The following is a 111784-nucleotide window of genomic DNA, read 5'->3' on the forward strand; positions in this document are numbered from 1 at the left end:
TAGGAAAAGTACTCTAATTAGCCATTGGTAAATGCTTGTTTGCAAGTTGATTTTGTAGACACAAACATTGTCAATTTTCACTGTTTTTGCCAAAGAAAATAGTTCCAAACAAAGCAGAAAAGTTGTCTCCTAGCAACACACAATTAGCCAAATCCAGCTCTCACACATTATTTTGTTTTCTTCCAGAATGCATCTGTAACTCTGCACATAAGATCCTTTCAGATGTTACAGAGCTCAGTTTCAGAGTTTGAAACATCCTGTTGGTCTGCAGAGTGTGAGGGGGGGGGCTGACAGCTGATTGATTTCAGGGTTCAGTTGCTGTGTGTGCTTGCTGCAATCCTTTGTTGTCTTTTATTGTCGTTGACCTCCAAGCATATAAAAGATTCATGCAGACTGCTTACTGTGTTTGTTAATGTACTTCAACGTGCCGCATCACCAAGCCAGAGAGCATCAGCAGCCCCTTCATAAATATTTACTACGCCTGGCTTCTTCTTCCTTCTGCTTTCCTCTTCTCTGTATTTCTTTGCTTATTGCTGTCACACTCTTTCTGAGATCTCGCTGTAGTGAAGAGGCCAAAGTGACACAGGCTGACAACATGGCAATCTGAAAGGATGTAATAATGACAGAACGGAAAGAATAAGCATACACCCAGCATGCTTATTTGTCAATGAGAAATAAATATTCACACACACACACACACACACACACACCCCATTTACAAAACTCCTAAAGGAAAGTAAGCAGGTAAAACAGCTGTGGGTCACTGCATGAGACATGCTTGCTGAACTCTATAGGCAACCTGTCACATCTGCTTAAACAAGACTGACATCGCCATGACACCAGCAACAACAGACCAAGCACTCATGGCAATGTTCTTTTTGTCATCAAATCCACTACTGGTGGTATTGAAGCATGTCATTCAGTGGATGTTGACAGATATTCAAACTTGCAGCATAAATCACAGTACCGTTTATATATGTCCCACCACAGTTTTTTTCAATTGCTAATATCCCTTTGTCCAATCTGTAGCCACATTTTCAAAACTCTAAACACAATTAGAACAACATCCGTCTGTTGTGACAAAACCATTACGTTTTTTTTTTTTTTCAATTGCTAACAAGCGTTTACCAATAGCTAATTAAAGTACTTTTTCTAAAATCTTAAAGGGTTAGTTTACCCAAAAATGAAAATTCTGTAATCAATACTCACCCTCATATCGTTGTACACCTGTAAGACCTTTGTTTATCTTTGGAACACAAATTAAGAGATTTTTGATAAAATCCGATGGCTCAGTGAGGCCTACATTGACAGCAAGATAATTTACACTTTCAAATGCCCAGAAAGGTACTAAAGTTAAATTTAAAACAGTTCATGTGACTACAGTGGTTCAACCTTAATGAGAATAATTTTTGTGTGCCAAAAAAACGAAATAATGACTTAATTCAACGATATCTACTGATGGGCGATTTCAAAACACTGCTTCATGAAGTTTCGAAGCTTTACAAATCTTTTGTTTCGAATCAGTGGTTCGGAGCGCATATCAAACTGCCAAAGTCACGTGAACCATTGAAATTTCGAAATACTTATGACATAACAAAGCCTCGTTTACTGAAATCACGTGACTTCAGCACTCCGAACCACTGATTTGAAACAAAACATTCGTAAAGCTTCGGAACTTTATGAAGCAGTGTTTTGAAATCGCCCATCACTAGATATTGTTGAATAAAGTCTTTATTTAGTTTTTCATAACATTCCTAACACTTCATAACATTAAGGTTGAGCCACTGTAGTCACATGAACTGTTTTAATTTAACTTTAGTAGCTTTCTGGGCATTTTGAAAATGTAAATCATTTTTGGTGAACTAACCCTTTAACACAGCAACACACCTACATCACACAATTAGCCAAATAGTTAATTTTCTGCCCAAAACCACATTTTGTTAAATAAATACAAACTCTACATTTCAAAATGAAAATAGTCTATTCTATTTCACATTCATCTTGACTGAGGGGGCAGGATAGTCTGGGTAGCACCGGCCATGCCTGAAGCATTGTCGCTTTTATGGTGAATTCAGATTTTTGCCTATAGCTTACAACAGGATAATTTTAACAGTGAATTTAAACATTTTATCAATTCAAACCCCTTCTATAAAACAGAAATATATCCAAGGCTGTCTGCAATATGCCACACTGGTGCAAAATTCATCCTCATCCTCTTTCTTAGAGTCACTCTGTATGTGGCTGTTTATATCTGCTGCATGTTAAGAAGATGTGCCTCCTCTCCTGGGTGACACACAGAAGGGTTGTGAGAGAAAAAGAGAGGTTTGGGCGTGAGGGAGCTTGCGAAGATGTGGCAACGGGACCGCTACTGCTCATCAAATCTCCATCTTTCTCTCATCCCTCCCCCTACATGCACATACTCATTAAATCCTCTCCTCAGTGTCTATATGTCTGACAGCCAGGCATTGTACTTTCTTACTCTCATCATGAGCTCCCTTCCCAAGACAAATCCATCTATTATATTTCTCCGTCTGCCAGATCTCTGTTTCTTTCTTCTTTCTGCATCTCAAAGACTGTCTCCTAGTGCAGGGTACGATGAGCGACAAATTCTCTGCTCATATATACAACATGCAAATGCACTAGTTTGTCTCTAAAGTGTCACAGAACCTCTAAGGTGGGTGGAACAAACAGCTGTGTTTGCCTGTAACCCACAGAGGTATCCATTTAACATTTTGTGGTAAGAAAAAAAATTACAGTACAGTCCAAAAGTTTGGAACCACTAAGATTTTTAATGTTTTTAAAAGAAGTTTCGTCTGCTCATTTATTTAATTAAAAATACAGTAAAAAACAGTAATATTGTGAAATATTATTACAATTTAAAAAAAATTACTTTGTGAAATATATTCAAATAGAAAAGAGTTATTTTAAATTGTAATAATATTTCACAATATTACTGTTTTTACTGTATTTTTAAGTAAATAAATGTAGCCTTGGTGAGCAGACGAAACTTCTTTTAAAAACATTAAAAATCTTAGTGGTTCCAAACTTTTGGACTGTACTGTATGTATTTACAATATTAGTTGTGGAATATTACTGGAATGTTAATAGCCCAATAACCTGCCTATAGTGTCTATTTTCAGTTTTTAAAAGAAAACATATGGTGGTGAAAACATACAGTAGGAGAACTTCATGAAACAATCCACAACAATATATTTCCCATGAATATTTAAAATAGCCAAGCTATAGATTAAAACTTGCATCACAATCTGCCAGTTTCACAGTCGATCACTTTTGTAGCTCATTATTTCTTTCTAAAGAAGCAAAAGTGAGGTTCTTGCTCAATGAATTATAACAGACATTGCAAATAAACCACATTGAAAACAGTGTAAAGCAAATGAGAATCAATTTAGTCATGTAGATCTTATTCTACACTTTATTTCTTATACTAACATAGGGCTTACTATCACAAATTGCCAGGAACTTAAAGAAACGTCAGGAAAAAAAAAACATGTAAATTGGTTAACTGTACTGTAAGTTGTTTTACATGTAGTGCAAATATTTTAAAAGGCAATACAAGTAATTTTACTGTAAAGTACACTCTTAAGACAAATGGCTCTAAACAGTGCCTGTACCTGTAACAATCGCAGAAGCTTTTTGATGATAAATCGAATATAAGGTTCCATAAAGAACCATTCTTTAAAAAGTGCTATATAAAACCATAATGGCATTGGAACCTTTTTAATAATAGTTTTGTTTTTATTAATATTGTATAATTAATTGGGTTTCTGTGATTAATTAAATTACACTTAACAGTAAAATTCATAAATTTACATACTGAATCCCAAATTAATGTAGAATCAACATAAAGGTTGTTTGTTTTAAATAATATTTGATTAATGAAATTTTTTAGTAAATAGCTACTATCAAGGCTATATACAGAGGTGCACATAAGTGGTATTCAGGTGCGCATAAACAATGTGCACCAGAAAACATGGAGGGAATCGCTTTTGAGTACCAACATTTTTGAGGACCAGTTCACAGGGACTCCTTTACTTACTGGAGCAGGATTTTTCTTCATCTCTGGTAAGATAGCAATCATGATGATAAATGTATTCTAATTATTAGGTGTGCACCGGATCACAGTTAATCCGTGATCCGTATGGATAAGGTCCAATAGTTCGGCATGCATGTGGTTCGCGGATTAACTGCTAAATGTAACCATCAAAGAGTGAAAGTTTATCATTTGGACGTGTTTTGTCTCGCCAATCAGACAGCGCACAAACATAGAATGAATTCTTCTTTCGTGTTTACTTAAGATTGAACGGACACATACACACAAAATTGTCAAAATACCTGTCTCGGCAAGTATTCTCTCGGTTATGTCATAAGTGAACAGTTGAGAAAGAAACCGGATGTGTGTCAGTTATTCCGTCTGTACTTTCCTTCTTAAAGTGACAGCAGCCTTATATTCTTGTTGTAGTCTGTGTCATAATTGTTATTAAAAAATTTTTTAGCGGGTTTCATTGCTATGGTAACTTATGCTAGATGGATACTTTATTCTGGGTTAGAGATCACAAACCAAAACTGGACCAATCAGCTGTGAGTAAAGTGACATGTATCTGATGCAATAAAGCCACTCCACCTGTATCTCTCGCTCCAAATTAAAGGTGCTCTAAGTGATCCTGGGTGGAGTAACTTTCTGTTGACATTTAAAGTGTTGTCAAACAAAACTAGCTAGACTAGACTAGGCTAGCTAGACCCTCCCTCCTCCTCCTCCTCCTCCTCCTCCTCCTCCTCCTCCCCCTCCCCTCCGTGATTCCTGAAACAGTCATGAATGCGCATTTAAAGGTGCCATCGAACGTTTTTTTACAAGATGTAATATAAGTCTAAGGTGTCCCCTGAATGTATCTGTGAAGTTTCAGCTCAAAATACCCCATAGATTTTTTTTTAAATAATTTTTTTAACTGCCTATTTTGGGGCATCATTAACTATGCACCGATTCATGCTGCTGGCCCTTTAATTGCTTGCGCTCTCCGCCCCCCCAGAGCTCTCGACTCTATCGTTGCATAAACAAAGTTTACACAGCTAATATAACCCTCAAAATGGATCTTAACAAAGTGTTCGTCATGGAGCATGTCTAATCGTGTAAGTATGGTATTTATTTGGATGTTTACATTTGATTCTGAACGAGTTTGATAGTGCTCCGTGGCTAAAGCTAATATTACACACTGTTGGAGAGATTTATAAAAAATGAAGTTGTGTTTATGCATTATACAGACTGCAAGTGTTTAAAAATGAAAATAGCGACGGCTCTTGTCTCTGTGAATACAGTAAGAAACGATGGTAACTTTAACCACATTCAACAGTACATTAGCAACATTTAGAAACATTTAGAAAGACAATTTACGAAACATTTAGAAAGACAATTTACAAATATCACTAAAAATATCATGTTATCATGGATCATGTCAGTTATCATTGCTCCATCTGCCATTTTTCGCTATTGTCCTTGCTTGCTTACCTAGTCTGATGATTCAGCTGTGCACAGATCCAGACGTTAATACTGGCTGCCCTTGTGTAATGCCTTTCATAATGTTGGGAACATGGGCTGGCATATGCAAATATTGGGGGCGTACATATTAATAATCCTGACTGTTACGTAACAGTCGGTGTCATGTTGAGATTCGCCTGTTCTTCTGAGGTTTTTTAAACAAATGAGATTTATATAAGAAGGAGGAAACAATGATGTTTGAGACTCACTGTATGTCATTTCCATGTACTGAACTCTTGGTATTCAACTATGCCGAGGTAAATTCAATTTTCAATTCGATGGCACCTTTAAAATCATTCTTGTCGGTTATTGGCTGGAGCATGTTTATTATGATTCATGGTCCAGGCTGCACCAGTTTGTTTTATTGCCATTATTGGAGCTTGTGGCGACTACAGAGACCGTGTTTTTTTACAGTGTGTTCAGGGGACTGGCAGCTAGCGGATAGTGAGGAGATGTTTGCTGTATGTGACAAAAAATGTTTTGGCCTAATAACACATGACATCATTTAGAGCACCTTTAAACCTGAGTTGACAGAGAAAGTGTATACCGAGCGTTGTGCAACAGTTGATCTTGATCTAAACCAGGTTGGATTTATCTGGATTTGTCAACTCCAAACCACCTCTGAAACTCAGAGTTTGTTCAACTAGCTTCATGCAACAGGCCACTGGTGCTCCCTTGAGAACCAGACCAAAAAAAGTTATGTGCACCCCTGGCTATGTATTCAATTACAATATCTTAGTTAAATTGATTTTCTTTGATTGATTTCTTTAATCAAATGGAGGATAAAATTGATAATTATAGCTGTGTCAGGGTGGTAAGTGCACGACAAAGGAGATCTATTCAGGAGACTTTTATTATAACAATCAAAACTAAACTGGAATTAATGAGGAGAAACATACCACACTTGACAAAGCTAGACAAGGAACAGAGAGAAACAGTGGGCATATATATACCAAAGACTATAGAACCAAGAGGTGAATCTCTGATACTTTTTGGGTAACAGTGTTGCAATGGAATGTTCTATTGAGTTTCGCTTCTTGTTAGTGTATATTCTTTGTATATACATTGTAAAAAGAGGACTAAACGAGACTAATTAACTGGACACACCTGAACTGAGGACACAAATCAAATCAGTAACCATGGATACAAACAAGTGGAGAATGGAGAAGAACTGAACTAATTAACGGACTCAAAGAATAACAGGCGGTGCATTACAAACGGGATATGTCGCCCTTCAAAAGGCACTTCGGAGTGAAAATAATCATGGCTGCCATATTTAAGGGTCATTCCAAACCGAAGTGCTCAAAACTGGCTACTTCAAAGGGCCCTTCGGAATGATGGATTTCAAAGGGTACAACTGATGGACACTTCGGGCCATCATGATCCTTTGCACAGGGAAGTTCTTTGACAATACAGAATAGGTACAGGAGGTTAGGAGTTCGATTTTACCTATAAATGTATGTATAGTATTTTTCTTTACTACTGTAATATTTATACAAGTTAGATTTGGCACATTATTATGGTCAAAATGGCATTGTACTTCAACAAAAATACTTTATAGCTCCCTTTATCAGTCCATTTAAATGTTTCAGATACATAGACACAATATGCAATATGGTGCGATAAACCAATAATAAATAAACTAACGTTAAACAAAGGGCGCAGCTTGCACAAAGGTAAACCCTTTGAAGGGATTAGGGCATAGGGATGAGCCCTTCCGAATGGAATGCAGGGAAAGAAACTCAAACATAAACAGGATGGAGGAACACATCAAATGACAAACTCAAAACGTGACAATATGCCCCCTGCTGAAAAGGTGCATCCTTGCACCGTATAAGGACAGTCCAACAGGGGGGAAGGGCGAGGGCGTGGAGTGGAGTGGAGCAAACCAAACCCCAAGGGTATGTGCCCTGGAGGCTGATCATGGGTGACTTGGGAAGAAGCCACCATGGTGCAGCCAGCAGTTCAGGAAGCCATGCTGGCAGTTCAGGGAAACATCTAGGATTGTCCTCCGTGGCCTAAACCTTTGGCACGGCCACAATGATTGGAGACAGATAGGCAGGGACCCACAGTTGTGGGACCTCGAGGGTTCTGCCTTGTTGTTCCAAGCATAGGAGTTGGACTGCTGGCAATCTTCTTCTGTTTAGGTCTAGCTTGTCAGGGTTGGTGGCTGTAGTTACATGCACGACAAAGGAGATCTATTCAGGAGACTTTTATTATAACAATCAAAACAATAAACGGGGGAATCAATGAGGAGAAACATACCCCACTTGACATAAACAAAACTAGACAAGGAACAGACAGAAACAGAGGACTAAATGAGACTAATTAACTAGACACACCTGAACTGAGGACACTAATCAAATCAGTAACCATGGATACAAACAAGTAGCAAACGGAGGAAAACTAAACAAATTAACAGACTTAATAACAAAGAAACCGATCAAAAGACAAACTCAAAATGTGACAAGCTGGAGTCGAGAGCAAATAATAGAGCAAATAGTATCAGAATAACCAGAGATTTTCTTATTATATGAAGAAGTTCATTCACATTTATATTATTATTTTAGTGTCGTGTTTTAGTCTGATGATAGTCCCTGCGTTCCATTCGGAAGGGTTCACCCCTATGCCCTAATCCCTTCAAAGGGTTTACCCTCCAGAGTGAGAGCTTCAAAGGGATGAAGGGTGTAGGGTTCAAAAAAACTCTTCTTTTGGAACGCACTTCAGCGTCATCTTAACGAGACAATCAAGGAGGAGTAGACTGTGCAAGCTACGCCCTTTGTTTAACGTTAGTTTATTTATTTATTTATTTTAGGTTTATCGCACCATATTGTATATTGTATCTATGTATTTTAAACATTTGATAAAAGGAGCTGTAAAGTATTTTTGTTGAAGTACAGTGTCGTTTTGACCATAATAATGTACCAAATCTAACTCGTTTAAATATTACAGTAGTATAGAAAAATACTATACATACTAAATAGGCGCCAATGTGGCGGCCGTGATTATTTTCACTCCGAAGTGCCCTTCGGAGGGCAATATATCCCGTTTGGAACGCACCGAGTGTGTTAATTTTGTTTTGCTGATGGTGTGTTAGTGTGGGTATCATTGTACTCGTTGTCACCAAAATATCATCCTTATATAGTAAAGATCTGCCAACCACAGTTTTATACATTATATATACACTATACCTATTGTTTTGGACCATTATAAAACTAAGTATATTCCAGTGGCCATTTATACCAGTGTTCTTGGCAGGACAGTGCTCAAGGACACCATGACTGTCATTGTAAGTAAATCAGTTGGCCTTATCATGAATCATGAATCACACTTTCATGATAGTGAAGCAGGAGTATAGAGGACAAGGGAGCAATTGGAGAGAAGCCAGGTTGTAAACCTGGGAGAAAAAAGAGTTTGAGCCCTCTGCAGGGAGAAACTTTAGTACACTTTCAGAGGACAGTGCTGATTTATTATGGGACGGGATGGTTTTTACTCTTGTAGCCTACACTAAAATCACCTTTTCCTTTATTCTCCATAATTGTGTTCAGCCTTGGGGTGTCCTCTTAACGAGCTTCCGCAGGCCTCTGTTTAAATGTGAATTGTTAGATTTAAAAAGGTGATCCCTCAATAAAAAGTAGTCCATCATCTTTATCATTTGATAACTGAATAGCAAGAGTCACACTTACAATATCTCATAACATCTGGCAGATTTCCAATTACAGAGCCAAAAGTTACTGTCTGGTTCATGTCCTTCTGGCACCAGTGTGGCGTATTGCAGACAGTAAATATACAATTACGAATCCACTGCTGTGCTACAATGTGATTATCTACAAGCTGGAGGATGGAGTCATACACATAATATGGATAAAGAGAGAGATATTAAAAAAAAAAAAAAGAGCGAGCGAGAGAGAGAAATTTGGATTTAAAAAATGGAAAAAAATGGATAATAACTATAACACACACACACATATAATAATAATAATAATAATAATATATATATATATATATATATATATATATATATATAGAGAGAGAGAGAGAGAGAGAGAGAGAGAGAGAGAGAGAGAGAGAGAGAGAGGAAGAGTTGTTGTGTAGATCCGTCTTATATGGTTATAAACACAGAAAGCCATCAAACCTCCCCCCTCCAGTCTATAGCACGAGATGAATGACAACGCTTAAGTGACTGGATATAGTGCCTTAAGGTCCGTTCACACCAAGAACGATAACTATAAAGATAAATGTAACGATAACTGTCGATGATAACGGTCTGTTTATTCTAAGCTCATGCGTTGTGGTTTCAAAGTGTGTACAACATGTTTTTGCTGTTCTTGTTGCATTTACATGGCTTTAACCAGCAGATGTCCTCAGCATGCTATGTTTCGAGTGAATAGCTAGTGTAATCGATCTAATCTAACAGTGTATTTAGCTGACAAAGTCAATATAGTGGAATAAAACAATGGCTATTTTTTTTCACTGCAACTTCAAAAGAAGCAAGACAATGTTTTGCGCTGGCTATCTGAGGTAATTTTTATGTTATATCATAATGATCTCATCGTTAATACTTCTCTTACCATTTATTCCGAGAGTATGACCGATTGTTTTCCAGTTATTCATTTTCTTTATAGTATCCTTGAAAAGGGGGGTTGACTTGTAAAAAGTGGTGGCTTTCTCTGGGCCTCAGCGATTAACTTCTCCCAAAGACTGCAGAATAACACGTGTCACTCGTATTGTTTTGAGTGGGAGAAAGTGCAACACGCAATATGGTGGAACAAGTCCCACTTTCTAAATAAGAGCCAAACACGGATTGGTAAAGTCATTGCATCTCTGCAGCAGCCGTTAGAAGCTCTGGTTAGATCAGTCAGACGCTCTATAGGGAAGCACACTTAGGACTGCGCATATAGCTTGATCCAGCCTGAAAAATTCTGTTTTTGTCATGATTTGAGCAGTTAGAAACAAAATTGTTGTTGTCAGATTTCATTGGTGATTTCAAATATGAAATTTAATCGAAAGCTTGGCAAACAGCTTTGGAGAATTTGATGTTTCCCCATTCAAATAGATAGGAGCTGTATTTGCATGCCCAAGAGGTGTTTCAAAGATGGCCGCCGAGTGAAACGACTTGTCTTAAAGGGACTTTGCTTCTCCGCAGTACCGTCTGCCATTTTAAATGCGTGAGCCCTTAAATTAGAATGGATTCTGATTGGCTGTCAGTGTTTTATTGTCTATATTTCTTTATCGTTATAGATGTGGTGTGGAAGGTGAACTATATGTTTATTGTTATCTTTATAGTTATCATTCTTGGTGTGAATGGGCCTTTAAGAAAGATGCAAAGATACAGTACAAGAAACTAATTTCTGCAGTCCATGCAGTGTGTATTTCATATATGGATTGGGAATACGAAGAATAAAAATCAGCAAAAAACATTATTATAAGAGCTATTGCTCTTCCTTATTAGTATTTTATTTGACTTTATCTCTTATTTTTTATTATCTAATGTCTAATATAAATCATTTTATATGTCTTTATAACTTGAAATTTGTGAAGTTTTCCTAACGATGTTCCTAACTAAATATAAGTTGTTTTGCCTTACTGTTGTTGCTGTGTATGCAGCTTTGTAAGCTGTATGAGTTTTGGCATTACAAATGTGCAATTATGTCATGACAATAAAGCTATGAAAATTTAGAGAGTCATGTAACATTTCAAAAATTGTGTGGGAGGAAGACAGGACAGCTGAAGACAAACAACATTTCATGATGCTGTTGAACAGAGAAATCTTCATGAATGTTTGAGAAGATAGGCTGAGAGCTGCATTGTTAATATAGAACATAACTCTACAGCCACACTCTTTCTTTTTACTTATCTTGCTTTTTTTTTCATTCTAACACTTTATTATGACCACCTCTTTCTTTTTTATTATTCATCCACCACATAATCACAAAATAAAACATTTTAGGAAATTAACATGATAAAAACTACATATAATATATCATCTTTTATTTTCTGTGCTCAAGACTCTCATCACAAAAAAAAAAAAAAAAAAAAAAAAAATGTGGGCATGTTCATGTCACCCATTTGAGTGAATCATTCATGGAAATTTTCTGAATCATTGCACTGCAAACGTTACGTTTGTTCTCTGAGCATGTGGTGTTAAATTCTGTCATTATTTACTCATCCTCATCTCAATCTAAACCCGTATGGTGATATTTAGTCCATGGAGCACAAAAGATGAATGTTTGCTTACACGCAGGTAGAATATAGTGCACTGTTAAAGTTTTTGAGTAATGTGGATTCCAATCGTTGGTTGCACCATAGTGGTTGTGCATTCATTATTATTCCTAAAATCTGAGTTATGGCCCTCCTAAGGCATGAAACTATCTTAGCCACATGTAATGTTACTATTAGCATAATTTGATTCAGCCATATGGTCTAAAATGCTTTTGTAGCACAGGATATCCATACCCTCTAAGTGGCTATCAAATTACAATCTCCATCTTAGATCTGATCCCAAGAGTCAATTAACATTAATGATTAATGAATGCAGGGGTTTATTTCAGTTTGTTTCATCTGATAAACACCCCCCCCCCCCCCCTCCTCCTCCAAGTCACTCCTTTTTGGCCATCACTGTTGGAAAGTCTTTGTTCTAATCCCAAAAGAATCAGATTTTCAGAAGATAATTAGCAGAATGCATCTCTCTGTTCATCCAAAAAATTTGAGACCACCAGTGGAAATATTTATTTTTCAAAGGAAAAATACAGTTGGCCTCTGATTTAAAGGGTTAGTTCACCCAAAAATGAAAATTCTGTCATTACTCACCTTCATGTCCTTCCACACCCGTAAGACCTTCATTAATCTTCAGAATGCAAATTAAGATATTTTTGTTGAAATCCGATGGTTCTGTGAGGCCTGCATAGCCAGCAATGACATTTCTTCTCTCAAGATCCATAAAGGTAATAAAAACATATTTAAATCAGTTCATGTGAGAATAGTGGTTCAATATTAATATTATAAAGCGATGAGAATATTTTTGGTGTGCCAAAAAAACTTATATAGTGATGGCCGATTTCAAAACACTGCTTCAGGAAGCTTCAGAGCATAATGAATCATAGTGTCGAATCAGTGGTTCGGAGCGCCAAAGTCACGTGATTTCATGATCTGAATCATGATTCGACACGCTGATTCATTATGCCCTAAAGCTTCCTGAATCAGTGTTTTGAAGTCGGCCATCACTATATAAGTCGTTATTTTGTTTTTTTGCCGCACCAAAAATATTTTCGTCTCTTTATAATATTAATATTGAACCACTGTACTCACATGAACTTATTTAAATATGTTTTTAGTACATTAATGGATCTTGAGAGAGGAAATGTCATTGCTGGCTATGCAGGCCTCACGGAGCCATCGGATTTCAACAAAAATATCTTAATTTGTGTTCCGAAGATTAACGAAGGTCTTACGGGTGTGGAATGGCATGAGGGTAAGTAATAAATGACATTATTTTCATTTTTGGGTGAACTAACCCTTTAAGTAAATAAGAAATAAAAAACTTGTTCATGTGTTTCATACCCTAATGGATAAAGTGTTTGTAATGATTCTCATTTTCAATCAGTAGTTTCCTCTGGGACTATTTATTGAGACACACCTTCCAAACAATGACAGCTGCGAGCAGAAGAATCTCTGAAGATACGACCCTTGACAACAGGCCTCGCCAGCAATATTCATATAGTCTTCCTAGAGTGTGTTCACTTGTTTTCTCAGATTGCCCTCTTGTGGTCAATATATTTTACTGCAATGATGACCCAGGAAAATACACATAGCCTATATATAAAAAAGGATATTTATAAGGTTGAAGGTCGTACTCTGCTGTTTTTATTATTATTATTTTCTATTATTATTTTCTATATGATTTAACAGCAAATTTGTAATTATGTCAATGAGTGTACTTGTTTGTGTAAAAGGGTTAGACATGAACAATGCCAAAGGTCCTTAATTATAAAAGGGGGAAAAGCTATATACATTACTCTACACAAGAAAGGTATTCTTTTGTGGATATTTAGGTTTCATGAACTCGAACAGTCAGCGGCAGGTGGCAAAAAAGATGGTACAGGTATGGCTAATTATTTCTGTTATGTATAACTAACTAACCAGTAGATGGCAGCAATATGCCATTGGTCTGTCATGTGCTTGTTGAAAAACAGACGACAGAAGAGTTTTAATTTTATGAAAAATGTCAACCTTTAAGTTTATTGATCGTGAAAGGTATAATCAATTTAGTGGTCACTGAAAGGATTTGCTCAGCCCCAAATAGGCTACATGTTTGTTTTTAAAGATGAATCCTCATAATAGAAACACGAATTGAATGTTATTATAAACATTTTTATATTGTATCTCTATTGACAGTGGTCAAGCGACTGATACACTCTCAAAGTAATGGAGTTTGTAAAATACTCTAGCAGCCACATTGGGTCCGCAGAGCTCGAGTTTTCAGCCTATGAAAGACTGTCATCTAGTGGTGTTTCAGCAGAATGCACCGTTTAGTCATGTTGACAAAGATAGTTACACAACCTAAATCATGGGTCAGCATTTAGGTCACTGTCTTTCACCCATATTCTTCTTAATAGGCCTAACTGTGGACACATTAAATAAACAGAGCCCTCAACAGCATACTTCAAAAATCTACTAAGCGGTCAGATCAGTGGCCTTGTGCTGTATCATCTGTATCCAAAGAACAGCTTTGTTGGATTTATATATATATATATATATATATATATATATATATATATATATATATATATATATATATATATATATATATATATATCAATCATCATATTCCATTAACTTGTTATTGATATAGAGAAATACTGTTGAGACAAAAGTTTTTAAAGGCCAGTATACCACCTTCAAGAGTGTAAAAAAGGGATCTTCCCCATGCAAATATTTCACAACAGTCCTACTCCAATTTGGCATGCATTCTCACAGCACTGGCTGTCAGCTGGCTCTATCAATGCCCTGCATGGCACAAAACGGATGAAGTATTAAGACAAGATTACTGCCAAAACCCTGCACCCAGGAAATCTCCCTTCTGAAAGATGCTTCAGATCACAGATCAACTCCAGTCGGTACAAAAAGCAGCTTCTCTTACATCTGCTTAAAGTTAGCATGAAACATAAGTTGCAATAGTCTTTTCTTCCCTGCTGTGACGTATATTCGATAAAACGGCTTCTCGGCCAAGAAAAAAAAAAATATATTTTTTGTCCATCAGGAATTGATTGGATTGTTGTGGTTTGCTATTTCTGTGATCTCATGCCAGTAAACACCTCATCTGAGAAGAGATGTCACAGCAAAATGGAAGGGAAGTTATGTTGATTAATGATTATGAAAGTACATGAATATTAGATGATGTGCACAAATAAATCATTTATAATAAATACTGCAATATTCTATAAAAAGTAAGAATTGTCAGTTCTGATTTCATGGTGACTTCAAACACCCGCTGGTGTGATAAAGTTGTACTAGTCTCTACTGAATACTCCCCAAATCTCTCCATTTACATTTATGTTTTTATCCGATGCTTTCTTAACAGAGTGCAAAACATCAAAAATGCACATAGCCTTCAGCATGAGCAGGATTTAGCAGGTAGCTAAGATCTCAAGAGTTCATGAGATCAGTAATAAAATGATTTAAGTCATTCACAAATTGTGAATGCAATCCCAACACTGTCAAAATAATAGATCAGAGGTCTTATTACAGAAACATTTTCAGGATGTCATTTAGAAAACTGAACTTGTCAAATCTTAACAGAAAGTTTCTTTATTACAGTCCCATGTCAGAAACACCCTGAAACAGTCAGATCCACTTCAAATGTTGTGGTTTGGCAATTCTTTTGTGCAAAGAGATGGGGTGTTGTGTGTGGCATACAGTTAGAGAAGTCTAGCTATGACTAGACAAGGAGTAAATCAACGGAAATACGACTTTTTGTGACACAAAATATGCATTAGGCCTACTGATGGTGTAAGTGTGACATTATGGTTAGAAAACAGGGACTCTGCCCTATAGATGTTGTATGCATTCTTTGAAATTGTGTGTAATTTCAGTTTTTGAATGTACAGTGCTGTTGTGACAAACACAACTGAACACAGGCCACTCCAGTTTTCTGAAAACACAGTGAATGCCTCACAAAATGAGTGATGTTGGTAATGAAGACTGCGTTCAAAAGAGATGCATTGAGGTGACACTGACTAATTGTCAAGGTTGTTGATAGAACACGTCACGAGCTTTGCATTACAATTTTAGCATTTATATCAGATTGTGCAAATGGTCCCCAATCCATCTGTCCTATTAAAACAGCCTGCCGTTTTACCATATACCGTTTTATTATGTCGAGTGTCACATGATACACGCGTTGTCCATTGCCATTCTCAAAAACAATAGTCTTCCGCTCAGAAAAAAATTGTTTCCTTAATGTGATTTCTTACTCGCGTGAGCACACATGTTCGTCCTCGATCGCTTGTTCTCTACGTTTTGTCCTGATGACGTTCCTCGTCATTCACGCACAAAAGTTAGCCGTCGGTGGTGTGAAAAGGAGAGACTGTGTACGTGTGTGTGCCACAAAGCGTGCGAATACGATTTGGCTCTGCGCACATCGTGCACGCACTCTGCAATGCAATCCACACACACACACACAGTTGATGCAGTACTGCTAGCAAGTACGTTCAGACAACGAGTGAGACACACCCAGAGGAAAAATGGTCTCAACTAATGCGCAAGTACAATCAAAAGGGCTTGAGAATAGTCCGCTTGCGCGGGTTGGAGTCAGTGGCCAGATCGAGAGAAGAAGATTTTTTTTCTGTTTTCTTCAAGGGCAAAATGTCCTGGTATGAAGTGATTTCGAAATAACGTTGTAAAACGACAGAGTCGCCAGTGAAATGCGCTCTCTCAACAAACAACCCAGCCGGTGCACTTGTGAAAACAATCATGCGCCAAGCAGTTGCTCTACAGTTTTTTCTAAGGGGTAGCGGAGCGACACACAGACATGACATCAAATATAGGTAAAGTCTATTGCTTTTTGTTCGTTTTAAGAGTCAATAAATGGTATTATAATTATTTGAATGTGTTGTATTTTGCGAGTCAAGATGGCGCCGAGCACAGTCAGGTGACCTTGTTTTTTTCCCCTCAATACCAACAATAGTCAAAGCGAGAAGCGGAAGTGAATGCTCCCCCTGCAATACGATTGGCTTGTTTGAACTGTAGGAAAAAGCGTGGGCCCGTGGTTGGAGTGTGCGATGTGGCAGTCAAGTGCATGTGACAAACTTGTTTTTAATAAGACCAGTGGCTACTGGTAACTTATGGGCTCTGCTGTAAGCGGGGCTCAGTTGTAATAAATGAAAAAGAATTACATCGATTTATGTCATATCACCGCCATTCGCTTTATAGATATCCCGCTATTACATGTCTTGGAGGTTTTGTCTTGTCCATTTTGTTATGCAACCGTCCCTTCGTTCGTGTTTAAATATTATGCTTCATCTGCTTAAACCATTATAGCCTTCTATTTATATATATCAACAGGACCAAATAGTGTAGAACTTTTCACTGCATGAAGTCCACTTTATTGTAGCGATATTCTCAGTGCCTAAACTAGACGAAAAGTAATAAAGATTTTAGCGCAGATAGTCTCGGTGGTCGCCACCGTACATTCCCTCCAAAAGGGGGAGGGGTCGTGTTTTCCTGACGGTCTACCATCCATCAGTCCAAAGTGACTGTACTTACCTGCCAAGAAACTGCTTCAAGACAGAAGCAGCAGTTTGACAAAATATTAAATACGTGTACAGCATTCATTTACACGGCCGTAGCGTTTTATTTGAACCAACACGTTTGTTTATTTTAAAACGTCCCTGTATTCCTAAAACTCATATATTCTCGTCAAAGTGTAGATAAACCCTCTCAAAAGTAAAGTAACTACCATAACCCTGCTTATAGTCTCTGGTGCCTTCGACAGTTCGGTTGATTTTATCGCATAGATGTCACCCTAAAACAGATTCGGTGGATCAACCTAACAGTTCCTGTAACCCCACCCAGTTTGTGATCGAGCGCTGATTGGTCGCCAGTGCAGTTGTGAGTGTTTTCACATTTCATTCCGCGTTTCTAATTGGTCTCCGGTGACGACAATCCCACACCCAACTCCCACCCACTGGGGCATCATGTTTGTGAGACTCGCAATAGCTAGTTTGTTAAGAGGCTATAGCTGAATGTGCAGCAAAGACTCCAAGTCTAACTGCGCTCTTTGGTTTAAATCACTCATTTAGAATTCAATAAAATGGATATGAAAAAGAGAATTCACCTGGAGTTGCGGAACCGGACGCCGTCAGACGTAAGCATCTTTATTAATTGCTGAGTGATATGATTTTATTAAAACTGTTGGTGAGAGTAGTTCTGCGTGGATGGACAACGCTAGATGTGCACGCGTCAAGTTGATGTCTTGAATGAAAAGTTTGCGGCGACTTTGTTACAAGCCTAGTGCCTTGGATATTGCTATCTCAGTATACCTATACACGGCCCATAAGTTTAACAGTTTTACTGTTTATCCCTCCCTCCCCAACTTTCGCTGTGTCTTTTGATGATGCTGTGGTCGGAAACTGCAAGAGCTCCATGCATTCAGTGTATAAACAAGGGAAGCGGCGTGAGAAGCCATATTTGTAACTTTGTAGCCCCTGAACGCGCCCTTTTCCTTTGCATCCTCAGTGCTGCAAAAGTCGCCTGCCGTCAGTCCATGCCTCTCTCACACTTTGGCACATCCATTTTCAATTCAACATTCATACTTGCCCGTCACAGTGGTCGTTGACCAGTTCGGTAACTTGTTGTGGGACGCATTTTGTGAATAGCTGTGCAGACGGTTTGACAGATAGCTTGCGATAAACCCGATCGGTCAACTAAATTTCGTGGCGTCTCTCCAGCAAAAAGCTTTTATTGACGAATTTTAGTCTAAATCGACAGCATTTACATTTCTCAATCAAAGAAAGTTGTGCGAATACTTAGGCATGGTCTTTTCGTGGGCTTTTGGCACGTTGGTAATAGTCGCCTATTTGATTTAGATGTGGAAAACGAGCGCAGTTGTTGTTGTTTAATCGCAGTATAGAGAGGAATCGTGTCACAGCATATCTAGTGGCGTAAAGGTGCCCAAACCTATGTAAAACTGCATTACATGTCGATGACATTGCCAGAATGGAAAGACCAAATCGGCATTCTCTACTACTTAAATATCCTCCGTGTTTTTCTCACTATATCAGTTCTCTCACAAGTGTAACTATGCTCTGATGAATTTAGTGCAACGTTATCAAGGTCCCTGTTGTTACCCCTTTACGCATACCCAAACACGCTGTAATAGAACTCGTAATTAAAATGTCATAACTGTATTCCGAGCACCTCTGTGCGTCTCAACTGGCGGGATAAAGAGATTTCCAGCCGTGTGGCTCTGCTTGTTATTGACATAGACTGGGCGCTTATGTGAGCGCTACGCAACTTGAAGCTGCGCTGCTCTAGTTGCAAGATCTAGGACAAGCCGCCATTTTAACCAGCAACAAAGACGCACGATATTTAATCGAACAGAGAGAATAGTTGCCGCCGTCTGTATGCTTTGAACCGTCCAGAACCGTTGAATATAGAGTCCAGCGTCTGTGAAGCCGGAAATTTCATCTTTATTCCGTGAAAGTCAATACCTTTCGCTTAAAGAGCGACTCCGTTGCATTTTCATGCGCCTCTCTGCCCCTCCTACTCGTGAATTCTTGGGTCCGTCCTCGTGTCTTTGCTCTTCCAAGACAATGCAATGCATTTGTGTAACACCCAGGCTATCGTTTACGCGTCTTTACTTTGCTGTTCGAGCACACGCGCACGCACTATAGTAAAAATGCTCTACCCACAGGAAAACAATGTACGCCGCTTGTTGCGGAGTCAGCCATTTTGTTGGATAGGGAGTCAAATGTGAGATTTTGTCAAAGCACCGAAACATGCCCCCCTATCTGTAACCGTAGACCGCATGCTGAAGTAAACTTTACAACTGAATGGCGCCCTATTGGCATCGTGTTTACTTGCGCTCTTTATTTTCCTCTTTCTAATTTGATTAACGCATTCGTCGTCTGAAAACATTGTTTTTTTTTCTGAGTAAATTGCTGATAACGATGTAAACTATATAAACAAGGAATTTTATTTCCAATTATAATCATATTTTTACATTTTATTTTTGTTTTGGTGGGTCAGTCAGTATAATAAAAGTAAATGAATGCAGTGCTCTTGGCATGATGTGAAAGTTATAAACCGCTCTTGTGTGACTGTATTTAAGTGGCTTTAACCATCTTGTCCACCTCCTCATTGGTTTGAAGTTGCTCAGGTAGAGACTGTAACAAATGCTTAATTCATTAATCATAACATTTAATCTCTTGTTCATCACATGTGCCCTTAAACAGGTGAAAGAGCTTGTGCTTGACAACTGTCGGTCAAATGAGGGCAAAATTGAGGGCCTCACTGATGAGTTTGAGGAACTGGAATTTTTAAGCACAATCAACGTAGGCTTAACATCAGTCGCCAATTTGCCGAAGCTTAACAAACTCAAAAAGGTAATGGGTGGTTTCTTGTCTTTTTTTTTTTTTTTTTGAAGTGTCCAAAATATATATATATTTTTAAAATTTTCCCCAGTCATATTAATATGGCACTGAATTACATTCTCCACAGCTCGAGCTTAGCGATAACAGAATCTCAGGGGGTCTGGAGGTACTGGCAGAGAAATGTCCCAACCTCACCCATCTCAACCTCAGTGGCAACAAAATTAAAGACCTCAGCACCATCGAACCCCTGGTAACCTATATTCTTCTTGTTGGAGTTATATGCTTTGCACAAAAATGTTTTGACTTGGATTTTAGATGGCTGCCTTGAAATGACAAAAATAATAACAATTATTTTGACCTCCCTCCTGTCCTTTTCCCAACAGAAAAAATTGGAAAGCCTCAAAAGTTTAGACTTGTTCAACTGTGAGGTGACAAACCTGAATGACTACAGAGAAAATGTTTTCAAGCTGCTCCCTCAGCTGACATATCTCGACGGCTATGACAAAGAAGATAAAGAAGCGCCAGACTCTGATGCTGAAGCTTACGTCGAAGGCCTAGATGATGACGAGGATGATGAAGATGGTATGTTTCTGACAGAGGCTGTGCTTCAAGATGCATAATTTTTAAAATTTAGTTTTTTAAAATTAATTTGTCATTGACCTAAATTTGTCCGCAGAGGGAGAAGAGGAGGAGTATGATGAAGATGCCGCTCCAGGAGATGAAGATGAAGAAGAGGGGGAGGAGGATGATGAGGAAGAGGGAGAAGAGGAGGAAGAAGAGGACATCAGCGGAGAGGTTAATGCTAGAAAATAATGTTGATTTCTTTTTTTTATATGTAGAAATATACAAACTTGGTATAAATTTGTGTTTTTTTTTTCTCACTATTAGGAAGAGGAGGAAGAGGAGTTAAATGATGGTGAGGTAGATGACGAGGAAGACTTTGGTAAGTGAATAGATTGATTTTAAGATTACAGATAATACAGTAAGTGTTAGCACCTGTGAATTGAATGCTGATAAGCAGGGTGAGGGTAAACAAAACTTTTGGTCCTCCTGTGTTGTGTTTACAGAGGAGGAGCGGGGGCAGAAGAGGAAAAGAGACCTGGATGAGGAAGGGGAGGAAGATGATGACTGAACATGCACTCCCCCCATTGTGATCTGACCGTTTAACCCCTGTATATCTGTCCTATTGTCACTCTTCGATGGGTTGGGGAGGTATTGAAATGGTAGGGGGTGGGGTTAGTATAAACGAGGACACAGTTTAAATATTTGATTTTAGCTTTTTTGTTGTTGTTGTTGTTGTTTTCTTTTGGTTTGGTTTGTACTTTCAGTTTGATTCCCTTCATTTTCTCCAAAAGCTCTTCAAATGGCTGACAACACAGTGTGGAAATTTATTATTGTTGGAAAACAGACCAGTATGCTCTTGTAATTTTTCCCTGTCTTTACTGTTGATGCCTAAATGCTGGTGATGACTTATGTATTAAAAAAGAAAAAAAAACAACCAAAAACCTTTTAGAAGTGCATGGCTGACTCTATTTTAAAGTTAACTACTGGATTTCAAGGAAGAACATTTTCTAACCCACTTTTTTATTGCATCTTTTATTTGTGTATTTTGTTTTTTTGGTGTTTTCATCATCACCACCACCATCACCATGTGACGTGCTGTTTAGGCATGAAGAATACATCATGATGTCTGCTTGGACATGCACAGTTCAACCTCTCAATGTGATTTTTATTTTGTTTTTTGTTTTTAATGTTCAGAGCCGAATGTCTGCCCTTGTCAAATGAGTCCTAAACCCCTTCTCCCTTTTGTGTGGATAGTTCAGAGGTTTCGTGTTCTTTGTAAATAATGACCAAATATATTTTTTTCTGATTCCCTTTGATAATGGCAGACATTTTCACAAATAATCTCAGTTGTAACCATTAACTGTAATAAAATGAATGAAAATGCAAGCGGCTCTATGGTAATTTGAAATATCTGTTCTGACAGCCACAGAAAATCGACATATTGTAATTAGTTGTGATTACATACTTGATCAATAGATTGTTTTTGAGTCTTGTGCAGAAATGGCTAGTGTGTCTCATCTGGCCACTGATATTTCGGCTCAATTGAATATATGAAGTGAAATTGCATTGTGAAGCTCAGGGAAAATAGCTTGTATATTTTTTGATGATACGTAACTGGATATTGTGTAAATATTCAGAAGCATCATGCCAATTATTTAAATAGAAAGCATACGCAATTTTAACTGAGCTGTATCCAGTTGTCAGATCATACTGATTGAATTTTTATTAAAAAGAAGACTTCCGATTTTACATGAATAAAAGTCAGCATTTTTGTTCAAATGAATATGTACTGTATAAGCATGTGCTTTGTTAACGTGAACATGAAAGCATTGCATACAGTGTAACTGAGGTGTCAGTCTGGGGACAGATTTTCATATTTTTGCTCAAGATTGATGGCTACATTATGCTATAGTCTAGAGACTGTTGGATTTTATGTAACATTTGGGTACATTCAGCTCAGCACATTAGTGTTCTTCCCCAGAAAAGGGTTACTTTGCATGCAATTACCTTTAGTGCAACATGCTAGTTAAGTCAGCTAATCATAATGAATGGTGAAATACAGAGTAGTGATTATCTATTAATGTTCTTAATTTTAATCAAAGACAGGTTAGCCTAGTGTCTTGTCTCATAATTCTTCAGGCACTGTCAGCATGAAATATTTCAGCATTAATTGTGCTCGTGTAAGGCAGTGAGCCTCTTGTCTGACACCAAATTAAGTACAGCAAAAATATTCTGCCACCTCACACAGCGAACATCTAAATTAATTCCCACTTCACATCAACAACCAAAAGGATACACAGTGAATTAAGGCATGAGAATTGAAACGCACAGGCCACATAAACACCCTACCCCACATAGGCTAGGATATTACCTAAGGACTACTGCCGTGTCTGAACTGCTCTTTAACGCGTTAGGAGGATGCTGTGTTGTTTGCTCCATGGCAAGTCTAGGCCTACAGTAAGTGCTGGCCATAGACATGCGCAAGACTGTGGCTTTACTGCCCCCTAATGGTAGAATTCTTGAAGTACACTCAAAACGCGCTATTACTATGCAATAATGAAGCTGGGGCTGCTGGAGTTTGTGTTATTGTTTTATGAGGCAACATATATGCAAAGCTTGATGTTCATAGAGTTTTAATTAAATAGTGACAGCGATGCCAAACACTTGACTGATTGTATTGGTTTGAGATTTTATTTATAATGACTGTCAACATGAAAAAATACTATAGTAATTTATAGTAAATACTATAATGTTTTTGAACCATATAGTATATAAGCTATAGTATATATACTACGGTAAAGTACTTGAATTCATTTGTTGTGGTAATTCTATGGTTGCTGTGGTATTATAACAACTATGGTAATATAAACAAATTACTTTACCCAATACTGTACTAAGTTTTGTACAACGATAGGGTATATTATACTCCAATACACAACACTTTACTGTAGTAAAAACTAAAGTATACTACAGTATTTATTACAGTTTATCAGTTCACTATAGTTAATACTACAGTATGCTGTAGCATTCATTAACAAAGTGTTTTAAATAATAGGCTATATACAGTACAATTTACTAAAGTATGGTTCAAAAACACATAGTAAACATATAGTATTTACTATAAATTACTATAGTATTTAATTCAGGAATCAAGCACTCAGTCAGTTTGACAAAGGATAACAATTGAACACATCAGATCATAGGTTTAAAAAATGAACTCTTGTCAGTTTGTTCTTGGCAAAATCTTGTTCAGTACAATTAATAGGTTAACCTTTACAGCGCAGTGCGCACTGAAGAGCGTGACTGCATCTGCAGTGTTTTGTGGCGCGCATAATATATTTGCCCACAAGGATTTTGTACACTTTACAACAACACATTTGAAATGGCTTACCCTGAAAGTTCAAAGCGGAATACAATGCATTTTACAAGAATTTACATCCCATCTAAAAAGCAATTTGTAGGCTATAAGAGGTCAATAATTTGAATATTACATCAGGACGGCAAGGATAAATTCATGGTAACAAGCTACAGACCTGAAAACTTCATTTAAAAGTAAGAACTGAAAATGGAAATCAATAAATATAGGTTTGACTGAAATGTTAATAAAAATAACAATGCTCCATTATGCTGTATAAATCACAGTCGGTCTTTAAAACAAAGAATTACCATTAATTTATCTTACAGAATAAAAAAAATTCTTTCCTCGATCTTTCCTATGAAACTACAGTGTAGGTCTCTAATACTAAATTTATTACTAATTCATTTCATGACTGGATTTTGCAATTAGTGGATTTTTTTTTCAGCTGCAATGCGTAATTTTTAAAAATGTATTCTGACATTAATTCATCCAAATATTGTAGAATCCTCTCACTAAGTTTATTTAAATGAAAACCCATTTGAATTATATAAACTATATTGCTTATATAGACCGACTTGCACATATTTCACATTACACAATGTGAAGAGGATCTAAATTATGTGAAGAAGCAGAGTTCCCAATTTATATAGATACAAACTCGATACTTCAGATTTAGGAGCATGCCGATTGGGTAAAAGCCATCAGTCGTGTAAGATTACCAGACTGTGGTGCTTGACTTTCTACATTAAAACAGCACTGTGGGTCATATCCTAATGATGCAATAGAAGTAGTGTTTACACAAGATAACAGCTTGATGCGTGAAGCATGTCTGTTTGACCTTATTTATGTTTATCTCTATTTGGAGTTTATTAAGCGGTTTAGAACAAGGGCTAATAGCACAAAGGGGGAAAAAGAAGAAGAAATTAAATAAATAATTGTAATATTTAAAGTCTACAATTATGAGATGATAATGCAATGAATAGCTTGTACCAAAAATCAATCTATATAGGGAGAATCAATTAACTGCAGGCAGACCGGCAGTGTGACTGAAGATGGAAGAGTTTTCACAAGGTTAGTGAATCATCAGTCCAATAAAGTTGACTTAGTACACGGCAGCTGTGGGGTCAACACCGAGGGTCAGAGTGAAACACTGCTTCATGAAGTCAAGCGCTTGTTCTCCTGTGGTCTTGAAGGATATTTGAGTGTTAGGAAGCCCATGTGTTTTTAGCAGCGCTGGGGGCTTATAGTGTGTCACTTTAGGAGATCAACAGAAACAGCATAGATCCCATGTCAAATGCTGCTACCATTGCTGCTGCTACTGTTGTTATTGTTGTTGATGTTTGGGCTGTTCCTTAAGTTATTGAGCTCCAGCTCAAGCTGTCGAATCTTAATGTCCTTCTGTGCAAGTTCGTCCTTCAGTCGCCGCAACTCTTCCTGCTGCCTGAAGAACATCCGCAAGAGCTGCAGAGCACAGTGCAATGGGTTACATATATAAACACTTCTCAGACACACACTGTATCTGATAAACTGTCCTTTCAACAACCATAATAAATAACAGAATCATGGTAACACCTCGTTCTCTGTACGGGGAGGCACGTTTTCTAGCAGGTCAATCCCATTGACCACTCCACCCTTCTTCTCCTTTACGGGGGCCTTGAACACCAGCTTGTTGGGTCTGTTGTAGCCCTCTTTTAAGGACATGAGCACTGGACCTAGACGTGTACATACATACATGGATTAGTTTAATTTCAGCCTTTGTCTTTTTAAATAGTTTTATTCTGAAAATAAGTGCAGGTCTTTACCTCGGTTGATTCCACTGAGCCACTCATCAGCAGACAGAGCAGGTTCTGTCCCGGGAGTCATAGGATATATGTCCTCCTGATATGTTTCAGACTGAAAAGAAAGAGGGTTTTTATTTACTGTTTTTACACTTTTAGCATCAGGTGATCGTAACAAGGATCTGGACAGGTCAATTTTCAGTCTAAGTAACTACATGGACTCCAGAGGGTCACAGAAAGCACACCATTATCACTGTGTTCATTAGATGAAACCTTTGGATGAAAAGGTAACTGAGTGAGAATAATCCCAGGCATTCATGACCTTATTTTTACAGGTTTATGTGGGTTTGCTATTTTTTAAAGGTTTCTGCTACAGATAAAACATAATTAGTAAGTGCTTTGGGTATGAGTAAAACCAGGGGCTTTTCAAAACTTTGAATACCTGGGACTCCGAAATATGATGAGCCCCTAATAAAGAATATATGTTGTGCGATAAATTAGTAAACATGTTGTTTCCGAAATTAAATTACAGTATTAAATTAATATTAATTATACATTTTTCAAAGCAGCTTTTTAAAATATAATTCCATTATAGAAAGTATATAATACATAACTATTCTTGAACATCTGTATGTATGCTGCAAGGAATGATTTTATATATATATATATGTATCATTCCTTGCAGCATACAGATGTATATACAGTCAAACCAAAATGTATTTAGACACCTTGAACATTTCATTCATTAATACAGAGTTTATTCACTATAGTTAAAAAAAATGGTAATAAAATATGACAAGATCTCAGAGTTAAACTGTCAGAAAAAATTTATCTTAATTATGTCAGATGACACTTAAGCAAAACATGGTCAGGTCAAAGTGTCTGAATAATTTTTGGTTCCAAATTTTTATTTTATTTTTATTTACTGGTAGTCCACTGTATGAAGAATTTTTGGGTATAATATGTTACAGTTTACTTTATTTTGCTATCCTCACTTATATAAATGAACTATAGTGTCCTGCACACTAGTAAAATATATCAAAAATATCTGAATAATTGTTGGTTTGACTGTATGTGTCACACACACATACAGTATATTATATATATATATATATATATATATATATATATATATATATATATATATATATATATATATATATTTGCATACACTGTTGAATGCATTGTATAAATTTTTCCCCTCCCCTCCCCACCCCGCCCAGAACACTCAAGCCCCTTCTTGTCGTCCCCTGGATTAAATTGCTGGCTGGGCAACAACCTATTTCTCCAATATCATGAAGGATAGAATACGCACTGGATTTTTGTGTTTGTGTGTTTTAAAATTGTAGGGTTGAAAGGACGCTGTCCTTCCCACTGTTTTCGAAGCCTTAATAATAATGGGCCAACCTGCCACTGCCCATTCTGTACAGAGCACAAAACACACAGGCTGTGTCTCACTTGGAGGTTATTACACGGCTCACTACTCTCATCTCACTGAGGCGGCAGTTACACCAGCAACAGAGAGGTGATGGATTCCTTCATCCTGTCAGATGGCTTGCTTAAATTTTTTTGACAGGATACACAACTATAACCTGAGACCTCATACAAAGGATGTGTCTACTGTCTAGCACACATTTCTCTCATCCTTCAGTGGAACTCTAAATGATTCATTTAACTGGGAACCGTGGACTGTGAACTAATATCTTCATGGTGCTTATGCTCACCCTTCTAGGCACGATCATAGAGATTGGCTCAATCAGGCCCTTTAGAGTCACCAACTTATAAAACCTGAAGACTTCACACGCTCCTACATCTAGTCCATGCTTCGGCATTACTCCTATCAGAACACACATATGAGAAGTTGAACATTAGACACTCATTGACATGCTTATTGCTGGTTTTGTCTTGATATGGAAGAGATCATAGCACAATATATATATCTGGGTTATTAAAGGAGAAACTACTGAGAAAATAAAAGTGCTATCCATAAAAAGTTATACATTTAAAGTTCCAATTTTAACCCTAGACTGCATAAGGATAGGGTGTGATTCTGAAAATTGTCATGATAACACTTTACAATATGTTTTCATTTTTTTAACATTAGTTAAAGGGTTAGTTCACCCCAAAATGAAAATTCTGTCATTAATTACTCACCCTCATGTCGTTCCAAACCCGTAAGACTTTCATTCATATTCAGAAGCAAAATGAAGATATTTTTGATGACAGAACGCTGTCAGATTTCCTTCCATAGACTGCCTTTGCAACTACCACTTTGATGCTTCAAAAAGTCAAGTGGTTTAGTTAAACATTTCTGAACAGACTCGATCATTTTTTATAATGAACAGATTTAATTTAGGCTTTTACTTGAATATAAACCTTGATCAGCGAACATAAACAGAAGCTCAACTGAACTTGAACGATGCATGAGAAGAACAAGCCTCTTCCGGAAGCTCAAACTGCTGCGTAACACACGAGAATGAACCTCATTGGTTACACAGCACGTTTGAGCCTCCAGAAGAGGTTTGTTTTTGTGCGTTATTCAGGTTCAGTTAAGCTTCTGCTTATGTTCACTGATCAGTGTTTACATGCCAGTAAAAGGCTAAATTAAATCTGTTCATCATAACAAGCGATGGATTCTCTTCAGAAAATTTGGACTAAACCGCTAGATTTCATATAGATTAGTTTCACAATCTCTTTATGATATTTTTGAAGCGTCAAAGTGGTAGTTGCAAAGGCAGTCAATGGAAGGAAATCTGACAGATATCTGTTATCAAAAATATCTTAATTTGTGTTCTGAATATGAACGAAAGTCTTATGGGTGTGGAATGACATGAGGGTGAGTAATTAATGACAGAATTTTCATTTTGGGGTGAACTAACTCTTTAACTACATTAGTTTACATGAACTGATAGTGAAAATGACTTCTAAAACATTTATTAATCCATATTTTATGTTAATTTCAACATTTACTAACTAATATATTATTAAAATCAAAAGATGTGTCTGTTAAAATTAGTTAATGGACCTGAGCTGACATGAACTAACAATGAACAGTTGTATTTTTATTAACTAACATTAACACAGATACTGTAAAAAATGTTAACTAATGGAACCTTATTGTAAAGTGTTACCATTTTTGTCAATACAAATAATTTCATTTCTTAATACTGTATTCCTTATAGGCCTACTTATTTTAAAGGGTTAGTTCACCCAAAAATTCTGTCATTTATTACTCACCCTCATGCCGTTCCACACCCGTAAGACCTTCATTAATCTTCAGAACACAAATTAAGATATTTTAGTTGAAATCCGATGGCTCCGTGAGGCCTGCATAGGGAGTAATGACACTTCCTCTCTCAAGATCCATAAAGGTACTAAAAACACATCTAAATCAGTTCATGTGAGCACAGTGGTTTAATATTAATATTATAAAGCGACGAGAATATTTTTGGTGCGCCAAAAAAAAACAACTAAATAACGACTTTAGTGATGGCCGATTTAAAAACACTGCTTCAGGAAGCATCGGAGCACAAATGAATCAGTCTGTCGAATCTGCAGTTCGAGCACCAAAGTCACGTGATTTCAGCCGTTGGCAGTTTGACACACGATCTGAATCATGATTCGACACACTGATTAATTTGTGCTCCGATGCTTCATGAAGCAGTGTTTTGAAATCGGCCATCACTAAATAAATCTTTATGAAGATTTTTGGCGCTCCAAAAATATTCTTGTCGCTTTATAATATTAATATTGAGCCACTGTACTCACATGAACTGATTTAGATGTGTTTTTAGTACCTTTATGGATCTTGAGAGAGGAAGTGACATTACTCCCTATGGAGGCCTCACGGAGCCATCGGATTTCAACTAAAATATCTTAATTTGTGTTCTGAAGAGTAATGAAGGTCTTACGGGTGTGGAACGGCATGTAATAAGTAATAAATGAGTAATAAATGACAGAATTTTCATTTTTGGGTGAACTAACCCTTTAAGTTCAGAAGTACACAAATAACATTTTGAACGTTTTCAAAGTGAACAAATATTGTAAACATATTTAAAATATTTAAAAATATATTTATAAACAAAATCTTAAATGATTACACAAATTAAAATAAAACAGGATATACGAGTCCAATACGAGTCATTTGACGTAGGTGTTTTGGGGTTTTATTATTGTTTGTTTGTTTATTTATTTATTGCATTCTAGGGTTAATTTGCAAAGTTTTTTTTACTTCATTTTACAGAGGTTACTGGTATAGCGTGATCACTGAATGGTGAGAATTTGAGTTTTACCGAGGCCTTTCTGTGGAGCAGGGGACCGGAACTCCATGAGATACTGCATGTAGGGTTTCTCCGGGCTGATCTCATAGTACCGGATGTTCCCATCACCCTACAATTACACCATCTTATTCAGTGCAAAGACAATTACTACTTTTTTCTAAGGTGATCATTTGTGATGGCAGTCCATTCAAGTAATTGCAATATCAACATAATGGATACCCTACTGATCATTAATGTGGCTTTTCAGTATTTAACTGAAACACAATATATTTATACATCTGATACAATATATTTCTAATATACATGTTCAACAGTTCAAAGCTAAAGAATTATCAGAATTACAGTAAAAACAGTAACATTTTAAAAGGTAATTTATTCCTGTGATGCAAAGCTGAATTTTCAGCATCTTTACTCCAGTCTTCAGTGTCACATGATCTGATTTGGTGATTTGGTGCTCAAGAAATTTTCTTATCTTTCTTATCTGGTTGTGCTGATGCTAGCTTACTGATGCCAAAATTTTGAAGAAAGTGCATATTTACAAGCATGTAAGAATCCTTATCAGTATGGAGTAATGTGTACCTTGCCTGCTAAGTAGAGCATATGTGTGTCTGCATCATAAAAAGGGAAAAGCAGTCCTGACAGGCCGTCAATCTCCTCTTCAATGATTGGCATGGACAGATCCTCCTGTCATGAGAGACAAATATCTTAGAACCCAGATCTGAAGATTTTTTTTCTTTTAACAAATTATTTTGAGATAGAGGACTTTCTCAGAACCCTAACAATGTACGAAGAGCAAAGCAACCAGCTTCTTTACCCAAATTCTCTCTCCACTTCAGCTGAATGTAGCTGTTTAGCTACACTTACACAGAACAATGAATGTGATTATCACACAATAATTACAGGGAATATGCTGAGAAGAAAACATAATGACTTTCAGCGGTTAATCTTTAGGGTAATGCAGACATCAGGGACAATGTGTATTTCTGGATGAGTTTTGGGAATTAATCACACACACACACACACATTTTACATTTACAATTTATATTTTACATTTACATTTTAATTGAGACAATATTTTCTGTTTATTAATTTGTATTTCTCTTAGGAACCTTTGGCTGGTCCCACAATGTAGGACATTTGTTCAGGTCAAAACCTGACCCACACAAATAGGTTGTCCTCACCTGGTCCCAGAGAGCAATCTGGCGTGTGTTCCAGCGAGACACACCTGTCGTTAGGAGTCGTTTCATGTTGCCTAGGAACACAACACGGTTCACTTTGTGGTTTTTAAAGTTTGCCTCCTGCTTGACAATATAAAACAAAAACAAGCGAAAACTTCAGTTATGCAAACAATTTTCACAATAGTACATGTACAAAAACATGGTTATTCCAAAAATTCACGGTGATGGTGGATATTTTCTCTCTGGATGTCAATGATTAATAAAATATGTTTCATTCCATGTGTATGGTTAAATAAAAATAATATTTTGGTTAAAATATTTTGGGGTTGGTAGATGTTTTACATGCAGTAAAAACAGTAGAACTGTGAAATAATATTACAATTTAAAATAACTGTTTTCTATTTTAATATATTTTAAAATGTTATTTTTTGCTGCATTGGTAAAGCTGAATTTTCAGTAGCCATTACTCCAGTCTTTAGTGTCACATGATCGTTCAGAAACCTTTCTAAATAGGCTGATTTGAAACAGCATTTATTTTAAATAGATTTTTTTTGTAACATTATAAACGTCTTTACTATACTTTTTAATCAATTTAATGCATACTTTATGAAGATTGCAGAATGAAGTCAGTTTAAGACAATATAAGGAATGTGATTGAAGTCTGTCTATTTACTCATGACTATGAGTGTCTGAGTGCATATACTGTAAGACTAAATGCACTCAATCCACACCTGCAGCACTTTGCCAGAGCGAGGCTCAATGACGCGGAGCTTCTTGTCCTTGCAGCTGGTGGCCAGCAGGCTCCCCTCTGTGTTAAATGACATACAGAGGATCACGTCTGTGTGGCAGTCAATCATTTTCACCGGCTCCCCAATCTCCAGATTCCAAATCAGGATCTACAGAAAGAGACAAAAAACACATTAGTCATACCTCAGATACAGTCTTTGTGGCAGTGTGGCACTCTCATGTTCATAGTAGCCAACTACTGATAATCAAAATACATTTTCACATGCAATCAAACTGTCCACACTGTCCATGTTTTAACTTTGTAGTTCAATTTATTGAATTTGAGGCTGTTGCAAAATATTTTATTACTTTGTAGTCATAGCCAGCACTGAAGAGAATCCCACTAGTGGTTGGGTGCCACTCTATGAGGCCCACACGTCTGCTGTGACCATACAGTTCTAATACAGACTCTGTCAAATTCCTTCTCAGTCCTTCATCAGGAATCTCCCATATTCGTACCTGACACATTCACAGACACAAAGATGCAGAACATAAACAAATATAACTTTTCAGATCACACATAAACAGATATCACATTAAAGCAATAGTATCATTATATGAAGACGATTTAAGACTCTAATGTCAGGTTAGTTATAATTATATAACTTTATAAATGGCTAAATCAGTCTAATATGGCAAATAAATACAAAACACTGAAGCATTAAAGTGACTGGACTGAATCAAGAATTCTTCTAGAGAGCTATTTAATAATAATAATAATAATAATAATAATAATAATAATAATAATAATAATAATAATGTCTTTACTTGCTCTTTCACTGTTGTGATTTTTGGCATTGTTGTGTGTGTGTGTGTGTGTGTTTTTAAAATGAATGTCAAACCTTTTTTTATCTCTATTATTTCTCTTTTTATTTATTAATTAACTTTTTTTGCAGGGTCCCTTAAAGGTGATAGAGAGGATTTTTTCGTCGACTGAGAATCCAAAGACTGTTAGTGAGTTTTTTAAATGAGCGCATGCGTAAGAACAACCCCCCTCCTTCACAGCTCATTTCAAGGGAACGCCTCCTAAAACTCGCGAGTACTGGAACACGAGTGTTTACCACCGCCATTCGCTGTGTCGTGTTTTTTGGATTCATTATGTCGGGCTCACTGCAGGTAACTCATAATCTGCAGTTGTTACTCCTGTCTCCTGACAAAAACATTGCATGCGGTGCCTGTGGAGTGTGGAAAGTTACTGGAGCGCGCAGCCGCGCTCGTCTCTCACAAGGAACGTCATGACAGTGATTGACAAGCCAGAGGGCCTTAAAAACATCAGCCAATCGTTTACGCGATGATCACGTAAACAATTGGCTGATGTTTTTAAGGCCCTACCTCGTGCAAAGATGATGTATATTAATATTATTCCTTTCAGTGCACCTAATAAATAGTCTTTTATCAGTTAGTAAAGACAGTTTCAAGTAATATTGCAAAAAATTTATAAAACAAAACATCCTCTTTAGCACCTTTAAAATGATTTATGTAAAACAAATGTACATACATTGAAATGACATTTAAATATTTACCCCTTTCCTAATATATCCCTATACTTGATGTGACCAGTTAAGGTTCAATAAATAAAGCTTCTTTTAAAGTGATATATCTGGTCAGAGTAATATTTCAGGTTAATGTGGTAAAACTCTTTCACCATCCATAGCACGAAATGTAAATGCTGGTTTTTCATTAATTAAAACAAAAATATATAAACAAAAAACTGAAACAAGTTTTCATTGCGTAGAAAAAAGTTTTCCACGATTCTTTCTTTAAACGATGCTGACTAATTTGATCATTGTGATGATTTTGTAGTTTAAGTTTACTCACAGAAGAGTCCTCTGAACAAGAAGCGATTATGTTGTCATGGAAAGGATTCCATTTGATGTCCAGCACATTGCCTTGGTGACCACAGACCTTTGGATAGTGAGGGTCGATACGGCCAAACTGCAGGAGGAAAGGAGAGGTTACTGATCTAAGAACACAAATAAAAGAATGTATGGACACAAATAGCATTCAAACAGCTCCATTGTAATACACACAAACGTCCACTGTGTGGAGCTACATAACTACAGTCAGCAGTAGACAGAATGGTAGTCATGAAGTCATGAATGTTTGATGCCACTTTAGTCCATTGACCTCTTTCTGAGGTCCTTTGGGATTTGTAGTTCAGGTCATGCATGATTGCACTCTGAGTGGGGTGCTTATGAAAGAGTCTTCATCTATAGATCAGGCTTCAGTGCAATGCAGTGATACAGTACTGTTATATCAGAGAAGTCATTTCATTGTTGATGAAATTTTGGATGCTTGAATGTGAATTCTTGATCAAGAACAGAACAACATGTGGCTTCTTGGTTGCATATGTTAAAGCAATGAACTCAAGGCAGACTGGCTGTCACACATTCTGCTCTCCATGTCTGTGCTCTCTGTGCTATTCTACTTGATTAGCATGATAGAAATCTGCGTTAGATTAATGCATTAAATTAGCACAGCAATTGCTTGAGGGGTGTTTTTTAAATAGAATATGTCTTGATTTCCCACAGGAGATCAAAAAACTGAAAAGAACACTGAAATATGACCGATAATAAAATGCCAAAGCCTTTAACTACTGTGGCACTCAGTTATAGTTTGTTGTTCAAAACTTTGCCTGCATGTGAGGATTTCTGATTTGTCAAGGTGTTTTCCAAGACTATATATAGCTCTCAGGCTGACCTTGTGCTTTTTCAAACAGCTCATCATTGCCCCTCTATCATGGCAACGATGTAAGAAATGAAATACATTTTTTCTTGATCTTTTGTGATAAAAGATGTACTGTAAATCATATTGTAACTCAACATTTCATCCATATATTCCAAAAGCATGAATTTAAGTGGCAAACTAAGATGCAAAATGACTAAACGGGGCTTTACCAGCACAGCAGCCCAAAAATGGACTAAAGTATGACTTAACTAAAACTAATAACAATATCAGTGTAATGAATGAATGAATGTACAATATGACATCTTTAAAGATCTTTGATGCATGCATAATGATCATTTAATTCAACTGCATTCATTGCATTCAAACATCATTACATACAAACATGAGTTTTGAAAGAGATGCGTTTGCATTTTATGTCTATTTTTCTCTGCTTCTCAGTTTCCTCTCTATAATTATTCATTATATTTTCCCCTTCCTGTTTATTGTTATCCTTTGTGCAAAACAGTTATGGATTTGTCTGTAGGAGTGGGTTGGCAGAGAACAATTGTTGAGACAGCTGTGTTGGCTGCAGATCAGGATAGTCGCTGTCTGAAATCTTACAGTCAGAGACAAAAGGAGATAATACATTTAGCCACACCCTCTATTGTGAGCATCACAATGATGCGTGAGGAACAGCCATGTGATTATACTAATTAGGATGTCAGTGGATGTGCCTACAGTCTAGACTGCCAGCTCTAACTCTAACAGCACAATCTACAGTCAAAATGGTGTTTCTTAGGGCACAAATTTAAAGGGGTCATGACATGAGAAATCAAATTTTCCTTGATCTTTTGACATGTAAGAGGTCACTATACTATAAAAACATCAAATTTTGGAGCAGGCTTTGCAAATAGACATTTACTGTAAGATATGGACTTGAAAGTAATGCCACAACAACAATGGTAATTCAAATGCCTAATCTGTGCTCAGTGATTTCTGATATGTAATGATTCATGTCAGACGTTCGGTCTCAAAATTGTTTATTCAGTGGTTCTATCTTAATATTATAAAGCGACGAGAATATTTTTTGTGCGCCAAAAAAAAAAGAAAAAACCCAACAAACTTATTTACAACTTTACTTATTTCATATGCAAAGATGTTAGCCAATCACAGCAGTGAATCAGAGGGCTAAAATCAGGGTAGCAAATGGCCTTTTATTTCTAAACTATGACAGTGTTTGATGTATATAAATCATACTAACATGATAAGTGTTCCTCAGGAAACATTATAAATGAATAATAATAAAAAAATGCAGTTCATGACCCCTTTAACATCCTTAGCAGAGAAGTTAAAGGCTTTGCTGAGCCAAACATCCATTAGTGTCATATTAGTATCTACATCTAAATATGGAGTCAATATAACATTATTATGTGATAGCCCATAGAGTATGCTGTAAAATCATTACTTCTCTATCAGTGTTTACAGTATACAGCTGTATATAAGTTCAGGCTCAATTATGATGCTATTGTTAGATTTTTATTATTGTAAAAAATCCCTGATCCCACATTAAACACCTTTCTGAATGCACATTTCAGGGCTTGTCGTTTTACTTTCTAAATAACTATGCTAAATACAATAGCGCATGAGTAATGACTTACTATCTGACTAGTCTGGCTTTGCTAAAATATAAGCAGAAAACATTTTTCTAAATGAAAGTTTATATCTGTACAAACAAAAATACTTACAATATTAGCATTTTTAACAAACATAGATGTAAGATAGCTCGCCTGCACATACTGTATATGCATAATCTTAGGATATTTTTTTTTATAATTAATGAATTATTTGATGCAAACTGATGATTGTCAGTCTAATACATAATTAATATTCTGTTGTAGATATTCAGAGAGAGAAAGGGGTGTATGGAGTTTTACAGTAGATTTACATTACCACATCCTCAGAAAATTGATGTGACTGGCCAGTGCTAAAGTCTAGGCTGTTCAAAATTATTTAGCTTCTTCCAAGCCCAACATTTTCCATGGTTCCTGAACAAAATTATTCTAAACAAAGGGCATTTCAGTTTTCTGAGCTTACTGTATGCTAACTGAGGCCTTATAAAAATGGGTGTGGGTCTAGTAAAAAGCCTTTTGGGCATGTTAAGGTAGTCTGAACTGGTTGGCAGTTTCCTATCAGTGTTGCCAGACGGCCCAACTCCCTCTTGTGTGTGTGCGTGTGTGTGTGTGTGTGACTGTGTGCCTGACTGCTTGCGCCTTTTAGATGAGAGTTCTGCATTATTTTAAGAATTCTGATATCATCCCAAACCATTACAGCACCACCTCACACATTATCGTTCAGAGAAGTTTCTGTCAACAGCAGCTTAGCAGGTCAAGGAAAGGAACGGTTTCATTTCCAAATGGTTAAACAGTTAATGATGACATCATCGCGAATACCACAGTCTTCTATTCATGCTCTTTTTTTCTCTTTCCCTGGGCCATCTCATCATGGTTTCTGAATGCAGTTTCCATTCCACAACTGAAGCTTCTTTGTCAAATGAGGAATTCCATTTGAAAAGCCAATGTTCTGCCATTATATTGTTCCCATGTGTCTGGATCTCAGATGTATTATGAGAAACGTTGATCCTTAATCAGACAGTTGTCAGTGTAAAATAGACTAATTCAGACTAACGCCTTGGTTTGAATAAAAGCATTAGAAAGATTTAATGAGCTACGTACACTAAATACAACAAATCAAAAATTGCATTTAAGTGCCAAACTTCACGCTTCAAGTTGTTACTTTCAGAATAAAAGTCAGCTAAAATGCAAAAATCTTAAACTTTATGTATTGCCTAGACCTTATTATCACTTATTAGCTTCACAGTGATTTCTATGATCTCTATGCCAGATTTCAGTGACAGTGACAGAGAACTGTTCTCAGTGTTACAGTAAGTATGCAAACTTTGCAGGGAGCTGTCAATGCTAGGCAGAGAGAGAAAGAGACACAAGGGAGATAGAGGATGAAGAAGCTGGGAAAAAACAGAGCCCCAAGTGGTGTCCAGAGAAACACACATGCGGAAGTCAGGACTCTTTTTCAAGGCCTGCATGGGAGCCCAGTTGGAGTCACAAACACTGTGGAATGAGCCCATTAAGAGTACAAAGCTGGCCTTCTACATCACACTTTAACTGGGTGACTCTGAATGTTCATTACAAAAGTGCTATTGATAGTTTATCCAAGTTGGCTGAGACCATGACCGAGGGTCTGCAGGCCCACTGAGCAGTGTAGCATGACCGGATGCGCTCAAGAGGAGGAACAGAAGAACAGACAGAATAAAGAGAGGAGATGACTAGAGAGAAGAATGGGATATCAGAGGCTCTGTGCCAAAGTTCTCATTGTCGTGTCAATGATAAATAGTGTGTGTGTCATTTTTTCTGTCTCTGCTATTCTTGCAGTTTGGCCACTTGCTGTGGAGGTGGAATTTGGAGGCACGATTAAATTCACTAACTTTGCATTTTGTCTCTTTAGGATTCAGTAACTTGGTTTCAAAACAAAAAGAAAATAACTTAAAGAGATAATTCAGCTAACAATTCTGTCATCATTCATGTAGCTCCAAACCTGTATGACTTTCTTCTGTGGAGCATAATTTGCCCACATATTGGAAGTCAATGATGAACAAAACTGTTCAAAATCTCATTTTGCAGTAGAAACTAGTCAGGTTCGGAATGACATGAGGGTGAGTAAATGATGACAGAACATTTTTGGGCAAACTATCTCTTTAATCTTCAGAACCAATGTCTTTTCTTATGAAACAGACATATATAAAGCTGTTCTGTTCCAGGCAGAGCACACTAATGTGTACACATTGATTAGTCCACCCTACTGTTATATTAACATCAGTGATCAGCAGCTTCCAGTGCTTGTCCATTTTACAGCATTAAAGCCTGAGATCAAAGGAAAAGCATCTGCTTTCTGCTTACTAGTCAGGCTTTTGGTTGGCCTATAAACAGGGTAACAGAAAGATTTAATTTAGAGCATGTCAAACCACCGGGTGAGGGACTTCATAGTGTGGTTCAAATTCATAGGGTGATGGAGATAGCAACTTGCTCTTAAAAGATGCAAAAACAAACATTTTTGGTCTTCCAAATGATTAAACATACAATGACAATAACAAAAAATTTTGCTCATTAATTTGACATTAATATGCTCTCTGGAAGGAATATAACCCTGTTTAAAGAGATCATTTTGTTCAGAACAGCATGTAGGTGATCGCCTGGAATGCATTTGTATGTATTGGTGAAAAGGGAAGCTAAACCATGCTACAAAAAGGTATACTTCACTACAACAGTCAACTAAAATGTTCAACAGAATACACCACAAGTGCATTCATACACTCTAAAAAAATGCTGGGTTAAAAACAACCCAAGTTGGGTTAAATATGGACAAACCCAGTGATTGGGTTGTTTTAACCCATTGGTTGGGTTAAATGTTTGACCCAACCTGCTGGGTAGTTTTATTTAACTCAACTATTGTTTAAAAATGACTATATGGCTGGCTTAAAATGAGCCCAAAATATGTTGGAAATTAAAAATCATACACATAATTATTAGAGGCAACAATAATATCAAAAGGTGAACATTCATTAAAAAGCAATTTAATAAGTTTATTATTTAATTGTTATTAATTAAACATATTAATAAATGTTAATTTCGAACCTATTTTGGGTTCATTTTAAGTGATCAATAAAGTAATTTTTAAACATTAGTTGAGTTAAATAAATCTACCCAGCAGGTTGGGTTTAAGATTCAACCCAACAGCTGGGTCAAAACAACCCAATAGCTGGGTTTGTCCATTTTTAACCCAACTTGGGTTGTTTTTAACCCAGCATTTTTTAGAGTGGTAAGAACAGGGCGAGGGATGACTAGATGAACTGTTTTTCCACTGTTCAGTAACCACTGCTCATGGTCATGCACCAATTAATGTAAATGTGAATCTATGCAACGCATCCATTAGCTGCGCTACTAAAGCATTTAAATGTTTCAAACAGCCATTCAGATTTTAGTATTCGCAGTGGTGTTCATCACAGCTGACAATGAAAAATACTTTTAAAGCATTTATCTTAGTTAATGTTAATTTAATTTAATAACACTTTATTAAAATCAAAAGTTGTAACTGTATTATTTAATGGACCTGGGCTAACATGAACTATTTTTCGAATAACTTTAACAAAGAATAATAACTTCTGTAACAAATGTAGCTCTTGCTCATTGTAAATGTTAGTTAATGCATTACGTAAAATTAACTAATGAGACCTTATTCTAAAGGGCTAATGTTCTTTATAATTTATTTTGCACTTTAATCAGCTTGAAACATTTGTTTACTTTATACCTTTTTGTTTATTACTTTATTGTATTTAAATGTTCAGTTCTTTCAGTTGTTGCTAGAAAAAGTTACTAAACCTTTTATTGTATGACCACACTTTTTTGCAGCATATTTCAATATCATGATAATATAATAAAAGCTTCAGCAATTATTGCGACATGACATTTTAGTACTACTTTGATGAACAACACAACAAGTGTGTCTTGCTTCTTTGTTGTAAACAAACACAGCTTCAGCTCATATGTGAGTTTGCTCCCGTGAATATGTCACACTGCGACAGGAAGCTCCAGACTACCATGAACGCGCTCAGGACCGTTTGCTAGACTGTGGATTACAGGTAATAATGTTGTAAATAATTCTCAGTTTCTTCCACAGACTGATCGTTTTGCTTCATAAGACTTCAATGTATCGTCAGGAGCCACGGGTATTAATTTTGTTTTGCCTCTATATGTTTTTTTGACTCTCATAGTAATGGTAGCCATTGACTTGCATTATATGAATCACCAAGGACCACAGTTTCAGCTAAAAATCTTCTTTAATGTTCTTCTGAAAAAAAGACACCTACATCTTGGACGGCCTGAGGGTGAGTAAATTAAAGGTGCCCTAGAATTAAAAATTGAATTTATCTTGGCATAGTCAAATAACAGGAGTTCAGTACATGGAAATGACATACAGTGAGTCTCAAACACCATTGTTTCCTCCTTCTTATATAAATCTCATTTGTTTAAAAGACCTCAGAAGAACAGGCGAATCTCAAAACACTGACTGTTACGTAACAGTCGGGATCATTAATATGTAGGCCCCCAATATTTGCATATGCCAGCTCATGTTCAAGGCATTACACAAGGGCAGAACGTCTGGATGTGCACAGCTGAATCATGAGACTAGGTAAGCAAGCAAGAACAACAGCGAAAAATGGCAGATGGAGCAATAATAACTGTCATGATCATTGATAACATGATATTTTTAGTGATATTTGTAAATTTTCTTTCTAAATGTTTCGTTAGCATGTTGCTAATGTACTGTTAAATGTGGTTAAAGTTACCATTGTTTCTTACTGTATTCACGGAGACAAGACTGTCGTTATTTTAATTTTTTAAACACTTGCAGTCTGTATAATTCATAAACACAACTTCATTCTTTATAAATCTCTCCAACTGTGTGTAATGTTAGCTTTAGCCACGGAGCATAGCCTGGAACTCATTCAGAATCAAATGTAAACATTCAAATAAATACTATACTTATGCGATTAGACATGCTGCATGACGAACACTTTGTAAAGATCCATTTTGAGGTTTATATTAGCTGTGTGAACTTTGTTTATACTTTGTTTATGCTGTTAAAGGCAAACAGGAGTTCCGTGGGCGGGGAGCGTGAGCATTTAAAGGGGCCGCAGCCTAAATCGGCTCATATTTAATGATGCCCCAAAATAGGCAGTTAAAAAAATTCATTAAAAAAAAAGGGGGTATTTTGAGCTGAAACTTCACAGAAACATTCAGGGGACACCTTAGACTTATATTACATCTTTTAAAAAGACGTTCTACAGCACCTTTAACAGCAAATTTCCGTTTTTGGGTGAAATATCCCTTTAACACAGACAGACAGAGGGTCTGAGTGAGAGTTGAAAATAACAGTTCCCTTTCGATACTTCACTCGTACTGCGTATGGGGAAAGGTCTCCCTTTTTCCCCGCTGCTGAAGCCTTTTTCAATAACGCAGTGTAACTGCACCGTCATTGGTTCACTCATAGACAAGTTGTTGAACCAATGGCGGCGCGGCATAGCTGCGCGGCCTATGGCGACAAAGCGCGCGAATATTCCCGCCGAAATGGGCGGGGTATAGGGCTATATAAGCAGGCGTTTCGCCATAGGATTTCAGTGTTTTCTCCTTCAGCGACGACATCTACTTCTCTTCGCTGATCTCCGCCTGAAGCCGAAGAAGCTCGCCGCCTTCTGCTCTCGCCGCCGTCTGAAGAGGCTCCCGCAGCGGACTCGCCTGGACTCGCCGGTGGAAGAAAGCGCCGGCGCCCTCGCGGACTGCAGCTTCTAGCGCCGTCGCCGAGCCGCCGCCTCCCGCTTCCCCGCTTCCGGCCGCTTCCTGTGCGTCCCCTGCCGCCATCCGGCGCGCCGCCTGAGAGCTTCATCCGCGGCTTAAACGCCGCTCTAAAAGAGCGATTTCCAGCGGTTTTCACCGCTTTAAGAGCTTCCGCGGCCCTCGCCGCTCTAAAGAGCCACCCAATTGCCGTTTTCACGGCAGCGGCGTCTCACGATGCCCCGCCACTCATGTGGTACTTGCAGGGCCCCCTGCACGACGACGATGGACACAGCGAGTGTGTCGCTTGCCTGGGCAAGCCCCACGCAGACGGCGCGCTCGCTGGAGACTCATGCCCGCACTGCGAGTGTATGAGTCTCGCTTCCTGCGCTCGCGGGTCGCCTTCTTCACTGAGGGCGATCTCGCCGCTCGCGCCCTCCCCGTCTCCTTCCTCCCGCGGTCCGGCGAGGAAAAGACAGCGGGGTAGAGCGACTCAGCGCCAGGAGTTGAGCGAGCTCACGCCGGCCCAGCCCCCGCGTGCCTCGCCCTCTCCTCCCAGGGAACTCTCTCCAGTTCTGTTCTCTCGCCCTGAGCAGCGTCCCTCCGCAGAAGCGAGTGACCTCGTCTCATTCGGGGGAACAGACGACGAACAAGACGACTCCATGTCTCTTGCGGCTTCCGAAGCGGAAGGATGGGCTGGCGAGCCGGAAGACCCCGCTCCACCGCCTCCCTTGGAACCCATCGAGCATGGCCAGGGCATGGATGCCGAGCTCTTCCGCATCCTGTCTAGAGCCGTTGAAGAGCTGGACCTCGAGTGGGCCCCTCCAGAGGAGCCGTCTCGCAGCCGCCTGGACGAATGGTTTCTGCCAGGCCGCCGCCAAGCACCTCGCCAGCGTTCAGCGCCCTTCTTTCCTGAGGTCCACGAAGAGCTGACGAAGTCGTGGCGCGCTCCTTACTCTGCCCGCCTCCACACTACGCACCGCTCCGCCCTCACCGCCGTCGACGGCGCCGAGGGAGAAGGGATACGAGCGCTTGCCACCCCTAGATGAAGCGGTGGCTGCTCACCTCTGTCCTCCCGCGGCTGTGGGTTGGAAGACGAAGAGGGCCCTTCCTTCCAAGCCCTGTCGGACCACCTCTACTCTGGCTGGACGGGCTTACACCTCGGCGGGCCAAGCTGCCTCTGCGCTCCACACCATGGCCATATTTCAAGCATTCCAGGCCAAACTCCTCCGCTCTCTGGATGAGTCTGGAATCGACGCGCCAGCCTTCAAAGATCTCCGCAGCGCCACGGATCTTGCCCTGCGAGCTACGAAGGCTACGGCCCAGGCCATCGGTCGTTCCATGGCCAGCCTGGTCGTGTTGGAGCGCCACCTGTGGCTCAACCTAACGGAGATCAAAGACCTAGACAAGACGGCCTTCTTAGACGCCCCGGTCTCGCCTTCTGGTCTCTTCGGGCCTGCAGTGGATGGCTTCACTGAGCGCTTTACTGCCGCGCAGAAATCGTCTCAGGCTATGAGGCATTTCTTGCCTAAGCGCTCCAGCTCCGCTTCTGCGTCTAGCCGCCCCAGGACTGCGCCGGCTCAGCAGAACAAACCAGCCCCACCTGCAACACAGGCAGCGCCGCCCCAGGAGCATCGCCAGCGCTCGCGCCCTGCGAAGCGCCCTCCCTTCCCGAGGCGCCAGGGACCCCGGCCCAGGATTGTGCTGGACCCGGTGCCTCCGAAGTCGTCCTGATTCGTCGGACAGGAAGAGGATGGGGGACCGTCCCGTTACGACCGGACCACCCCAAAAGCTCCCACGGGTAATTTCCCCTCCGCCTCGTTTATTTCCGGGCGTGGGAAACATACTCCAAGTGACAGCTGGGCCCACACCTGTTGCGCCCACTCCAAACGCCGTTTTCACGGCGGACAAATTTTTACCTCATCACAAAAAGAGCAAATTTCCTCTTCCACCCCTCGCGGTGTACGACCCTCTCAACGGCGGTCTGTCACCCAACATTATTCAACCCCTAGCCACTCGGGCCGAGGCCTGGCAGGCCATCCCCGATGTGTCAGAATGGGTCATGGGGATCGTAAACCAGGGCTACTCGCTCCAGTTTGCACGACGGCCCCCCCGCTTCGCCGGGGTGCTTCAAACATCGGTCAATCCGGACGACGCTCATGTCCTCCGGGCCGAAGTCATGTCGTTGCTGGAAAAAGGAGCTGTGGAAATGGTTCCTCCGTCAGAGAGCGAGACAGGCTTTTACAGCCGCTACTTTCTGGTCCCCAAAAAGGATGGCGGTCTCAGACCCATCCTAGACCTCAGGCTTTTGAATCACTCCCTCATGAGACGGAAGTTCAAAATGCTGACGCTGAAGCAGATCCTCGCGCACATTTGCCCCGAGGACTGGTTCTGCTCGCTGGACCTGAAGGATGCGTATTTTCACATCCAGATAGCCCCCGTCACAGACGATTCTTGAGATTCGCATACGAAGGGGTGGCATACCAATATACGGTCCTGCCCTTCGGGCTGTCTCTGGCTCCCGCACTTTCACCAAGTGCATGAACGCGGCGCTTTCCCCTCTGAGACAGATGGGAATCCGGGTTCTGAATTACCTCGACGACTGGCTCATCTTAGCCCGTTCGCGAGACGAGCTGGAACGCCACAGATCCGTGCTCCTCAGCCATCTACAATGCCTGGGTCTCAGGGTCAACTTAGCCAAGAGCTCGCTATGCCCCACTCAACGAATTTCGTTTCTGGGAGCAGTTTTCGACTCGGTCCGTATGACGGCAGTAGTCTCGCCAGAGCGCGCCCTGGCAATTCAGCAGCTCACGGCATCTGTCACGAACAAAGCCTATCTCCCTCTGAAGTTTTTCCAGAGGCTGCTAGGGCTGATGGCTTCCGCCTCCCCGGTGCTGCAGCTAGGCCTTCTTCGGATGCGGCCTCTTCAGTACTGGTTGAAGTTCCGGGTTCCTCCCAGCGCATGGCGGCACGGCCGCCTATGTCTCAAGGTCAATCGGGCCTGTCTTCTAGCCCTGAAACCTTGGATGGATCCAGTATGGTTCCAACGCGGAGTCCCCTTACAGGCGGTCTCACGGAGGACGGTGCTCTCAACAGACGCCTCCAACTTGGGCTGGGGCGCTGTGTGCGAGGGCAGACCGGCCTTCGGCTCGTGGAGCCACGAGGAAAGCCATCTACACATCAACTGTCTAGAGATGCTAGCAGTGATGAAAGCCCTTCAGTTCTTTCAGGCTTACTTGACGGGACGTCATGTTCTAGTTCGGTCAGACAGTATGACGGTGGTGTCATACCTGAACCACCAAGGCGGTCTTTCGTCCAGCCGCTTATGCGCTCTGGCGAAACGACTGCTGGAATGGGCTCTTCCGAGGCTTCAGTCGCTCAGAGCGACTCATGTTCCTGGCAGGAACAATCTGGGTGCGGACATGTTGTCACGGAGCAACATCCCCTCCGACGAGTGGATGCTCCACCCCCAAGTGGTCCTCACGATCTGGGAGTTCTTCGGGAAGGCAGAGGTAGACCTCTTCGCCTCAGAAGACAACTCTCATTGCCCAACATTTTTCTCGAAGGAAGTAGATGCTCTGGCCCACACATGGCCCAGCACGCTCCTTTATGCTTTCCCTCCGATCGCACTGATCCCCCAGGTCATCAGGCGTATCAGAGAAGACCAGCACAGAGTCCTTCTGGTGGCTCCCGCTCTGGAGGAACCAGGTTTGGTCCTCAGAGCTATTCAGGCTCTCTCTAAGAGCCCCGTGGCCGATTCCCCTGAGACGGGACCTCCTCTCTCAGGCAAACAGAACAATCTGGCACCCACAGCCGCAGCTCTGGGCTCTGCACCTCTGGTCCCTCGATGGGAGCCGACTAGCCTCCCCGAGGACGTCCTAAATACCATTTCTCAGGCTAGAGCCCCATCTACGAGGCGCCTCTACGACCAGAAGTGGTCAGTCTTTGTTGATTGGTGTTCAACACGCAACATAGACCCTGTGGAGAGTGACGTATCTTCCATACTGTCTTTCCTCCAAGAACGCTTGGAAATGGGGCGCTCCCCTTCCACGCTTAAGGTTTACGTAGCAGCCATTGCAGCGTTCCACGCTCCTATTGCTGGCCAATCGGTGGGACGAAACGGGCTCGTGATCCGTTTTTGAGAGGTGCTAGGCGTTTGAATCCTCCTCGCCCTCTCACTATTCCCTCCTGGGACCTCTCGTTGGTCCTCAGGGCCTTGAAAGGAGCCCCATTTGAACCAATGGGTTCAGCCGACCTCAGGCCCCTAACACTAAAAACCGCTCTGCTACTAGCACTAGCATCGGTAAAGCGTGTTGGCGATTTGCAGGCCCTCTCTGTGAACCCTGCATGCCTCGAATTCGGGCCTGGTGACTCTAAGGTCGTTCTGAAACCTAGGCATGGCTACGTGCCCTAAAGTGCTCTCAACTCCGTTTAGAGCTCAGGTCATCTCGCTCTCTGCTCTTCCTCCCTCGGCGGACGAACCAGAGCTGCAGCTACTCTGCCCAGTCAGGGCATTGAGGACCTACATAGACCGATCACAGTCTTTCAGACTGTCGGATCAGCTCTTTGTTTGTTTTGGCGGCCGCACCAAAGGGTCTCCGGTCTCGAAACAACGCATTTCCCGTTGGATAGTGGATGCTATTAACCTGTGCTACTCCTCACTGGGCACTAATTGCCCCATAGGAGTCAGGGCCCACCCACTAGAGGAATGGCTTCCTCGTGGGCTTGGTCCAACGGAGTTTCCATCCAAGACATCTGTGAGGCGGCCGGCTGGTCTTCGCCGTCCACCTTTGTCAGGTTCTATCACCTCGATGTCCCGACCTTACAAGCTCGGGTCCTGTCGGTGTGATTAGCGGCTTCCAACAGGTCCCGCTTCACGCCACCATAGGAAGTATCTTCCTTCAGTGTAACCATGGGTTCGGTTAGGCTTTGCCTCCGCTTGTCCTTTTTGCCCCCTCTGGGTGGCCAAATGCAAGCTATATCGTTCCCAGCCGTGGCACGGCGTGGTTGAATTCGTTCCCCATACGCAGTACGAGTGAAGTATCGAAAGGGAACGTACTCGGTTACTAACGTAACCTCGGTTCCCTGAGATACGGAACGAGTACTGCGTCACTTGCCGTGCCACGAGGCTGCGGCTCAGGGTCGTCGCTTCAGTCGATTGACACTGAAATCCTATGGCGAAACGCCTGCTTATATAGCCCTATACCCCGCCCATTTCGGCGGGAATATTCGCGCGCTTTGTCGCCATAGGCCGCGCAGCTATGCCGCGCCGCCATTGGTTCAACAACTTGTCTATGAGTGAACCAATGACGGTGCAGTTACACTGCGTTATTGAAAAAGGCTTCAGCAGCGGGGAAAAAGGGAGACCTTTCCCCATACGCAGTACTCGTTCCGTATCTCAGGGAACCGAGGTTACGTTAGTAACCGAGTACGTTTTTTGCGCATTAATATCTTTTTTTGGTACAAAAAACCCCACAAAACTTTATTTACATTATAAGTGAACCTAAAAGAACATGTAAAAACCATGTCATTACTCCTTTAATGCGGTCTCCTTACACATAAACACGAGCCCATTGCTCCATTTTAAACTAACTGCCTACACGTATGTGGCCAGAATAAGCCTCTTGAAAGGTCAGCATCATTCATTCATGCTGCTGATTGTACTAGTCTGACGCCCTACATTCTGTCGGTCATTAATTTAGTGCAACCCTGTCTAGAGAAAACACTAGTGCGCGCGCGAGCTGCGTGACTGTGGTTACCTGAGTGACCGGGATTACAACGAAAGATCCTCCTCCCGCGCTTTCAGTCACTATGGCGAGGAACTTGGCGTTGACCGCGCAGAAGTGGTTGTCATGGACGTTCTTTGTGATCGGGATGCCCTCGAAGCAGTGCTCTCGGTTGGCCACTTTGCCATAGACGTTTCGAAACTTGGAGCTCCGGTAGGTCGGCCGCCATGACATCTGCAAAGCACATGCAAAGACAACAAGCTTAGTGACAGCATTTTTTTTAATAGCTTTTAATTTTTATTTTTATGTAACTTGTTACCTGGACAGAAGTAGTGATTCGTATCAAGTCTACACATTTAAAAATATAGCTCCACCCAACCAAATCTGTTTGCCTTCATTATACTTCAGGGTTATTTGAATTTGTGAGCTCGAGCCTGGGAATACTCTATACTGTCAAGAATAATTTTTAAAAGAAAAACATAGGCATAATGAAATTGCTGTGGCATTTGCAAAAATAATCTTAACTTGTTTTTTAAAGGGAAAATATATTATTTAAGATGTCTGTCTGACCTTTTAAGTTAAAAACATGTTCACTTTTGGCATGATGCTAGTGGAAAACCTGAATCTGTGTTTTCGTAATAGACCAGCAGGATTGAAGACACAAAGTAAACAAGACTAAATGCAAACCAACACCCAGAACCCAACCATTACCCAGCCAAACTTCACTTAGGCCTATAGGGAAACTCATACACAGATTATGTAAATAAATATATAACAACAAGCATGTCCAGTGACAGCGTGATATGATAAGTGCAATACAGATAAGATCAATATGAATATTGGACCTGCTAGTGTTGACTTGGCTTGGATTTCCAGTATGAAACAATTTAGAAGACTCTGCCACTCAAACAGGAAGCGGTTGGTGGATGCTTGTAAAATTTCACTCAGTAGAACATAAACCGCTGTTTGTAGTTTAGCCTAAAGGAATGTGTAAGCAACAATTTATGCTCTAATGAATGAGACTGAGCCATTCAAACCAAAATGAGCTGTGATTCGAACAGATAATAGCCAGAAGGAAGAGAGGAAGTGCTAAATCACCAGCGTCTGATTTGAATCTTTTTGTCAGATTGACATTACTCATGACTAAATGCTGCATTGTGAATATCTGTAAGGTTGTGTATGAGCACATGCAAAACCTTTTATAGTTTATTTGTAACATTATATGTTGACTGATTGGAAATTTTGCTAGCATGCCTAAAAAGTTTGGCTAGTCGCTTTTAGCACTGAAATTGCTTCTATCTGAGATCTTCATCATATCACTTTTTCTTACGTCCACATGTCTAATTTTCAGCTCTCCCACCATATTGAATGTTTACAACTGTCCTAAAGCATTAAGCGGTTTGTGTGCGTGGTTAAGGAGCTTGTGTGCCTGTTTAACCATAACCGAATCAACCAGGGAGAGGCCTTTGAGATTTGCATATACAAGAACATTCGTTCATTTAATGTTGCACGTACTCGCTCACTTACACTTATCTCCAAAAGACACCAACAGACCACTCTCTATCTGTGTACTTTACACAAGTATGTTTCTATACATAAATTCCCAAAATATATTTGCTTATTCAATATATGAGAATAATATAGATCATATTTTCAGCTCATTGTCTGACTCCAAATTATTGAGGCTAACTTCCTACCTTTCCTCTGGTTTTGAGTTGTCCACCCTCTGTATTCTGCAGTCATCTACAGAAAGAGCCTGTATCTTCTCCAGCTTCCTGTGTGCATCTAGTTTGCCGGCCTGAGTTGCATCTGTTTCTCTCTTTCCCTTTTTCCTCCCACAGCCTCCTTTCATCCCTCCCTCACTACTTCATTCCCTCCCTCTTACCAGGCCCAGCCCTACATGCCTCCCTTTGCATAAGTTGTTGCTCCCTCCTCTCTTTATGTCAGTGTATGCTTATTAATGTATTTTGGTTTATTACTGCCATTGACTCAATCAGATGCCTTACCATCTCATTCAGTTTATAAAACATATTGATCTAAACTAAAAGACAGCACTACATAGAGAGTTGTATAATAAGTATGATGCAACTGCACTCTGTCTACTTATGTCTGGGGGAAGTGTCCTCGTTTCCACCGGAGGATGATTATTGTTGTATGTGCATCCACTATGGTAGCTGTGGTCTTAAATACATAGCAACCTTCTTGTTTCTCCCCTTCTATGTTCCTATTTTTCTTCTTTTTTTTTCTTCTCTCCTAACTGCCCTGTCCTCCAGATGTCCAGTAAATATTTTTGCTGTATTTAAGATAAATAGTTTTACAGTTAGATATACATGACACGATTAAAAGTTTCAGCAATAAACTTCTGATGTGTGTCATTTACTGATACTGATGAACACGGGGCATTTTGTATTTGCGTATTTACAGTACCATTCAAGTTTGGGGTCGGAATCGGTAGGAATTGTTAATGTTTTTGCCAGTCTCTTATGCTCAGGCTACATTTATTCAATCAAAAATACAGTAAAACTGTAATATTATTACAATTTAAAATGAGTTTTAATATATTTTAAAATATAATTTATCCCTGTGATGGCAATTTCACTTACTCCAGTCTTCAGTGTCACATGATCCTTCCGAAATGATTCTAATATGCTGATTTGGTGCTCAGTAACATTGTTATTAACAGTGTTGATGTCTTATTATCAATTGTGGAAAGTTTTGCGGAAACCGTGATACATTTATTTTTTCTGATGAATAGAAAGTTCAAAAGAACAGCATTTATTATTTGCTGTTACATTTGACCAATTTAATGTATCCTTTCTGAATAAAAATATTAGTTTGTTAAAAGAAAATATTACTGACCCTAAACTTTTGAACCATATGTTGTGTACATTTCCTTCATAATTTAATTGTCATTTGCTTGTAGTAATTATTGTTCCACAGCCTATACAGATTAATAAGTATGTTGTTCAAATATCTTTAGGCATAATTTGTTTCAGCAGTTATGTTCTGTGAACTCTACAGCTAGACTGGCTGAAGGTTGACCATGTAATCGCATTCATGTTTGTTAAACAGAGTAAATGCATTTTTATTCATTTTGTTTTTGGTAGGATGTCCTAAATTGACCCTACATGCAGAAGATGTGTGAGGCTAGTAAATTGTTCTGTGGTTGGTCGATTTACAGCTTCTCAAATAATTATAATTAGGCTATGTGATATTTTTTGAAATAAACAGGGGAATGTTAATATAAGACCTTGGGCATTGTCTGGAGTGTTCTCAGGTCTATGTTAAAAACAAATGTCTTTCTCTCTCTAATTATGTCGAAAGATTAAATGGGATATTTGGCTAGCTCATGACAACCCCTATGCAGACAGACAAGATTTATTTTATTTTAGCACGACTGCACTCTCTCTTTAGCCTTCCCTTCAGCTATGCTCTTTGTTCACCATGTGTCTGTAAAACGCCCAACAGATATTTTGTAGTCTGAGCTGTCTGACTGTTGCAGGCATTCATGCAAATACCTCCCATACTGCCCCAAGGAAGGTTAATATGTTCATTTTAAGAACATCTCTATATAGGCCATAGGGCTAGAGGTAGACTTGCAAAGGGATGTTTATGTGTATATGTGCACATGCACTGTAGGCTTAGAGGGTACACCCAAGGACCGCCCACAGTTTGTTTAATGACAGTCTGATGCATATTGCCCACAAAAATGGCAAGATTTGGCTGAAATTGCCTGTTATTGTGACTGGCTGGTGCTACATTACCTTTAACGGGACACCTTTGTACCTTATCTTACCCTAAAAGATGCATTTTAGTACCTTATTCCTTCTAAAAGTACTGCCTCAAGCTGTTGTACCCCTAAACTATCAGTTTTTACACATTTTTTGAGAGTGTACCAAGCTTATTGTATTAGTGCTTTTCAAGAAGAGCTAATCACAGTTCTTTTCTAAATTAAAAATGAATGACATAAATCTTTGAAATTTACACTAGTGTTTTATTTGATGCACTCTATAATAAAAGTTCAGCTTCAGTTTCTAAATACCTCTTTCCAAATATGTGAAATAATCGTTACATCGTATATTTTTTTGATACTGGTCTATTACTGTAATCTACTCTGTTTCAGATCAGTCTTGCCCCTAAAAGACATGTGAAAAATATGCTGTTGTTGGTAGGTTTATTTGTCAGTCAGACTTTTTTTTTTTTTTTTTCCTGGGTGGTTCTTAACAGGTCAAGCTTCAATCTGGACCAGATTTTGTGCTGTTAGTCAAAACTCTGGCAACACGAGACTACTGAAGCATATATAATTTTGTCTTGGATGGTGTCATTGCAAATTAAGACTGCTTAAAAGAAAATTATTTGTGTGATGTGTGTATACCGTTCCACTATATATGTGTGCTTGTGAACACGTGCTCTTTTGCTGCAGGATAGACTCTAGAGACTACACTGTTTATTGACTTTTTCACATATTGCCTGCAGTTTTTTCTGCTGCTATGTTTCGATTTTCTTTATTCCCTCCTTTAATGCTTCTTTCTACCATTTACTGCAGATCTGTACTTAAAAGGTATACAGTAAGTATATATCCAATTTATCAATGCCAAGTGTGCAGCTTTTATCTTATCGCTGTACTGATGACACAGGAAGCCAAAATTCAAGGCTAACCATATGCAGCTATCACAAATCTTTTCATTCATAGTGCACTTCATCCCATTCATCACTCCAGTACAGCATCCAAATATTAGATCTCCCCAACCCAACTTAGCCTTTGAATATTATTCATGCATGAATCACTCAAAGATACTAATATTTCAACAGCTTCCAAGACAGGAAGCAAGCCTCTTCTGTCTTAAAAATGGGGCACACAAACGGATGAAAGGCCTACAGAAGGCCACAGTTGGTTGTTAGTTAGACTGCTTTCAGCGCCTCACCATGCCAGGGAGGGAGCCCGTCTTTGTTGGGAATTATAACCTCCAGCTCCTGCTTCTGAGTTGGGGGAGTGAGTTCTGATGCCATTTTGTCTCTGTGGGAGTTAAAAAAAACTCTGAGTCTGCCTGTTTTGGCAGATTTGGCTCCAGCTGTGAATGAAATAGAGCTGAGAGAGGGCCAGGTCAAGTTGCATGCTGTCCTTTCACACACGGAAAAGTCAGAATGACGGCTGGTGACTATAAAGATGGATTTTAGCACAGACTTTTAACAATAAATCTTGTCCTTAAATCTGTCTGCCAGCCCTGAACTTTGAGAAACTTGCTATAGAAAATTCAGAATTTACTCAGTGCAGACTGAAATATAATGAAGACAACATGAGATTTACCTGATACAGCCACCAGTTTGTAAATGATAAAATTGTATTTTCTTAATGTTTATTGTGTGTTTTCACTAGATTCGGTATATTCGTGTATGCACACTATAATAAGATCATCCTAAGCCACAAGCTTATGTTATTCAGCATTGACAATACCTTAAGAAAAACATAATAACATGTATAAGTTAAGTTGCAGAACAGAATGATTTTGTCAGAGCTGAAGGGCATTTAAATCTCTGCAATTCTCAGTGAAGACAGAACTCTGGGGAGGGAGGAAAACGGCTCAGAGATGGGATAGAGACCCTCATTACTACTGTTCTGGAGGGTGTTTTGTGTACTGGGGTGCCCTTTGTTTGTTATGGTCTGTCTGCTTGGCTGTATTTTTCCATCACCAGATGATGCAGCTGCAGCTGTGAGTATCAACTGATACCCAGGTTTTAACATTTCACATTGGCCTAACTAGGGCTGCACGATTTGGAGAAAAAATCTAATTGCGATTTTTCTGGTTAAAATTGCGATTTTAAAATGCGTTTTTACATAACAAATTAATATATATATATATATATACATATATATATATATATATATATGCTTGTTTGTAGGGCTGCACAATTTGGCCCGAAATTTTGTGCTAATATATTATTTTGACTAATTTATTTTTTTATTATTATTATTATTATTATTATTATCATTATTGCTAAATAAAAATATTAAACCAAATAAGAAATATTACTGTTGTAATAACTTTCATTATTAAAGTATTTAGCATTAGTATTTAATTATAAATATAACTATAATAATTAGAAAATAATATTTAAACCTTGACAAAATGACAAAATATGGGGTTACCTGCTAATATGCAAGCAGTATGTCTATAAATCATTAGAAAGGTCTAAGGATTTATCAGATATATTATCAGGATAAAAATGTATTTAATATGAACTACATGTCTCTTATGCATCCACTGTGGGAAAAAAAAAACCTGTACATTTATGTACGCTGGAGAAAACATATTAATTATGTGTTTCCCTCAAAGTTCTTTAGAGAGAGGAATTATTTTTCCTATTTTTACCCTGAATAGGATTGAGTGAAATTACTTGGTGATAAACATGTCTGTTTCTGTCATGGGCACACAAGAACAAGATGTTGAGATCCAGTTGCAGCATAAGTATTTATTGGGGAATCCAGAAGCGTAAATCCAAATGCAGGCAAGGGGTCAAAATCCAGATAATCCACAGTCCATAAAAACAAAAGCCAGAGAACCAAACAGTGCACATAACAATACAACAAACCACAACCAAGGACAGACACAACTGAGTATAAGTAGACAGACACTAATGATGAAACACAAAACAGCTGAGTGCAATGAGTGGGATAATGAGTCCAGGGGTGAGTATGGGAATTGTAGTCCAAGGGATGAAAACAAGAGTCCAGGATGGAGTGCCCTCTAGTGGCTGACTAGGGCACTCTCACTAGTGATCATGACATTACCCCTCCTCATAGGAACGGCTACCAGACGCTCCACCAGACAACAAAAACAAAAAACACCAAAACTCAGGAGGGAGGTGGACAGGAGGAGGATCAGGGGGAGGGATGGTGGGCCAGGACCAGAGCCCCCAACCGAAGGCCAGGGGGGAGCCGGTGGAACAGACCACGGGGGCTCCAAGAGGGTCGGGGTCCCGGCTGAATGCCAGGGCGGCACTGGAGGAACTGACCAGGCGGGTTCCCTGGGGTCTGGAGTCCTGGCTGGTTGCCAGGGCGGCGCTGGAGTAACTAACCAGGCGGGTTCCAGCGGTTCCAATGGCCGGGGCAGTGGCAGCAGGGCAGGAAGCCTGGACGGCGGCGGCGGCAGGGCTGGCAGCAGGGCAGGAAGCCTGGACGGCGGCGGCGGCGGCGGCGGCAGGGCTGGCGGCCTGGGCAGCGGCAGGGCAAGGCGCTTCGGTGGCGCCGGCAGGGCAAGGCGCTTCGGTGGCGCCGGCAGGGCAAGGCGCTTGGAGAACCCACAGACAACCTCTAGAGTGGTCTCCAGGCCTTGTCGGACAGAGGAAGCCCTTTTCCTCCTTCTCCTCCGCTTATGAGGGTGAGGCAATGGCTCACCCAACATGGATTCACTGGCTGAAGCGGCCTCTGGGGCGGACTCGCTGGCTGGAGCGGGCTCTGGGGCAGGCTCCCTGGCTGGAGCGGGCTCTGGGGCGGGCTCCCTGGCTGGAGCGGGCTCTGGGGCGGGCTCACTGGCTGGGGCGGGCTCACTGGCTGGAGCGGGCTCTGGGGCGGGCTCACTGGCTGGAGCGGGCTCTGGGGCGGGCTCACTGGCTGGAGCGGCCTCCGGGCCTTGAAGGATGGAAGAGGCCTTCCTCCTCCTCCTCCCTTTACCGGAGTGAAGCTGAGGCTCAGTGCCCACCTCCTCTGAAGACTCTGGAGCGGACTCACTGACTGGAGCGGACTCACTGACTGGAGCGGACTCCAGGCCTTGAAGGATGGAAGAAGCCTTCTTCCTTCTCCTCCTCCTCCTTTTACCGGAGTGAAGCTGAGGCTCAGTGCCCACCTCCTCTGAAGACTCTGGAGTGTACTTACAGGCAGGAACGGGCTCTGGCTGAGCGTGGGTTGCCCAACGGCTTCTGTGGGAGAGATAATGGACAAAGCGCCAAAAATCCAGGATCTGGAGCCCCTCCAACTCCCACTGAGGCAGAGGGTTGTCGAGGCATCCATTAAACACCCCTTTAAGCGCCTCATCATTGTACCGCAGCCCTCTTGACATCGTCCAGAAAAACTGGGCAAAACACCCTACCTCACTCCCCTCCTGTCGCAGAGCCACCACTGCCCGAACTAGATCCATCCGCTCTCCAATGGAGGCTGGGTGACTAATCCGAATACTCATGCTGCTGGATCTAGTATTTACGGTGGTTTGTTCTGTCATGGGCACACAAGAACAAGATGTTGAGATCCAGTTGCAGCATAAGTATTTATTGGGGAATCCAGAAGCGTAAATCCAAATGCAGGCAAGGGGTCAAAATCCAGATAATCCACAGTCCATAAAAACAAAAGCCAGAGAACCAAACAGTGCACATAACAATACAAAAAACCACAACCAAGGACAGACACAACTGAGTATAAGTAGACAGACACTAATGATGAAACACAAAACAGCTGAGTGCAATGAGTGGGATAATGAGTCCAGGGGTGAGTATGGGAATTGTAGTCCAAGGGATGAAAACAAGAGTCCAGGATGGAGTGCCCTCTAGTGGCTGACTAGGGCACTCTCACTAGTGATCATGACAGTTTCATACTGGACGCCGGAGGGCGCCCTTGAGCAGACACTCAAAATACTCCAAATTACGCGATATGACAAACACTGATCCCCAGTGGGCATCATGCTATCGCTGTGACTGAATAAAAAGAAGGTAGAAATTCTTTGATTGATTAAGCATGAATAAAATAAACGACTGCAACAATACATGGCTTATATGTTTTCATCAAGCCTTCTCTGGTATTGCCATAATAATAAAGTATATTTATAATCCAATGCTAATAAAAAAGCTATTTCAAACACTCAACTGACGTTATGAAGTGAGTTTGGAGTAAAAACACATTAAATGTTGTCTATTGTTAGATAAGATGTTCATAAAGGCTTCTCATGTTTGGAAAGTTTGTATATTTGACGTGTGTTGCTTTTTCTAATGCTGTGCTCTCAGATGGAGCGTCATTTACTGAGCAGCTCTTCACTAACACGCTGTGTACATATTTATATAATTAAAAATCGCAGCCCTTGCAATGTCATAATCGCACTGAGCTAAATCGCGATTTCGATTGGATTACGATTAATCGTGCAGCCCTAGGCCTAACTGTTATAAGGAAGAAAAATTATGAAAAATCTGCATTGTTTAACACTAGGGGTTTTGCAAAACGGGGTCCGTGGCAGTAGGGGTTCTTCCAATTATTGTCTTGACTGATTTCACACTCATCAGACTGATTTAAACCGGTAACTCATCCATTTGAACTATTCATTAAATGAACCGGCTCATAAGAGTCATTTGCTCAGGAATCAGAATACACTAGTTGCTCTGTATGTTTTTGAGTCACTAAAAAGAATCAGCTCAGAAGAGTTATTTGTGAATCAGACTACAAAGCAACCCTCTACTGTGTGAGTAAATCATTCACATACAGTGCCCTCCACAATTATTGGCAGTGGCACCCTTAGTAAATATGAGCTAAGGCGGCTGTGAAAATAAATCTGCATTGTTTATCCTTTTGCTTTTTCATTAACATTTTTTTAAAAAATTTCATCGAAGTAAAACAATTGAAAGTGGGCGAAGCTCACATTATGAAATAATGTTTTTTCTTCAATACATGTTGGCCACAATTATTGGCACCCCTAGAAATTATTATGAGTAAAATATCCCTAAAGTATATTCCCATTCATATTTACATTTTTAGCACACCAGGACTAGGAGCATGAAATTGTCCAGCCATGACTTTCTGTTCCACAGGAGTACAAATACAAATAACACAAAGGCCAAATTCCCTTAATCATTCATCACAATGAGAAAAACCAAAGAAAGTAGTTCTGATGTGCAGCAAAATATTATTGAGCTATAAGAAAAAGCTAACGCATTGAAAATCCCCATTTCCATTATCGGGGCAATAATTAAGAAGTTCCAATCAACTAAAAATGTTACAAATCTGCCTGGAAGAGGACGTGTGTCTAAATCGTCCTAATGTGCGGTGAGGAGGAAAGTTTGAGTGGACAAAGACTTTCCAAGGATCACAGCTGGAGAATTGCAGAGATTAGCTGAGTCTTGAGTCTCAGAAAACCTTAAAAAAATGATCAAACAGCACCTGCATCCCCACAACTTGTTCAGGAGGGTTTCAAGATAAATCCTCTGCTCTCATCCAGAAACAATCTCCAGCATATTCAATTGTCAGACACGACTGGAACTTCAAATGGGACCAGCTTCTATGGTCAGATGAAACTAAAAAAAGAGCTTTTTTGGCAGCAAACCCACCAGATGGGTTTGGTGCACACATGGATAAAAAGTACCCCAAGACCAGTTAAATATACTGCTGGATCTTTAATGTTGTGGGCCTATCTTTCTGTTGGAGGTCCTGGACATCTTGTTCAGATAAAAATCAAAACCTGACTGCTTCTGCTAGAAATCCAATAACGGGCTGTGGTTGGATCTTCCATCTTCCAATGATCCAAAACAAACATCAAAACCAACACAAAAATGTGTCACTGAGCACAAAATAAAGCTTCTGCCATGGCCATCTCAGTCCCCTGACCTGCACCCTAAAGAAAATGAGTGAAGTGAACTGAAGAGAAGAAGCACCAACATGGAGCTGGAATCTGAAGGATCTGGAGAGATTCTGTATGAAGGAATGGTCTCTGATATCTTGTCAGGTGTTTTTCAAACTCATCAGGCATTTTAGAAGTCTTAGAGCTGTTATCTTGGGAAAAGGACGTTGCAATAATTGGGTGCCAATAATTGTGGCCAACATGAACTGGAGAAAAACATGTATTTCATAATGAGTTTTTTCCACCATTTCATTTGATTTACTTCAATGATAGGTTAGAATTTTGTGAATTTTTTTGAATGAAAGATCAAAAGGATAAACAATGCAGATTTATTTTCACAGCCGCCTTTGCTCATATTTACTAAGGGTGCCAATAATTGTGGAGGGCACTGTATGCCACCAAATTTCATGCTAGGTGACTAAAAAATGTCTTTAATTAGCCAATGGCTAGGAAATTGGTACAATTTCAGTCGCCTGTGATTGAGTTAGAGGCAAAAAAATACGTTTAGCGAACATATAGTTTCATTGCCTGTTGGGGTTTATGCACCATTGCTTGGCTGAGAGCACTGATCTGTCATTCTCTCCACACATGCGCACTTACCCTGAGAGAAAGAGAGACAGACACAGCATAAAGAGAATCGATGTGCTAGGTCTAAATGCAGGGCTCAACAGGACTGCCTTATGGCCAAGAGTTGACAGTCCCGATTGGGCCAGTGCTGCATTATCTTGAAAGTTTATCATTTGCACGTGTATTTTGCAAGAAGATGTGAAAGATAACTTGCGTGCATCTGACAGCACATGAATACTGAATTGAGCTCTTTCACATCTTGCGCTTGAATGGACAATTTCACACAAAATTGTCATAATATCCAAGTCGGTTTTGTTTTAAGTGAACGTAAACAACAGTTGAGAAAGACAACACATGTACAATATCAGTACAGTATACTGGATCCATGCATTATCTCTTAAAGTGACAGCAGCCTAATATTCCTGCTGCTGTCTGTGTTTTTAATGTTAATCAATCAACAGACTCACTGCAAAAAATCACTCACTGCTCTTGACTGAACTTTTGTAACTTTAATAAGGATTAATCTGTTTAATTACAGTGAAGACTATGCAGTGTTATTTTACATTTGATTACTTTATTACATTTCTATACATAATCTACCTAATCTGTATCTATCTACTGGTAGATTTACCAGAAAAAACCTGAAAAGCAGTGTTTATTTAATTGGCATCTATTGTGTTTATTTGTGCTATTGCTTGTAATTTGATTATTTGTTCTTATTTTATTATGGACTGTTTACTTGTCTTTAATAGTGTTTGAAATTTACATTTTATATTTATATTTTATATTATATTTATGTAGATTTTTTTTTATTTTTTTTCATTTGCAAGTTTGGCAAGTAAAATAAAAAATTTCTAGCCAATGGCGATTCGAGCTTCAGTGTGTCCATAGAGGGTTGCAATGGTCAAGGAAAACTCAAGAGAAAGGTGTTTCTTGCCATTATTTACAGCACACAGTATTTTTATTGTATTCAATACAGACAGCAGCAACTCACATTCACAGCTAAGCTGGGTGCACACTGTGCGATTTATAATAGTCCTTTATGATTGTTGTTTGTCAAACTGTACGAACATGATCCTCATGTCACACTGTGGGATCTTGATGAGTTTTACATCATCAACCCACACACATTCGGTGACCGTGAGCTGCATTACACGTGGGACTGAAATGGTGGCTAAAAAAGAAATCTTTGGCGTTAATTTTGATAATGGCTTATCTTGAAAAACGAAGACAATTTGACATTTGTCATAGGAGAAGTAACACTGCAGGACTGTGCGCCAAATCTTCTGACACTGCCAGAATATCGTCAGAGGTGAAATTTGATCGCTTTGGTCATAAATCGGCTGTCAAACTAGCAATCAGAGACTACAGATTTTTGCCTAGGATTATAGGAATCTTTTAGGAGTCTCAAAATTTGTCTCGGATGACCAAATCGTGGCCAAAATCGCACAGTATGCACCAGCCTTAAATTATGATTTCTTTTGCCATGATGCTAATAGGGTTGCAAAGGGCCGGAAAGTTTCCGGTAAATTTCCGGAAACTTTCCATTGGAATTTTGGAAATATTCCAATTTGGAAACTTAACAGGAATTTATGGGAATTTACAGGAATTTATGGGAATTCATTGGAAATTTTGGGACATTTATATAAATGTATAATATTTAAATAAAAGTATCATATAAAAACAAATATATATATTTTGTTTGGTCATAACATGAAATAACAATTATTTATTTTTCGCATTCAATTGATTCTAATTTAGTAAATATGTTAAATAAATATATTTTTATTGCAGCAATTGTTATGTGTTATTTATTTCAGTGTCACATGATCCTTCAGAAATCATTCTAATTATGCTGATTTGATTATCATTGTTGGAAACAGTTGTGCTGCTGAATATTTTTTGGAACCTGTAATACTATTTTCAGGGTTCACTGATTAATAAAAAGTTAAAAAGAATAGAATTTATTCAAAATAGAAATTTTTCTAACAATATCACTTTAATATCACTTTTTATCAATTTCACACTTCCTTTCTGAATACAAGTATTAATTATTTTAAATAAATGCTGTTCTTTAATTTTTTTTTATTCATCAAAGTATCCTAAAAAAAAGTATCACAGGTTATTAAATAATATTAAGCCGCACAACTGTTTTCAACATTGATAACGGAGTATCAAATCAGCATGTTAGAATGACTTCTGACAGATCATGTGACACTGAAGACTGAAGAAATGTTGCTGAAAATTCAGCTTTGCATCACAGAAATAAATTATATTTTTATGCATATCAAAATAGAAAAAAGCATTTATTTTAAATTGTAGTTATGTTTCACAATATTACTGTTTTTTTTTTTCTGTATTTTTGATCAAATGTGCATGTTATGGACTGGGGGAGTGCACAGTGCATGCAGGGGGTGTGGCCTCAATAGCCCTGCAGTAAGTAGTGTTCTGTGTGAATGTGATTGAGGAATGTGCAGGGAAAAAAATTGAACTAAAATTGCATTAAATATGGTTGTTTTAACCAAAATTATGCAGCAAGATATACTTTTCAACTACATTTAAGTACCCTGTTATAGGCTAACCTGTAACTTTGTAAATTCCCTGTTTATTCCCATTACTTCCCGTTAATTCCCATATATTCCCATTAATTCCCATATATTCCCGTTAATTCCCAAGTTTCCAGCTTTGAAAATTCCCGGAATTTTGCAACCCTAGATGCTAAACAGCAGGATGTTCATCTAGGAACATTGGGAAATGTATTGAGTGTATCATGACATACTTCCTCAAAAACACAAGACACAAGACCACCAGTTTCCTCCCTTTTTGTCTCTGTAGGGGATCATACAGACAGGATGGGTGCAGTCAGGCCACAGCACTACTAGCTGAAAGGCTGAATATGGGTGGTTCCCTTTCAGTCGGTCACGTTCGACGTACGTCAGTAGTGACCGACGAATTGGGATATCGCTTAGAGAGCCCTATCATCTTCGTGTAAACTAAAACAAGCCAATGGAATTGGCGTGCGATATTTGCATAATGCGCACCGCCCCCGACAGGTGTATATAAATAGGAAGCAGATGCAATCGCACTCTGTCTTTCGCTTCGGAGCCATTCACTGGTGTCCTGTTTTAGAAGACTCCTTTCTTCGTTTCAGAAGAAAGAAGAGGATTTACAGCGAGAAGAGGATTTACAGCGAGCTTTCAGTGCTGGTGAAAGGGCACGTTCAGCGAGGTCGCGAGTCTCCGAGGAGCTGAGCTATAAGCTCGAAAACTGCTGTTTTCACAGCAACACAAAGAGTGTGTGCGTGTGTAGCGATTTGGGCCGGTTCCTCGGTGTGTCAGGGAGTGGTGTACCTGACACATCGCGTCGCTCCCTGGGTGCTTCAGCACGAGTGAGTTGACTTCCCCTTCTAAAAGAGCTTTACAGATGAACCCTGACAGTATGTCATTTCATCTGTGCGTTAATGGGTGCGGTCGTTCCCTGGTCCCTGCTGATGGGCACAATCGTTGCATCTCGTGTTTGGGCATTCTGCACGCTGAAGCAGCTTTTGTGGATGGTTCATGTTCCCATTGCGGGAACATGACTATCGCGATGCTGAGGTCGAGACTCTCCTTCCTGAAGTCTCAGGAAGCGGGGGCCCCCTCTCCTATGCCGCGTACGACCGTTTTTTCCGGCCCCGGGAACCGGAATGACGGTACGGCGCTGTATAGGAAGGGTGACCGGAGGATTACGGTCAGGGCTTCCCCGCCGAGCGGAAACGCTCCTCGGGCCCCTGCCGCCTCATCAGCACCGCAACCCATCGTGCCACCGTTGGTTTCCGCTGGGCCCTCTACGGACTGTCCAGCCGTTACCTTTGGTGTGCTGGCGGCGGATCGGATGTCGATCGCTGCATCGGAAGGTGAGCCTGAGTCCTCGGGGGAGGATTCGGACGCGCTGCCGCCCGGGACGGTAGCGTTGCCCGAGTCGGATCCCGAGCTCACGGCTGTGCTCTCCCGGGCCACCTTGTGCGTCGGGCTTGAGTGGAACCCTCCACCCTGTCCCGGCCCATCTCGGTTGGACGATTGGTACTTGGCGGGGGGTCGCGCTGGTCAAATCCAGCGTCCCGCCCCAATGCCTTTCTTCCCGGAAGTACACGATGAGGTGACCAGGTCTTGGCAAGCTCCGCATGGGGCTCGTACAGGGCCTGGTCCCTCGTCCGCCTTCACCTCCCTGGACGGCGGGCTAGCCAGGGGGTACGCGAAGATCCCGCCAGTCGAGCGGTCTGTTGCGACGCAGTTGTGTCCAACGGCCGCTGGCTGGCGCGGTGAGCCGCATCTCCCGTCCCAGGCCTGTGAATTCTCAGCCGGTCTGACTGAGAAAGCTTACAGTGCCTGTGGGCAGGCTGCCTCTGCCCTGCACGCGATGGCCCTTTTGCAGGTCTATCAGGCAAAAGCGCTGTCGCAGATGCCCCAGGAAGGTCCTGACCAACAGCTGCTTGGGGAGCTGCGCGCTGCCACTGACCTTGCCCTCCGGGCAACGAAGGTGACAACGCGTTCTGTTGGCCAGGCGATGTCTACTCTGGTAGCCCAGCAACGCCACCTCTGGCTGACCTTGGCAGACATGAGGGAGACCGACAAACATCGGTTCCTGGATTCCCCCGTGTCTCCGGTCGGCCTTTTCGGCGATGCGGTGGAGAGCTGTGCCCAACAGTCCTCCGCTGCACAGAAGCAGGCTGAGGCTATCAGACATGTCATGCCACGGCGGTCCGCTGCTGCCTCCACCCAGCCGCCCGTGGCTCAGCCTCAGCCCGCTCGTCGCCGAGGGCGCCCGCCTGCGTCTTCCTCCGCCCCTGCTAAGTTGGCAAAGCAGCAGCCTACACCAGCCAAACAGCAGGGTGCCGGGCGCACACGTGGTGCCCAGCCCGTCTCTGCCAGCCAGGTGGCAAGCGGTCGGGGAAAACTCGGCCCTGAGACGGGCGACCTGGAGCGGAAGGTTCCTGCCCTTTGGGAGAGTATTCCATCTGCTCTCCCACCCCCGGAGGAGGGCCGGGGGGGATTTTGTGGCGGCTGTCCATCTACCGCCGCTGGCTCTCCGGAGTCCAGCGGTACCCACTTTGCCACAAAAAGAGCAGTTTCCTCAAACTCCAGGTCACAACAAGGGGTGTCTGCCAGAGTGCCAGGCTCCGCCTCGCTGCTGTCAGCTCCCTCCCCATTCGCCAGCAGGTGGCAGTGTGATGGTGCAGACCGCGTCCCGTGCGCCGTCTCCCATGCACACTGCTGCCTCGCAGAGTCCGACCCCACTCCGGGCCGCCCTCAAGCCGTCCGAGTCGGGTCCCTCTCTGCCTTGCTGCCCCACCCCGGTGCGTCTGTGGTGCCTTTGGTCCCGCTGGCTCAGTGTCTGGAAGCGTGGATAGCGCTCCCCAGCCTGTCCAGTTGGCTCATTCGTACTATCAGACTCGGCTATGCGATTCAGTTCGCCCGGCGTCCCCCGGTCTTCAGGGCTGTCCACTTCACTCAGGTGTCGTTGGACAGTGCTCCTGTTCTCCGGGTGGAGATTGCTGTCCTCCTGGCGAAGGGTACAATCAAGCCGGTCCCTCCAGCCGATATGAAGTCGGGGTTTTACAGCCCCTACTTCATTGTACCGTAAAAGGGCGGTGGGCTACGGCCAATCCTGGACCGTCCCCAGGATTGGTTTGCAGCAATAGACCTGAAGGACGCATACTTTCATGTCTCGATTCTGCCTCGACACAGACCCTTCCTAGGTCGGTCTGCGTTTGAGGGTCGGGCATGTCAGTACAAAGTCCTACCCGACATGGTTGTAGCTCCCAACCGGTTGGGTCTTCAGGTCAACTGGGACAAGAGCAAACTCGCCCCCGGGTAGAGGATCTCTTGTTTCGGTCTCGAGCTAGACTCGGTCGCACGGACTGCGCGTCTCACCGAGGTGCGCGTCCAGTCGGTGTTGAACTGCCTGAGCTCGCTCAAGTGCAGGACAGCGGCTCCACTGAAAGATTTTCAGAGGCTCCTGGGGCATATGGCATCTGCAGCCGCGGTAACGCCGCTTGGATTGCTTCATATGAGACCGCTTCAACACTGGCTCCGCGGCCGGGTCCCGAGATGGGCGTGGCAGTGCGGCACGCTCCGTGTCCCCGTGACACCGAGCTGCCGTCGCACCCTTGTCCGGTGGTTGGACCCTTCGTTCCTGTGGGCCGGAGTACCCCTCGAACGAGTGTCCAGGCACGCTGTGGTCTCCACAGATGTCTCTGCCACGGGATGGGGGACCACGTACAACGGGCATGCAGTGACAGGTCTTTGGACGGGGCCTCAGCTGCATTGGCATACCAATTGCCTCGAGTTGCTAGCGGTTCGTCTTGCGCTGGCCCGCTTCAAGGAGCTGTTGTCAGGCAAGCACGTTCTAGTCCGCTCACTAAGCACTGCGGCCGTTGCGTACACCTACCGTCAAGGTGGTCTACGCTTCCGTCGCATGTTGCAACTCGCCCGCCATCTCTTGTTGTGGAGTCAGAAGGATCTGAGGTCCCTTCGGGCCACTCGTGTCTCAGGTGTGCTCAACCGTGCAGCCGACGAGCTGTCACGGCAGCATCTACTTGCGGGCGAGTGGCGGCTCCACCCCCAGGCGGCCAGCTGATTTGGCAGCGTTTCGGCGAGGCCCAGGTAGTCCTGCTTGCCTCCCCGGAAACTGCCCTCCGCCAGTGGTTTTATTCCCTGACCGGCGGCACGCTCGGCACGGATGCCCTGGCACACAGCTGGCCCCCGGGTCTGCGCAACATGCGTTTCCCCCAGTGAGCCTTCTCGCACAACTCATGTGCAAGGTCAGGGAGGACGGGGAGCAGGTTCTGTTAGTGGCTCCGTACTGGCCCACTCGGACCTGATTCTCAGACCTCATTCTCCTCGTGACCGCACCTCCCTGGCCGATTCCTCTGAGGAAGGACCCCCTGACTCAGAGACGGGGCACCCTGTGGCACCCGCGTCCCGATCTGTGGAACCTCCACGTGTGGTCCCTGGACGGGATGCGGAGGTTCTGAGTGATCTCCCGCAAGCGGTCGTAGACACCATCACTTCCGCTAGAGCTCCTTCCACTAGGAATCTCTACGCGCTGAAGTGGAACCTGTTCGTCGAATGGTGCGCCTCTCGCCGAGAGGACCCCCGATCATGTTCGGTCGGATCCGTGCTTTCCTTTCTGCAAGATGGGTTGGAGCGAAGGCTGTCTCCCTCCACCCTCAAGGTGTATGTTGCCGCCATTGCCGCACATCACCATGCAGTTGAGGGTAAGTCCCTGGGGAAACACGATCTGATCGTCAGATTCCTGAGGGGGGCCAGGAGACTGAATCCTCCTCGCCCTTCCTCCGTACCCTCTTGGGATTTGACCCTGGTTCTCACAGCTCTCCGGGGTCATCCCTTCGAACCTTTGCAATCAGTCGACCTGAAACTAATGTCTCTTAAGACGGTTCTTCTGGTTGCATTGGCTTCCCTGAAGAGGGTAGGGGATCTGCATGCATTTTCGGTCGACGAAACGTGCCTAGAATTCGGGCCCGGTGCTTCTCACGTCATCCTGAGACCCCGGCCTGGATACGTGCCCAAGGTTCCTACCACTCCCTTCAGAGATCAGGTAGTGAACATGCAAGCGCTGCCCTCGGAGGAGGCAGACCCAGCCCTAGCTTTGCTCTGTCCTGTCCGCGCTCTGCGCGTTTACGTGGACAGAACGCGAAGCTTCAGGACCTCAGATCAGCTCTTCATCTGTTACGGAGGCCAGCAGAAGGGAAAGGCTGTCTCCAAGCAGAGGATGGCCCACTGGATAGTGGATGCCATCGCCTTGGCGTACGAATCCCAGGGCGTGCCTTGCCCGCTCGGGTTGAGAGCCCACTCCACCAGAGGGGTGGCCTCTTCCTGGGCGCTGGCTCATGGCGCCTCGCTGACAGATATCTGTAGAGCTGCGGGCTGGGCGACACCTAACACGTTCGCTAGGTTTTATAGCCTACGTGTAGAGCCGGTATCCTCGCGTGTACTCGCATCCACTAGTCGGTAGACGTGTTGTACCCACTCTAAGTGTCGGCTTGCAGTGCCATTCCCGCCACTGGCCGGATACGTGCATACTTTCACTCCAGTCGCGTTCCCCGCTTGGCGAACCCTGTCGAGTTCCTCCGCCTCCCCCTTCGGCTCGGACATTGCGGAGTGTCTGATGCCAGGCCTACATCCGTCGCTGACGCTGTCTGTTGGCTGGGGCCCATATGTCGTGACCCCTCTACGTGAGCGGTCCCATATGTGTATTTTCCACGGTTTAAAACTCCCTACGGGCCGAGTCCGTGTCTTTCCCTTAGCAGAGCCAGCTCTGCTGTCACCTGTCAGATGAGTCTCCCCCTAACCAGGTGGAGCCATCCCAGGGACTCCATATGCGTACTGCCCCCCCGGGCCAGTCCATGTGTGTATTCCCACGTAAACTCCTCCCCCATTGGGTAGGTAGTGGTTTCCGTAGCGTCCCTTACGGGTTCGCTTCCCCAGTGTGTCTAGTTTACTTAGTGGGTAGTGGTTAGACAGCAGTAGACTCTCTCGGTGTAAGCTCGCCCCCTTCACCGCCAGCCGGTGCTATGGGCGGCTGAGCTTGTGCTGGGCACTGGAAGGGGTTTCGTAACTGTGGCGCTTTAGTTGGGATCCCAATTCGTCGGTCACTACTGACGTACGTCGAACGTGACCGACTGAAAGGGAACGTCTCGGTTACGTATGTAACCCTCGTTCCCTGAAGGAGGGAACGGAGACGTACGTCCCGTCGCCACAGTTTCTGTACCCTCGCTGTAGTGCGGACACCAGTTGTCTCCTCAGCGAAAAACAGAGTGCGATTGCATCTGCTTCCTATTTATATACACCTGTCGGGGGCGGTGCGCATTATGCAAATATCGCACGCCAATTCCATTGGCTTGTTTTAGTTTACACGAAGATGATAGGGCTCTCTAAGCGATATCCCAATTCGTCGGTCACTACTGACGTACGTCTCCGTTCCCTCCTTCAGGGAACGAGGGTTACATACGTAACCGAGACGTTTTATGGAATGGAGAGACAGAATAAGAGAAAGAAATATTAGATCCTTTTTTTTGTAAATCACAAAACTTTTACTACTCAACACCAAATCATTTTCTGTGAAGTGTAAGCATTAATTCTCTGCCAAGGCATATTTCTTACATTCACTTTCATTCCTTTTAAAGGTTTTAATTGTATTACTTGTATGTAAACATTTTTGGGTAAGGTGCTGTGAGTGTCATCTGGGGATTTAAATGGTGTGTTGTTGTCCATGCACTTAGGGACAGGATGTCCTTGAGAGGGTTATCAGACTTCGATACAGAAGCAGAAAATAATGAAAGAGGAAGTTATCTGATGCTGTGCTGAGAGACACACAGTCAAGGACAGCCTTGCTCAGCTCTTAAGGTCCAGTTATGCTTATAACAGATCCTTTCTATCCTGGAAATGGTAAATACCCCCTCCTCCTTTCTTTATCCCACACTCTGTAGCCTTTATTCCTCATATTTTACTTGTCGGTGTGTCTATTTGATAAGTCCATAGACTACAAATCAGAAGTTTTGACAAATCTATTTTACACATTTTAGCATAATCGCAAGTTATGAAATCTTTCACAGATGTAACTCGCCCAACTTCATGAGATATCAAAACCTGAATGTTTTTAAACAGTTTTGCACTTTGGTTTAAGTCAAGAAGATCATTCAAGACTTAATTTTTAATCAAATAAAATAAAATTCATATATATTACTAAAACATTAAAGTATTATATTTAAGCATTTTAATATAAGCTGATATAAGATGAAATTGTTTTTAAGATCATGAGAAACAATTCACTGTCATAAATTTTTCACACACCATGAATATGCTTTGTCAACACTTTTCATTTAAACAGACCGTTTGCTCATTATCTGACTACTAAAGACATGACGTGCAAAACATGACTTTCTTGTCATCACAGATATTCTTCTAGATGTAACATCTCTCTATGTAATTAAAAATAATACTGTATAATGATTTAGTCTTTGTTGCCCCTATATGTCCTCCCATGTCCTTATGTCTTTAAGCATAACTGCATTGACTGAACGAGCATCCCCTAGAGTGTCATTCCCAGGAGAGGAGCTTTTTGTTTTCCTTCCTCTAACCTCCCTGTTGTTAATGGTCAGGGTGTGATAAGCAGAACCAACAGATGGATTGATGGGGATTATGGTGGGGAAGTGAAGAGGAAGGACAAAGGATGGCACGTTAAGAGATGGAGGGGGTAGGGCGGCAGGAAGATGCAGCAGGTGGGCTGATCATTATGGTCACCATTAGACTAGACGGTGACTCAGTTCTATGCTTATCTGTCAATCAAATGACATTGCATTAACTAATGACATATCTTTTGCATTAAGACGTGACCAATTCGGCATGAAATGAGGAAGCTTCTGAATGAAAGTAGACATAGCATAGAGAATACAGAGTGACTGCTATGTGTGTGAGCTTTCTGACGCAGCTTGAGATGTCCTGATGCCAGCTCTGAACCGCATGCAACAAAAACATGAGCCCCATTTGCTATGACGGCAATCTGGCAAGTGATCAAGAAGAATACTCTGTAGTGCCAGTTTGCCTCCAAGAGACGAACAAAAATCACTACTGTACTTTCAGATAGGTGCATCAGATCTGTTCTCTTGGATCTGGTCTTTTAAGAAAGGGGGTCAAATGGGGTTAAAACCCATTCTCTTTGAGTTTGACATGCAATGTTTCTATAACGCAGGAGCTGCTCTCTGCTGGCAGAATACTTTTCATTATTTAGAGAGCTCAAACACAGATGTAGATGCACTTTGCAAAATTACTTCCATCCCAACATACATATTTCCTAGTTTCGGAATGCCAAGAGTCCCGCGAACTTGCATAAAGACTAACAGCCTGTCATCTCTGATTCAGTATATATCCACTTCACCTGTCAGGATTAATTCATTGAAGCTGCCCAAGTAGTTTTATCAGCTTGCTGTTTTATGATTGATAGCTGCTAAAACAAACTGAGCCCCAAGAGATGAATTAGTTTAATGTTTTTTTTGGATGAATTGCAAACAGTATGACAATACACATAATAATAATAATAATAATAATGGGCAATTCCAGCGTTATGGACGTGACATTTGGAGTCAAAACTTGAAATATAAACGCTCAAAGATTGCATTTAATAGCAACATATTGAACCGTCTATTTGTATATTCATAACCCCTTACTAAAGGAGTCCAGACATTAGAAAAATGTCAGACTATACAACTGTTTTATATTTTAGATGAGGAAAATATACAGCGTTACGGACGTGACAAAAAAAGTCACTAAGCTTTGGGTGACAACATATTTTTTACGAATTCTGTGAATTACATTGCGCAAACCAAAAGTAATACTGCCCACCGAATGAAGAAGGGATGGCTCTCCACAGAGCATAAAATAATAATTTTATTTCATTTTTCGTGTTCGCATTAATGAGGAAAAAACAACGTTACGGATGTGACAGTTTTCCGTTACGGACGTGACCGGTCTGAAAGCGGCACAGAAGACTGCTTTAAAAACTGCTTTAAAACTTTCACAGAGACCTCAAGCAGGCATTTAAACCACCAAATATTGAAATCTGGGATACCAGTATGGTAAGACCCCACAATTTATTAACTTTTTACTAAACTTTTTACAACTTTATACTCTGTATTGCAAAAGGTTATAGATTAGACCTATTTCTCATGTTGACAAGCGTGTGCATTCAAGATTCAATTTAGAGACCATGATTTTCCTTCTTACAGAACTGCTTGCTAAAATACATTGACAAATATTAATGTTTATCATAAAGCAGTTTAAAATCGCAAGTTTTCCCCACAGGTGGACCGATTGACGTAGCCTACACTATTGCCAATCGCAATCATGTCAGTTTTGTGTGAATGAACCCACGGTTTTCGGCTAGTTTCACAGTTTAAAGCGGAGTCTTGAGTTAAAATGATCAAACTTTATTTCAAGTCAAAATTATTGCAATGTTATTAGCCTATTTTGTTAGCTTGATCGCACGGATTGTGATCAAGGCTAGGCCATTCATTTTTTAACCAACAGGTAAAAACGCGACATCCCAATTCTCGAGGGAAATGTCCTATGAGACACAATGCTCTTCTATAAGTTGTACTGTATCATATAGGCCTACCTTTTGATGTTCATATTTCGTTCTGTAAATGAAGGTCTAGGCTACACGGTGCGAATTTTGACGGTCAGAAGATCGTATGTCCACGTCACGAGTGAGTTTATCTGAAAATCGCACGGACGAGGTGATAGGCTATACGACACGATTTTTCGACCTGCCGATTTCCGAAGCAATCGCACAAAGTTCAGTGTGTGTGAGCATGCGAGCAGAGCGCGAGCTCAAATCAGAATAGCCTACCCTTTGACATGCTAAAATAGGCCTATAAGTTTTTTTCTCCTTCATCGACTATAGTTGTTCAAGCCATTAGTTGACTATCGCATTTAATTACTTAAATACTGGAGAGAATATTATAATTAGCATTTATATAGGACTCAAGCGCAAGCATAAAGCTTGCCAAAGAACTGGCAAAAGAAATTATGAATGTGACAAAAAAAAAAAACAAAAAAAAAAAAACAGCAAGGAGACATTTTGATTGTAAAAAAAAAAAAAAAAAAACACAAAAAAAAAAAACAATCTAATGTTTTCTAAATCAGTGTCGGCTGCAAAGATGAAGTTGACATTGCTGACTCTCATCATCTTCGCAGTGGATGTGCAGAATGCACTTTTCATTCGGATTACATAATCAGAGAGTAGCCCATTTCTTTTAGTTTTTAATTATTTCGTTTAAAAGAAGACATTTCGAGCTTTCTATAGATATTTTTCTCGTGTCTGTGAGTCAAGCAGCCTATGCTGAGTTTCGGTTCATTTAGCCTATAAGACGCGCTCCAGATCAAGTGATCGCGCCCGCGCATCCATGAATATATTTGCTTCTTATTTATTAAATCCAGGCAATTTGTTGATGAAACATTGATTAAAATTAAGATTCAATTTTTACAAAACGAAATTCACTTTAAAGAAAGGCTTTCTACAAAACAAAACTTAATGAAGCGATCAAAATCATGTCTGACCCACTCCATGGGCCCTATAATACACCCGGCGCAATGCGACGCAGGCGCAGCGCAAGTGTGTTTGCTAGTTTGCGTCCGGCGCCGTTCGCGTTTTCCCGTTCAGCGCCAAGTCCTTAAATTAGTAAATGCATTTGCGCCAGTTAGTGCTCCCATGGGCGTGCTGGTCTAAAAAAGAGGTGTGTTCAGGCGCATTGCCGGCGCATTGCTATTTTAAGGAGCTGAAAATAGACTGCGCCATAGACCAACTCAAACCTGGTCTAAAGTCTAAAGTCAATGGCACAATATTTTTTTGTTAGAGCGCGTTAAGAAACTGCGCCTCTGGGCGCGTCCACAGTGCGCGTTGACTTTGCTTATTGGGATGCGCATCACACAAACATGCCAAATATTAAAAACAAAAGGATTACAGTGTAAAATAATATTATTGCGTAGGCTACATAAATATAAAAATGTAATGATGAATAGTCATTGCGTGTATTAGAATTAGGCTACCTATTTTCAATTCAGCCTATTAATAGTTATAATGATGAACGAAAAGGCTAATTAATTGAACAATCGTGCCAATACTCATCGCGCAGAGCTATTTGAAAGCCTGCATCCAACGCAGACGACTGAAAGATTGACTGGCCACTTAACAGGTAATTTCAGCAAAACACCACTCGTTGAACTCCTCAGTTGAATCGGTGTGTTTAATAAGTCAGTGTATTTTATAATGTTACGTATTTTCGAATTGTTCAGCCAAATGGAGTACCTGCTCGGCCAAAGAATCGAAAGACGGAGGAGGCATAATAAAGGAGATGTCCTCCGCTGGCGTTAGGTCTGGGGTGGCTGTATGTGGCTTTTCCAGCTTTTCCGCCAACAAATTCCGCCATGTAAATAGCAATCCGCCATGGCTCGAGCGCATCTCGCTCTTAAAGGGAATGGGAGATGACACTGATTGGTTTATTGAACGTTACGCCCATTACTCATTAAGAGAATAGGGACAACCCATTTCAAAAATGCACCCCGGCGCACGGACCGTTTTTCCGTCTTTAAAATAGCAAAAGTGGATTTGGACACGCGCCGTGCGCTTTACACTTTGCGTTTAGATCGTTAAAATAGGGCCCCATGTCTCCAGATGTATTGCGCATCTTATGATGAAATTAAAAAATAAATAACATTATAATAGGCATATTTAAACATAAATATGAAATTAAATATGTTTTCTTGTATTGCGATTATTTGATATTTTCTGATATGATAAGCCTGAAACAGATGATAGCAATATAAAGAAGCAAACTCATAGGATTTAATATGAAGCGTCCGTAACGGTCACGTCCGTAACGCTTATTATGGTTGTTCAGAGCAACGTAGTGAAATTAATTGTTGATCCCAATAAGCATAAACATAATTTAGCTTTGCATATAAAGTTTCAAGTTATTTGCATTTATAATTGTTATATGACATAAACTTAATCTTTAAAACGTTACGGACGTGACAGAGCACTGAAGCGTCATGACCTCTTTATTCCAGCCCTTATAAATTCAACAGGCAGTGCTGTTATGACTAAATGAGTGTATTTATTTCTCAGGCATGCCTCCATCTTTCTATACAATGCTTACTGTTAAAATAAAGTTTAAAAAAATGGGGTCTTTGATCCCTTTTTTGAAAGCATGAAATATGGTGGGTTGAAAATTAAATTTAAGCATTGTTGCTTACCACATATATTGTGGATAAACAAGGCAATTTTCTTAAAATTTCTGTTAGAGCACATTATTACAGTATATTACAGACCTAAATGGACAATTTAAAAAGGGTTTTGTTCTTTTGGTTAAAACTTTTTTTTTCATGGTAAAGTTGACATTTGCGTGGAATTGCCCAATAATAATACCTGGCAAAAATCTCTGTCACTAACACAGTATTTTAATACTAAACCTAACCATGCATACAGTCCAAGTGAATAACATTGCTCAGTAACATTTCTACAGGAATTTGCAGAAATAGAAATGATTTGAGAGTGGGTTATTTAATAGTTCCAAATATAGTGAGTCCCCTATCTAGGCAGTATTTTAAGGTATCTAAAGCCTGATTTATATTTCCACCTGGCTCCACTTCCCCAAATTGAAAAGGCATTTATACGTGTCACGCTCGCCATTGTGTTATCCTTTAAAATGAAAGGGGGTGACTCTGAGTAATTGTCCTCTAAACCATCAGGTGTCAGTTGTGGAAAGAAGGAAGGATGATGTTGTTTGTAGGGCTGTCAAACGATTAATCGCGATTAATCGCATACAAACTAAAAGTTTAAGTTTGCCTAATATATGTGTGTGTACTGTGTGTAATTATTATGTACATATAAATACAAACACATTCATGTATATATTTCAGAAATATTTACAAGTATATGTATTTATTTACATTTTTATATAATTTATATTATATATAAATACAAATATTTTGTACATAAATAGCATATTTCTCTTAAATATATACATTAACTTGTGTGTATTTATATATGCATATTAATTACACACAGTACTCACACATATATTATGCAAACTCAAACTTTTATTTTGTATGCGATTAATCGTGATTAATCGTTTGACAGCCCTAGTTGTTTGTTTTAGTACATCTCACCAAAACACCCAAGCAAACTTGCCTTGAGTATAAATTGCAATTACATTGCAAGCCTTGATGCCCAATTGCAATTTGTTGACAACTATATCAGGTTTTTTAGACGTCCAGCTAACATCTTCTTTTAAATGTGACCTATATCCGATATCTGCATTTACACTATACACCTATAAAGGGTTAAATCTCCCAAAAATGAAAATTATCCCATAATTAACTTCTTATTCCATATTTTTCTTACAAAAATGCATTGCTTCGCTTCAAAAGTCCTTTATTAACCCTCTGGAGCCATATAGATTACTTTTATGATGGATGTGCTTTTTTGGACTTTAAAACATTGGTTACTATTCACTCCCATTATAAAGCTTGGAAGAGCCAGAATATTATTATATAACGATTGTGTTTAATTGAAAGAAGAAAGTCATATATACCTAGGATGGCTTTCATTTTTGAGTGAAATAACCCTTTAAGGTGGAGTGAAAAGAGGAGAGTCCTTGTTGTAGCCGGGGCAAATGTAGCAATGATCACTGCTGTAATCGAAATTCAGAGTTGACATAATTCGACACTGTTGCTTTTTCAATGGCGTATGACTTGCATTGATAGGGGAATATCCGATCTGTCCGCTTGCATGGCGGACTCAACTGCACGTATCCAATTCATATCATATCAGATCCACAAATAAATGAGGCCTGAAACAGATCTGAGAATATCGGAAACCATGTGCTTTTTTCCTGTGTACATACACGTTCATGGGTCATAACTGATCTGTGCCACATGGGAGGAAAAAAATTAGAATTGGGTCACTTGAACCATGTAAATGCAGCCATAGACATACTTCTGACACAAAGACTATTCTAAAATGTAGTCAGCAACACTATACCTTGTTTTGGCTAAATTCTAAAATCTGCATCACCTGTATCTTTCACAAAGCAGGCAATCCCAGACTGGTTAGCAATATATTTATATTTCATAGTAAAATTATTCATAAGATAAGATTAAAAGGCTGTATTTTTTTATTTTTATTTTTTTTGGAACAGAGCTTTTGCCCATAGTGTAATTTTGCATGTATGAAAATTTCAACCAGAAGGCTTTTATGTAAATTAATTAACACTTGAAAATGCAAATGTATGTATGCTCATTGGTGTGAAACTATGGATGGCAGCTTTAAATCTTTTGTGCATTTACATGCCTTTTGACAATTTGGAGTAAAGAATTTAGTCTATATGATGAATTTATATATGAATTTTTTGGTGCCATTCTCACATGTCTCACCCCTTGTACTGCTCAGTCTATGTTGTGCTTTCTAATCCTGTGAAAGCTGCACACAGGTTAGTGCCTCTCCAGCACTCTCCATCTTGGAGAAAGTCCTTTTGTAAATTGGATTATGGCTTCAGATTTGGCAATGATTTGCTGAGTGGACAGACTTTCTCCCCTGCAGTCTCTGGCTCCCTGTGTAAGTCTACACAGTAGAGGAGCATCCTGGCTCAGACATGCCATCTGGCTTGGATAATTTAGCCAGACACACACCACACCCAAACCCAAAATGACAAGAGAACCATAACCTAGGCATTGTGAAAAAGGTATAGGATAGTGGTCACTCAGTATGTTTTTTTTTTTTTAAATGACAAATTCCTACCTACAATGTTAAATTGCTTGATTGCATGTAGTTTCATGGAAAATAAATAAATTCTAAACATTCTTAGTGTTGTTAATATACTCCTATTTCTATATGATTATATTCTACCTTTACTATTTTATTTATTTTTTACATTTCCTTACAACCTACAAAGCTGAAAATAACAAAGCCTATGACAACACAACAGCAGCCAGACCTCAGAAGCTGGCATTCCATAATAGTGTTACCCAGCTACTGATGAGCACCATGACCTTCCACAGTGACATGACAATGTCGTATTAGCCTGTCGTCTTCCTGCTTGGCTAATCTCTTCTGACTGTTTCTCATTGCTGGCAGGATTCTGTTTCAGTGTGATTGCCAGCACAGCACTCTGAGCTAAAATTGGCTTTTGCAAGGTGTGCTCTGAAATGTGCTCAGGCTAGTGTCAAATATAAAACAGCTGTATGAGAGGCTGAGCAATGTGATGTTAAGAAAACAGTTAAGCAAAAATATCAGTGAAGGTGGCATCATTGAAGGGTTAGTTCACCCTAAAAAATTCTGTTACTCGCCCTCATGTTGTTCCAAGCCTGTAAGACTTTCATTCTGCCACTTTGATGCTTCAAAAAGTTCATAAAGGGATCGTAAAACTAATCCATATGAATTGAGCGAACTAATCCTTATGAAGAGACTCGATCACTTTATATAATGAACAGAGTGAATGTAGGCTTTTATTCACATTTAAACATCGATCAGCGAACATAAACAGAAGCTCAACCGAACCTACTTGCTGCGTGTGAACAAACCTTTTACGAAGGCTGTGTAACACACAAGAAAAAACCTCATTGATTCTTGAAGAGAGAACATGCTTGAGCTGCCATTTACCACAACTGATGTGTGAGTTGATGAATGTTTATATGTGAATATGAAATATGAATAAATGTGAATAAAAGCCTAAATTTAATATGTTAATCATATAAAGCGATTGTTTCTCTTCAAAAAAATTGGAGTAAACCACTGAATTCATTTTTTTTTTTTTTAATGATCACTTTGTGAACTTTCTGAAGCATCAAAGTGGTAGTTTTGTAGCTGTCAAGGGAGGGACAGTAAAGTCTCAGATCTTCATTTGTGCTCTGAAGATGAACGAAAGTCTTATGGGTTTGGAACGACATGAGGGTAAGTAATTAATGACAGAATTTTCATTTTTGGGTGAACTAACCCTTTAAGGCTGCATTCAAGGACAATAACACTGATTTCTGTGAAATCTAATTCACATACTAGTGTGAAATTGAAAATCCTTTTTAAATATCATTTTATAGTGCGAGAAAGTAATCTGTTCCCATTTACATCATTGTCACTTGTTTTGTGGTGCAGAATGCCAGAAGTAGTTTTGGTGGCAGGTTGTTTTAGGCAATAACCTGTACCTGTAACCTAGGGATTAGTAAGATTTTTTAAATGTTTTTGAAAGAATTCACTTATGCTGACAAAGAATTTGTTTTATCAAAAAAAGTAATATTGTGAATATTATTACAATTCAAAATTTCATCGCTCCATATGATTTTAAAAGACCTAATGCAATTACATTCCCTGATCTGTAGTGTGATTGTTTTTTGTCATTGACGTCATCACCAGAAGAAATCAATTTTCTTTATCGACAGATTTTTGTGTCTGCACAAATGCATGTAACCTTTATGTCCTATGTCATGTGACCCATTTTGGACTCATGGATGGAAGTGAGTAAAACTTGTAAATAGATGCCATAAATAGTTGGAGTGGTTGAGCTAAAAATCTGTGTAAGTAGGCCTCCACCTGGCCCAGGCCTCAGGTCCTTTCAAGCAGTGCCACAAAATCTTTTTGTTTTTCTCTAAAAAGTTTAAACATTACCTCGCTCTTAAAACATTCTTTTTCTCAGACATCCTCTCTAGTGTCTTCATCGTGCTTCTTTTTGTTTCTCACTCACACAACATTCTTTTTCTTTTTTCCTTTTACTGGTCTCTTTCTTGGAATCCTTTTGCTCTGTTTTGTTGTGTGGGATTTGTTTCGCCTGCGAAGTTTGATTAATTGGAGGCTGGAGGCAGAGCTGAGTGATTTGAAAACTGCCTAAAGGAAGTCTGGGCTGCCATAAGTCCAGGCTCACATGGGTTTTGATCCCCTTCCTCTTTAAATCGCTTTTCACAACACTGAGTGTATACCTGAGGCCTCTAAGACATGTAATGCAATTTCTCCATCCAAGCTGGTTTTTGTTGGCCTCTATTGCCATAAAGTTTAGAGTTGTGTAGAACTGAATTTGTTTTATTTGATCATATGTTATCATGTTCTGAATAGTGTTTATATTAATAATGATCACTCTCGCTGGAATAGCTAGTCCATGTTGTTGTAAAAGTGCAGTTTCTAACATTGCTCTTACACACACACACACACACACACACACACACACACACACACACACACACACACACACACACACACACACACACACACACACACACACACACACACACACACACATGTTTGTTTTTGTGAATTGTGGGGACTTTCCATAGACTTCAATGCATTTTACACTGAACAAACTGTACATTCTATCCCCCTACCCTGCCCCTACCCCTAAACCTAACCCTCACAGGAAACTGTGCAAACTTTTACTTTTTCACGAAAACTCATTCTATATGATTTATAAACCCATTTACATTGTGGGGACCGCTGGCTGGTCCCCACGATGTAGGTGAACTCAGGTTTATATTACATCATGGGGACATTTGGTCCCCACAATGTAATATAAACAAAAGCACACACACACACACACACACACACACACACACACACACACATGTTTGTTTTTGTGAATTGTGGGGACTTTCCATAGACTTCAATGCATTTTACACTGAACAAACTGTACATTCTATCCCCCTACCCTGCCCCTACCCCTAAACCTAACCCTCACAGGAAACTGTGCAAACTTTTACTTTTTCACAAAAACTCATTCTATATGATTTATAAACCCATTTACATTGTGGGGACCGCTGGCTGGTCCCCACGATGTAGGTGAACTCAGGTTTATATTACATCATGGGGACATTTGGTCCCCACAATGTAATATAAACAAAAGCACACACACACACACACACACACACACACACACACACACACACAGGTTTGTTTTGCTATCTTAGTGAGGACATTGCATAGACCTCCATTGATTTTATATCAGGTCAATGATATTTTCAAAACAAAAAAATATAACAATAGATTTAAATAAAAATGGTTGATTTATAAGGACCAGTCAAATGTCCTCACTAGTGGGTTGTGAAAGTATTTCACAATGAGGACATTTGGTCCTCACAAGCATAGTACACACGCACGCACGCACGCACGCACGCACACACACACACACACACACACACACACACACACACATGTTTGTTTTTGTGAATTGTGGGGACTTTCCATAGACTTCAATGCATTTTACACTGAACAAACTGTACATTCTATCCCCCTACCCTGCCCCTACCCCTAAACCTAACCCTCACAGGAAACTGTGCAAACTTTTACTTTTTCACAAAAACTCATTCTATATGATTTATAAACCCATTTACATTGTGGGGACCGCTGGCTGGTCCCCACGATGTAGGTGAACTCAGGTTTATATTACATCATGGGGACATTTGGTCCCCACAATGTAATATAAACAAAAGCACACACACACACACACACACACACACACACACTCACTTTTTGCTCCTTTGCACTTTCTCACTGATGCATTTTCTAAGAAAATAAAAGGCTTGAGTTTTTGGCATATCACTTCAAAAAACACTGCTTAGGGCCAGAGAATGCTGGGAAGGAATGTGAACCTTCACAGCGCTCAGCTGACCTCTCTTTTTCTCTCTGCTCACAAAGAAAGCTGCTCTCTTTTTCCTTTTAAGCAGCAATAACCTCAGACAACTTGTAGGTATTGTTTACTTCAGCCTGAAGTATCAAAAACATTTTCATAATGTTCCTATTGTGCTTTCTCTCTTATGACCATGACCTGGCCCAGGCAGAATCTTTTTTTTTTTTTTTTTTTTGCTATATTCTTTTTTCACAGTTTCTGTACTAATTTCAGATGGGAATGGACAATCTGTGATCTGCATTTAAACATGAGAAAATGTGTTAAACAGAGCTGAGAGTATTACTATTATTAGCTAAATGCATAAAATTAGCCATAATATTTACTAAATGTGCAAGGGATGAGGGATGGATTCGTGATTGAGAGGCATTCCAGTTCTGTGGTAATCTGCCGAGTCCCTATGGGCTTGCTAATCATCATGGATGCCATCCATGTATTTTTATGTACTTTTTGAATATTGCTTATAAAATGTCATTAATTTGCATAAAAACACATACATACTTACTTAAGGTTGATAAGATTTGTATTCTGTAAGACTACGTTCATCGACTATGATGGAAAAACATTTATTGGATAAAGATGTCATGAAAATGATTGGCTGCTCTGGCTTCCTCAGTGGCTACAATTGCCATTTCTATTTTGCACCAATTTCAAACAGAAGTGAAGAATTTGTTCAATTGAATGTAATTGTTGTTAGGTCTTGGTTTTGTAGGTTTTGTACCTATTCTTTATTGTGAAAACCAAAATCAAACTCTGTTACAGAAAGAGCTATTGGCTATTTAATTAATGCAACATATAGCCTGTCATATAACATAAGTGAAAGAAAGAGTGAGATTTACCAGCATTTTTAGCGCAGCGTACTGCTGTTCACTTCTACTTATCTTGACAAGCACATTTAAAGGAGTCATTGGTCAGTGGGATCACTGAATGAAATATGTTGCTGCTGTACTGCATTACAGATAATGCGCTCCATTTTCATGAGACTGCTTGTATGAGGAGTGTGTTGAAATCCTGAGAGCATAAGCATATGACCCATCTTCATTATGCCGTCATGCTTTAGTTCCCTCTCCCACACTGTTTGATTTGTGTAGGCTGTAGCATTTCCTTCTGTGGTCCCATGTTCCACTGTGGACATCTTACACACATACAGTATACACATTAGGGACACAAAATTGGGATTGCGATAATAATGACTGTTTCCAAAACTCAAGCCTTTGGTTGAGCCAAAAGTTGATGTGCTGTTTTCATAGATGTTTTAACACTGCGAGAGGACACATTTTTCTTGACAGTGAGTGAACGTGTTTGTCTGTGCATCTAGGATTGCACTTGCAATAGATACAGATATCTCAAGGCAAGAAGCTTAATATTATATTTTCTCGGTTTCAGTGCCTTAGAGTAGGAGTGAAAAGACAGACAATAGGAATTACAAGACAGTGTGAACTTCACACACTGATGCCCCACAGCTGCTGTTTATCTACAGTGTATCCCACTACACTCACTCACCAGTGCAGGACCACAGGAAGCACATCCTCTTCCCAGTGTCTCTACCTCACGTTCACTACAGCTCTGCTGGAGCCGAGCAGGATATTTATAAATGACATGATCTCCTTTCCTTTTCTACCAACAGTCCCGCTGAAACTAAATCTCTGTGGAGTTTGAGTAGTTAGTTCTCACCACATAATATGTTCAAGCCCTTTCTCGGGCTTCATAAAAAAGTCGAAGATAAATGCTTTGTTCATTACTGGATGTTTTCTGTATAAGCACATTGGTCAGTGGGAGGTTTGGGTTGCCAAGCTAGCTGTTAGGATTTGGATCAAATGTGACTCTTCCCAGCGTGTGTGCACACTGCCTGGATAGGGCATAATAGCCAGCAACTTCAGTCCAGATTATAAGATTCCTTTTGAGGATAGAACAAAAAACAGGGCCCAAATCAAGCATGTACTATACACTGTTCCTGCCATTACTCTGTTATTTATTTGTGATTTGTACTAACATGCTTTATAGAAATTTTGTTAGGAATTCTTTAGAGATATTCTCTAGGGGTATTATGATTAATAGGGGCTGTTTCCTATTGATATTGATGTTTGGGGGAGATGTATTGAAGGACTCATTCCTTTTTTTAAAAATGGCCAATATAGGCTTTAGTTATTTCACAGCCATGAACATTTGATTAGACAAAAATCATTGAGTCATTGATATTTGTGGTGCATTTCTTTTCCAGAAGAGAAAGACTGACATTTTTAAATTTTGAATATCACAATCTTAATTCAAACACTCACACAATCTCATTCCTAAATGATCTAAACTTTGACTGGTACGATCACAGCGAACATCCACATCTGAATTGGAGTTGGTGCTGCCGCTGATCCAGAGAGAGCAGTTGTCATGCTTGGGTATGAAACCGCTTTGTCTTTTTAACCACACAGTATCATTATTGCTTTTGTTAATTCAAATGATCACAAAAGTGCTGGGATAAAAGTCTATAGTTCAGATGAAGTGAAGTGAAAAGTGGAAGTGAAGTGAAAAGTGGAAGTGAAGTGAAGTGAAGTGAAGTGAAGTGAAGTGAAGTGAAGTGAAGTGAAGTGAAGTGAAGTGAAGTGAAGTGAAGTGAAGTGAAGTGAAGTGACACTCCCGGAACAGTGGGCAGTCATTCACGGTGCCCTGGGAGCAATTGGGGGTTAGGGTTAGGTTCTTTGCTCAAGGGCACCTTAGTCGTTTCCTGCTGGTATTTTAGAATTGAACTCGCAACATTCAGGTTACAAGTCTGACTCTCTAACCATTAGGCCACAACCATCCCTATAAGCTGTAACGCGAGTGTAGCCTAAGCAGCCCATATTTTTTCGGTGTGCATGTTAACCAACGGATGCATTCACACAGGCAGCAGGAGCAGCGCATAAGCGTCAAGCAGGAGCGTCGCGTAAGCAGCAGTGAAGCGGGGGTTTCGGCGCCGAGTCTATTTTTGCTGCGCTGCTGACGCTCAGTTAAAGTGAAAGCACACTTTTGATGGACAAAATAAATATAATTTCTGACAAAAGGTGTTAAAAATGCACAGAATAAGCATGTCTAATGTGTTTTAACAAGAATTTGAGTATGACAGAAAAGAATATTAAGAATCAAAAATAATTATAAAAGATATACCAATTTAAACTTTTAATTATTCAGTTTGGGTTAAAGTTGTCACAGATCCCCTCTGTCCCGGACTACAACTCCCATCATCCTCCCTGTCCCACACCTACTTCCCCATCAGCTCACCATCAGCATGGATTCCCCTCACCTGGATCACCTCGTTATCTCACCCTTATAATGGACTCACCCTCTGCTCTCCCTTGTCAGTTATATTGTTTGCTTTGTGTTGTGTTGTTATGTTCCTTTGGTGATTAAGCCCTTTTGCACGTTGAAGTCCGTGTCTGTGCGCTCTCTCCTACACACAACTGTAACAAAACGTAAAATAAACTAGCCAGGGGGGTATTCCAGAAAGCAGGTTATGTGACATATCTGGGTATGTTTAAGAGTAAGTAAGCGGATAACCTCAACTTTCGGTTCCAAAAAAGGAGGTAACTTTTAGGGTTTGTAGGTAGCCATAGCAACTTGCTCTCTGAACATAACCTGCGCCGGAGCAGGTTATGTTCAGTGGTTAGTTAGCTTAAGAGGAATTCAGATGCGTGTTATATTATCAAAATGGCTATATTAATATATCTAAATTTGTTATATAGTTACAATTATATACACAATGTTATATTATAAAATATATAAATGTTTATTCAATTCTAATATATGAATTTTATTGTCATCTCACACATGGATCTGCTTTTTATCCTTTATAACAGGACATTTTCTATGCTATAATTTCTATAATAAAATACATATCATATATGTGATATTTTATTAAATAATTAGCATCAAACAAACAATATTAAGATTAAAAATTATTGCACAACCACCCAATAGGTGGTGATGTGCACCAAGTAGGTTATGTAAATCGGCATTAAACAAAAGAAGAAGAATGAAGAAGAATGAAGTAGAATGGCGCGCTTTTTCTTAGCGTCTGTTTCCATGGTGAATCATCGATTCATCACTCTGTTGAGAATGTCGTGTGTGTTAACCGGGAACATACTCTGGGTTGGCTGAACTTATTCCCGGATGCATTTTTGGAACCAGCATACCTCGAGTAAGCAAGGTTTGGGTTAATCAACCGAGAGTTCAGGGTATATGTGACAGTAAGTAAACCCTGCTTTCTGGAATACACCCCAGAAAATATGATATATAAACATTATTGTAATTATTACAGACAGCTTAGGCTCTAGCATACCCAATTCAAACCCGAGTTTGCTGGCTTTTTTCGCCAAGTTTGCTGTCTTGTAAACGTGCACGCGGCACATGATGTAAAACACAAAGCTTACCTCATTTGTGTGCAGCAATGGATGACACGGATTTTATTTATTTAATTTAATTTATTTATTTATTTACGTTTATATGCAAATGTTGTACACCTCCCCATGTTAACTTTCAAGACTATCAAGTTTATAAATGACCAACTTATAAAACCAATTTATAGCTGTCTTTGTAAAGAAATGCTTACTTTATATGTAGCTTCGAGCCGCTGCTGTGATGCTGTACAAACGCTTCCAGTGTGAATACTCGCGCGTCTCTGCAGCTGCAGTGACGATGTAGTTACACTCACGCTTGGAATCACTCTTGCCGGAATATGTCTCTACTGCTTTAGAGTCCAGTGACAGCGTGCTTAAAACCACTGCATCCGACGCTTTGCATTGCACTTGGTGATGTAAGGCTTGGATGCAGCTGTTCGGCCATGGAAACCCATTCCATGAAGCTCTCTACGTACTGTTCTTGAGCTGGTCTGAAGGCCACACGAAGTTTGGAGGTCTGTAGCTATTGACTCAATGTGCACCTCTGCAAACGCTGACCCCGCTCTCTGATTTTATGTGGTCTACCACTTCGTGGCTGAATTGCTGTTCCCAGTTGCTTCCACTTTATGATACCACTTGCAGTTGACCGAGGAATATTTAGTAGTGAGGAAATTTCACAAATGGACTTATTGCACAGGTGGCAACCAATCACGGTACTACGCTTGAATTCAATGAGCTCCTAAGAGCGAAACATTTTTTTACAAGAAACTTGATTTTATACACATGTGCCCATGGAAGTGACTGGAACATCTGAATTCAATGCTTTGGAGGGGCGTCCCAATACTTTTGGCAATATAGTGTGTGTGTAATATATAAATTATATATATATATAAAATATGCACATCTCTGCCAAAAAACAACACCCACTCTGTGCACGAGGTCAGTTATGATAATGTGTCTTACACCTGTAACTTTACAGTCCTCCTACCCACACAGGGTCCTTACAGTCACTCAAACACTCCTGGCAATTGTCTTTCTGTGCAGTTTATATGTGCAATTGTCTCTTATCTTTATAAACACACCTGTAAGCATCCTACATTCCTGTTGACCTACTGGCATGCACATATGTGCAAACCCACCCACGCACACCATAGATGAGGACTCTTCTCACAATAATCCAATAAATACACTCACAGCACACTCAGTGATCATGAAGCACAATGACGTCTGCCTGACTCTGTGTATTGATATTGGGGAACAAATGCCTAGTAGGTCCATTATCCACAATAATCTGTTCTCAGGGTGAAAGATATGCAAAGCTTTAAACAAAGGCATGAGGGCACATGTGTTGACCCTCTACCCTTGTTTTCTAACCCCTCCTTCAGCTGTCCATCCAATCCACCCATTTTGTTTGCATCTTTATATGAAATTGATTACTGTGTTTCTGTAGATTTCACATCTCTAAGTTATTGTATGAATTAGGGTGTGACTTTCAGATGGTTGACTATTTTTATTCAATGTTGGCTTTTAAAAGGAATGTTTAACATCTGTTTATTATTTATAAAGGTATTTTTCAGAGCCCAGTCTGTCAAGGTTTATTTTGCTGTCACTAGCATAGCTAGCTAAACATCTATTATTTATTTAGGATTTTTTTTTTTTTGGTAAATATTTAACTAAAATAATTTATTTGTCAGTCTGTGTGCAAATAAATGTATTTTTATTTGTGCTATAAATGTAAAAAAATTTGTAGCCTACTAGTGCTAACCAGCCAACCAACGCCTGTTTTAAAGTGACCTTTTGTAGATCGTGTGAGAGGCAATTTTGTACACTTAGTTTCCCTTCTTACTGAATAAAACATGTAATCATGCGGAGGTTTTTTTGAATATGAGGCTTTTTTGGCTGTAGTTCCTAACATTAACATCCACATTGATTTATTAACTGTAACACATAATGTGTGAGAGGAAGTGACGTGCAGTCAGCTGTTTTATAGCCCTGCAGTACGAGATGCATCCTGTCCTCTTCATGACAGTCTGGGTGTGTGACCATTTCAGTCTCTAGAGTCTGAGAGGATATCCTGCCACACAGCTGTGTGGTCAGACACTAGTGTATATGCGCACTCACTCTCATAAATGCAGACACACTCTTGAGTGGATCGCTCTCTGTCTCTCACTGTCTGACACAGAGGGCTGTTCTGCTCAGTCAGCACACATTCACAAACAATCCAAGGTCATTTAGCTCTGTACAGTGTCCATCACTCGAGCCCCTACTCAACATCTCAAGCTTCTCCATCAGAGCAAAACACACACACACCAGTTCTTACACAGTCAGCACCTGCGTCATGTGGGCAATTCAGCTGGGAATGCAACACATCACTGCATGAACACTGGGACTCAATGTTTGTCACAGACTCAAGTAATGTATACGGCACACAATTGATTTTTATTTTTATTATTATTTTTATTGATTTAATTAATTCTATATGAGCACCTGTTGTGGTGTTATAAAGTGCACAGTCTCTTATGACCATCTCTACAATATCAGGCTTAGACCTGCTGTTTACAGCTTTACAGACAAAGGAAGACTTTGACAACAAACATCTTTGTGTACTGCATTAACACTAATTTCATAGAGTAATTTTTCTCCAACTTCTATAAATTTAGTTCAATTAGCCAGCAGCGATAGGATTTCAGCTGTGAGAGTCCAAAGGCTCAGGCAAATCAAACTTAAACACACACTTTGATAAACATTCAAACAAGCACAATGAAGACAAATTACTTCAGCCTGATCCACATTTATATTTCTAGAATGAATTCAGCTAAATTAGGCTACATTTTGACCTTCATCATGACATCAATGCCAAAAAGTGGCCATTTTTATCTGAATTTACCCTATATCCCTTTCCACCCTCTTTTCTTCTTCTTTTCTTTTCTTTTCTCCGTTTTATCTCAGTCATGCGTACTGTAGTTTGTGACGTGCTCAGTCTATCCTCAGCAAAAAAAAGCACAGCTCAGGCTTAATGCAGGACAGCACTGGATTAAGAGCTCCACTTCGTAATCAGTCTGCTAAAGCCACACACACACACAGACACACACAAACATGCCTCACCCAGCCAAGACCCACTGCCCTACTGCGGGACAGGCACTCGCATATTAAACGCACACAGGGATCCAGCCGGACAAATGCACGTAGAAGTTTGTATCGCATAGCAAATCCTGCAGGTAGAAGATTCACCTGCATAAACGCACATACACCACCTGTCCGGCACTGCAGCACACTACAGTCACACATTCAGCAGAACATCCCACTGCAGTGAAGCCCGAACCCAGCAGCCCCTCCCAGCCTCACACGTTCCAGCACATGCTTACCTTTGTGACAGTCATGCAGAGAAGAGTGCAGAAGAGTCAGCTCCTGTTCCTGAAATGCTGAGCGAGACAGCAGGACAGAGAGAGAGAAAGAGATGGACTCACTGAGCGTGTGCAGCCTGCAGCCTCTACGACAGCAGAGTGAGACACGAGAGATTGTGAAAAAGGAGGAGAAGAGAAGAGAGGGAGGGAGGGTCTAGTCGCTGTCTCTCGCTAAGTATCTGAGCCTATCAGTGCCGCGGCAGCCGTGGTCCTGTAGTCAGGATACTGCAGTGAAGTGAGCTCAGCATGTTACTACTACTCCTATCTCTCTCTCTCTCTCTCTCTCTCTCTCTCTCTCTTTCCATGCTGTCAATCTGATTACTGCATGTGCTAATGAAGATTATTGATGTCCACAACTGCATCACCATGTTCAACGTGTCATAATCTCACTCATTAGCTTTCTGTATATAACATAAATTAAAACTCTTCCCCTCTCCCTACAGTATTTATTTTTTTATACTACAATAAAATGTGGTAACTTGGCTGGTATAATCAAAATTCATTAAGCAAAAAAAAAAAAAAAAAAAAAATCTTTAAAAAAACAGCTAAAGAAGAACTATATTAATTAATGTGGGATTATTAAATGCTATTAAGTGTTTTGGAGGAATATGGTTTCTAAGTTTTTTAAGATATACAGCACGTTTGGAGCTATATTATTTGCTTGATTAAAATGCATATACTTTAAAAAAATATTACCATGCTTGAGATTCTTCTTTCCTACAGAGCGGAGTGTAAAGAGCCTGAAAAAATATTTTAAGATGCTAATGACTGTTGCAAGATATCCATGATTGAGAAAGCATGTAGGATGAACTGTAGTTTTTTATGTTCTGCTACCCTCTTGTGGGCCTAGGAAATATTACATCACTAGTTACAATTATTGAACAACAAATTTAAGGGGATAGTTCACCCAAAAATGAAGGACTTAAGATGACTCCAACTTTGAATAAACACTGCCAGATTTACTATATATTGTAATCATAGTATTTACTTTAATGAGCTTGTTTCTGCCTAAAATTAATGCATGATGTTAGCTAACTGCATGATTTGTATTATCTTAGAACTGTACATTTCTGAAATATGGACATTTTATATATCAAATTTATGTTGTTTATGTTAGTTCCCTGTTACACAATTTTCCTGGTTAATTAAACATTACATAAAAAGAGAGACCAAATACAATTCTGTTTTTTATTTTTACACTATGTGATGTACTATTAAAACCAAGTATACATTTCATCAAGTTAGTGTTTTTATGCATTTTTACATTTTTATTTGTGAACTAATGTTCAGATTTTCTTTTTAATAGTCAATTTTTTCAGCAGTCATCAAGCTTGTACACACTGGTGTATTATCGATTATTTTTTCATTCACACAGTCATCTCTCATAACAGATGACTCTATTTTACACTATTTACTTATACTCTAAATTGTAATGTAGACATCCATCAATTTTCTATACAAGTAAATGTGAATTGAAATGTGAACTGAATTAAAATTCTGTCATTCTTCACTCAGAGTCATGTTGTTCCAATCCTGTATAACTTCTGTGGAACACAAAAGGAGAAACATATCCTATTATCTTGTATGGAAAAAGAAACTTTGGAACAACACGAAGCTGACAAAGGTGGCAAATGACAACAGAATTAAATTTTTTAGGTGAACTGTCACTTTTAAGTTAAAGCAGTTTCTGCACCACCAGTGCAAATATTCAGGATCTGACTTGTTACTTTCAGCAGTTAGCCCCTCTTGGTAGATGCCATAACTACATAATTTTCCGTGCAAAAAAAAAAAAAAAAAAACTCTTACCATTGACAGCCATTCAAAAGTAGTTGTGTATTCTGATTAAATACACAACATTACTCCATTATTCCATCATTCTAATTAAATACAGCATCACTACTCTAGTCGTCAGTGTCACATGATCCTTCAGAAATAATATGCTGATTTGGTGCTCAAGAAACATTTCTTGGAAACCATGATGCATTTCCCCCCCCAGCATTCTTTGATGAATAGAAAGTTTAAAAGAACATCATTTATTTGAAATAGATTTTTGTAACAGTTTATTAAAAGACTTTAACAAATTTAATGCATTCTTGCTGTAAAAAAATATTAATTTATTTAAAACAATTCAAAAAAAGATATTGACCCCAAACTTTTAAATGTTTTCCATTTTTGCCAGCAGCATATTGCAAATGTTTAATCATATTATAGTAGATGTTTCACCAGTGTCTGTTTTTGTTTCTGCCAGTCAAGCAACTATACAATTCAGATGAATGGAAATGCAAACGCATGCTTTTACTTGAAATTATAGATTTCCATGCATACTGCTAAAGCAGCCTTTTTTAAATGGGTCATCATTTAATCTTAATTTCTTAAGTTAACATAAAGGCACCCAAATGAAAAGGATAGTTGATCTAAAAATGAACATTCTGTCTTCATTTACTAATGTTGTTCCAAACATGTATTTATTAATACATGTTTGAAACAACATACAGTATATCCAAAAAAGATTTGATTACCAGTGTTATTTTGTGTTCCACAGAAGAAAGTCATACAGGTTTGGAATAACGAAGAGGGGTGAGTAAATGATAACAGAATGCTAATTTTCAACTATCCTTTCACTTTAACTACAAACCCTTAACTTGGCTAAATATATCTCATTAAGGGTCATTATGTCATGTTTAAATGCAACATTGTCTTTATAGTTAAATCATAAATTATTTTTGTCCAGGCATGCAGAGTACATACCGTCAGCTCATTAAGATAGTGAGGAGACATGACTGAGATAAGCCATGAACTTCATTGAACTTCAAAAAGCCCTAGATACTGGAATTATACCTACAGAAGAAACAGAGATAAGAGCATAAAATACATTAAATATCTAATCTGCTCATGCCTGGAATTTGTCTTAATAGGCCTTTATGATTTTGACTGGATCTGGAAGTGAAGTTCTACAGGAACTTCTTGAAAGTGTTGTTTTACAATAGACAGTGATGAGTGCAGTATGTGTTAACTTAAAAAGGTTTTCTTTGCAACAGTGGACAGGATATCTCCCAGTGTTCTGATCACTAACAGAATGTTAACACTAGGTGGTAGTATTATACACCAGAGCACATGTGGTTTGGTTCAAGGCAGATCCTCAATCCTGGCTTGACTGTCCACCAGATCTGTCTGCATAGAAGTGTTACTCTAGTGGAACTTTTAATGTGCATTTCTTTGGTTACAGCTTCCCATGTACATGACACAATGTTCCAGCTACACACTGTCTGCACAGAAACCACTTCCTCTGAAGTCAGGGGCCAAGGGAAAAACTAAGGGCCTCCAGGAAGGAGACAGGAGAGGAGCTGATTAGCTGATGGTTTTATGGAATACACACAAAAGGAATAAGGTGTGTAACATCGGATATGGAAAATAATAGCTAAACCTCAAAGCATTATAGGGATATTTTTCCCGCAAATACATGGAAACAAATATTGAAACATTTTTTAAAAATCTTTTAATTTGTGTTCCACAGAAGAAGGTCATACAGCTTTGTAACAACATGAGGGTGAGTAAATGATGACAAAAGTGTAATTTTTGGGTGAACTTGCCATTTAAATGGATAAGGGTCTCTTGTGAAAAAAGTATATTTTTAGGCCCAGTTTCACAGACAAGGCTTAGATTAAGCCAGGATTAGACCTGAGTTCAATTATGACATTTAAGTAGCTTTTTATAAAATGCCTTAGAGAAAAGAAAAAAAAAACATTACCGTGTGCATCTTGAGACAAAACAATGGCACTGGTAGATAGTTGACTAAAAAAGGGTGTTAAAACCCCTTCCCTTTTTATGCTGTCAGCAATGGCACCACATGGAAGAGAAATGTCACAAGACCTGAGAAAGAAAATCATTTCTTTACACAAGAAAGGTAAAGGCTACAAGAAGATAAGCAAAGCTTTACTTATTAGTCAGAATACTGTAGCAAAAGTGGTACAAAAATTAAAAAAAGATGGAATTGCAACCATCTCACAGAGACGTCCAGGTCACGGAAGTTAACAACTCAACAGGAGCGTCTTCTGATGAGAAGGGTTGAAGAAAATCATCATGCAAGTTCACTGCAGTTATCTAAACAAGTAGAAAGCCAAACTAGGGTGACTATTTCCTGTGACATAATACGGCGTACACTGCAGAGGAATGGCATGCATGGGTGCCGTCCACGAAAGAAGCCTCTCCTAAAGATCAGGCACAAAAAAGCCCATCTAGAGTTTGCCAGGGCCCATGCTGACAAAGATGAAGACTACTGGAACTCTATACTCTGGAGTGATGACACCAAGATAAATATCTTTGGAACTGATGGCTTCAAAACTGTATGGCGTTGCAAAGGTAAGGAATACAAATGCATGGTGCCTACAGTGAAACATGGTGGTGTCAGTGTCCTTATGTGGGGCTGCATGAGTGCTGCTGGTGTCGGGAGCTGCATTTCACTGATGGTATCATGAATTCACAGATGTACTACTGAAAGAGAAGATGCTACCATCACTCCGTGCCCTTGGTCGTTGTGCACTTTTCCAACATGACAATGATCCTAAACGCACATCTAAGACCACTGTTGGATTTCTGAAGAAGAACAGGGTGAAAGTGATTCAGTGGCTCCTGATCTGAACCCAATCGAACACCTATAGTGAATTCTGAAGAGACATGTTGAGCATCACTCTCCATCCAGCATCCAGTCTCTAAAAGAGGTCATTCTTGAAGAATGGAAAAAGACAGATGTTGCAAAATGTCGCCAACTTGTTCATTCCATACCTAGAAGTCTTGGTGCTGTCATTAAAATCATGGAGGCCAGACAAACTACTAGATGTAGTATTTTTTTGTTGTAGGGTGTACTCATTTTTGCATCACCCTAATTTGAGTAAAACTGAAATATGTGTAATCTAAGTTATATTATTAAACTTACTTTCATGTTATAAGTTAAAAATATGTTATATTAAACTTAGTCTTGGCAACATTTTAGAAATTGTTTTTGCGTTCATTGAGAATATTGCTTAAAATATTACTTCTCTAAGGGGGTGTACTCATTTACGCTGAGCACTGTGTATGTGTGTGTGTATGTGTGTATATATATATATATATATATATATATATACATATACATATATATATATATATATATATATATATATATATATATATATATATATATATATATATATATATATATACATATATATATATATATATATATATATATATATATATATATACATATACATATACATACAGTGGGTACGGAAAGTATTCAGACCCCCTTAAGTGTTTCAGAAAAACACAGAATTGTTGACATTTTTGCAGATTTATTAAAAAAGAAAAACTGAAATATCACATGGTCCTAAGTATTCAGACCCTTTGCTCAGTATTTAGTAGAAGCACCCTTTTGATCTAATACAGCCATGAGTCTTTTTGGGAAAGATGCAACAAGTTTTTCACACCTGGATTTGGGGATCATCTGCCATTCCTCCTTGCAGATCCTCTCCAGTTCTGTCAGGTTGCATGGTAAACGTTGATGGACAGCCATTTTTAGGTCTCTCCAGAGAAGCTCAATTGGGTTTAAAGGTGATAAAGAGGATATTTTTGTCGAATGACAAAACCAAAGACTGTTACTGAGTTTTTGAATTGAGCGCATGCATAAGAACAGCCCCCCTCCTTCACAGCTCATTTCAAGGGAAAGCCTCCCAAAACTTGTGCACGAGTATTGGAAAACGAGTGTTTACCACTGGCATTTGCTGTGTAATGTTAGTGGATTCGTTATGTCGGACTCACCGCAGGTAACTCATAATCTGCAGTTGTTGCTCCTGTCTCCTGACAAAAACATTGCATGCAGCGCCTGTGGAGTGTGGAAAGTTACTGGAGCGCGCAGCCGCGCTCGTCTCACACAAGGAACGTCATGGCAGTGATTGACAAGCCAGAGGGCCAATCGTTTACACGATGATCGCGTAAACGATTGGCTGATGTTTTTAAGGCCCTACCTCATGCACAGATGATGCATATTAATATTATTCCTTTCAGTGCACCTAATAAATAGTCTTTTATCAGTTAGTAAAGACAGTTTCAAGTAATATTGCAAAAATGTATAAAACAAAACATCCTCTTTAGCACCTTTAAAGGTACAATTTGTGATATTTTTTTCCGCTAGAGGTCGCTAGAAGCCTATTCAAAACAAAGGCGTAGTTTGATGACGGCAAGTTTTAGAGCGGAAACTTGGGACATGTGGTCTCCATCTCAACGGACGGTGCAAAAGAATAGGGATTAGAGTCTGGAAGAACTCATGTTCGTGGATACGATTATTAACGTGACTGTAGTATGAAGCAGAGTAGGACCGAGTGTTGCGGGAGCTGAACGAGGAGCTGGAGCGATTGATCAACACACGCCTCACGAGCAGCGGGACTTTTATTATGACACAGTCGCCGGCGCCGCTTCCGCTTTTCCGGCCATGAGTTTACGGGAGCTGTCCTTGTCGACAGAACCAGCGGCAGATGGTAAACAGTAATTATGTTCCATAAATAAGTAACACAATCCACCATAAAACATGCTAGAAGTAAATAAGGAACTGCTTGAAGCAAGCTAGTGGTTTGCTGGACGCTAGACACTACTTACGCATTTGTCCACGGCACTGTTGTCATGTGGTTTCTACGTCAGTAAAGGCGGTAACAAAGGTAACTGACGTCATTGACAGGCGACTGCACTGCCCCGTGTCACTGTTTAGAATGGGAATTTTCTCATGATTTACAAGTAGTTGAAAACATTAGAGATATTGTTAGTAATCAGCTGGACAAAATATATAACACTAGCCTAGTGGTTTTTGGATATTTTACTGCAAAAATTTTACATATTGTACCTTTAAGTCAGGGCTCTGGCTGGACCATTGAAGAACAGTCACGGAGTTGTTGTGAAGCCACTTCTTCATTATTTTAGCTGTGTGCTTAGGGTCATTGTCTTGTTGAAAGGTAAACCTTCAGCCAGTCTGAGGTCCTGAGCACTCTGGAGGTTTTCATCCAGGATATCCCTGTACTCATCCGCATTCATCTTTCCCTCGATTGCAACCAGTCATCCTATCCCTGCAGCTGAAAAACACCCCCACAGCATGATGCTGCCACCACCATGCTTCACTGTTGGGACTGTATTGGACAGGTGATGAGCAGTGCCTGGTTTTCTCCACACATACCGCTTAGAATTAAGGCCAAAAAGTTCTATCTTGGTCTCATCAGAGCAGAGAATCTTATTTCTCACCATCTTGGAGTCCTTCAGGTGTTTTATAGCAAACTCCATGCAGGCTTTCATGTGTCTTGCACTGAGGAGAGGCTTCCGTCGGGCCACTCTGCCATAAAGCCCCGACTGGTGGAGGGCTGCAGTGATGGTTGACTTTCTACAACTTTCTCCCATCTCCCGACTGCATCTCTGGAGCTCAGCCACAGTGATCTTTGGGTTCTTCTTTACCTCTCTCACTAAGGCTCTTCTCCCCCGATAGCTCAGTTTGGCCGGACGGCCAGCTCTAGGAAGGGTTCTGGTCATCCCAAACGTCTTCCATTTAAGGATTATGGAGGCCACTGTGCTCTTAGGAACCTTAAGTGCAGCAGACATTTTTTTGTAACCTTGGCCAGATCTGTGCCTTGCCACAATTCTGTCTCTGAGCTCTTCAGGCAGTTCCTTTGACCTCATGTTTCTCATTTGCTCTGACATGCACTGTGAGCTGTAAGGTCTTATATAGACAGGTGTGTGGCTTTCCTAATCAAGTCCAATCAGTATATTCAAACACAGCTGGACTCAAATTGAACCATCTCAAGGATGATCAGAAGAAATGGACAGCACCTGAGTTAAATATATGAGTGTCACAGCAAAGGGTCTGAATACTTAGGACCATGTGATATTAAATGATTTTAAATGACTTAAATGATTTTAGCAAATGGCTGCAATATAACAAAGAGTGAAAAATGTAAGGGGGTCTGAATACTTTCCGTACCCACTGTGTGTATATATATATATATAAGATCAAAAGGATGAATGCAGATCAAATTGGTGCCAATAATTCTGACCACTACTGTAAATATATATATATATATTTACAGTAGTGGTCAGAATTATTGGCACCATTGTTTATCTGCATTCATCCTTTTGATCTTTAATTCATAAAATTAGCAAAAATCTAACCTTTCATTGAAGGAAAATATTTGAAAGTGGGGGGAAAATCACATTATGAAATAAATGTTTTTCTCCAAACAGGGTATCCGTGGGGCATTAAAAAGCATTAAAAGTCATTAAATTGATTTTGTGTAAATTAAAGCCTTAAATGGCATTAAAAAGCATTAAATTTTATTCCTACAGGCATTATTTTTTTTTAGATAGTTTTGAAGGAAAATAATAGCAGTTCATATTGAATATAGCCTTCATAATTAAAGGGATAGTTCACCCAAAAATGAACTATCTATCTGCTTACCCCCAGCGCACCAAGATGTAGGTGACTTTGTTTCTTCAGTAGATCACAAATGATGATTTTTAACTCCAACCGTCGCAGTCTGTCAGCCGAATAATGCGTGTAAATTGGAACTCCATCTATAAGAGTAAAAAAAAAACACAACAAACAAATCAAAATTAAACCCTGCAGCTTGTGACGACACATTGATGTCCTAAGACACGAAACAATCGGTTTGGTGAGAAACCGAACAATATTTCTATAATTTTTTACCTCTAAAACACCACTATGTCCAACTCCGTTCAGCATCTGGTTAGTGAGGTCAAAAAATGCACTCTGCTGACAGAACTGAAGTCTCGCGCTTTGCTTCAATGAGTACGAGACATCACTTCCGTTGTCAGACCCCACCACCAGTCAATTATTTTCCTTGATTGATTGATTGATTGATTGAAAAACTTTATTAATCCCAGTAGGGAAACTAATTTGCCACCAACTTCGACAATACAACCAACAAACTCAGCACACAGTTAACACACAGATAAATAAGAAACAATAAATACATGATAAAAGACCAGTGAGACATGATACAGTTCCACAATTAAGGAAATAATTAACAATGTTCATTAAAATATCTGACCGCTGCAGGGACAAAAGACCGTCTCATTCGTTCACTAGAGCACCGAGGCATTATTAATCGCTCACTAAAAGAGCTTCTAAGTCCTTTAAAAATATTGTGTAGTGGATGGCCTTCAAAAAGCAGAACGATTTTTAATTTTGACCTTGTCCTCTTCTCTACAATGACCTCTAATAAGTCTGGAGTAAGACCAATAATCGAACCAGCCCTCTTGATCAGCTTATTTATTCTATTTTTGTCCTAAACAGGTATGCTGCCCCCCCAGCAAAGTACAGCATAAAAAAGAACACTAGCTAAAATCCCTTGATAAAAAACATCTAAAAACTTTGTGCTGACATTGAATGATCTAAGTTTTCTCAAAAAGAAAAGTCTCGACTGGGCCTTCTTCATTAGGACATTAGTATTCTCTTTCCAATTCAATTTTTCATCCAAATGGACGCCTACAAATTTGTATGACTGCACAATTTCGATCAACTGTCAATTAATTGTGACTGGAAGGACCTTCTCTTTTTTCTTTCTATAATCGATCACAAGTTCTTTAGTCTTCTCTACATTCAGTTTTAAAAAGTTAGACTCACACCAGCTGAAAAAAGACTGAACCTCCCTTCTGTAAGCCAAATCATCGCCCTGATTAAGTAAAGCCACTAAGGCAGTATCATCAGAGAATTTTTGTATCCAACTGGATTGCTGACTATGCCTATAGTCAGCAGTATACAGTGTAAATAAAAAGGGAGCTAAGACTGTGCCCTGAGGTACTCCAGTATTAGTTAAAATGGTATCAGAAAGATTTTTACCAAGCCTAACAAACTGTGGTCGTGATAAGAGGTAATCTAGAATCCAAGAAATGGTTGTATTGTGCAATTTAAAATCAATTAATTTATTGGCTAAAATATGTGGCTGAATAGTGAAATGAAAGGTTAGATTTTTGCTAATTTTATGAATTAAAGATCAAAAGTATAAACAATGCAGATTTATTTTTACAGTCATCTTTGATCATATTTACCAAGGGTGCCAATAATTCTGACCACCACTGTATATAGTAATACGAATTTAAAAAAATCATTTATGCATTCTGTAAAATTGTATCTGGGGTAGGGGGGCATCTTGCACCAGAGGTGGGGTAAGATGGTCTTTTTGAATATTTTTATGTTTCTATTTATTTCCCTTAATAACATATTGGCTGATGCATCATCATTCTACACATATAGCCCACTAAACTCACATTTAAATATGTTAAAATATTTAAAAGTAAATGCACATTGTTCTTTAGGGTGGCATCTTCCTCCATCTTCCCCTACACTTAAAATGTATTAACTTTAATATTGAATAACCCATTACAATTATGTTTATGTATTTACAAATTAAGATTTGACGTACATTACATGTGCACTACAAGTTGATATGACTGTTATAAGCACAGTTGAGCTTGACTTTTAGATAATAATAATACATTTAGCTGTAGTCTTCTTTAGAAGGTTTTATTCTCCGCTATATAATTTTACCTAGTGTCCATAGATTTGCCCCTTTAAAACATGACAAGTTGAAGGAAACCATGTGACTCCACCCCCACATCCACCGTAACACTCTCTACATGTTTCCTAGAGTGATACATTTAGGTTTGCATTGCACACGTGGCATTTTCCACTCATAAAGACATTAGCCTGTTAACCCCCTCACATCATTACAGGCTTACTCTGGTGAGTTACTGCTGCTGCTCCAGTCCAGAGGGTTAACTGGCTGTCTGGAAATAGAGCTATGTCACTAGCTGATGACTTTAACAAGTTTTAAACATCATGTAACATGATGAAAAAATGATGAACAAAGATTTTGCACACCATATTTGACTGATTCACTGCACGTATAGAAATAAATGTGAGCGCAAGCTATCCTGTTATGTATCCCTCAGGGTATCCTTAATAAAGAATTTATTAAACTATCTACCGTTTCTTCTATAGAAAAATATTTAAAATAATGGGAAGAATAACTTTACAGAGAAATAACAATATGACACACGAGAGCTAAATTATCTCTTTTTGGATGTATACATTGGGTTAAGTTTGCTGTGGTAGTATAAAATATAGATGATTTTTATGAATACACTGTTCATATTTCAAAATGTGAATGTTTTTAAATGCGATAGTAAATTGTAATAGTTTAGGGCTGCACTGAACTCAGTGGTCACAAATGCTTTGATGTGGTCAGGGATCCATTTATCTATGCATTGATGTTTGGTTAAGCTTTTTGTATGCTTGGCTGATCCAGTGCCAGGTACTTTGCGTGTACATAGGTCAGCGCTTTCATGTGTCTGTGTCTTTTGTGGAACTGACAATCCAAAGAACAATATGTGTGTGTGTGTGGTCTGTCTGCTACCTTACCTCTGAAGCACAACAAGGCTTTATCCATGAGTCCAGTGGTCTTGCTTCAATTATAGCAGTGCTGTGAGCTGCTTATACTTCTCATAGAGGTACATGGCACTTGGACTGCAAAGCCTTGACACACCAGAGATTAGAATGAAAGAAGAGGAAAAAATTTTCAGGTCTCAAGCTGTCAAAGCATGATGATCCTTCACTTTTTTTTTTTTTTTTTTTTTTTTTACATGTGTATGTATGTGGAAAAGATGCAGGATTTCAGTGTCTGGAGTACTTGTGCCAAACACAAATAAAAACCAGAGAAAATTGGAAGTTATTCGGTTTATTAAAAAACATCAGTTTAAAAATTAAAATGAATGAATTTGGTCCAATTGAATATTTTGTATTAATAATAAAATAAAATTACATTGGGTGAAAAATAAGGATGGCCTGCTGGCCTAAGGCCAATGCAAGGTTTTGTCAAAACTGTAAAATGGATGTGATAATTATAAAGGCATTGTGTTTTCAATCTTATGGCTGTCAGGAAATACATCCTGAACAGGTATTAAGTGAATCCAGACAATCACTTTATTGCAGGTACACAGCAGACACAAGGTGAATAGGTGAGTAGCAATATATGGACAGTGGATGGGGATGATATGATGGGGGTGGGGGGAAAAAAGTCTCTTACTCTTACAGGTTACTCAGGGAGAAGATGACGATGCAGGCTGACGGGACACACACCTCAGTAATGTGGCAGTGGAGCAGGTGAGTAACAGAGGTAGAAGTCCACAGGGGAACACAGGGAAACACAAGGAGACAACACAAGGATACAATTCTTGGAAATAGTCACTGGAGAACTGGAATCATTTGAAGATCATTATGAGAGCCTTTACTTGCTCAAGGCCAGACATCACCTGAACTGAGATGTGTGCTTATATGCGGTGCTTGATGGAGGTAAATGATGTGCATGGTTAATACTCTGGTGACTGAGATTGCTGAGTGATGGAGGTGAGAGCCTGGCAAACCTGTGACAGTACCCCCCGACCATGCGGATCGAGGACCCCGATGTCGCAGTGGCCCAAAGGAATCCTGCACGGATGTTGAGGATGCTGTTGATTGATTGAATATGGTTAGCAAAGCAGGATTCAGAATATCATCACAAGGTACTCAGGACCTCTCCTCAGGGCCATAACCCTCCCAGTCCACCAGATACTCCAGGCGGCCACCAAGGCTTCCGGAATCTAAGATCTCCTTCACTGCGTAGATGGGCTCCTTGTAGGGATGTGACAGTGAGAAAACAGTACAATGACAAACTCGCTTATATTAAACATAAAAAGTTTATTAACAAAACGAATAAGAATACACCATGCTAGACCTAATATAAAATAACAAATACACTAACTTACACAACGTTCATATAAAAAAAAATAAAAATAAAAAAATCGAACCATGGAAACTGTGGAACTAAATAAATAAGGAATGGAACGTTTAAGTTCTTCAGTCAAGAGCAGTAAGTAATTCTCTCTCTTACCTTTGTTCTTTGATTATCATTAATGACACTTTTAGATGACAGGTGTCCCATTTTCTCACAAATCTTTGCATTCATTTAGGACTTAATTTAACATATTTAAGACTGCTCTTATGAGGACACTTGACAAAATGGACACGATACTGGTGTGCATTGTTTGTGAGTCACATAGGCAGGACATTCACAGACAGCGCGTTCTCTTTTGTCTTGTTATGCTTAAATGGTTTAAAAGCATTTGCATGAATAAGAGCTTGATCAAATAACGCAGAAAAACGGATACTGCGTTAATTGCGTTAAATATTTTTAATGTGTTAAATTGAAAAATTGCCTTTGTGCTGCGGTGGGCAAGTGATGAAACCGGTGTTGTGACTGAACACCGATAACACCAGTAGCATAGACTACCGTAACAAGCCTAGCTACTCGTCAATGATCAGTGGTTCGGGAGATTTGTCACTGGGACTAGGCTCTGTGAAGGGAACAGAAACAGGTGGATGGTGAGGTTTCGGAATGGAGACGTGGAATGTGGGGTGAATCCTGTAGTGTGCTGGGAGTTTGAGCTTAGGCATCAAGAAACGGGCAGCGGAAGAAGCTTCCCAGGTGGCAAAAAACAGGGAACTTTGGCGGTCACACACTATCGGCAGCCCTGGTTGAAACACCAGATGTCATTGGCCATGCCAGGCCACCAGTAACGATCTTGAAGGAGCAAAAGGGTTTGTTCGGTCCCTGGGTGCCCAAAGAGGTAATGTGCTGATTCGATTAGGGCATCCGGTGTACCCTTGGGACATATGTGCGGTCTGGAGGGCATCCCGGCAGAGCAGGGTCAGTGTTGGAGGACTCAGAGATTTGCTCATCCGGACTCCATTGGATCTGAATCTGCTCTGGTGTTTTCAGATCCTGGTTGATAGGAGATGTTGAACTGGAAACAAGTGAAGAAAAATGCCCATCTGGCTTGGGTTCAATCTCTTGGCTTCCAATCTCTTGACCAGTAACTCCCGGTTACAGATGTAATTATTATGCTCTGCCAGGGACGGTTTCCTGGAAGAGAAGGCACATGGAAGAAGAGTTTCGATGACTTCTGCTTCTGTGACAAGACCGCACCTACTCCTGAGGTGGAAGTGTGATAGACTTCTGATGGAAGCTGCATTTCTCTGCTTTAAGGAACAGGTGGTATTCACTGAGCTGCTGGAGGACCTCTGAAATGTGGCGGTGATGTTCGGCCTGGCATATGTAACTCTGCTTTAGAGCCTCTTCAATATACTCCTCCATGGCCTTCTGTTCGGGAATGAAGCGAGAATAAACAGGGCACAAGCTGACCTGGCTGCAGGTCGATGGCACAGCCCCCTGGTCGGTGTGGTGGTAGTTTGGAGGCTCATTTAATTCAAGAGACGTCTGCATAACAGGCTGGAATATCAACAGATTGTTGAACACTGAACTTTCAATGGAGGTAGTATTAACAGGAATTACCAAAGGTTGCTTAGGAGATGGTTGTGGAAGTCGAGGGAACATTGACATGGACAGGTGAAGGAGAGGGATCAAAGGAAGTGATGGTGCCACTATGTGCCCAGCAAGTTTGCATTGTTTCAGCGGATTCTTTGATTGGACCAGGCCAGTCTGGATTCATCTTTCGGCGTTGGTCTGGCCTTCTGTCAGGAAATACACACTGAACAGGTATTAAGTAAATCCAGATAATCACTTTACTGCTGGCACACATCCAACAGGTGAGTAGCAATGTATGTGTACAATGACCAGGGATGATATGATGAAAATCACAGTCTCTTTCAGGTTAATGGGGCACACACCTCAGTATTGTGGTGCTGGAGCAGGTTAGTAACACAGGTAGAAGTCCACAGGGGAAGACGGGGAAACACAAGGAGAAAACACAAGGATACACTTCTTGGAAATAGTCGCTGGAGAACTGGAATCGTTGGAAGTCTTTCCTTGTTCAAGGCCAGACACCGACTGGACTGAGGTGTTGGGAAAATGCCCATATGTGGACATTATGGTACATCTCATGAATGTTTTAGACAATGTAAATATACTTTCAGATGCCCCTCTAAACAGCTCCTGTTCTAGTATTCTAGTAATCTAGTATTCTTGAAAAATGTCACAGGAAGTTTCAAGAATTGCTTGTGAAAGTTTGTGTGATTCTCTCGCTAGGGCAGATGGATTGAAAAGAATCAATAATTATGTTCTGCTTGACTTTTGTTCTGCTTGATAATGCTATTTGTGTCCTTATATGCCAGACTATACACTTTGAGATATAGATCACCTGTATTTGATACAGGCATTATGGGATTTTTCATTCTTTCCATGGGGTGGTGCTTCTATGCCTCTGAGAAAATCTTTACCTCTAATTCACCAAGCAGTATGTAAAATCAGCCAGCTGAAAATCTGAGCTGGTATTTCCAGCTGAACACTCGCTTCAGGTCCCCAGCTGTTTGGCCAGATCCAAACCTAGACGTCCAGCTATATTTCAGTACTCTTTGTAAAGATGCCCATGCGATTTTTCCAGACCTTTTTGAAAGACTTAGGAAGTGAGTCATACCCATTTGTAGAGCAATTATGTGTTTATTTTCACTTCTGTTCATAGCATATTTGCAATTTCTGTGGTGTCTGTGCCTCAGGTCCATGAAACTGATACTGTTGAGTGCTTAATCCCTGGCTTGTTCATTCCTGACAAATGACTTTCAATGAAATCACAACTTTCTGGGTGTGATTATCATACAAGCTGATGAAGCAAAAAGTGAAAATCTATTTTAAGGGATTAAGTCACATTAGGAAAAAACTGAGATTGTTATTTTCCATTTTATAGTTTCCTTAAATGGCAATTGCATTCGAAGTTTAAAAATGTGGACATTTTTAAACCCACGTTATGGATAATGCCTTGTTACTGTAAGTGGTCACTCTAGGATCAAAAGGCAAAATTTCTCTGAAGTCCGTCCAGCAACCCCTGACCTGGCCAAACATCAGAGAAGCAAACGGTAAATAGGGAAGTGCTCACTGTTTACTTCCCATCTTCTCAAATTGCTCTCTTTTGAGATTCTCATGAGAAAATTTGCCTTTGTTTTTATAGCATATTGGATTATTTCAGTTACAGTGTTTATGGGAATGAGAAGATGTGTTATAGTTTTAAATATTTAATTATTATAGTTTTGAAATTTAAATGTATATATATATATATATATATATATATATATATATATATATATATATATATATATATATATATATATATATATAACTAAAATTAATTTATGAGTCATGAAAATGTATTTTAGTTTCTTTTTTTTTTTCAGTTTGTGTAATTTATATTTTAGTTAACAGAAATGTTCTCATTTATTTTTCTTTTCATAGTTTCATTTAATGTTAATAGCATTTAGAGCACCAGGGATGATAAGGATCTCAATGTTTCCACTTGCTACTGAGTTAAATGTGTTTTAAATGACTGTATTGCTAGGAAATAAGAGGACAACAAAAACATTTATATGAGAAAGAAATGACTCTGCATTACTGCTGCAAAAATCTTCTCAGCCACAAAAAGTATTATGCTTTCTCCTGCTAATATGTCATCATATGGCATGCATTTACAGGGCCTGCTCACAGGGGCTCAGATCGGCGCTTAAGCGGTCAACCCTGAAATAAATAATTACGTATAAGGCTCCTCAAACCTAATAATTACATGCTGGAAATGACGGAGCTTTGGGTTTTCCATGGTGATGCAGGAGAAAAAAAATATACGATTTTCCCCTCTCTTACATTTTTCCATTCCGTTTCATATGTAGTGATGCGGAAGCTCTATGAAACAGGAGCATTTCTATTAAGCAGGCACGCACAAGGCATCGGGTGATTTTAGACCACATTATGAGCTAATTGTTCAATGTAGAAATAACCTCCTGTGTTCGAGCGGCCGATGAAGGGCTGACTCAAGCGAGAACAAACCAAGGCCAAAGCTCAGGCACAGAAGTATTACTTTTGCAGCTTAAAGGTTATGAAGGACAGTTTCTGTCCACAAATTCCTTGTTTTGCTGTAGATGATAGTGGGGAATGTTAGTCTAGTGGTTTAAAGTGTACCCTGAGTTTACCTGCATGTATAATTTTTGAGGTGACGTGGTTGTAAATTGCAAGGTTAAACGGAGTTGTATCGTCCCTGGTCGGTTTCTGGTTGTGTGTCTCCATGTCTATGCATTTGTTTGCATGTTTGAGTACTTTGTGCGTGTACATGTGTGTGTTACGTGGTGCAAATCATGTGGTTATTCCTGCTGTGGTCTGTGGTTTCAGTTTCCACATATCCCGATGTTGCTACTGGCTCTGAGCGCCAGTCAGCTCAGCTGCCAGATATCTGGAAAAGTAAGAATGACTCACTGCTCAGGCTAGACCATTTGCTTGCTTGCTTTCAGTATTTATATTAAATGCCTCTGCCATCTTTCACATTATATGAGCATTTCTATTGGTAAACTATTGCCTTGCTTACAATTAAACTGCTCTCCATTCTCGCAGCAGTATTATATGTGTATAACCACATCATGTGCAATAAAAAACCAGTGAGGACTGAGAGAGTTAAAGGGTCTTGGCACATGGAAACATGGAGGCGTTCCATAAGAAATATTGAGATTTTATGACACTTTTGACAATTTGGTGCTCCTTGAGTAAAACAGACCTCCATGGTGGCAAGAGTGTAGCTAATTGTCAGTGCTGTGTTTTTAGGTCTCATAGCTTACAGTATATGTTTGCACTTTGGCAGGTTTCATTGAAAAAAAAAAATGGCAACACTATCTCAATCTGTAACTATTTTACATTTTCAGAAATTGCAGGTAAATTCATACAGTCTCATTTGTACGTTTTCATACTATCTTACACCCCACTGAGGGTTAGGTTTTGTCCTCAAAGTTGATGTGTTAGAAGCAGGAAAAATGGGCAGACGTAAGGATTTGAGTGAGTTTGAGAAGGGCCAAATTGTGATGGCTAGACGACTGGGTCAGAGCATCTCCAAAACTGCAGCTCTTGTGAGGTGTTCCCGCTCTGCAGTGGTCAATATCTACCAAAAGTGGTTTAAGGAAAGAACAGTGGTGAACCGACAGGGTCATGGGTGGCCAAGGCACATTGATGCACGTAGGGAGCGAAGGCTGAGGGAAACTGCTCAAGAAGTCAATGCTGGTTCTGATAGAAAGGTGTCAGAATACACAGTGCATCACAGTTTGTTGCGAATGGGGCTGCATAGCTGCAGACCAATCAGGGTGCCCATGCTGACCCCTGTCCACCACCGAAAGCACCAGCAGTGGGCATGTGAACATCAGAACTGGAAGAAGGTGGCCTGGTCTGATGAATCACATTTTCTTTTACATCACGGGATGGCCGAGTACATGTGTCGTTTTCCTGTGGAACACATGGCACTAGGATGCACTGTAGGAAGAAGGCAAGCCGGCAGAGGCAGTGTGATGCTTTGGGCAATGTTCTGCTGGGAAACCTTGGGTCCTGCCAGCCATGTGGATGTTACTTTGACACATACCAGCTACCTAAGCATTGTTGCAGACCAAGGAAATGGTATTCCCTGGTGGCTGTGGCCTCTTTCAGCAGGCTAATGCATCCTGCCACTAAGCAAAAATGGTTCAGGAATGGTTTGAGGAGCACAACAATGAGTTTGAGGTGTTGACTTGGCCTCCAACTTTCCCAGATCTCAATCTAATCGAGCATCTGTGGGATGTGCTCAACAAACAACTCAGATCCATGGATGCCCCACCTCACAGCTTACAGGACTTAAAGGATCTGCTGCTAACATCTTGGTACCAGATACCACAGCACACCTTCAGGGGTCTAGTGGAGTCCATGCCTCAACGGGTCAGGGCTGTTTTGGCAGCAAAAGTGGGACCAACACAATATTATGAAGGTAGTAATGTTATGCCTGGTTGGTGTGTGTTTGTGTTTGTGTGTGTGTGTGTGTGTATGTGTGTGTGTGTGTGTGTGTGTGTGTGTATATATATATATATATATATATATATATATATATATATATATATATATAAAAATATATATATATATATATATATATATATATATATATATATAATACTCTAAATTCACTTTTAATCCTGCACATATATACTCTAAATTCACTTTTAATCCTGCAGGTGCAATTCAGTCTCTCACACATCATGAAGCATCTAAGCTACTATTTTTGACTGTAGTGTGGATAACGTCCAGTTCAGCACAGCTGTTGATGGAACAGTAGCACGGAACTGAGATAATTGTCTGTAGACATCATCTTTTGTCCCTATGGTTTCCAGAACAACAAATCAAAATGTGTTTCTGCTGAGTATAAATAATTTAAGAACAAAGCCACAATTCAACCATCAAACATGACCTTGAGTGTTATGTCCTTAAAGGAACTCTTTACACTCATGAAATTTTGACATTGTTTTTCAAGAATATTATTTACCTGTTTATTTTTGAAGTTTTATGATTTGTCTGAAATCACTGAACAGCAACCAGCAAAAATAGCCCTTTCATGGCAAATCTCATGGAGAGAGAAGAGCAGCTGGAATGCAAATGGCTATGAGATCACGATTTACAGTCCAAACCGCTGGATTTCAACACAGCGAGAGTGTTGATTCGGGTTTTAGCATTACACAAGTAACCGAGATTACACAAAAATATTGTATATTGGGAAAGCAAAGCTTTCATCACAGCTTGCAAGTGAGTGCGAGGACACCGGCGTCTTTGCCCAAACCACTGAATTCCTCCAGTTGAACGTTGCCTGTCAGTCAAATGGCCAAGTACATCACACTCATGTCTGATTGGTTGACTCATGCTTCCATGGCCTAACCACAAAATCTCTGATTCCTAGGATGATTTCATATGATTCATGAACACATTTATTTTGGGGCTTAGAGGGTCATGTCATAGAGATTAATGTTATGTGTACTAATTTAATGAAGGAGTATTTATGTTATATATGTCTATGCATTAATCCTGTACTGGCGAATTCACAATGCTATTATTTGCCAGAATTGTGGAAAGATTACATTTCGAACAGGGAGTTGTATATGTCAACCATCATCTGCACTCTAACAGTTTCTATTTTAAATTCTGTGTTGAGAGAAAAGGCAACAAAACAAAGTAGGAGTTGGCATTCAAATATTACCACAGTTCAGCATTATTGACTCTGGTTGCCATGTTTTGAGTAACATCAAACAGAAACAGTCAAAGGGTCCAGATTTGCGTTGATCTGACTGGCAATTGACACTGTGGTGACTTCTAGGGTTTGACCACAGCAGAGCTGTCACTGACGTTGCTCTATATATCCTTGCCAACACAACCTGGCTGAAAGCTCAAGGAAAATTGTTTTTTTTTCTGCTCCCAAAATATATGACGATAAAAAAATATGTATTTGTTTTTATTTAAAGAGAGATTAAAAAAGGGATCTATATATCTGCCAATATATTGGACAATTTGGGGCAGTTGTGACCTAATGGTTAGAGAGTCGGACTTGAAACCTGAAGGTTGCAGGTTCGAGTCTCAGTACCGGATGGAAATGTAGGTGGTGGGAGTAAATGAACATCTCTCTCTTCGAATCTCATTACCCATAACCGAGGTGCCCTTGAGCAAGGCACCTAACCCCCAGTTGCTCCCTGGGCGCCGCAGAAAAAATGGCTCCGGGTGTGTGCTCACGGTGTGTGTGTGTTCACTAGTCACTGCTGTGTGTGTGCACTTGGATTGGTGAAATGCAGAGCACCGTACTTCTATTTCATCACTTTCCATTGTGATTAGAGCAGTTACTGAAAAGTATAACTATTATTATTATTATTACTACTACTACTATTTTAGATTGCAGAATCTATTTATACAAGAGTGCAAGTCCATTATTTCTCTATCACATGATGGAGATCATTTTGTTGAGCAATAACATTTTCATTGTAAGCTTTAACTCTGATGAATTTCAACAAAATTTGGTGCTGGCTTTATTTTTTGGCTTGTGTTTCTCTAAAGGTTCAGTCATACATCATGCAGCAGGTAATGTGGAGGTTATTGGGATAATTGTTTGCAGTTGCTACTGCTGTTGGAGGGTTTGTGGTCATAAGGTAAGTGTTGCTCCTGCAGAGGATATGTATTGATTTCCGACACCTCCTCAACAAGGGGCTTAGAACCCTCACATTTTGGTGGAAAGAATGAAAGAATGATTTTCAGAGAAAAGAACTTCTCATTATTGCAATTCATTCTGTACATTAGTCTCTTTCTCTCTTTACTAAATTCTTCTCTGAGTTTAAATATTGACATGACAATTTTGGTCAGTAGCTCAGCATCATGAACGAAAGCGTATTTCTTCCTTGTGGAAACAGTGACTGAAGCAAGCAGCTCCCTCTCAGGCCCCTCTTCTCTTTTTAGAGAAAGAATCAGACTTAAATTTTAATTGCAGGTTGCTCTACGATTTATCATTTGTTTGGACTGTTGACATTTTGCAAACTGACAGTGGGGATTCTTGAGCTATGAGCTGCAACCTCACAATACTGGTAAAAGCTGCCTTATGTTGTGTTGTGTAACCAAATAGCCCCTTCTCTATCCATTTACCCACTTTTTAATTCCTCATCTGCTTGTTTTTATCCACTTTTATAGAGGACAGAAGATTGCAACCAGAGTTATTCCTTATCCGTTTTGATGAGAGGTCTTAGTTAGCGTGTTAGTTATTCAGTGTCGCTGCAACACTGCTGCTGAATCTACATTGTGAAACACTCAGCCTGACCAATGTAGTCTGAGGCCACATTCACACAGCAACAGAATATGGTTGTCAGTCCTGTACTTGAGTCCTTAATACGGTTATGTTCACACACAGTACGGTTATTTACGGGAGTGACAACCGCATTCTATAACCAGCTCTCACCTGTAAATTTTCAGTTCTCGCAACCGCATTCTCGAAAAATTTGCACTGTGTGAACGGAACAGGTCTTGACAACTAGACAACTGACTGGACAACTGTCTGTCACGTCATACAGTGCAAGAGAGCTATGAGTGCAAGAGAGCTATTCGTATCACTTTCAGTAACTTACAGCGAGGGAGATATGAGCTGTGTCATCTGAAGGTTTTAGATCCAGTCACTATTCACCACCGGAGTTGCTCCCACAAATTTTGTGTTCTATGACTCAAATGCCGTGTCATGTGCGACACTCTGCAAAGCATGTGAGATGCGAGTGCAATGGTTAATACAGCTTTTACATAAAAGCTGCTGTCGGTTAATGAAGATTTGATGGATGAACTCGTGGCTCAGTTGGACTCAGTTGGTCCTGTCAAAAGTGATAAGACGTCACCATCTTTTATATTACTTTGGTCTCTGTTGCTATGTTGCAATTTTTTTTCTTTAAGACTTTTCATAACTTTCATTCAGTTACATAAAAACATACATTCTAAAAAATGCTGGGTTAAAAACAACCCAAGTTGGGTTGAAAATGGAAAAACAATTGGGTTGTTTTAACCCAGCGGTAGGGTTAAATGTTTGCCCAACCTGCTGGGTAGTTTTATTTAACTCAACTATGGTTTAAAAATTACTATATTGCTTAATTAAAATTAACCCAAATTATGTTGGAAATGAACATTTATTAATGTTCAATGAATAATTATTAAACTATTACATTTATATTAATAAAATATTAAAGCTTATTAATAAACATTCAACTTTTGTCTATTATTGTTGTCTCTAATTGCATCTGGTTTTTAATTTCCCAACTATTTTGGGTTCATTTTAAGCTAGCCATATAGCATTTTTTAAATAATAGTTGGTTTAAATAAAACTACCCAGCAGGTTGGGCAAACATTTAACCCAACCGCTGGGTTAAAACAACTCAATCACTGGGTTTGTCCATTTTCAACCCAGCTTGGTTTGTTTTTAACCCAGCATTTTTTAGAGTGTAGATTGGTCTAATTTGATATCGAAAATTTAGACTGATTACCCCGAACTAATTTCTAGTAAGTCATACTAGTTCTTGACACTGCTGTCAATATTGGCTGATGAATCAGTTGATGTATTCACACTCAGAACAGAGCTCAGGTGCACTCACTATACCTTTCTGTCAAGGGCCTAAACATTTCTTTTCTCACTCTTTCTCTCACTATGTGCCTGTATCTGTCTGTTGGAGTAACTACTACTAACTAGTTTGACTATGCAATCCTCTGCAGAATTTGAAAGAACTTATAACTCCAAGCTGCCTCATTTCCAAAGAGGGGAGTTATAGTGCAAATTTTAATGCCTGGCTTTGATAGAAACATTTGATGAAAGGAAAGAAAGATGGCTTTTTAAGTAGTCTTAATGAAAGCAGCACCCTTAACTTTGGTCACTTATGTTTAAAGTAAAATCAGCTCAATGTTCATCAGATGTTTTACCATCTCTTTGGTTTCAGACTAGAGACATAACCAAATTATAAATTTAACTCTTATACTCTATGAAAAAATAAAATAAAATTTATTAATGTACACCATGATGAATTAATTAAACAAGATGTGTGTATTTGCAACGGGCCCAGTTGTAGTATTGTTGTTATTATTGTCAATTATCTAATTTCTTAGATCCACAGTTTTGAAGGAGATATTTGCAGCACGTAGAAATATTACCATTGTCTTGTTGTGAATTTTAGAATCAGGAAATTATGTATGTGTTTAATGTAGTAACTGTAGTTTACTGGTGTGTATGATTACATTTACACTACATGTTCGTTTTGACCAAAACTTAGTAACTGTGGTTTTTCTATTTTGAAGGTCAAGTTGAAATGGAGGTGGGCCATATTTCTCTATTAGAGCAGCTAGAACATCAGTAT

The 111784-nt window shown here is 40.0% G+C and overlaps 2 protein-coding genes across 4 annotated transcripts; one reads left to right on the forward strand and one right to left on the reverse strand.

The window, feature by feature from the left end:
- The first annotated feature begins 17612 nt into the window (after window positions 1–17612).
- anp32a (acidic (leucine-rich) nuclear phosphoprotein 32 family, member A) lies at window positions 17613–22376 on the forward strand. Its single transcript, XM_067399456.1, has 7 exons — window positions 17613–17915; window positions 20005–20154; window positions 20270–20392; window positions 20526–20724; window positions 20819–20937; window positions 21031–21085; window positions 21210–22376. The coding sequence occupies exons 1-7, from the start codon at window positions 17862–17864 to the stop codon at window positions 21272–21274; spliced, it is 765 nt and encodes a 254-aa protein (XP_067255557.1). The 5' UTR covers window positions 17613–17861; the 3' UTR covers window positions 21275–22376.
- Window positions 22377–22603: 227 nt separating this feature from the next.
- On the reverse strand, window positions 22604–88132 carry coro2ba (coronin, actin binding protein, 2Ba). 3 transcript variants are annotated; one of them, XM_067399454.1, is made up of 12 exons: window positions 87994–88132; window positions 47916–48116; window positions 33905–34021; window positions 32396–32545; window positions 32032–32196; window positions 31304–31420; window positions 30702–30806; window positions 30135–30231; window positions 27567–27679; window positions 25867–25957; window positions 25637–25776; window positions 22604–25525 (listed from the first exon to the last, which is right to left on the reverse strand). In XM_067399454.1, the coding sequence occupies exons 1-12, from the start codon at window positions 88006–88008 to the stop codon at window positions 25355–25357; spliced, it is 1482 nt and encodes a 493-aa protein (XP_067255555.1). In that variant the 5' UTR covers window positions 88009–88132; the 3' UTR covers window positions 22604–25354. The 3 variants fall into 3 exon arrangements, with proteins under 3 accessions (XP_067255555.1, XP_067255554.1, XP_067255556.1); XM_067399453.1 differs by having other exon boundaries at window positions 31304–31423; XM_067399455.1 differs by lacking the exon at window positions 87994–88132 and adding an exon at window positions 48202–48326 and having other exon boundaries at window positions 31304–31423.
- Between the last annotated feature and the right edge of the window lie 23652 nt (window positions 88133–111784).

Source organism: Chanodichthys erythropterus, chromosome 11 (assembly GCF_024489055.1).
Source record: "Chanodichthys erythropterus isolate Z2021 chromosome 11, ASM2448905v1, whole genome shotgun sequence".
NCBI classification, from domain to species: Eukaryota; Metazoa; Chordata; class Actinopteri; order Cypriniformes; family Xenocyprididae; genus Chanodichthys; species Chanodichthys erythropterus.

What these genes read in the sequence shown, in the direction of transcription:
- anp32a (XM_067399456.1), top strand. Translation starts at nt 17,862, where the DNA reads ATGGATATGAAAAAGAGAATTCACCTGGAGTTGCGGAACCGGACGCCG. An exon ending in TCAGCACCATCGAACCCCTG is followed by an intron (nt 20,393 to 20,525) that starts GTAACCTATATT and finishes TTTTCCCAACAG; the next exon opens with AAAAAATTGGAAAGCCTCAA. An exon ending in AAGAGGACATCAGCGGAGAG is followed by an intron (nt 20,938 to 21,030) that starts GTTAATGCTAGA and finishes TCTCACTATTAG; the next exon opens with GAAGAGGAGGAAGAGGAGTT.
- coro2ba (XM_067399453.1), bottom strand. An exon ending in GCTCTGGCAAAGTGCTGCAG is followed by an intron (nt 31,424 to 32,031) that starts GTGTGGATTGAG and finishes TATATTGTCAAG; the next exon opens with CAGGAGGCAAACTTTAAAAA. An exon ending in CTCCCCGTACAGAGAACGAG is followed by an intron (nt 25,526 to 25,636) that starts GTGTTACCATGA and finishes TGTGCTCTGCAG; the next exon opens with CTCTTGCGGATGTTCTTCAG.